General features: G+C 38.7%; 5 protein-coding genes, 1 long non-coding RNA gene and 1 other non-coding gene across 9 annotated transcripts in view; 3 read left to right on the plus strand and 4 right to left on the minus strand.

Moving 5' to 3' along the window:
- Window positions 1–1975: 1975 nt before the first annotated feature.
- On the minus strand, window positions 1976–11247 carry LOC103062325 (uncharacterized). Its single transcript, XM_007437075.4, has 4 exons — window positions 11157–11247; window positions 7870–8361; window positions 6592–6687; window positions 1976–3506 (listed from the first exon to the last, which is right to left on the minus strand). Exons 1-4 carry the CDS (start codon window positions 11245–11247, stop codon window positions 3484–3486), a joined length of 702 nt encoding a protein of 233 aa, XP_007437137.1. The 3' UTR covers window positions 1976–3483.
- LOC112541726 (uncharacterized) lies at window positions 11185–19185 on the plus strand. 2 transcript variants are annotated; one of them, XR_003085688.2, is made up of 3 exons: window positions 11185–11311; window positions 16088–16496; window positions 17164–19184. It is a non-coding gene; the product is annotated as an uncharacterized LOC112541726 (long non-coding RNA). The 2 variants fall into 2 exon arrangements; XR_015797588.1 differs by lacking the exon at window positions 11185–11311 and adding an exon at window positions 11371–11933 and having other exon boundaries at window positions 17164–19185.
- A 5190-nt stretch (window positions 19186–24375) lies between these two features.
- Window positions 24376–28594, plus strand: RPL30 (ribosomal protein L30). The gene is made up of 5 exons (XM_007437074.4): window positions 24376–24516; window positions 24630–24680; window positions 25975–26120; window positions 27060–27190; window positions 28498–28594. The coding sequence occupies exons 2-5, from the start codon at window positions 24660–24662 to the stop codon at window positions 28545–28547; spliced, it is 348 nt and encodes a 115-aa protein (XP_007437136.1). The 5' UTR covers window positions 24376–24516; window positions 24630–24659; the 3' UTR covers window positions 28548–28594.
- On the plus strand, window positions 28226–28359 carry LOC112541727 (small nucleolar RNA SNORA72). The gene has a single exon (XR_003085689.1). It is a non-coding gene; the product is annotated as a small nucleolar RNA SNORA72 (small nucleolar RNA).
- Window positions 28595–30058: 1464 nt separating the features above from the next.
- MATN2 (matrilin 2) lies at window positions 30059–87775 on the minus strand. 2 transcript variants are annotated; one of them, XM_088149097.1, is made up of 20 exons: window positions 87354–87767; window positions 83425–83579; window positions 77304–77873; window positions 74950–75072; window positions 71090–71212; window positions 65060–65182; window positions 63742–63864; window positions 62092–62214; window positions 57610–57732; window positions 55719–55841; window positions 54547–54669; window positions 54252–54374; window positions 53957–54079; window positions 52339–52461; window positions 49463–49876; window positions 43865–44017; window positions 38649–38711; window positions 38079–38186; window positions 37449–37535; window positions 30059–30355 (listed from the first exon to the last, which is right to left on the minus strand). In XM_088149097.1, exons 2-20 carry the CDS (start codon window positions 83537–83539, stop codon window positions 30303–30305), a joined length of 2916 nt encoding a protein of 971 aa, XP_088005223.1. In that variant the 5' UTR covers window positions 83540–83579; window positions 87354–87767; the 3' UTR covers window positions 30059–30302. The 2 variants fall into 2 exon arrangements, 1 of the variants encoding a protein (XP_088005223.1); XR_015797589.1 differs by lacking the exon at window positions 30059–30355 and having other exon boundaries at window positions 37506–37535; window positions 43858–44017; window positions 87354–87775.
- A 4938-nt stretch (window positions 87776–92713) lies between these two features.
- Window positions 92714–137697, minus strand: LAPTM4B (lysosomal protein transmembrane 4 beta). The gene is made up of 7 exons (XM_088149098.1): window positions 137449–137697; window positions 119956–120067; window positions 116937–117010; window positions 112848–112970; window positions 106582–106680; window positions 100717–100812; window positions 92714–96838 (listed from the first exon to the last, which is right to left on the minus strand). Exons 1-7 carry the CDS (start codon window positions 137548–137550, stop codon window positions 96761–96763), a joined length of 684 nt encoding a protein of 227 aa, XP_088005224.1. The 5' UTR covers window positions 137551–137697; the 3' UTR covers window positions 92714–96760.
- A 6019-nt stretch (window positions 137698–143716) lies between these two features.
- Window positions 143717–144179, minus strand: part of MTDH (metadherin) — a 21724-nt gene continuing 21261 nt past the window's right edge. The window contains exon 13 of the mRNA XM_007435093.4: window positions 143717–144179. This exon is cut by the window's right edge and continues 1111 nt beyond it. The gene's annotated coding sequence lies outside the window, so the exon portion shown is untranslated.

Here is a 144179-nt window from a genome sequence, read left to right on the forward strand (position 1 = left end):
GCTGATAATAAATTGCTATAACTATTTCTGTGACGGATAGTTCTTGATGGATGTTTTCACAAATAACCTTTTGAGTGCACCAAATTCAGAAAAATAGGTATTTCAATTAGAGCAGTAGTGTTATGCTAGGCACCTCTAATTTGTTTTTCAAAATGCTCAATGATTTCTTGCAATATTAGGATAAAATTTTTAGACAATGACACTCCCTAGGGAAACAAGTCTGCCAACTTTCATGTGACTAGAATCTGGGATTGATATTATGCAACTTTTCCCATGATTGTATTGCATCTATCTCATAGCCGTTGATATGCAAGCAAGAGTATGTTGGCTTGCAAGATGGGATCCAAATTTAGAGATTCTAGCTTGCATAGAATAGCATGAGCATACTTGAGAGAGAACTGGGCTTTGGCTGTACTTGGGACATACTGGCCAAAATGTCAGAAAACAGTAGTATTAACTAGTACTGTCCTTTAATTTCATGCCTCTAATTTCTGTGGTTTACTTTTATGTGCTTTGCTTAACATAGCTTATCCTGACAGGGAATAGTATGATAGGTATGTATGTAAAGGATGGTTTTTTCAGGGAGGGGTTGTCTTTGAGTCAGTCCTGACTACTGGCAACTGCCTGGACAATTGATGCAGGGTTTTTTGCAACATTTTCAGAAGTGGTTTGCCATTGCCCTCTTTCTAGGACTGAGAGAGAGTGGTTGGCTCACAGTTACTTAACTTGCTTTGACCCTAAGGCAGAACTAGAATTTGCAGTCTCTCTATTTCTGGCTTGGTGTCTTTAATCACTATATCAAACTGGCTGTCATGTAAAGAAATACAGATAGTCCTCACTTAACAACCACAATTGGGACTGACAACTCCATTGCTGAGCAATGCGGTCGTTAAGTGAAACATCACATGACCGTGCCAGACTTATGTCAGTTCTGCTATGGGTCTTAAGCAAATCACCCATGGTTGTTTAGCACGATATCACATGACCACTTGTCAATTATTGCTGGCTTCTCAACTGACTGTTTGTTGGAAGCCAGCTGTGAAACTCGCAAATGGTGATCACATGACTGTGGGATGCTGTGACTCTTGTAAATGTGTGCTAGTTGCCAAGCACCCAAATGGTGATCAGGTGACTGCGGGGATGCTGCGATGGTCATAAGCTCAAGGACCAGTTCTAAAGCTACTTTTTCAGTGCTGTTGTAAGTTTGAATGGTTGCTAAACAGGGTGGTAGTTAACCCAGGACTACCTGTAGATCTGGCATAAAGGGATGCAGAGAGGATTTGTACGTAGACAAGCCTGGGGAATTCTTGTTCCTGAATACTATAAATCCTGTCCAAAGCATACAGGTAAGATGAACAGCATAAGAATCAAATGATATCACTGCAGAAGGCTACTACTGGCCATCCACCCAGAGGAACTGCAACACCTAAAGGATGCTTATAAATTGTTCTGCATCATTCAGGAGGGAAGTATTGAGTGATGTCCCTCAGGATTCTGTCTTTGGCCTGGTGCTGTTCAACATCTTCTTTTAAAGACCTGCAAGATGGAATGGAAGGGATGCTGATCAAATTTGCAAATGCTATAAAGTTAAGGGGACTGACTTTATGGATAAAGTCACTATTCAAAAGGCTTGAATACTGGGCCAAATCCAACAGAATGATTAACCACAACAAGTGACCTGCATCTGGGTAGGAAAGATCAGATGAATAGGTACAGGGTTGGACAGAACTGATTGGGTGGGAATGCATGTGAAATGCATCTAGGAATACCATGGCCCACTAGCTGCACACAAGGAAATAGTGATATGGCAGCTAAAAAAATAGTCTTGGTTGCATTAACAAAAGCATTGTACCCAGATCTTTTTTCTTTTTCCACACAGCATGATAATGACCAACTGGCTGAGACTATAACTGAATATTAGGAAGCATTTCCTAATAGAGCTGTTAAGCAGAACAGTGATGGACTCTAACTGGAAGTTTTCAAATGGGGGCTGGATGGCCACCTATTTGGGATGCTGGCTGGGGGAATTCTGGGAGTTGAAGTCCACACATCTTAAGGCTGCTGAGGTTGAGAAACACTAGTCTATCAGCTCCAAAACCTTTCTATTTTCCCAAGCTGCACCAACTATGTAGTAATATATTTTCTACCATACCCATAGAAGGGTTACAGCCCCCATATTTGGTCAATATTACCACATTCCACAAATATATTATTTATTTCAAAGTTTAAGGTTACATTTGAGACTTCTGAGGAGGCATAAGACCAGCCACATTACACATATAGCAGCAAAGAATAAATTTGTTTTTGATAATGAGTGAAGCACAGCTCTGTTCAAGTTTATTGGTTGCATAGTTTAGAGAAGAATATTGTAATCAATCATTCATTTGATTTTCAGCCTGACATTTCTCTCAACTGTTCAGCTGTGAGATCTGTACTGCATTAAGTCTCATTCTTTAAAACAAAGGCTTATAATATTCATTTTTTGTTTTACTATAACAGAAAAGATCTATAAAATAGAATGTGCATATATTTGAAGAGGAAAATACTTAAAATGTGTTCCATCAATGCATAATCATTGCAAACTGAAACCAGTCATTCATTTTGTTGTAATTTTTACTTTCTTAATTTATAATTAAAATCCTAGCCATATTTAAATTTCTTTTAAAGAAATTATTTTTTAAAAAATGTGTTACCATTATCATTGTGATGTAATCAAATATATCTTGTGCTTGTCAGTTATTATTAGATGCAAGGTAATTGTTTTTTTCATATGCTTTATCTCCTCCAATTTTTAAGTGTCATTAATCCACACTAGTTCTCATCCAAGTGCTTTGCAGATCACAGTCACTATTTCCATTACTTTCAGGAAAAGGTAATTTTGTATTTCCTTCCCTATACCATATAAAGAAATAAGGTCAAACTTTAATGCTATAAATCAGCCTAACCCCATCTGGTCCCCTTCAAGATGGGGATTACAATTCTTATATGTTTACAAGAAACTTCACCCAAGAGATGTGCTAATGTAATTAAATAATCCATGGCTGCAAAAACTCCACTGGAATTTAGTTATTCTCACTCTATTTTAGACCATGTACAGTACATTCTTAGATCTAAGATTACCTGTACTCACTTTTACAATTTATATGATTTGTGCTATATTATCCTTCATATTTTCTAACTGAAGTAAGTAAAGGTGATCTGTAACTCATAGTTCTATTGAAATGATAGCAGAAGGCACTTTCTGGCAGATGTGATGGTTTAACATTGCAGTTCCTCAATGGTGCCTTGGCAACTTGACTTCCCCATTAAAATTCCTTCAAATGTTTTTCCCTTAGTACTCAGTAGTTGTGATAAGTCCATACAAGCTTTTATAAAAACTAGATTTTTGTCAAACAGGAATATAAACATTAACTGAGCAACTAAGAATGAGGTCCAGCCAGAAGCCATAAAATCTAGCCGTGAAGTCCAGCCAGAAGCCATGGGTCATTCTTCTTCATTAGCTGCTTCTGTAATATAATGGTAGAATTTAAAAAGTGATAAAGATCTTAGACGAATATAATCTTTGAAGTAAAGGCATATGTAGGTACCATGAAAATTTGCTAGTGCTTTTTATGTCAGAAAAATGCCTACAATGGAATAAGCTTTAAAAAAAGATAAATTTCAGATTGGAAATGGAGATCCTTTGTTAACCAGAGAAAACTGAATAGATAACCTAGAGATCCAGTTAGATCAAGGATGGATAATTTGCAGCACTCCAAACTTTTCTGAAAGAGAGCCAGTTTGATGTAATGGTTAAGGCAACACGCTAGAAATCAGGATACTGTGAGTTCTAGTCTTGCCTTAGACACAAAACTGGCTGGGTGACCTTGCGCCAGTCATTCTCTCTAAGCCCTAGGAAGCAGGCAATGGCAAACCATTTTGGAAATCTTGCCAAGAAAATGGCAGGGATTTGTCCAGGCAGTTGCCAAGAATCAACACTGATTTGGAGTCACCCAAAATTAAAAAAACTTTTCTGAACTACAGCTTCCAGCACCTCTACTCAGCATGATCAAAGACCAGTTCCTACCTTGGAGGACTATATGTTCTCACCAGGTAAAGGAACTCACTCCCTGCACATCACCAAGACAGAAGATAATTTGAAGGGCTTAACAATCAGCACAAGTGGAAACAACCCAGTTTGTAGTTCATAAAAAAGAAATTTGAAATAAAAACTAATGTATAAAGAAAAAAAAACACATACTGCATTACTCTGAGCTCAGTCAATAAAACTTGTCCTATAAAAACTGTGAAATCTTTCAGGTTCTCTCTTGTAAGAGCAGAAATGTGAATACTCAAAAAAGAATATTTTTCCTAAAAAACAAAACAGAAAGATTATGAAGAGATGCTGCTTGCCTTAGATTTTAGCACATATTTCAATTTGTAACAAAAATTAGAAGTATTTTTAAATGCTTTATAATGCTAAACTAATTAACAGAGAACCAACTGGTGTAATATATTAAGGTCATTTAATATCTGTAAAGAATGTTAAAAATTAAACTGCCAAGTTTGAAATAAAAAATGGCTTTTTCCATTCTTCAAAGCTTCCACACATTTTACATCTCTAATTAAGAGTAAACTTTTTTACATCTTATAGAGAAAATGAATGATTAGAAATCTTTTTAAAGAAAAAGTAAAAAGAGTGAGGGGAACATTAACTTTTTTTTTCTTGATGGTAATTTTGAAAGATTGAAAAGACAACTCCCTAAAGAGCGACAGAAAGGCAAATACAGTCTTCTGCCACTATTTATTCCAACATAATGGTTAGGGTTATACAACACACTAAGTAACAAACCACAGCTTATAAACAATGAATAAGAACATACCAAGACAAACCATGTTATGAACTCTAGGCCAATATTTCAAAACTAAAAGCCATTTATTCTGAGATGGTCTAATGCATCACTAATGCCTAACCTTTAATAACAAATACTACTTTCCAGTATCTCAGCACTGTGGTAGCATGTAGCCAGCCCTGGAAGATCTCAAAAAGCTAAGCAGGGTAAGACCTAGTTAGTACTTTGATGGGAGACAATTAAAAAATACCTTGGCAGTGAATCAGACTGGGAAGAAAAAAAAATTTGGAAGAAGTCAGTGGTACATTACTTCCATATTATTGTCAAGGAAACTACATGGATGTATCCATGAAATCATCAGGTGTCAAGCTTCACCTGATGAGGGCTTTTTCCCCCCTAAATACTTTGCCATCAGGAGCAATGAAAAGACATTGAAGGACAGACCTTTTTGCTTTTCTTCTCATCTTTTTTAATTTGTTGCCTTTATTTGTTTTGATTTCCAGGTATTCAAGTGAGTGAGGATGGGAAATCCCAAAGCTATGGCAATAATCCAAACTTTACTTAAACAAGTTTGGCAAATAGTAACTATGGAATTAAGAGTGTTTAATTAAGCATCTCATTTTCCAAGTACTTCCAGCCTATTATTCTTAACTAGCTGGTTTACATCAAAAGATTTAAGGCCAAACTAGATACTTTCACTTTTAAAAGAGGGATCCGACTGACTGGGTGAGGGCACAGGAATTAAATGCTAGATCTTCCAACTTGCAGCTTGCTTCGATGCAGCTTGTCCCCTGCATCATTATTTCTTTATCATGGTGCAGAAAGTTATGATTAAAGAATTTTGGAGAATAATCTTTGGAGGAGAGTGGCAAGGAGAAGGATTATAGGGAAAAAATGAATGGTACAAGTATAGGAATGTGGAAACCAGGAAGTTCTAACAAGTCAAAGTTAAACATGAACCAGCAGTGCGTTGCAGCTGATAAAAAGGCAAATACTACGTTAACAGGAGCATAAAGCCTAGATCATAGGATTTAACTGTTGCATTTATACTCTGTCCTACTCAGACCCCATTTGGAATTCTCTGTCCAGTTCTGGACACCACAGTTCAAAAAAGACAGTGACATCTTGGAGTGTATTCAGAGAAGGGTTACAAAGATGGTGAGGAGTCTTGAAACCAAGCTTTTTGAGGAACAGTTAAAAGATCTGGGAATGTTTAGCCTATAGAAGAGATGACTGAGGAGAAATAATGACAGCAGTCTTCAAATAAAGAACTGTCACACAGAAGAGGTAGTGGACTTCTACTCTATATACTCTACTCAGAGGGCAGGACCAGAACCAGTGAGTTAAAACTACAAGGAAGGAGGTTCAGGCCAGATATGAGGAAGAAGTTGCTGAATGTACGAGCTGTCAGTCAGTGGAACAGGCTGTCACATAAAGTGGTGAGTTCTTTGCTGGAGGTCTTCAAATAGGGCAGATAGACATCTTTCAGGGATTCTAGTACATTGGACATTGGACTATATGAACTTTGAGGTTCTTCCATCTTTGATTCATCCTATACCCCTAGTTCTCTTTTAAATACGCATATCCATCATGTCTAGTGAAATACTTACTCAAAGAAATCCCAAGCAGATGCACATATCAATTGGCAGGCTGCTACCTGAATATCTGCTGTATTTAAATAAGCAAGAACACACAAGAATACCAATTCAGCATTTTGCGTTCTTAATATATTACATTTTTATGTTCTCCATCAACATACCTATCTCTGTGGCCATTGTAGCTTCTCCAGTTTCTTCTTTTGTTTCCGAGGCCCCATGTATTATCTCATGGCGCGTCTCAGTTTCCATCTTTTCTCCTGTCTCAGGAGAAAAGTTACTGGTTTTAGTTACTGGTACAGTAACTACAGAGATCAAGGCAAGGAACACTGAAAAGAGCACTGAGTGTCTCAACACTTTATGGATGTCATTTTGTCAGCCACAGATTTTCTTTAAATATGAAAAACAAAGTGCAAGAGAAACCTAGTTTCTGCCAGCTGAGATAGAGGCACTTGTTGTTTCTTAAGAATTCAGTCATTAAATGCTCTTTGTTTATCATTGCAACTATTCTTATCCTTTATGTTAGCTTGTTTGTGGCTGATTCTTTTGAAAAAATAATCGGTAAAACTATTTAGAAGTCAAATTACTAAAGCTATATTAAACCACTTTGATCCATTGGCATTTCAAGTCAAAACATATAGATCCATATAGATGGAATTCCCATTCCCCAATATTTATCTATTTTGTTAAAGTAATCCAATAAAAAAACCTATAGATCCTGTTTCCAGCAGGACACATTTTTCATAGATCTTGTCACCGTACTGGTACATTATAAGAACGTATCTTTGTGGGCCACAGTTATCCTAAAAAATAGTTTTTCATGTCTTATGTAAAAATGCAGGATGACCATTACTTTCTCTTTTCCATTATCTTCTCAAAACACATTTTTCTAATCATTGCTAAGGACTGAACAAGATGTACCCTATATCAATGCAATATGGTACTTTGCCAAAAAAGTGAATCCAGAAGCCTGAACTTATATGATACATATAAGCATCAGAATAATTTGATCTGATCTGAAACAAGATATCAGCATTAGCAGTGAGCAGATCCATCCCCAGATCAAAGTGGAGATGATTTTGTCCCATTTGCATTATGTAAATATACCCCTAGATAGAGCTTTCCCACCCAAAGTCACTATCTAATTACCACCTTATCTAGTAAGAGTTATTGGAAGGAGAAGCAAACAAGATTGGTACTAGGAAATAAATAACACCTGGTAGCACTGGGGTCATTCAATCTGGAACAGCCCTTATAGACATTTTTATTACTTTTCCAGGATAAACTATTTTTATGACTTTTAAATGCTAGACATAGCTCAAATCCCTAAGCAAAAGTTTCTGCTCCCAGGTATTTGCATGTAAAAAAATTGATTGAGCTCAGAGGAAACGGCATATATGACAGAACCCGGCCCCTTGAAACTGCAAGAGCATATTTGTTACCCTCCGTTAGCTGTTCCTCTTCATCCATAAGCAGTTCCTTCACAATTTCCATTACAAGACACTGGTTTTCCTCTGTTACAGACTCAGGTGTGCCACTTCCTGAGGATTCAACAGGTTCAGGCTTCTTATTCTGGACAGATTCTGAAGGTGAAGAACCAGCAGCTTCTGAGGCAGCTTGAGGGTTGCTAACCAACCCTGTTGGCTCCACAGCCTGAGGCCCACCAGCTTCAAGGAGGTCTAGAGATAAGGACTGACTTCTGTTGAATTTCTCTTCTGGTGCCATTAGCTGAGGCTCTGTGCCCTCAGGATCTACTCTGTGACAGGTAGAAAGGGCACATTTTGTTATTCCCTGAATCAAAGCATCAGGCTCCTCTTTAGGGAGATCCTCATTTGATTTTTTCCAAGAAGATCCAAGCTCCACCTCCTCCGTTGTTTCAAGTTTGGTTTGGTCAGGTACTGTGTCATTTTTATCTGTGATAGGCAAGCTGTCATCTGATTTTACAATGTTGATCAAGTGTGTGTTTTAAAGAAGAAAGAAAGAGAAACAGAAATGAATATTTGTGGCCACTGTTAATCACGAAGTTATCTTTTTATGAACTTTTTGCATTTATTTCCTTCTGAATTTGCTATTTACTCACCTCTCATCCCTTCCATATGCTTTATTATAACTTAATAAAACTGTTATTCTTTAGGGTACCATAAGTTGCTTTGCTACAAGAATAAATTATTGGGAAATAATATGGACAGAATTGAATGTATTTTAAATATAGCCACCGTGCTTACGTATAGGTGAAGGAGCTAAGGCCAGAAAATATCCAGTTGCCCTCTTCCTATGTTCAGAAAGATGCTGAAACTGTTCCAGAGAGCATTCTAACAAAATTGGGCCATCTGTGCTTTTATGTTTTAGTTGTTTTATCTTTGACTTCATTGTTATTTAGTTTTTATGCCTACTATGGATGTTTACAGTTGTTTTTCTTTCTATCATGCTAACCACCAGGAGTCATTTGACTGTAGTGGGATACAGTGGAAGAACGCTAAGTTTCCTACAGTATACACACATATACAAAATAAAAAAAAAATCCTTGAAGGGGAGGGGCAAAAAAGCAACCTAAAAGAGCATTTTAATAGATACAAACTATTATCTTTTGGGGGTAAAAGTCCAAATAGTAAAAAGAACAGAATGGAGCATCTTAAGAGAAGAGATGCTTAATTGGCTGGAATACTGAAAGCTGTTCAAAAGTACTTCATAGCCCAACTTTTTTTTGCAGGTCCCATGAGAACATTTTACATTGACAATTCAGGTTTATTTTCTGAAGTATTTGTAAATTACATCATCTTGAATAAATATAGTTGCTACTTCAGAGTCTCCCTGAGCTATACATATCTTGAAATAATAAGGTAAAGTCCCAGAAAATTCCTTCTCACCCAATGACACACCCTTTCTTACATTTTTATTGTCCTGATCACAAGTATCATCCCAAAATCAAGAGAAAACCTTATTCAGGAACACACCAAGTTGTCTTAAGACCTACAACAAGAATTTCCTGGCTAGCTGTCTCACATTCCAGTATAAACAATTACAGCTTATCTGGACTTAATTTCAGTTTCTGTATTTTTATCCAGTCTTTAAACTGAGTCCAAATTAGCTGATCCAGTTAGCATAACCCCACTTACTCAGGCAAATTATTCTGGAAATTTCAGAAAGGCGTTAAATGGCATAGAAAGATGGAACAAAATCTTATGGAACACTGCAATATAGTTTTCAAAGAGACAAAGATTAATTTCTCAGCATCAATATCTTCAGCAATAATTCTGAAGTCTATTTATGTGAAATATGAACTACATCCATTCATAGAATCTCCCACAACTTCCAACCTCTACAAGAAGCTTTGGACCACATGGTTATTGACTATATTGGTATTAAAAGCCACAGTAAAGACCTATACGTCTTGCAGCAAAGATTAGCTATTGAGAACCACCAGGCTCTAATAATGGGTACCTAACAGAAAGTAACTCTGGGGAACACATTTATACAACTGTACTCAAGGATAGCCACCATTCTGAGATCAGCATTAAAAGCTGCACAAGTTAGCAGACTTTGCTTCATATTTCAATGCTGCTTTCCTGACAGTACAGTTGTAAAAATATGGTTAGACCTAACAGTGTATGTTGCATGTAACACTGGTCTTTCATGTGCTATATTATCAAAGCATACCAGATGGCTTAAGAGGTAATTTAGAAGAGTTAGAATATAAATTTTAAAAAACTTAACTAAAATTGTCACATACTAGCAGTTATATAGTTCTTCAAAAACAGAAATGAGACAGCTGAATTAAGACTTTACAAAAGTAGAGAACATGGATCTTAAAGCACAACCCTAAATTCAGTCAGAAGTAAGGTTTACCATATTTAGTGAGAATTTGTCACATCAAAGTGAGCACAAGAGTGCAATCCAAATAATTTGTATCATCAATATTTTCTTAAATCTAAGCATAATTTGTGTGCAACTATATGAATTTATTTTGAAGAAAGCATATCTTCCATAGCTATTTTTAAAGTTGATATATAATACTTATTAGTTTCAGTGCAATTCATCTTAGAATTCGAGCAGTCCAGTTCAACCACTGTTTTTCTTGATTTAGTAAAAAAATGCTGAAAATAACCATTAGGACAAACCAACTTCCCAAGAGACCCATAAGTCATTATTATTAGTTACAAATAAGGCTAATAATCCTGTGCTCAATTTTGTAAACAGCATCATTCAACAAAGTGAGGATTTATTCCCCAGGATCTACTGCATGTTTTTAGAATGGAACTTTATGACTAGGTCAAGCCATAATGAACGATTAAGTGGTTTTCCTCTTTTGATTTCCTCCATGAGCCACAGAGAATGGACAATAGTGAGCACAGGGGCAAGACCAGAGCAAAGCTTAACCTTTGTAGTTGGAGGCTGGAAATTACCTATCATCCGATGCGGGAATGGGGTACAGAAAGGGGGAGTAAACTAGGACAGCCAACTACAGAAGAGGGCATGATCTGATCCTGGAGAGGAAGCAACGAAAGCAGCTAAGCAGCTGTTCAGATGCAGACGTGGAAAAAAGCTGCATTTCCTAAAATCGCTATTCCTCCTCCGCGATGATTTAGCCCGCCTGACAGCCAGGCTTCTCCAGCCTTGACTCTCTTACGGCCCTTTCCCCACATTCTGCTTCTTTAAGGGGTAGCTCTTGCGAGGGCGCCGCCTCCACTTTTGCGCACGTCCAAAGCCGCGGAGCGAAGGCGCCACTCACCACACTGGGGCACTCCGTTGGCATCCGGGGGTTTAGGAGTTTGCCGGCTGTAGTCCTTGACTTTGGTCTGAGCGCTGCTCGAGCACCCCATGGCGCGGCTGGGACCAGCTCCGCGCTCAACGGCGCACAGGTTCCAGAGGGCGCCAGGCACCCAGGTGAGTCTTCTCGGCTGCGGCTGCAGGCGAGACCCCGGCGACTTCCCTCTCTGCTTCCGGCTAAAAGGGAATACGCACAGGTGGTTCCTCCTCGGACGCGTAAAAAGCCCAACCAAACCACACGCCTCCCTCCGCGCCGCGCCGCGCCTGCCTTCCGAAGATCTTCCTTCTTGTACGCTCGCGCGGGAGAGTGTTTATCGCTCCAGCTCGGTTGCCATAAGAACGGCTCAGTGAGGGGTCGTTTCCAGCGAGTCTCGTTTCAGACTTTTGGCATGCCCTGTCCTGGTGCGGGGCGCAGGCGCGTCTGTTGCGGGCCAGAGACTGGGCAGCGGCAGAGCGAGCGAGTTAATGGCAGCCGCGCGCGCCGCTTCTGCTAGATGCGCCGAACGCAGCGCAGACGGTCTGGGGCGTTTCGCCAAGCGGCCCCGTCCAGCTCGCCGTCAAGGCGGGCTGAGTTACTTTGATCCCAGGGATGCCCCAACCCCAAATCCCTTCTGACGCGACAGTCATCATTTTCAGGAACTATTCGCTGCCCTTTCATCATGCCTCAAATAGCCTGAAGCAGCGACCGCGTCAGTGCGCTAAATGCAGCCATAGCCATAACCAACTAGAGTCCCGCCAGGTAGGTGGGCCTGTATTTCCTCAGCCAGGAAGGGCACGTGTAGGTCCCGAAGTGCCAGGCGTGTCTCGTGGTGTGGCTGCCACGGTGGCAAACACCGCTTCCGATTATTTGGGGCTGGCCTGCTGGTGGGCGCTGCAACCCTTAACTAGCAAACAGGGCCAAACAGGGAGCCCCTAAAATTTGTGTATGGCAAGGCCAACCCTAGCTTTTATTGTTGTTTTTCATGCATTTGGTTGATTTTTTTTGCCTGCCATAGTGCTTTAGTGATGGGACTGTGCATCTTACCTTTGTGTGTGTGAGTGTTGTGTGCACGTGGTGTGATGCCATTTAGCCCTGACCTAGGCAATATTAAGCAGGTGTACATTTATTTTGTTGTTTGTGACTTGGTGTGCAGTGCTCAGACATGGTAACCATTATGATGTATTTTTTGGAAAACTAGTTTATTTCCTGATAAAAGAAAAGCAAAATAAATATTGTAGGTTCTTCAATTACCTTAAAGAGCTGTGGCTTCAGGTGGTCCAGCTTTTGTATTAGATTAGAAAACATTCACATGCAATACAAACATTACTGAATACTGTACAAAGTACATGACTCTTTCAGATGTAGTCATACACATAAAATGTAACAGAAGTTATTTAAATGTCTAGCTATTGGATATCTGTTGGATTCTACAAGCAGACTGGTATAATTCATTATGCTTCTATTGTAGGAACTAAACAATAATTTTTGAGAATGGGAGGATATATATAATTAAATTCAGCTCAGCTGTAGCTGATCTAGAGTAAGGCCACTTAAAGGTTTTGGAGTGTAAGATACAGTCGTGTGAAAAAGAAAGTTCACCCTCTTTGAGTTCTATGGTTTTACGTATCAGGACATAGTAAAAATCATCTGGTCCTTAGCAGTTCTCAAAAATAGCTAAGTACAACCTCAGATGAACAACAACACATGACATATTACGCCATGTCATCATTTATTTTACAAAAACAAAGCCAAAATGGAGAAGCCATGTGTGAAAAACTACACCTTATGATTCAACAGCTTGTAGAACCACCTTTAGCAGCAATAACTTGAAGTAATTGTTTTCTGTATGACTTTATCAGTCTCTCACATTGTTGTGGAGGAATTTTGGCCCACTCTTCTTTACAACATTGCTTCAGTTCATTGAGGTTTGCGGGCATTTGTTTATGCACAGCTCTCTTGAGGTTCTGCCACAGCATTTCAATCGGGTTGAGGTCTGGACTTTGACTGGGCCATTGCAACACCTTGATTCTTTTTAAGCCATTCTGTTGTAGATTTGCTGGTGTGCTTGGATCATTGTCCTGTTGCATGACCCAATGTCAGCCAAGCTTTACTGTTGGACAGATGGCCTCACATTTGACTCTAGAATACTTTGGTATACAGAGGAGTTCATGGCTGACTCAATGACTGCAAGGTGTCCAGGTCCTGTGGCTGCAAAACAAGCTCAAATCATCACCCCTCCACCACCATGCTTGACAGTGGGTATGAGATGTTTGTGCTGATATGGTGTGTTTGGTTTTTGCCAAACGTGGTGCTGTGCATTATGGTCAAACATTTCTACTTTGGTCTCGTCTGTCCAAAGGACAGTGTTCCAGAAGTCTTGTGATTTGTTCAGATGCAACTTTGCAAACCTAAGCTGTGCTGCCATGTTCTTTTTAGAGAGGAGAGGCTTTCTCTTGGCAACCCTTCCAAACAAACCATACTTGTTCAGTCTTTTTCTAATTGTACTGCCATGAACTTTAACATTTAACATGCTAACTGAGGCCTGTTGAGTCTGAGATGTAACTCTTGGATTTTTTGCAATTTCTCTGAGCATTGCACGGTCTGACCTTGGGGTAAATGTGTTGGGACGTCCACTCCTGGGAAGATTGGCAACTGTCTTGAATGTTTTCCACTTGTGAATAATCTTCCTCACTGTAGAATGATGGACTTTAAATTGTTTGGAAATAGCCTTATAACCCTTCCCAGATTGATGGGCAGCAACAATGGCTTCTCTAAGATCATTGCTGTTGTCTTTACTCTTTGGCATTATGCTAACACACACCTCAATGCTCAAGACCAGCAAATTCCTCAAACTTCGGCTTTTATAGAGGTAGTCACACTTGCTGATAGAAGTAGTCAATTGATCAAGGGCATTTGATTAGCAGCACCTGGCTGCTACTTAGCCTCTTCATACCTGTGGAAGCAGTAAGGGTGTACTTAGTTTTTCACACATGGCTTCTCCATTTTGGCTTTCTTTTTGTAAAATAAATGATGACATGGTGTAATATCATGTTCATCTGAGGTTGTATTTACCTACTTTTGAGAACTGCTAAGGACCAGATGATTTTTATTATGTCCTGATACATAAAACCACAGAACTCAAAGAGGGTGTACTTTCTTTTTCACACAACTTTATATTGAAACAGCACAGTTTGGAACTCAGAAACCCCTCATGTTCCTTGCTGAATTCTATTCTGAATGCAGTTTGTTCACCAACAGCCTGAGGCTCAGTAATGTAGGGTGGGAGTGCAATCTAAAAGAGGTGCTCACCCCTTATTAACTTGGTCATTGTTGACTGAATTAGTCCAGTTTTCTGGATCTGTAGAATCCAATAAATTCTAAAGTAAGCACACAGGTTAGATTCCCTAGAACAGTGTTTCTCAAAGTGTGATCCGAGGATCCCTGGCGGTCCCCCAAGACCCCCTTGGGTCCGCGAAATCAAAATTATTTGCCAGCCTATGTTAAAAAATAATACAATATTAAAATCCCATCAAACAATTGTGAGAAGAGGTAGTTGTGGCAAATGTATCAATTTTAATTTTTAATATGGTAAATATTGATAAATGTAATTCATAGAAGCAAACGCTCTTTTGGGGTTTCCCATAATTTTTAAGAGTGGGAAGGGATCTTGAGAGAAAAAAAGTTTAAGAAATACTGCCCTAGAACCTATTAGATAACTTATGATTCAGTGTACAAGTAGGTCGTGATTAATGCGAGTTTGAATAGTGTGATATTTGACTGAGTGCAAAGTATAAATTAATACCAGGTCGAATTTAATGCAAGCCAAAATTCATTCATTCATTCATTCATTCATTCATTCATTTATTTATTTAATTTATATGCTGCCCATCTCCCCCAGAGGATGACTTTAGGTGGCTCACAATTAAAATCAAACATCAAAAACAGTAAAAAATATAAATATCCACATTAAATTAGCTAAAAAAAACACTATATAAAAGACTATATACATAAAAAGACTATAAAATTCAGTTAATGCAAGGGTAGCACGTGTGCAGTTGAGGCTAGTACATGCTAGTTGCTGTTGGGGTTCTAGATGCTAATCATTGTGTGTGCAAAATGGAGAACAGGAAGTTCCATTCAAGGAAAGCTCAGAAACAAAGAGGCTCATTTTGAAGAACTACAGGAGATAGCAGGTACACTTTGGATATGGGTTTATCTTCCAGCATGTCCTTTGTTTAGCTGATTTATTTTAAATATTTATGAGATCCATCCAGAAGATCTCATGGCAGGTTATACTCCATTAGAAAGTAATAATAAACAATAAAACCATGTAAAAAAGCTGAGGGGTAGTCTAGGTAGCAATCTTGCTACCACTTCCTCATTACCAACTATTCTTGTAGTCTCTTACTGTTGTGTTTCGTTAATAAACATATAAAAATTTAAGTTTAAAAATTTTCATTGCCTATTTCTGTCACACTGGAACCAGTTACCTTATCTTCCATAGAAATATCACTTTGAATAGTATAAATTTGAATAATGCAACCATTTTGTGGGATTCTTTATCAGCACTAATCGAGACCTACATATATTGGGAAAATATAGCCATAGCTAAATGGATAAAATTGTGTCTGCTTTTGCAACCATGAATGGGGAAGAACTTTCCATATGGACATTATGCTAGTGTAAAAAAAAAGTCCTAAACAAACATTTGCTCCAAATCTAGAGGGGGAAATGGAATTTCTACTATCTCTGGATTTCTACAAATTCTTAACATAATCATTCTGCTTATATATTTTTTCCATGTGGATATAACATATATAGAGCATCCGTATGTCACCATGTTTAAATAATGTGCTGCAGTAATGCATTTTTTCTTCTGTACTTTGTCATATGCTATTTGCATCTTATTTTAGGGACAAAAAAAATCTGGTTCGTGCTGGTTGGTCCATCTTGTACAGTACTGCTGTTTTCATGGTCCCTTTTTCAAAAACTGAATCCAGTGTTATCAAGATCAACGGCCTACTCCACAATCAAAATGAAGAATGGACGTTTACAAGGGCGAAGGCTGGCATATCAGAATATCTTAAAAGTGTTTCCCACCAAAATTTTTGCCACCTGGCAAGGAGGTCTATGAAAGAGTGGCAGTCCCCAGGGAGGCCTCAGAGCACTAGCCGTTTTACCTCCTTTCTTGCCGTTCTGCCGCTACCAGCAGCCTGCATTGCATCTGCGTGCCTTGGATATTTTTAGCACCTGGTCTGGAGACCTCTGCAAGGATGGATGGATGTTTGGCTCAGTCCTAGAACATGTGGTGGGACAGTCCCTGTAGGTTTTACAGTCCCTGCTGGGGGTTGGCCTTGGGGGTTACTCCTTTGAGGAGTTTCAGGGAAACGGCTTTCTCTCTTTTGCCAGGGAGCGGTATGGATATTACTAGGGATACTTGGGCTGTTCCTGGCTGACAGCATGGGATTGGTTACAGGTCATTTTATAATCTATCCCTGGGTGAGAGTTGACGGGAGAGACAAATGCAGCTGGGGCAAAAGCCAGACAGCATTATGTACATGACCTGCAAGTATACATGTGGACTGTGGATAAATAGGCCGGGTTTAGTAGTTCAGTTGGGGTACATATGGATTGGCTGTTAGTGTATAAATAAGATTTGCATCTGGTTTCCCATGTTATTTAACATCTATATGAAGCCACTGGGAAGGATTATTTGCAGGTTTGAAGCTAGTTGTTATTGATATGCTTGAGATGTCAGAGTTTTAACCAACCCTGGGGGTGGCTGGTGCCCTGATGATGCTCCTCAAGCCTAATACTTTCTAGCTACCATCAATTCTTGGAAGATATTTATTTAGGACCAATGGTTATATTGCATTTTTAATTAATATTTATCTTTCTTGTAAACTGCCCAGAGTCACTTTCTAATGAGATGGGCGGTGGCAAATTTGATATGTAAATAAATAATAAAATAAACACTTCTTTCCTACAGGCTCTGGGTTAGATGTCACCAAGGCCTCTGCCTCCAGAAAATAAGGGACTGGATGTGGAAGAATAAATTGAAACTCAGTGCAGATAAGACAAGTTGTTACTGATTGCAAGGGTTGGACTTCAGTATTCAAGATAAATGCCTGTCCTGGATGGGATGCATTCTTCCTTAAAGATCAGATTTGCAGTTGGTGGGTGATTTTGGATCTGTCTTTCTTTTGCCAAAGGCAATGGTTTTTTTTTTATAGTTATAAAGATTCAGAACCAATGAAGACACAAGTGGAGAGAAGTTAAATGATCTTTATTAATATGCGGGCATTAATACATTACCAAGCAAGCAGCTTCCTTCAATCTGTTGTCGGGAGCCCCAGTAACGACAACGAAGAGACCCCAATATAGCCAGCATGCAGCACCTTCCTGAATTAGGTCTGCATCGAAGCCCACAAGATCAGGACTCCGAGGCTTTTTATCCTTAACTTAGAGGATCACTACGGGCAGCTAAGGATGGCATGATAATTAATTACACCTGTTGTTTGCATGTCTTATGATATTTTATATTCCTCCAAAAGATAAGCTAAAACCTAAAGCGGGTGGACAGCACTTTATCGTTCCTGGTATACTCCCCAAATTCCAAGGTTGTACCTTCCTTAGCTAGTAACCATTCGTGCAAAACATCATTCAGCTAAATAAATTTAACTCTTTATAAACCTTTATAGCTACTATGGCTCAGGAGACCCCAAGAGCAGAAGAGACAATTGTGGCACACCAGTCCTGTCTCCTCGATGTACAAAAGTCTTCTGATAGTTTTCCTCTACAGTCTTGATGCTGGACAGCCTCATAATATCAGTGGCAAGGAGGATAATTTATCAGCTTCAGCTATTAAACTAACTACAATCTAAACTAACTGCAATCCAGTCTGGAGGAGAAAAACCTGGCTTCAGTGGCTTATGCAATGATAACTTTAACACTGGATTATTATACAGTAGTGTGCTCCTTGTGGGACATCAACAGTCCTTGAAGACTGTTCAGAAATTGCATCTGGCCCAGAATGAGACAGCATGGGTGGTGAGTGGTGTAACATTCACGCAGTTACAGTGGGCCCCTCACGAGTGAGGGGAAAGAAGACACCAAACTGATTCTCCTTTGAGGGGGATGAGAGCGCCCAGACAGGAGTCTGGAAACCTTTTTTATTGAGTACATCAGAGGGCTGGGTTAGTACATCAGAGGGCTGGGTTAAGCATATATACGTCACACTACCTAATACAAGCCCATAACCATATATGGTAATACATGAAACACAAGGGATCATGTGCTCCGATTGAGCACGTGACAAGCTGCGGGGGCTTGCCTCCTGAAATTTGAGGCTTTTCCCCAGGTTGTTGCTGGTACTTTCCATGCTAGCTTCCTTGTTAGCGTACAACTGATTTTACTAGTCTGTACTAACAGAAATGCCTAGCATGTGATGGGGTGTTATAATGCAACAGAGTGGTGCTTCCTGAACGCCCCAGTTAACTTCCTATGTTGCCAGTTGAGTCTGAAGCCTATTTCAAGTTGCTCATAAGAGGGTATACAATTTTTCATGGCTTAGAGCCAGACTACTTACAGGACCACCCAATGTACAGTCCACCCTGCACCCTTAGATCAATGGCACACATTTTGCTGGTCCTTCCCTTGGAGATATCTAACATCAGTTGTTCATTCTGCTTGATCCATTATATAGGTCATATTGTGGAACAAATTGTTTGAAATATATGTATTGTTTTAGTTTAATAATGTTTTAAGATCTGGTTTAGCTGTATTTCTATAAGCTACCATGAGCTGTCAAAGGAGTGTAGCATCAATATACTCTAAATAAAAATACACATGTATTTAAGTTGTTATCCATCTATTGGCTGGATTTTATTTATTTATTTGATTTGTATCCCACCTTAATTTTTTTTTACAACTCAAGGCAGTGTACATAATACTCCTTCCTCCTATTTCCCCCCCGACAATCCTGTGAGGTGGGTTAGGCTGAGAGAGAGTGAGTGGCCCAAAGTCACCCAGCTGGTTTTCCGTACCTAAGGGAGAACTGGAACTCTCAGTCTCCTAGTTTCGAGTCCAGCACCTTAACCACTACACCAAATTTTGTATGTATGTTTTGGGATATGCTCCTAGGTTTTGTCTACATTCCTGCAGTCTTTGTTTTCCCAGATTTTAAAAAAAATTGTTATTTGATTGATGATGGACTGACAAAAATGTCTATGTTGATTCAGCAGATTCCAACCTTCCAAAATTCTCATTGTGCTGGACTTGGAACAGTGAGGTCTACTCGGTTTCTAGACACTAGATGAATAGGACAGTAGATGCATCAGAGGTAATTGAATGAACATGTTTACACTTCCTTTATACTTGATAATTTATCATAAACCTCAGTCTGCCACTTTTAATCTCATAGGAAGAAAATTAATTAGGGTGGTTGCCGAAATGGAATTCTGATGAAGCCCTGTGGTTTGTTTAATGAGGGAAATGCATGAAAGAAATGTCCAACGTCTGCTAATTTTACGCAGTATTTAGCAGATTCAGAATATGGTATTAGGATGACAGTGTTCACAGTGGTAAAGTACTAAACTGAGCTGAAAGGTACCAGTAGTAAGGTCAGTTATACATCAAATGAACATATAATACAGCTAACTTAAATGGCCCTTTTGGTTCTACCAACAGCATGCTAGTCCATTTGCAACCTAATAGACTTCAATGGGTCTTACAGGCTTAAGAAAAATAGCTTGATAGCCTCATCCTCTCAGTGCAGATGCAGCTGTCTTAATAGAATGAAGATATTTTGTTGCCTGAAATGAAAAAAATAAGATTCTGCCTCTTCCATAAATAAAGGTTGACTGGACTGGCTGTCAAATTTTACTGTCAGGTTGTTTTTTTTTAGATTTTTTTTTATCCCACCTTTATTATTTTTATAAATAACTCAAGGTAGCGAACATACCTAATACTCCTTCCTCCTCCTTCTATTTTCCCCAAACAACAACCCTGTGAGGTGAGTTGGGCTGAGAGAGTGACTGGCCCAAAGTTAGCTTTCACGCCTAAGGCAGGACTAGAACTCACAGTCTCCTGGTTTCTAGCCTGGTACTGTAACCACTACACCAAACTGGCTCTAGTGGTTTTTTTTTTCAAGATAATATGGGTTTTTTTAAGTGGTTTTTTTCTTTTTTTTCTTTTTCAATAATATTTTTATTAGTTTTACGTAATTAAACGCTAATACAGAATTCAAAAAGGTATACAAACAAAAAAGAAGAGGGCAAGAGAAAGAAAAAAAAGAGAAAAAAACAGAAAAAGTGACTTCTCCCTCCCTCCAAACAAGTATAAGCATTTACAGTAACTTAGCACCTTCTGTAATATTACAGGGGAAAAAAACCCCCTCTTCTTCCCATTTCTCATCACTAAAACAATAACCAAATTATGGAAAGATTCATCCATCAGTCTTACTCAGCAAAAGCATTAAGAGCACCAGTAGTAATAACCTATATGTTTTAAGCTTAAACAAATCTATTTTGCATTTTGACTTACAACTTTCTCTAATAAGTAAAACATTTATCCCCACAGGTATAACGAGTATCAGTAATAGTAACATATATATTTGAAACTAAATTCAATAGGTCCCTTTTACATTCTTATCCATAACTTTCTCTTACAAGTAGGAGGTAAAAGATTGATCCCCAAATGAAAAAAACTTTACATTGTCTTGCAATCCTAGTTAAAAAAAAAAAAAAAAAGATTCCAATTACAACAACCCCAAATCAAAATTTATACAATTTAACCCTAGTCAAATGTCCACTTTGAAATCCTTTTTCTTCTTTTAAGAGGCTTAATCTTCAGTCGCTTCTTCAAATAAAGTCCCACATAGTGATTTCTTATCATTTTCTCCCTGTCTTTTTTCAGTAGCAACTTCAGAGATTTAGTGCTTCCCTTCTGTGGATCCAAAATAAGATAACTCTCCAAGTCACTCTTCTGATTTATAATCAGGATAGCCCAATAATTGTTAAAACATCAGCCAGCATAGTTTGTATATCCATTACAAATTCTTTCTCATGTCACTCTTGTAGTCAAACATTTTAAGTCCATTTTCAAATCCACAACATCTTTTTCCATATCTTCCATATCTCTCTTATAGTCTGGCAATTCTTTAAAGTCCATTTTAAAATCCCTATTCAAATCATCCGCAGCTTCTGTTTTATTCAGTAGAATCTTTTCTTCTTCTATATCCTCTATTAGATCCAATGTTAAAAATAAGTCCTGAACACATTGTTCCCAAACAGATTTAAATTACTCTATAGTAAAACAATGTTCATCCATTACATTAAGAAATATCTTTTCCTTTAATTGCTCTCTGGTTCCCTCTAGTTAACCTTCAAAGCCCAGTCTTATTTTTTGTTTATTTTCAGAGCCAAAACTTTCCCACAATAAGTTTTCTTACAGTTAATTCCAAAATCATCTGCTTTATTTTTATAAAATTTAAAACAGCCCATTAAAAAATTATTCTTTCAAATCTATCTGGCCCCTTAACTGTCCACAGCCAACATTCTTAACTCCCTTTCGCTGTTTTCCAAAAGTTAAAATATTTCTTTTTACTCTTTAAACTTATTTAAATCTTCTTTCTCCCAGGATAGAAGGAAATTCTTTCGGTGTACAGCAGCTTGCCTTTCAGAAGGTTTTTAATTTCCAAGTAAATCGCTAATAAGTAAATTCTGATTTAATTAAAAGAGGAAGTGAAAGCAAATCTAATGTCTCTTTAGAGGCTCCGAACCGTGGCCTGGGCTCAATGTTTCCTGTGACTCCCAGAGCACTCATTCCACTGGAGATTGCTAAATTGCAATTTCTTCACAAGGAACCTCTGTAAGGAGTACTTTTGGGTGACCCAGTCATCTTCTTTGTCTGGAGGTGGTTCTGAAGAGCCAGGCTTTTCGCCAACTCCTCTTAACTGCTGCAGTCGTCGGCTCTGTGAAAATGGAGCCATCTTTGATCTGCTGTTACTCTCCTGGAAGTCCTCAGGTGTTTTTTTTTTCAAGAGAATATGCACCACAGTACTGGATGTATTAGCCTGTTCTAGAAGGACCAGGACAGGCTGTGTCATATACAATTGGAGGAGCCATTCAGACCGAGTCCAACCTGCCATCTCTGTGCAGGAATCTAAGTGAAGTATCCTTTACTTGCTCCTGGTTACCATGTTGCCATTTTCACTGAGCAGTTCTCTTCATTTTGAATAGATGCATTATATTAGCTTTAGTTCTTTTAATCCCAGTGTGGTCCTTGAATCTTTATATTAATTCTGTTCCTCTTAAACGAATTGTATTATTCAGTTACTACTTCCAGTCATGGGAGTTATCAGTCAAGTCTCTGACATACCAATAAATATTTGTCTACCTATATTAAGAATTGAACACGAGTTAGATGGATGCACTTAATCAGCACTTGGCTGATCTCAAAAAGCTAACTTACGTTTACAAATACTCTGCATATAAATATTTATGGTCCACTGCTTATTTCCTAAAACAAAATGTATAGCAAAAAAATCTTATAGGAAAGAAATTCACTCTTAATCCAGGTTGGATTGGAAAATAGCAGAATGTGGTTAGCATTTATGCTCAAAGGGGCTTCTTTATTTTCCTTTATAGTGGGACATGACAGATTTTACAGTCCAAAATGTCAGGAAGATATCAATTATTCATCCCTGTTTTACAATCAAAATAAACCCTAGGGCCAAAGCTTGATGAGTCTGTTTGACTCATATACGCTTTCACTATTTCATAGAGAATTATATTATTTTTCAACTGCAATGGATCTTGCAAAAATTCAGCTATTACAATAATCTCTTCAATCTGGCCCATCAACTTTCCCCATTATGTTTCCATTCTTCTACTTCCATCAACCTTGCAAACATTCTTTTTTTTAACCCTACCCCATTACCCTCTCAAATAAGTCAGTTTGTGACTACAGTGATAAAACCATGCAGTTTTTTGGGCAACAGCATGACACTGATTTGCCACTGCCTTTTTCTAGGATATCTTTTGATTGTTCAGCCTAGCCTGGAGACATGATGTTTCCTGATTGTCTCCGTAACCAAGCTGGTCCTGTTGTGCTCCCAAGGCCAAAGGCGACTAGGTGGTGCCACCTGCTGAGACAAAAGCCCATGTACTTCTACTCATGCATAAGATCCAAGTAAGACTGTATAGCGTTGCAATTTTTGTTTGAAAATATTCAGGATTCCAAATATTATTGGAAGTACAGTACTTCAGGCAAAGCAAAAGGCATTTATTAAGGGGGCAGTCAAGTCTTTATATAGTACACAAATGATATATACATTTGATATATGTGATGTGTCAGAAAGCAACAAATCAAACCATAAAAGACAATGATGTGCAACAAAGGCTTTGTTTTGTTAGGCATGAGAAAAGATAGATACCCTTAAAATATGTGGCATCTCCTTTTCCACCCAGGTATGTTTCTTTAACACTTGCAACTTTAATGAAGGACTTCAGAATACAGCCCTGTTGTTTGACTGATGGTCCCTGAAAGGGCTAGTTTTTGTACATCAAAGGAAATGGCTTTGGCTCAAAGGAAGAACATGGGTTCCTAAATTTTAAAAGGAGGCATGGATGCTTCACTAAAATGCTAATATCACCTTTGTTCGAAATGCCAATAAAGCCTAAAATTTTACGGAGGAGTTTTGTACAGCCAAGCTGACATTCTCCGATTATGCATTTCTTACTTTCCCCAATCACCTTGACTGCGAGATCCTAAAAGGCTGACTGAGCTACGCACAGCACAGAGGAAAGAAAGTAGGTGAAGTTCGCTCCTTTTCTGTGAAAGGCCACCAAGCTGCACCCAAGTGGGAGCGCTATTTTAGTGTTCAGTCTCTAAAAGACACCATGACTTTTTTCCTCCCTGGTTGACGGTCTACACCAGTGTTTCTCAACCTTGGCAAGTTTAAGATGTGTGGACTTCAACTGGCCAGGGAATTCTGGGAATTGAAGTCCACACATCTTAAAGTTGTCAAGGTTGAGAAACACTGGTGTAGACAGTCAACCGGAGGGGGAAAGGTCGCACCGTAGGCCGGAATAGAGCCTGTGCGATCCACAAACCTATGAAAAGGTTTCCTGCGTCTATCACGCCCTCCGGTCGCGCGGTGATTGCGCGCGCATCCTCAATGCCAGCCGGAAAGCCGCGGGAGTTTTCGGACGGGGAGGGGCTAGGTGACTGCTCTCGCGAGAGTCGCTGTCTGAGGCGCCGATCCGCGTGGTTGGGCGCGTTGCCGCGGAGGAGTTCCTTCTTTTCCTCGTTGCCCGGCCATCTTGGAGGCGCTCCTGTGGTGAGTGGGCCTCTGCCTTTGGAGGAGTGGGGCGGCTTTGGGCACGGTGCGCGAGGGGCGGGTGGCTAACGGCTGCGCTCGGTCGCAGTGTTGACTCTCTTTCTTTTGCGCAGGCAACGGCAGAGCCGACGTGAGCCGGCAAGATGGTGGCCGCCAAGAAGACGGTGAGTGAGCGAGCCAACCAGTCAGCCGCACCGTGCCCTAACAATAAAGGGGGTAGCTGGGGCTTCTGTGTCCAACTCCGAGGGCAGAGGCGAGAGCTTAGTGGGGGGAATAGGAATCCCAAATATTGTGGAAGGCCTCTGTTTGTGCCTCGCTCTCGACGACAGATTTCAGGTCAAATGGGGTGGAGGGTTGCTCATGGTAACGTGAAGAGAGCCACTGATGGCACCTCGGGAATGGCGAGGGGCCTTGTTCAGCCTCCTTGAAGGCACAGCCATTTCGGGGCTTTCTGCCATAGTTAGTGTTTCCGTGCTGGCTGTTATATGAGATAACAAAGGTAGATGCTGTGAGATATAGATGCATGTAAGAGTCTGTAGATCGCTTGGTTCTCTTGGGTGATGGCGATAGGCTTTGCATGACGCCGGCTGCGTCTGAATGTGTTCTATATGCGCACGTGCGGACAGGAATTGCATGGGAGATAGAAGCATTGCTGCAGCTGTGAGAAATATATGTGGCTAGGGTTTTGCTATAGCCTCCCTTTAGCGTTAGGAACGTTAGGAAACAAAACTTCAAGAACACGGCCACACCAGCCCTCCCTTTAGCTGTTTAAATATTACTGAGGCAGGGTTGCTAACAGTCTTTGCATAATAATGTAAAGATAAAAGATACATTACAATGTCTTAATATATAGTAACCCATAAATCTTAACTAGTGTAGGTATGTCGTGGCAAGCATGCTTTATAAAAAATTGGTACATCTGAAAGTGACATGTTTTTGAATAAATGTATTCAGTCTACAGGCACATTTAAAGAATTTAGTTTTTGAAAGCATATTAGTATGAAAAGAAGCACCACTATTTGGATTTAACACTACTGGTTAAGTAAATTATGTTATGATTTGTCTTTTTAAGTTACATGCTGTGGTTTGGGTAGATGATTGAACAAGAACTGTTAATGGAATTACAAGCACAATTAGCTTTTGCTCTCAAACCACTTAGTTTTTAAGACTGGAAGATAAAATTGTGTTCTAATAACTCTTGACTGAGTTTTTGAGAGAAAACTTAAAGAACCTTAATTGTGTTTTAATTGGGATTCTTTTTAGATATTTTTGCTGTATTGTACATGTAATAAAAACTTACAAACTATTAATGCTAAATAAAATGTGACATTTTGTGATGGGGTCAGTGTATAGAGCCAGGTATCCAGGGAGGAAGTAGATAAGACATTTTAATGTATTATGCATTATAAGATGCAGAAAAAAATCTGTACATCCGTGTTTTTTTTTAAATTTTTACAGAAAAAGTCTCTAGAGTCCATAAACTCTAGGCTTCAGCTGGTTATGAAAAGTGGTAAATACGTACTTGGATACAAACAAACTCTGAAAATGATTCGGCAGGGCAAAGCCAAGTTGGTCATCCTAGCCAATAACTGTCCTGCTTTGAGGTAAGCTTGCACTTTTTGAACAGCAGCCTTATTAAAGGGTCAAATAAAATGGCTACTTCGTTACAGTATTGATAAAAGGTCCTGACCATCAAATGCAAAAGATACACTTGGCATGTAGCTCTTTTTTGGCTCCTGTATTTAGCTTTTCAAATACATTAGACAACCAGAGGCTGAATATCTATTTTGGGGGGAAATTTAATTTAGATTCCAGCAATGAGAGAAGGTTGGACTTGATCCCTTCCAACCTGTAATTTTGTGATGTTGTAGGTTACTAACTTGATTTTAAAAAAAAAAAATGCAGAAAGACGTTTGTGTCATAAGGTGATGTGAAGTTAAAAGTTCTCAATGGGTTTTCTAGAAGAACACTATGACACTTCTAGAGGTTGATCTGTTCACTGGAAATATATTGGAGTGTTAGAATTGATAAAGAGTGTGTTCTGCATGTGCATAGCAATTATGCTATGGCACATACAATTTATAAAGCCTTTATGAGACCTTGTTTCGCAAAATTGCCTGTATAATTCTCCTATACCCTTCTACTAGATAGATGGAATATTGCCAGAACCAGTCATCACGGTTTTCCACTAATAGCTGAGAGAAACAGTATACTCCTCAAATCTATAGTCTAACCTATATTGCAAGTTAAAATAGGGTTAATCTAACCTTAGTAATGCATTAGTCCCATAAAAAACTAATGCAGAATAAATTGAGATTGAATGAAATAGTCGTATTTTGTTTTTATTTTGTTTGCTGTCCAGAGTTCCTTCTGATAAATGGGTGGCTATATAAGTTTGTTAAATAAATAAATAAATAAATAAATAAAATTAATAAAAATTAGTTCTGTTAATGTCCCAACAGATTTAGTAGAAGTAAAATGTGACTTAATCTGAAACAAAGCCAAATAATTTAAGTACTGTGTATTTATTTGTGTTAATTTAGAAAATCAGAAATTGAGTACTATGCTATGTTGGCCAAAACTGGTGTGCATCACTATAGTGGCAACAACATTGAACTGGGAACAGCTTGTGGGAAGTACTACAGAGTATGTACACTTGCTATAATTGACCCAGGTATGTATGTTGTATTTAGTATCTTGGTGTCTGGATACAGCTGATTTGTTTTTTTCAATTTGATTTGCCTCTATCCTGGTCTACTCACTAGGATTCTCTAGCAGTTTTACTGAACTGAGAACTCTGCTTCAACATGCTAATAAAAAATGGTGTTTTCTAGAGCAAAAATCATATAATCTTATTCATATGTGTGATTTAAGAACTATCAAGTAACATCATGCTACGGTGGTGGACTTGTTTTGTAAAGTATCAGTGCACCTGTCAGCCAATTGATAAATATAAATATTTGTACATATTTATATATACATATAAGGTAATACATTCAGGCTAAAGTTATAAACTTGTTAAAGGTGTTGATTTTTTTTTTAGTTTTTTACTTTTAACTGGTAAAGAACAATGATATTTCATCTATCAATTTCAAACTGATTAAATTTAAATATAATTTAACTAACAGAATCAAGGACTGATATGGCTAGGTTTTGTTAAATGCTTTAAACTTGGTATTTGCTCTTCTAAAAGGTTCAAACTGCCAACATTTTCTTAGATTATTGCTATCTCACTTTTCCTTCTACATGAATGGTTTTAAAAGATAGTGTTAAATAAAGCAATCATAGTAATGACAATTCATCGAATAAATACAAAAATTAAAGCCAAGTCCATTTTTAAAAATATAAAAGCTGATCTTAATTCATTACTTAGATGGTATTGGGGAGATGACTGTTTACTACTTAATATTTAATAAACTAATGTCAACATGTTAAAATGTAATAAGCACAATAAAGCTTTATATCCTCGTTAGAATAACCTTGGTCCTGATCAGAAGAAAATCTTTTTGTCAGGAGGACATTGAAATTGATACCTGGCCTGTAGGTCCAGTACAACAAATAACTGTAGAATTAAGTATCTGGTAATTAATAAAGTTCATTCTTTGCCTGAATGTTCTTGAAGCACATTGGAAAGTAATTTGTAAGAGGCTAATGATTTAAACCATATGTATTGGACATGAGAAGTCAATTTATCTTGATGCAAAGATAAATGCGAATATTCTCGCTGTTCTGGATTTGTTAGTAATCAGGACAGGCTAGACATTCGCTATATTACCACTATGCATTGTGTCCCCAGAGCTAGTTTGTCTCCCTAGTTCTGGTTTTTAACTGCAAGTAACATTCACCTATTGTACTTTGTAGTATGATCTAACATTGGGAATAATGTCTTCAAATAAGGTTATCAAGACAATTTTTGTAATACAGCATACATGACAAAGTGATTGTGAAATTTTGATACTGAAATATGATTTTCCCCAACAGGTGACTCTGACATCATTAGAAGCATGCCAGAACAAACCAGCGAGAAGTAAAATTAACAGACTTTAAATTTTGTGTAATAAAACTGGCTATAAATCTACTGTTGGTATGAGTTTTCATAAGTCAGACGCAACAAGTTGTATGCAAAGATTGATGGAGAAAATAAATAGTAAAGGTACAAGTCAAAATGAAAGAAAATAAACTATTTGGGAATTAAAGACCCAGTGGGATTAAAGAATATAGTCACATGTTGGCTATGCTGATCAAGTACTCTATTCATCTGAAAGGGAGAGGTGACAGAAAAGAGTATATATAAACGCAAACTCTTCTGCAGTGCCCAGCTTCCCCACCAAATTTGGACCACCTCCTCCATAAATGTCTATGTACGTATGTACGCATATTAAGGTTGTGTAGAACATCTGAAAACCAGCAGTGGGTTTTAAAGGAATGGTTAATTTTGTGATTGGAAACAACCTAGAGTCACTTTAGTTGTATAAATGCAGAAAGGAAGGAACAACCATCTTCTAATTAGGGCTGTGCAGTGTTCCAAACTGAATGTGGAAAAAAGGATTCTGAGAATGCTGGGAGACCTGCAACACCTTGTAGAAGCTGCTATTGCTGCAACATAGAAAAAAAAATGCTAGGCTGGAGATAGGTACAGTAAAAGGAAAGGGTGTGTGTGCTAGGAAGAGGGAAAAAGGGAACAAAACTGGGATGAAGTGAGAGAAAAAAGAAGTCCCGTAAGTATTGTAGAAAGAATTCAGCAAGAAACTGCCCATCTGAGCAACTGCTAGATTTCAAAGAGTAATTCATCCTTTGCAGCAGCCTTTAGTCATTTGAGTCTCATGCTGATTCTTTTATCAGCGAGGGAGACTTTTTTATTTGGGGGACTCCCCCCCCATGTTAACAGTAAATTAGGGATATGGTTAAGCAAATTCAGCCTTCTATTTAGAAGCAGAAAAACCAAACAGAATAGCTTAAGTTTTACAAAGCAAAATAATAGATGGTGGAAGAGGATATAAGATTGGACATTATTTATTTTTGGCATAATTCAGAGCTGAGGCACTTGTTCATTTGTTCTGAAGTAATAATGCAAATGTTAATTCTGGAATGAATGAATTTCCCCTTGTGATGGCTATCTATTCCTTCAATTATCTAATGGTCAACATTGTTAGAATACTTGTGATATATCTGTTTGAGGATATTTTTTAAAAAGCTAAGGCATTTAGCATTTTGAAGTATGTCATTCTAGCAATAAAATTAAATTTTATACATTGTATGTGTTTCCCAAAACATCATCCCAAATATAAATACCTAGTGGTTAATATGAATGTAGAGAGTGTGCCCTAAATATGCTGGTTACTTCGCCCCAATTTCCCTATCATCAATTACTTATGGAGATAAGTGCTGGCTGTAGGAAGGGTCTAAGCACAGAGAAATAATAATTTGCTATTAATGCAGATATTAACATTGTTACATGAGAAGTGTAGGAAAACCATTGTAACACTTGACTGCATCCAGTCTGCATTAGAACCAAGACTAAACAATATTTGGCCTTCCAGGCTTTGTCTTTTTATAGCACTATTTTATTATTTTACATAGCTTCTCAATTGAAAAAAACAGTTTTATAAACAGTTTGTAATTTTTCTGTACTGTGGTCAATGCAAAAATACAACATTACATGGTACTCTAAATTACTGGAGTCATAAATTCTCCTTTTCTGTGGGAGACATACATACCTACATAGCTTTGATACATTCTCTTGTGTATAAATATCCAACAAACATATTGCTGCTAAGGACATTTTATTAGTATCTTAATCGATTTTCCAAGGCTTCCATTCTTTTTGACATTTCTTCTAGTAATTACAAGTTAAGGAAAACAACTTCAGACAGGTTCAGTATTTAATACTGAGAACATCTACACCTATAATGAACAGGCTTGGGAAATCTACAGTTACTTTTAAAACTAAACCCTTGATATCCCATCAATCAGAGCTTGCTGTACATCTAGAATTGTATTTCCAGAAGATCCAGTATTCAATAGTTCTTGGACACTTTCATTTCAGCAGTGGTAGGGTGGTGTAATTTTGTCGCTGTTATTGATAAACAGCTGGAGTTAGAAATCCTTGCTGGGCTACTGAAGATCAAGAAATGGTACAGTGGAACTTAAATTTTCTTCTGACTACAGTGGTATTCAAATAATTCTGTTGTGAACTGTAATCTAACTAACCATTATTAGTGGAGATTACATAGGAAAGTGCATTGTCACCTGCATCAGTAGTAATATCCTGTTTGTGGATTTCCCAAAGGCATCAAGTGAAACAGAATAAACTTCTAGTCTGATTTAGCAGGAGTGCCCTTATGTTTATTTATGAATATGGGTATTTGGGTGCAATTTGGATGTGTTTCTGGGTATGATAGTCCATAAGTGATTTCCCTTATACATATGGGTGTTCTTAATTGCACTATGCTGCATACAGTGGGGCAAAAAAGTATTTAGTCAGCCACCAATTGTGCAAGTTCTCCCACTTAAAAAGATGAGAGAGGCCTGTAATTTTCATCATAGGTATTACCTCAACTAAGAGACACAATGAGGAAAAAAATCCAGAAAATCACATTGTCTGATTTTTAAAGAATTTGCAAATCATGGTGGAAAATAAGTATTTGGTCACCTACAAACAAGCAAGGTGTCTGGCTCTCACAGACCTGTAACTACTTCTTTAAGAGGCTCCTCTGTCCTCCACTCGTTACTTGTAGTAATGGCACCTGTTTGACCTTGTTATCAGTATAAAAAACACCTATCCACAACCTCAAACAGTCACACTCCAAACTCCACGATGGCCAAGACCAAAGAGCTAAACTCAACTCGTCGTGTTTGGAGGAGAGAGAGAATGCTGAGTTGCATCCAAAGAACACCATACCTACTGTGAAGCATGGGGGTGGAAACATCATGCTTTGGGGCTGTTTGTCTGCAAAGGGACCAGGACAACTGATCCGTGTAAAGGAAAGAATGAATGGGGCCATGTATGGTGAGATTTTGAGTGAACACCTCCTTCCATCAGCAAGGGCATTGAAGATGAAACGTGGCTGGGTCTTTCAGCATGACAATGATCCCAAACACACCGCCTGGGCAACGAAGGAGTGGCTTCGTAAGAAGCATTTCAAGGTCCTGGAGTGGCCTAGCCAGTCTCCAGATCTCAACCCCATGGAAAGCCTTTGGAGGGAGTTGAAAGTCCATGTTGCCCAGCGACAGCCCCAAAACGTCACTGCTCTAGAGGAGATCTGCATGGAGGAATGGGCCAAAATACCAGCAACAGTGTGTGAAAACCTTGTGAAGACTTACAGAAAACATTTGACCTTTGTCATTGCCAACAAAGGATATACAACAAAGTATTGAGATAAACTTTTGATATTGACCAAATACTTATTTTCCACCATGATTTGCAAATAAATTCTTTAAAAATCAGACAATGTGATTTTCTGGATTTTTTCCCCCATTTTGTCTCTCATAGTTGAGGTATACCTATGACGAAAATTACAGGCCTCTCATCTTTTTAAGTGGGAGAACCTGCACAATTGGTGGCTGACTAAATACTTTTTTGCCCCACTGTATATATAATATTCAAGCTTGTGAAGGAATGTTAAAGAATTATCTCATCATGTCAGCCATTGTAATAGCTCTTGTGAATGCTACTTCTTTAGATGCCCATTTCTGTGTTGGCACTTAAATAGCTGTAGTTGTATTTAGAAAATAACCAGAACTAACTGGTAAGATTGAAGCTTCTCTCTTTATGAACATGAGATCTTCACTGTGAAAAAGAATCTTGCAGGCTTCTCTTGGAACAAGTATTTAGGCTAGCAATTTTTGCTAATGCCCCTTTCCTCTTTGCTGCTGCCAGCTCGCTTCCCATTCAGTTCTGAAAGAGCCACCAAGACTCAGGAATAGCTTTTTCTGGGGTGGGAGGATTGGTGAAAATAGCTGGCTCAGCATTTTCTCAAGTCAGGCAAAAAATGCAAACCATTTATATAATGGTACCACAGTTGGACCATTTAGACAACAAATTAGCCCTTAAAAGCATGGGTATACCAGCCACCTCATCTGCCTTTTGAAGAATTTTTATGATAATCAGGAAGCAACAGCTAAAATGGAATATGGAGCAACTAAATGCTTCTAAATTGGGAAAGGAGCGTGCCATGGTTGTACGCTGTTGCCTTATTTAATTTAAATTAACTGCATATATGCAGGACATGGAAAATGCTGGGCCAGGAATAAAAGTTGAAATTAAAATTGCTGGAAGACACAGCTTCAGATATGTTATCAGTTTGATGGCAGGAAGCAAGTAAATTGGCATCCTTTTGGGTCAGCTCAGGGAGTTGGGGGTGGGTGGCACTGTTTTGTGCTGGTTCGCTTCCTTCCTCCAGGGCCGGTCCCAATCGGTGTTGATAGGGGGCGAGAGGTCCAGCCCGTGGCCCCTCCTTTGTGGGGTGCCGCAGGGTTCAGTACTTTCCCTGCTCCTTTTTAACATCTACCACTGGGTGAGACCATCTGCCACCATGGGATGAGGTATCATCAATATGCAGATGATACCCAATTATACATCTCCAGCTCAGGTGATTTGATGATGCTGTGACTACCCTTTCATCATGCCTGGAGGCTGTGGGGGCCTGGATGGGGAACAACAGGCTTCAGCTGAACCCTGGTAAGATGGAGTGGCTGTGGGTTGGGGGCTCCTCTGAATCCAGGATTTACCATCTTTGGTTCTTGAGGGGTTGCACTACCCCAGACAGACCCGGTGCATAATCTGGGGGTCCTCCTGGACTCACAACTTCTGCTCAAGGGGCAGGTGGCAATTGTGGCCAGGAGGGCCTTTGCCCAAATTCATGTTGTATGCCAGTTATGCCCTTTCCTAGATCAGGAGGCCCTCCAGTCAGTCACTTATGCCCTAGTCATCTGTGATGGAAGGCATGAGCGAGGAGGATCCTGGAATGGAGCTTCAAGGTTACAGGGAGGGGGAGAGACATTCCAAACATCATCTCAGCCCCCAGCTGGAGCGTGTGAAAGTGAAGAGAAGGAGACTGGCCCCTCCCTAAGGGATTCAGGGTTATAGTTGCTGTCGTTGGGAGCTTAGAGTTAGTCTGGCAAGATACTATTAGGTGTAAGCTAATAAAGTAACTGAGCTGTTCCTGGACTGTCTCGCTGTGGTTCTTGAGCTGAACCTGACAACATCTCCCACACAGACTATCGCAATGCACTTTACATGGAGCTACCCTTGAAGAATATCTGGAAGCTATAGCTGGTTCAAAATGCAGCCATGTGGGTAATTTTGGGTGCCCCAAAGATGGAATGTTACACCTTTGCTGCAGGAGCTGCATTGGGCACCAGTTTGCTTCCGGGCCCAATTGAAGGTGTTGGTTATCACCTTTAAAGCCCTATATACCAGGATTGGGTTACCTGAGGGACTGTCTCACCCCCATTATATTGACCTGTTTCACCCGGTCAAGCAGAAAGGGTATGCTACAAACCCTGTCAATGAAAGAATGTTGACTGGTGGGGCCAGAAGGAGAGACTTCTCTGCTGTGGCCCCCGGCCTCACCCAGAGGTGAGGCAGGCCCCTACTCTCAACCTTCCAGAAAGGGGTTAAGACCTGGCTCTCCCAACTCGCATGGGGCGAGAAAGGGGGCAACCAACCCTGGGGGTGGCTAGCACCTTGAAGATGCTCCTGTATGTCAATATCCTTTTTACCAGTAACACCTGGGAAGATATTATTTATGTATGAATATGGTTTTTATTGTGTTTTAATTAATATTTATTTTTGTTTTACTGTAAACTGACCAGTCACTTCCTAGTGAGATGGGCAGTGAACAAATTTGAAATAAATAAATAAATTAGCTTACTGTAGGTGAAAAAATGCAAAACCTCATCACACAGTATTTTTTTTAAAATATTATATGAACAGGCAATGCCAATGCAATGCAAATGCAAATAGGCAGATAAGAAGCCGAAATGGTAACAGATTTAGTCTTCCCATGCTCAAATATTCAAAGGGATGGTGACCATAGGCATAAAATAGACATTTACTACTTGGGAGGAAGACTAGCAGATCTAGATCAAACATAAAACAGGGATCCCATACTGACATCAACAATATGTATTATCAAGGCTCTTCTTTTCCCAGTTGTAACATGACTTTGAAAGCCTGAGCTTTCATTCAGAAAGGATGGACAAAATGCCTTTGAATTGTGGTCTCTGGAGAAAATTGTTGAGAATATCTTGGACCACAAGAAAAATAAAAATTCAATCTTAGATGAAGTAAAATTAAATTGCTCATTGGAAGCACAAATATCAAAGCTGAAGGTTAAGTATTTTGGATACGTAATGTTAGGGCCAGGGCTGTCTTTAAGTAGGCGCTGGCCTAAGGCACCAAAGCTTAGTAGGTGTCAATACCACACCTCCTTCCAAATCATTCTAAAAATACAAATCTTCGCATTGGTGGGAGGTGGTGTCATCAATCAATGTGGCCTAAGGATACCATATACCATCCAGCCCACAGTGATTAGTGCAAAAGTCTTTGAGAAGATCCTAATGCTTGGAAGAATCAAAGGCAACTGAAACAGTGGTCAACAGAAAACACAATCATGGTGTAAGAATGAGCTTATTTAAAGAAATAACCATTGAGAATCTTAACAAAATGATGCCCATCAGGTCATATAGTAAATTAACTGAACAACCACCCCCATTATATAAACTGCCATTCTGTATTTTGAAACTGCAGCTAGAGGGGGCTCGTGCTTCATCATCACTAATACTCTTAACAAGTGTATTTGCTACAGAGTACTAGCAGGCCAAATACTTACGCTGTTGCCATTCAAGAAAATAAAGGCAGCAAAACCAATCTTGAGATTTAGCATTACTCATCGTCATAATTCCCTCTATGAGCTGAAATGCTAACGGACTGGAACAACAACAGAATGCTGAGAAAAAGAGTAGTGCATGCTTATATAAACCTGAAGTTTGCCAGAGAGCAGAATTAAAAGTACCAGATCTGGGCTGCAAAAATCCAGTGAGTTGCAAAGAAATAAGTAAAATTCTTTGCTGCCACCTAGTGGTCATCTGGACTCTAGCAACCAAGATCTGCAAGTAGTTTTCAAATACATGTAACTAAGGAAAAAGTACTATATTATGGGTTGGCACCAGGCTACTTTCAAGACCACATCTCTCCACAGGAATTGGCCTGACCAGCTTGATCATGCCAGGAGAAGCAGTTGGTGGCTCTATTTCTGGGAAGTCAGGGGGACCAAGGTGTTTTTCCATCATTAGCCAAGCCCTCTAGAACAGCCTTTTGTGAGAAAGCACATTTGGCCTCAATTCTAGTCACCTTCCAGAACCTTCTTAAAACAGAGCTTTTCTGAATAGCATTTCAAGTCTAAACCTCCATGCTTTCTTTAAAGTAGGTTTGTTTACTTTCAATTCTTGGTTTATAAATTGCTGTTGTTGCTATAAGCCTCTTTTTTTCTTTTTCTTTTTTTGTGCCTTCAAGTCAGTGTTGATGCCTGGTGTGCCTGAACAAGTCGCTGCAGTTTTCTTGGCAAGGTTTTTCACAAGTGGTTTGCCATTGCCTTTTTCCTGTGGCTGAGAGAGTGATTGGCCCGAGGTCATCCAGCTGGCTTTGTGCCTAAGGTGGGACTAGAACTCATGGTCTCCTGGTTTCTAGCCTGGTGCCTTAACCGCTAGACCAAACTGGTTCTCTGTGAGTTGCCTAGAGTGTCTATATGATTGTGACAGGTATTAATGTCTATTAATATGGATGGACAGATGGATGGATGGATGGATGGATAGATAAAACTATTTTATTACATAGAGGCTAGGCAGTCGCTAGGAGTCAACACTGATTTGAAGGCACATACAATTACATTACATATAATTAGTAGCTGGCAAGAAAACATCCACTAATTAATCTCCTTTCCATAGAATGGGACTGGGGCTTAGGGACAAAGCGTGTTTGGACAAATGACTAGACCAGCACTTTAAAATTGTGGAATTTTAAACTATCAGCTGATAATTGGGTTCCTTTTGGACACAGGATTAGTGCTATTCCAGCAAAAGCTATAGTCAACTGGAACATAACTGGCAGGTGTGGGGAGAATTGCACCATGGAGTAGTAGAGATAGCTCTCTCTCTGTTTCACCATACAGCTCCACTCCTGCTGCCATTGCTGGTCAGGTGCTATTCAGGATAATCCAGGTTTATGAATTGGGGATCAGCTTGGAGACCTGGTGAGTACAGTAGAGCCTTCAGTTTGAAAGGACTGGTTTTTCCTATTGCACAAAACAGAATAGCCTTAAAAGACAGGGTGTAGGAACCAAAGTGGAGGTTATGTACCCACACCAACCAGATGTGGTGTGATCATTAGGTACCAGGCTGATCCCATCCCCTATTGGTCACATGACTGTGTTACCAACATAATGGTCAATGAAGTGCATTAGGTTGTATCTAGGGCAAAATATGTGTCAAAGTAAGGTGGGAAACATGACTTTAACACCATAATGAAGGATGATTTAAAGCTGCCTCATGGTTGAGGACTGGATGGAAGCAATGTCACAAGGACATGAAAAGAAAAGAGATGACTGCATCACCGTTAAATAGAAGTGAGGAAAGGTTCGTAGTTTTTTTCAATGGGCCTTCCATTTTACCTCTAGAGCAAGACCACATACCTTAAATTTACTAGTGTAAGTTTGCCCAGTTATGATTAAAGTACATCTTACAGGTAACTTAACTCATAGGTTAAGTCCTGTTAATTTTAGAAGGTCTTAATTCCAAGTGGATGAGTACAGGGCTGCAGTCTAAATTCAATCAACTGTATTTCTCTGCAGAGAAATAGAAATATAGTTCATTTTCAAATATATTGACTTGAAAATCTAGACAAAAAATTAATAGTTATATAGAAAGGATATGTTGCTGAGTTAGTTTCCTAACTTCAGTAGTTGCAAAATTCTGGAAATCCATAAGATGTTCACATTTGCATGGGTCTTTCTTGTCATCTGAAGGACATTTGGAAAAAAATAGGTGGAGTATATTTAGTTAAATAGTAAATGAAGAAATGTATTTTCATTGCAACAACAAAATCACTATAAAATTTATTCTGTTTTCAACCCATTGAACTCATTGGAAAAATGGAATTCATAAAGTGAGTGACAGAAGAATTTTAGAAAAGTTCCTTTGTTTCTCTTTTTTTAATGGCTGAAGAAAAGCAAAGACACCAGAGATTAAAATGGGGACTGTTCCATGCAATGCATGTATTTTATTACTGACTTATGGTAACCACTATAATAAACATGCAATTGCCCAAGGTTGGGGTAAGAAGACTAATGATAAACCATGGTATCAAATTACTAAATGGAAAATCCAGTGGTCTGATAATTACAAAGAAAAGGACATATGTGGGAAGCTGCTTCTACTGCAACATATATCCCAAGAATCCTAGAGAATCAAAGTGGATGCGTAGCACAATTGTTTATATGACAGAAGATAAATTATTATAGTTATGCTAAGTAATAGGTGATCTAAATGGAAATAAATTTTACCTGCAGCTTTTGTCCGTAACTGTTTTTCTTTAAAAAGATATTTATGATGCACAGCAAAATTGGAACAGGAAAGAACATCTGTGATTGCTAAGGTAGATGTTTCAGGTTCTGCAGAGGATAACACAGTGAGATCAGAAATGAGATTATATTTCCATCCAGCCTCTTCTGAAGAGGTTTCTTTATGTGTATGTTGACTTTAATATTTCAAAATATTTCTTCCTTGTTGGTGGATATCAAAGAGTATAAAGATTTGCAAGGTAATCTCTACATTAAAGATTTTAACCTGCATGGAGTACAATTAGTATGCTTGGGATAAATATGGGCTTTGGTTGCATTTGTGTCCTATTGGCCAAAATGTGGCAAAACTGCTGCTGTTCTTACTGTTATTAGGGACTGCTCCATGTGGCACAGGTGTCACTAAAGCTGGTAACCTACTCTACACCTTTTGCATCTTACTAAGAAATATTATTACAATGAAAATGACCCAGTGTTAACTTTTTTCTGGAAAGGGCAGAGTGTAAAATAATCAAATCAAATTAAAACAACATGCACACATTGATGATTTCAAACCTTCAGAAAGTAAATTCATTGAATGAAGTGCACTTGTGGTTCCATCCTGGTAATCCTTCAGATCTAGAAGAAATATTGCCAAAATGAAATAAAGTAGGATTTATTGCCAAATGCAGTCAGATTATGATAGTCAACTACAAACAAGCCAGATATTGCAATAGATTTTGTAATTTAAAAATTAAATTGATAGAATAACTTTTGAACATGAGTAAAATTAGGGTCTGAGATGACAAGGTTGAACGTCAACATCTTGGGAATCAGTGAATTAAAATGGATGGGAATGGGTAAATTTAATTCAGGTGACCATTATATCTACTACTGTGGGCAAGAAATCCTTAGAAGAAATGGAGTAGCCCTCATAGTTAATAAGAGAGTGGGAAAGGCAGTAATGGGGTACAACCTCAAAAACGACAGAATGATTGCAGTGTGAATCTAAGGCAAACCATTCAACATCACAGTAATCCAAGTCTATGCCCCAACCACTGATGCCGAAGAAGCTGAAGTTGACCGGTTCTATGAAGACCTACAACACCTTCTAGAACTAGCACCAAAAAAAGATGTCCTTTTCATCATAGGGGATTGGAATGCTAAAGTAGGAAGTCAAGAAATAATCTGAATAACAGGCAAGTTTGGCCTTGGGGTACAAAATGAAGCAGGGCAAAGGCTAATAGAGTTCTGTTAAGAGAACAAGCTGGTCATAGCAAACACTCTTTTCCAACAACACAAGAGACGACTCTACACATGGACATCACCAGATGGTCAATACCGAAACCAGATTGATTATGTACTTTGCAGCCAAAGATGGAGAAGCTCTATACAGACAGCAAAAACAAGACCAGGAGCTGACTGTGGCTCAGATCATGAGCTTCTTAATGCAAAATGTAGGCTTAAATTGAAGAACGTAGGGAAAACCACTAGACCACTCAGGTATGATTTAGATCATATTCCTTGTGAATACACAGTGAAGGTGATGAATAGATTTAGGGGATTAGATTTGGTAGACAGAGTGCCTGAAGTACTAGCATGGAGGTTCATAACATTGTACAGGAGGCAGCAACTAAAACCATCCCAAAGAAAAAGAAATGCAAGAAAGCAAAATGGCTGTCTGATGAGGCTTTACAAATAGCTGTGGAAAGAAGGAATGCAAAAAGCAAGGGTGAAAGGGAAAGATATAAGCAACTGAATGCAGATTTCCAGAGAATAGCAAGGAGAGATAAGGCCTTTTTAAATGAACAATGCAAAGAAATCGAGGAAAACAATAGAATGGGGAAGACTAGAGATTTCTTCAAGAAAATTGGAGATATCAAAGGAACGTTTAGTGCAAAGATGGGCATGATAAAGGACAAAAAAGGCAGGGACCTAACAGAAGCAGAAGAGGTTAAGAAGAGGTGGCAAGAATACACAGAAGAACTATACAAGAAAGATCTTAATGTCCCTGATGTCTATGCTGGTGTGGTCACTGACCTTGAGCTGAACATCCTAGAGAGCAAAGTCAAGTGGGCCTTAGGAAGCATTACTAACAACAAAGCTAGTGGAGATGACAATATTCCAGCCGAGTTATTTAAAATACTAAAAGATGATGCTGTTAAAGTGCTGCACTCAATATGCCAACAAGTTTGGAAAACGCAACAGTGGCCATGGGATTGGAAAAGGTCAGTTTACGTTCCAATTCCAAAGAAGGGCAATGCCAAAGAATGCTCAAACTACCACACAATTGCGCTCATTTCACATGCAAGCAAGGTTCTGCTCAAAATCCTACAAGCTAGGCTTCAGCAGTATGTGAACCAAGAACTACTGGATGTACAAGCTGGGTTTTGAAGAGGCAGAGGAACTAGAGATCAAATTGCCAACATTCGCTGGATCATGGAGGAAGCACAAGAGTTCCAGAAAAATATCTACTTCTGCTTCATTGACTATGCAAAAGCCTTCAGTTGTGTGGATCACAACAAACTGTGGCAAATTCTTAAAGAGATGGGGGTACCAGACCACCTTACCTGTCTTCTGAGAAAACTGTATGCGGGCCAAGAAGCAACAGTTAGAACCGGTCATGGAACAACCAATTGGTTCAAAATAGGGAAAGGATACGACAAGGCTGTATACTGTCACCCTGCTTATTTAACTTATATGCAGAGTACATCATGAGAAATGCCAGGCTGGAAGAATCACAAGCTAGAATTAAGATTGCAGGGAGGAACATCAATGACCTCAGATATGCAGACGATACCACCCTAATGGCAGAAAGTGAAGAAGAACTAAACAGCCTCTTGATGAGGGTGAAAGAGGAGAGTGCAAAAGCTGGCTTGAAACTCAACATTAAAAAAACTAAGATCATGGCATCTGGACCCATTAATTCCTGGCAAATAGAAGGGGTAGAAATGGAAGCAGTAACAGACTTCATTTATTTGGGTTCCAAGATCACCGCAGACGGAGACTGCAGCCATGAAATTAAAAGACGCTTGCTCCTTGGGAGGAAAGCTATGGCAAACCTAGACAGCATATTAAAAAGCAGAGACATCACCTTGCCGACAAAGATCCGCATAATCAAAGCTATGGTTTTTCCAGTAGTAATGTATGGCTGTGAGAGCTGGACCGTAAGGAAGGCTGAGTGCTGAAGAATTGATGCCTTTGAACTGTGGTGCTGGAGAAGTCTCTTAAGAGTCCCTTGGACTGCTAGGAGGTCAAACCAGTCAATCTTAAAGGAAATCAACCCTGACTGCTCATTGGAAGGACTGATAATGAAGCTCAAGCTCAGATACTTTGGTCACCTAATGCAAAGAGAGGACTCCTTGGAAAAGACCCTGATGCTGGGAAAGATTGAAGGCAGAAGGAGAAGGGGACAGCCGAGGATGAGATGATTAGATAGCATCACTGAAGCAATGAGCAGGAAACTGAGCAAACTCAGGGAGGCAGTGAAGGACAGGAAGGCCTGGTGCAATATGGTTCATGGGGTCATGAAGAGTTGGACATGACTTAATGACTGAACAACAACAAAAAAATTAGGGTCATTTTGTTTGTAACTGATTATATTTAGCCAGGAGAATGCAGATGTGAGCTGGGTCATTGATCTTGATTTTACGATCTTAGAGATTGGGAAAATGTTTCCAGGAACAGAGTTTCCATGGAGAATATGTAACACAACTTTTTTTTTTTCTTAAAAAGCCCCTCATAATTCTTTGGAAGCACATAGGAAATAATCTGAAAGACCCCAGAGGCTATAACTTGAATATTACTTGAATGAGATGAGGAGCGTGGAGTTGGACTGACTCCCATCAGCTCCAGCCTCAATGACCAAAGATCAGAGATGATGAATGCTGAAATCCAATAATATTTGAGCCACAGGTATCAATCAAGTGAAAAAGTAAGCAAAAGAGAGCAAGGATGGAGCTGAATCTATTTATATAGTTGAAAAAAGAGGCTTCAAGGAGAACAAATTGGAGCTAATAAATGAACACCCTATTTTTTTCATAAATATTTTCTAAGAGATGGTACAGAAAGAGGAATCCAAGTCCTTCTTTCTGCCAGAATTATTCTGAAACATTATAATGCCTAAAAATATGTATTTAAAGTATTTTTTTTTATCAATTGCTCTGCCAGCATATGTCAGTATTCAGTATTACCCCAAGATTCCCAACCATACTTTTTTATGCTACCATCAGGCCAACTTAAAAAAATATGGGAGTACATCTAGACAGTGTATTTTCTGCTTCCCAATCCTTCCAAAGTGTTCTGAAGCCAGCTGGGTATTCTTCTGCTAATTTCATAATGCTAAGAAAAACACAGCCAATCAATGCTGCCTCCTGTTGACCAACAGGAGAGTACTAAAAATGTTATCCAGGAATTTTTTTTGCCCCTTAAGTTATGGCTGCTATTGAAACAACAAAAACAAATACCTCCCCCCCATCCCCCTCATTGCTCCAGCTCCAGATAGAAAAAATAAATTACTATCCCTGCCCTTGTGTTTTCAATACATGCAATACATGTTGGGTCGTTCTGCACAAAAATCTGAAGCAAAAGCTGCCTGGCCATCAAGATGTAATTGTTGCTGCATATGGATTCCCACTGAAAGCTGTGAGGATGGCATAACACTGTGGCTTTGCAGTTAGTTACTTTCTCCAACAATGCAATCCTGGCTGTACAGCCAACTAATAGCTTGAGCCTAGAGTTGGAAGATGGGGTGAGCCAATGGTTTGGTGTATGCTGCCTATACAAACAGTACATTCATATGGCTCCTGCCCTTATGTCATTCAGGAAATTAGTGAAGACCTTGTTATTCTCCCAGTCCTTGGGGACAGGGTGACTGGAACCTGTTTTGTTTTGCTTTGTTGTGTTTTATTTTGGTTTGCTCTGTTTTGTTTTTTATTATTTTGTATTTCTGGTCGGTTGTATTTTTATATATTGCTTTTTAAGTTGTAAGCCACTCATAGTTGTTTAGGAGTCAGGCAGATTATTAAATAAATACGTAATTTAAGTTGAAAGAGTGTTGTTTTTACAGAGATTGTGAAACTGACTAGAAGGATTCAGACTGACTTGCTAATAAGGTTGCCTCAGAAATCTAGAGGATTCAGAGGCAGCGGAAGGCAGGGTGGGGAACAAATTCCTGAAGACCAGAGAACAGGTGGTCTCTAAGCCCTACAGAGCTCCTTTACTGTGACTTGCAAAATAGAAATTTTGCTATGTGAACTGCACTACAGCCAAATCAGAAGCAAATTAGTTTGGCTGCCCAAGGATGGCACTGTGAGAATATAGCAGTGTAGCACTGCTGCCAGATCAGCACAAATGGAGCATGTGGAAAGTCCTTTTACATTAATGAATTTCCATCCTGTATTCCTTCACAGATGGCTCCAGATGTTTTTCAGCAATGTGTCATAATGCAGTGTATACGAAGGGCAGGGTTTTCCTGGAGTTTTGAGCTATACATATCATGCTTTTGTTAAACTGACAGAAGTAGTAGACATTTTAATTTATGATTTTGGCCTTAGAATAGTTATATACTCCCTAAGTGATAAATTACAGAAATATTATTCCTAATGGCCTATTGCTCATGTTTTACATATATCCCAGCAATTATGCAGTTGCTTGGAACAAATGGGCAGATTTATTTATTTATTTAAATTTATTAGGTGTCCAACTCCAATGGACTCAGGTCCCAAATTTCTATTTGCGTTAGTTTTATATTGTTTTCTCGTGTAGAATACCATGTGTTGCTTACTTAGTACCTTCACAGATTCTTTTCTGCAGTTTTGCAGTGATCTCTTCCATGGCTTTGAATTCCTCAGCATAAAAAACATGTTTTTCAACAGGATCAGATGCAATTGTTTGTAATTCTTCCTCAATTGATTTCCCTATTCCAACAGCATATATAGTGATTCCTAAAAAAGAAACAAGTTTAATTTCGTAATACAGTTCAAGATTGAGATATAGCATTAAGGCACCATTAATTAATAGAGAAGAATTGGATTCAAAGACTTATCTTCAGTATTTAAAAAGTAACAACAATAAATGCAAGGGTTCTAATTCAGATGAAGCTAGTTGTACTTAATGTTATAGAAATCAGTTGGGTATATTAATTCTGAATAACATAAGCCCCATTCTTTTCATGTATCATGATCTTTCTCTGGGTTGAAACCAAAATATAATGCCCCTCACATTTCTTATTAAGTTGGTTATATCTAATTGGTTTTGTGTACAATATGGATTTAGTCATTGCCTATTATCATTGTTACTATGATTGACAATGACAATCGGGGAGTCTCAAGTTTAAACAAATTCATTTAGACTGGCATTCTATGGACCAGTTCACTCATAAGTGTTTCAACATTTTATATTTTTATCTAGTTGTTATGGATCACTGTGTTCTCCAACTTCCTCTAAATATGTTTGGATTACAACTGCCAGAATTCCCAGTCATCATGACCAGCAAACATACTGCTTGAATTCTGAGAATGTTAGCATCTAGAAGGTTCTAAGTTGGAGAAGGTTGTTCATGAGACAAATCTGGATAACATTATAATCTAAAACCCAATTGCTTGCAATGTATCTATCCCTCCACCCTAAAATCTTCCCTAGAAACACAGGTGCCTGATCCAATAAAAACAACAAAGGCCTGTTTCCAGATTTCATGCGAGCAGACTTTCAATCATTGGACATTCCTGCTGCAGGAAGACGTAATTTGTACCAATTCTCCTTTTGCTCATTTGGAACATGTAGAAGGTAGTGCTGGCATTCTGCAGGAGAATCAGCCAAGATTGCCTTCCTGTTTTCCTTCTGGGAGAGACTTCACTGCATTTCATTTTCTTCTGAAAATAAAGGAACTCTTCTATGTATAAAAGAAATGTTCTAGAGCCAACCCAGAGTCTGATTATATCTTATTTATTTATTTTGCCACAGAGAGGCCTAAACCAGGGACCAATGATAAATCTGTTAAACAGGATTTAGCCCATGAAAAGTTAGGTCACAATAAATATCTTAGGTTTAATGATGTAATCAAATCTGATTTATCCACACAATCCAACTATGTTGGGTTATAGTATTTATAAAACAAGTATTTTTATTTCCCTTGAAAACATGCTTCTTAAAATGTTTTATTATCATTTAAGATTAAATTTATTTTTTATTTTAAACCCAATTACCATCATATTATATTTATACAAGTTTTTTTTCATCTTTAGCAGCATGCCCAATGTCGCAATCCATACTTGCCATTAAATATGTAATATAACACTATAAGGACTCTTTTATAACAGTTGCTGTGCTTAGTTTAGCTTGCTTTAGATATTCATTATGATAAGGCATTTTACAAATCATCATATATTATCCTGTTGACATATGAATCTACCCCCAGTTTTGTGGAACTCCTGGTTCCTATCAATATAGTTTAAAAGCCTGGAATCCAATGCCCTTTTATTTGGGAACAAATCCCGTAAGACCCAATCATACAGAGCTTACTTCTGAACATATATAATATATATGGACATTAAAAATCTATTTTGTGTAGTTTTGATTCAATATTTTAAAGTTATGCTGGTTTAAAACTACTTTCAGAGTTTTAGGAGGACTTACAACTATGTTATTCCAGTGTTATTGGTTTATACTGCTATTTTAACTTCATTGTAAAACAATTTGATTGTTTATGTTGTATATTATACTTTATATGAGTGTCTCACAAAGGCAATGTAGAAATTAATATATTTCATTAATATATTGGGGTTTTGTTTAGCGATCATTCAGTTTTCAGTCAACAACAATTTGTACAGTGGGGCAAAAAAGTATTTAGTCAGCCACCAATTGTGCAAGTTCTCCCACTTAAAAAGATGAGAGAGGCCTGTAATTTTCATCATAGGTATACCTCAACTATGAGAGACAAAATGGGGGAAAAAATCCAGAAAATCACATTGTCTGATTTTTAAAGAATTTATTTGCAAATCATGGTGGAAAATAAGTATTTGGTCACCTACAAACAAGCAAGATGTCTGGCTCTCACAGACCTGTAACTACTTCTTTAAGAGGCTCCTCTGTCCTCCACTCGTTACCTGTAGTAATGGCACCTGTTTGACCTTGTTATCAGTATAAAAGACCCCTGTCCACAACCTCAAACATTCACACTCCAAGCTCCACTATGGCCAAGACCAAAGAGCTGTCGAAGGACACCAGAAACAAAATTGTAGACCTGCACCAGGCTGGGAAGACTGAATCTGCAATAGGCAAGCAGCTTGGTGTGAAGACATCAACTGTGGGAGCAATAATTAGACAATGGAAGACATACAAGACCACTGATAATCTCCCTCGATCTGGGGCTCCACGCAAGATCTCACCCCGTGGGGTCAAAATGATCACAAGAACGGTGAGCAAAAATCCCAGAACCACATGTGAATGACCTGCAGAGAGCTGGGACCAAAGTAACAAAGGCTACCATCAGTAACACACTACGCCACCAGGGACTCAAATCCTGCAGTGCCAGTCCCCCTGCTTAAGCCAGTACATGTCTGGGCCCGTCTGAAGTTTGCTAGAGAGCATTTGGATGATCCAGAAGAGGATTGGGAGAATGTCATATGGTCAGATGAAACCAAAGTAGAATGTTTTGGTCTAAACTCAACTCGTTGTGTTTGGAGGAGAGAGAATGCTGAGTTGCATCCAAAGAACACCATACCTACTGTGAAGCATGGGGGTGGAAACATCATGCTTTGGGGCTGTTTGTCTGCAAAGGGACCAGGACGACTGATCCGTGTAAAGGAAAGAATGTATGGGGCCATGTATTGTGAGATTTTGAGTGAACACCTCCTTCCATCAGCAAGGGCATTGAAGATGAAACATGGCTGGGTCTTTCAGCATGACAATGATCCCAAACACACCGCCTGGGCAACGAAGGAGTGGCTTCGTAAGAAGCATTTCAAGGTCCTGGAGTGGCCTAGCCAGTCTCCAGATCTCAACCTCATGGAAAGCCTTTGGAGGGAGTTGAAAGTCCGTGTTGCCCAGCGACAGCCCCAAAACGTCACTGCTCTAGAGGAGATCTGCATGGAGGAATGGGCCAAAATACCAGCAACAGTATGTGAAAACCTTGTGAAGACTTACAGAAAATGTTTGACCTCTGTCATTGCCAACAAAGGATATATAACAAAGTATTGAGATGAACTTTTGATATTGACCAAATACTTATTTTCCACCATGATTTGCAAATAAATTCTTTAAAAATCAGACAATGTGATTTTCTGGATTTTTCCCCCATTTTGTCTCTCATAGTTGAGGTATACCTATGATGAAAATTACAGGCCTCTCTCATCTTCTTAAGTGGGAGAACTTGCACAATTGGTGGCTGACTAAATACTTTTTTGCCCCACTGTATATTCTATATAGTTTCTGCATTATATGGAACTAGCTAACAATTGGCAATACTGACAAACGAGTTTTGCTGCAGATGTGCAGGCCCTCATTCCCATCCTACCCGAGAATGTGGCTTTGGAAACTGAAAGTTTATATTGAATTCAGGGGGAGATTTCCAAACTGTCTTTAATGTCAAATAGTATGCGTTTCACTCTTAGAGATTGTCCAGCACCTTTCTTCTAGGAGAAATTAATAAAAATCTCTAGATTAAAAACAAGGTACAGTGCATTCTGAAAGTATTCAGACCCCCCTTCACTTTTTTCAATTTTGTTATGTTGCAGCCTGATACTACAATCGTTCAAATTCATTTTTTTCCTCATTAATCTACACTCAGTACCCCATGACAAAGTGAAAACAGAATTTTAGAAATGTCTTTAAATTTATTAAAAAGAAAAAACTGAAATATCACATGTACTTAAGTATTCACACCCTTTACTCAGTACTTTGTTGAAGCACCTTTGGGAGTAATTACAGCCTCGAGTCTTTTTTGGTATGATGTGACAAGCTTTGCACACCTGGATTGGGGGATTTTCTGCCATTCTTCTTTGCAAATCCTCTCAAGCTCAATCAGGTTGGAAGGGAACCGTCAGTGGACAGCCATTTTCAGGTCTCTCCAGAGGTGTTCAATAGGGTTCAAGTCAAGGCTCTGGCTGGGCCACTCAAGGACATTCACAGAGTTGTCCCTAAGCCATTCCTGTGTTGTCTTGGCTGTGTGCTTAGGATCACTGTCATGTTGGAAGGTGAACCTTCAGCCCAGTGTGAGGTCCTGAGCACTGTGGAACAGGTTTTCATTGAGGATATCTCTGTACTTTGCTCCATTCAGCTTTCCCTCAACCCTGGCCAGTCTCCCAGTCCCTGCTGCTGAAAAATACCCCCACAGCATGATGCTGCCACCACCATGCTTCACTGTTGGGATGGTATTGGGCAGGTGATGACCAGTGCCTAGTTTCCTCCAGACATAATGTTTAGAATTGAGGCCAAACAGTTCAATCTTGGTTTCATCAGACCAGAGAATCTTGTTCCTCACAGTCTGAGAGTCCTTCAGGTGCTTTTTGGCAAACTCCAAGTAGGCTTTCATGTGTTTTGCACTGAGGAGAACCTTCCGTTTAGCCACTCTGCCATAAAGCCCAGATCAGTGGAAGACTGCAGTGATGGTTGTCCTTCTGGAACTTTGTCCCATCTCCACACAGGATCTCTGGAGCTCAGTCAGAGTGACCATCGGGTTCTTGGTCGCCTCTCTTACTGAGGCTCTTCTCCCCCGATTGCTCAGTTTGGCTGGGCGACCAGCTCTTGGAAGAGTCCTGGTTGTGCCAAACTTCTTCCGTTTGAGAATTATGGAGGCCACCGTGCTCTTGGGAACCTTCAGTGCAGCAGAAATTTTTTTGTAGCCTTCCCCAGATCTGTGCTTTGCAATAATCCTGTCTCTGAGCTCTGCAGGTTCCTTTGACCTCATGGCTTTTGCTCTGATACAGTATGCATTGTTAGCTGTGAGGCCTTCTATAGAGAGGTGTGTGCCTTTCCAAATCATGTCCAATTTAATTTACCACAGATGGACTCCAATCAAGGTGCAGAAACAGCTCAGCAATGATCAAGAGAAATGGGAGGCACCTGAGCTAAATTTCAAGTGTTACTGCAAAAGGTCTGAATACTTATGCCAATGTGATATTTCAGTTTTCCCTTTTTCATACATTTGCAAACATTTCTAAAATTCTGTTTTCACTTTGTTACTATGGGGTACTGAGTGTAGATTAATGAGAAAAAAAATGAATTTGAACGATTGTAGTATCAGGCTGCAACATAACAAAATTGAAAAAGGTGTAGAGGGTCTGAATACTTTCGGAATGCATTGTATATAACATAGTAATAGCAGCACTATGTTTGCAGCTTTCTTTCTTATTTCTTTTACAATTTACACTTCTAATAAATATCCATCCTACCACTTTGCTTTGCTTTAGTTGCCCATTCAGAAACATCATCTTGGGCCCGTCCATCTGTAAACAGAACAGACACTCTGGGAACATTTGCTGACAAGTGCCTGGCTCCCTCTGCTTCTGTAAAGCTTCTCTCAGTCATTTGCTTCAGTGCAAGCCCAGTCATGGATCCTTTCCCCATGTATTTAATTTGTGTCACTGCTTTCTTCATATCTTTGGCTGTGTTGAATTGTTTCAGGGTGAATTCTGTGCGGACCTGACTGGAATATTGCAACAAACCAACACGTGCAGCTTTGGGAGATATAGTAAGAGAGTCCAAAATTCCCAAGACAAATTCCTTGACAATTTCAAAATTATTTTCTCCCAGACTTTTTGATCCATCTATCACAAATACCAGATCAATTGGGCCTTCAGTACATCCTGTTAAAGTAATGAAATAATGGAACATTGTCAGCAGGACAAATAATTTATTTCTTCAACCTAAGGATTTATTATATCTGTAAAATTCATTTTTTTATTTATTCAAGTGATTCTGCATGGCTAACAATAAAAAAAAATCCAGCAAAAACAATAGAGAACAAATAGACAATTGGCAGCTGAGATAAAACAACAACAATCAATTCAAGTACCATAGAAATATTTCAATAAAACTAATTCACAGGCTCCAATAGACATTCTGATCCCCAAGCCCAAGGACACATCCATGTCTTCAAGGGCTTGAGAAAGGTCAACATGGATCTCCGCAGGGATGATGTTCCACAGGACAGGCACAGCAACAGAAAAGGTTCTCTTCCTGGGTCCTGCCAGGTGGCACTTTTTAATGGATGGGACCCATAACATTCCTTTCCTGCTGGACCTGATCGGGTGAGTAGACATGATTGGGGAGAGGTGGTCCCACAAATAAACTGACCTCATGCCATAAACAGCTTTATAGCTAACCACCATTTTGATAACAAAAGCAATACAATAAACTATCAGAAATAAGTTAGGCTTTTATCCATATCTGAGAACGTAAAAGATTCTCTGCCGTGGCCCTGGCCCTATGGAATACTCTCCCCCGGAGGTGAGGCAGGCCCCAACCCTCTTGTCCTTCTGAAAAATTTGCTCTGCCAACTGGCATGGGGTGAAAAAAAGGGCAACCAACCCTGGGGGTGGCTAGCACCTTGAAGATGCTCTCATATGTTAACATCTTACTGACCATCAACATCTTGGAATATATTATTTGTGTATATGTTTGATTCTTATTCTATTTTTATTGTATTTTATATTGTTTTATTGGTGTTTTATTGTGAACCGCCCAGAGTCACTTTTTGTGAGATGGGCGGTATCTAAATTTGAAATATAAATAAATAAATAAGTAAATTTGGAATAAGTAATGTAAGGCTATATGCAGTTAAGTTATATAAATGTAAAAATCAAAAATATTGGTGTGGTATTTTTTTTTTTATAACCAATAAATCTGATTGTATTCTTATCCTGAATCAACTTATAGGTTATAGAGATTACTAATGCTGATATTGTAAAGACTGGACATTTTTGTATGAATGCAATTGTATGTATGTAATTCTTGGATGCTGTGAAATCTATGTCAACTTAATTTTATACAAAGTGTATCTTGCCATTTTTCAAAAAGTTTAGTGAGCAGTACTCTACAAGCAAAACGAGGCATCACTTAGGAGCACGTAGTGTTAAAACCTTAGAGAAGAAACTGAGTAAGTAAGTAAATGGAATAAAGATCTGATTATTTACTTTTATATGTTTTCCCATTCTCTTCCAATATGAATCCCTCATGACGTTTAGAGATATACAAAATGTTACTATGCATGCAAATATGTTTACAGACACGTTCAATGGAGTTACATAAAAATAGATTAAAGATCATCAACATTAACATGTTTTTGCTAAAAAATGGCAAAACAGTTAAAACAAGTTCTTGTTTTTTAATCTTTACAGTCAGGATCTAATGGAGGAAAGAAGGTCAAGCTGAATTAAGAGCCTTTCCTCACTTACACTTAACAACAGGAAAAACATACTTAAACAACTTTTTTTTAACCATATCCTCACAATGTTGCTTTATCTGAAGCATCTGAAGTCTTCTCAACTACTCTGGTTTTAAAGTAGTATTTTCCCCTTTATGCTAACACTAGTTTTGCCATGGAAACAATTCAGTATATTTCACTAACCACTCTGTCAATGGTGCAATCAGGTGACCCCACTTTAGTGAATACTTTAGGGTGCTGCAGGTACACACCCAAATCCTAACCTTCTGGTCTCTGGGCAACTTCCAGAGTCATTCTGCTTTGGGCAGTGAGAGAATCTGGCTCTTTCAAGCCAGGCTATCCTCTTATACCTGCCAGATATAGGAGCCAATTCTCAGCTTAGAGAGATGGCTTTGAAAGACAGTTCAACCCAAGCAGCACCTAACCATTGGGGAGGACTTATGCAATCAAGTAGCAGGGAGATATCTCTGATGCTTCATGATGCACCTTTCCCATCACCACACCTAACCAATGGCTATTTGGGCTTCTTTTGAACAAATGGGTAGTGCAAGCTAATTAAATACAAGAACAACAATCATGTTAACTGGTTCCAAGTTAATTGAAATTACTGTAAATTAATTCCAATTTCATTTTAAAAAATCACTTTCAGTTTCTGTCTTGGTCCTAGTATGTTTTTTCCCTGCCTCCACCTATCTTTGGGACTACAGCTCTTAGCAAATTACTCAAAGACCAAGTGCAGCTTTTTTCTCCTTAAAAGTTGCACATCTCTACACTGAGCAATGGTTTAGTATTATATCTGAACATGGTCATCATTTCTTTGAGTGAGACATTTTCCAATAATAAAATAAACAAATAATAGCGATGGTGATAAATATTACTTACTTTTACATGTTCTCCCATCATTCCATAATACAAATCCCTCATGGCATTTGCAGGCATATGAATCATTATTATTAACACAGATGTGTTCACACCCATGGTTGATGGACTTGCAAACATCTTGATCTGGGTATAGTTAAAGAGATTTCTGATCAAAACTTGCTAAAGATATGATACATTAAAAGAATTATTTTCTGGTAAAGCTTACTTCTTAGCTGTACATACACACTGGATTTCAAGAAAGCCAATTTCAACAAGCTTAGAGAAGTACAAGACCCAGTACTGAGGACAGAAATTGTCCGATCAAAGAAAGCAATAGGGGGCTTGGAAATTCCTTAACAATAAGATATCGAAAGTATAACCATACATGTCAGTGGAAAAACATTGTGTGGAAAACATAGGAAACCACTGTGATGCAGAGGGTCAAGAAACTTTTGACCTAGGTAAGACTCAAAAGAGACAAGCAAAGGAAATGGAAGATGGGCGTAATCACCAAGGAAGCATATCAGCAAGTAGCTTATATCTACAGAAAAGTTAAAAAGTACAAAAGGAATTTAGGCATGCAAATGAATCTAAAATGAACAAAGGGGCCTTTTCTGGCTACATCAGTAGTAAAAAGAAGAAAAAGGAAGCAATGGAGCCACTACTAGAAGATGGTAAAAAACAACAGGTGATAAGGTAACAGCAGAGCTCCTCAACTCTTTGCTTTGTTTTTCTCCCCAAAGGGGAACTGTGTTCAAATAAAGCTAAGCAGAACAATTGACACAAGGAGAGAGTAAGCAAGTCAAAACCAATAATGAGATAATTAGGGAGCACCCAACTACCATTAATGAGTTTAAATCTCCTGGACCAGGCTAATTATATCTGAAGGTCCTAAAGGAGTTTGATTATGTTATCTTGGAGCCCTTTTCTGTGATCTTTGAGTAATCATGGAAGTATCTAGTGTCAGTCATCACAGAGGTATGTAGCATCACAGAGAAAGGCAAATATTGTAGCTATCTTCACAAATGTGGAAAAGTGGACCTGGTAACTACAGACACATCATCTTATTGCTGATACTGAACAAAACCTTTGATACTGAACAAATTATTAAGCAGTCATTTTGTCAGCATTTAGAAAAGATAAAGAAAAGCAATTTTTCCTCCCCATTCTGTATTGATCAGAATACACCTAAAATATTGTATTGTAATATTATGCACCTATAATATTGTATCCAGTTCTGGGCACTGCAAAGATATTAACAAACTGGAATGTATCCAGAGGTGAGCAACCAAGATGATGAAGGGCCTGGAAGGAAAAAATCATCAGGAAAGGTTGGAAGCCCTGGAATATGTTTAGCTTGGTGAAGAGAAGACTGCAAGGAGGAATGATAAGAGTCCTCAAGTGCCTGAAGGTTTGACATGTATAAGTTGGGAAAAACTGTTCATAGTTAGTCTAGAAGATGGAACAGGAAAAGGTGAATTTAAATCATAAGGAAGTAGATTTTGATTGGACTTCAATCTTTTTGGCAAGAGCTGTGCAACAGTGAAACTGACTTCCTCAGGGGCATGAAACCTGGAGTGGGGCTGATTATCCATTCCTATTTTAGCATGATGAACCCTCTTCAGGGATGTTTGCTTACTTCTGCAGGTTCTTCTATCCTTCTTTAGTATGAATCCTTCATGGCACTTGCAGACATAAGATTCACCATCACTTTCACAAAGATGCTCACATCCATGGTCCACCAACTTACAAAGATCTCTACCTGAAAACAATTGCCAATGCAATGAATTATATTGACCAAAAATACTTCAATCTTTTTGGCAAGAGCTGTGCAACAGTGAAACTGACTTCTCCAGGGGCATGAAACCTGGAGTGGGGCTGATTATCCATTCCTATTTTAGCATGATGAACCCTCTTCAGGGATGTTTGCTTACTTCTGCAGGTTCTTCTATCCTTCTTTAGTATGAATCCTTCATGGCACTTGCAGACATAAGATTCACCATCACTTTCACAAAGATGCTCACATCCATGGTCCACCAACTTACAAAGATCTCTACCTGAAAACAATTGCCAATGCAATGAATTATATTGACCAAAAATACTTCAATCTTTTTGGCAAGAGCTGTGCAACAGTGAAACTGACTTCTCCAGGGGCATGAAACCTGGAGTGGGGCTGATTATCCATTCCTATTTTAGCATGATGAACCCTCTTCAGGGATGTTTGCTTACTTCTGCAGGTTCTTCTATCCTTCTTTAGTATGAATCCTTCATGGCACTTGCAGACATAAGATTCACCATCACTTTCACAAAGATGCTCACATCCATGGTCCACCAACTTACAAAGATCTCTACCTGAAAACAATTGCCAATGCAATGAATTATATTGACCAAAAAAACACACCCCAAAATACTTTAAAATTAACATATATTGCTCTACTTTTCAACAGCTCCTACCTCATAATCCCTATTTCTATTCATTGCCTTATTTCACAAAAAACAAAGCAAAACAAAACAAAACCTTAGCCAAGTCGACATATACTTCTTGCCAATAAGGAACTATTTAATTTATAGGAGCTATAGTTATTTAAAACAATAATGGCAGTTTTGTTATAAATGACAGCACTGAAATTCACAGCCAAGCCACTTCCATGCCAGACAGGCCCAGACATTCTATCAACATTTAGAAGTACAGATACATGCGCTTGGTCACATTCAAAGTCAAATTACCCAAGCTCTTCCCTCTTTGCTGAATTTGGGAGATTTGAGTCCTTTTGAAACAAAAGGAGAAACCATTCACCCAAGGCAGCAAATTAGTGGGATTTCACATCTCTTCAAGGCCTCAGAATCAATTGATTTAAATTTCCAAGAAAAAGAAAAATCCACATAAAGTAAGAGAAACACCTATTTTAAGAATCCTATTTATTTTTATGAAAAAACATAAACATTTCAGCTAGGATCTGGTGTTAGACCTTTTTGCTATGTGATATTAGTTAACCTTTATTGTCTCTCGTAGTATCTATGTTCAAGGTCAGGAATTCTGTGTATTTCAGGTAATCTTTTATGTATACCCCCAAGTTCTGCATGAGGGTATTTAATTTCTTTCAAATCTCCTATGATCTATAATCATTCCTTACTGTCTTTTCTTTTATGGAGTCCATGGGATAGTAAACAAGCAGTCTTTAGAGGACCAGTACCATTTTGAGGTCTAACTGGAACATTGCATGTGCTTTGGTATTCTGCAGTGGTATTCTGGGAGAGCAGGTTTGAAACTTTCAGCCTTTCAGCTTGCAAGTTCAGCCATCTACAAGTTTATTAATTTGTTTTGTATTTGTATTTGTTTTGTACAATACACATTTAAGGACTAAAAGATACAGAAACAATTCAACTAAAATCAAGCTTACGTTTGCAGGTTTTCCCATCACCATGAAGCACATATCCTTCAGTGCATTGGCAGATGTAAGATGTTCCAGTATTCACACATAAATGTTCACAGCCATGGTCATTCAGCAAACAATAGTCCACTCCTGAGGACAAGTTTAAGCATTATTAATTTATTTATATAAGTACATGCTCTATAATGTGCTTGTTAAAAATTTGCCTTGTTCACACAGAACATGGTTAATTGTCCCCATATGTTATGTGAACACTAATCCAGACAACTGATCCAGTTAACTGACTCTGATATTTGTTTGTTGGAGCCACAAAGTGCCCTGCGTTTGTTTGGGGCTAAAATACATATGTGAACTATTAAACTCTTTTTAGAGGTTTAATTATCTTTGTTTGGGGCTAAAATACATGATCTGTGAACTTCTAAACTCTTTTTGGAGGTTTAATTATCTTTTCCTGGTTCAAAGGCAGAGACAAATTCCTAGAGAAGCCAAAAGAAAACAAGTCTCCTCTAGCAACCCTGTTTCCTTTTTAAATTTAATTTTAATTTTACAGTGCCAAAACCAGGGGTGGGTGGAAAAGGGGCAAGCAGTGGGCTAGCTCCCCCATATCTCTATACACAGTGGCAGTAATCCACTGCCACCATAGATTCTTTTTCTTTTAAATTACTCCAGTGATTGGAGGCAAGATATGGGAGTGCCTGTCCTAATGTTAGGTGAACATGGCCAGTGATGGACTGGGTCCCTGCCCCCATGTGGCTTATAAACTGAAAAGAGATATAAAGAAAATAGCAAAAAGAAAAAAAAAACTGAAGGCAAGATAATTAAGGACTGAAAAATATTTTAAATCTTTAAAATCTTTTGATTTATACTTTACTATACAAAATATACTATATTATATATCACTGCCAAATTGAGGGCAGACAGAGGTCACTTATAGACACTTCTCTACTATCAGCATATCTGGTATTCTTCTCCATTTATAGTACAATTAGCTTTAAGAAATCTTTAACCGCAAAATGAATCGTTTCAATAATCAATTGTTTGATGAATCCATGAAACTGTGGTGTCTTTAAAAAACCTAAAACATTTCTCAATGAGTAGTATGCAGATGGAGTCTTTGGTGCTCTCTGAGCTTGGTTGTTTGCTTTTTGTTTGCTTGCAGACTTTTCATTACCCAACCAGGTAACATCATCAGTGCTAGTGAGTGTGGGGTTTGCTCCCTGTTTTTATATAGTAGCTTGCCCTGCCATTGTTGGTGGGTGGGTGGTTTTCTCCTTGGTAGTTCCTTGATTAGGGTATTGTTTTCTGCTTGTTTGTCTGGCATTAATCCTTGCTTATCTGGCTGTTGGCTGCTGGGGAGGATGCGTTTTGGTCTTTTTGTTTCCTTCTTAGGTTTTTTTATTGTCCCTTTTGAATGGTGTGTAAATGTGGATTATCTCTATGTGTCTATTGATGGCTGATTTGTCTGAATGCCAAGCTTCCAGGAATTCCCTAGCATTTTTAGATTTAGCTCTGCATTTAGTATGCATTTAGTATGCATATCACTTGAGGTACACATAATTTCCACAAGTGGCTGCACTTCCTGACATCTGTAATTCTTGCAGTAATTTAAAAAAGAATGGTAATAGTTCTTTTCTTTGTTTTCAAATATACCCTTCCTCTTTTTTACTTCCATTTCCCTTACTGTTTTAAAGTAAACCTCCTCTTTTACTCTTCTTTCTATGAAACCTGAATTTACTGCTGTGTTTTCAGCACATTCTTTCATTGACTATTTAATCCCATCACTGCCAATTTACTCTAAATTCTACTTGAAAAAAGCTTTCCCAGAAATTATGCAAAACAGTCTAAGCCCCATTTTGTTTTTCTGTTTAATTCTATAGAACATCTCAGGCAAGAGACTTACGTGAACAAGTTTTCAGATCCTCATTAATGATGAATCCTTCGGAGCACTGGCAAATGTAGGATTCTCTGGTATTCAGACAGAGCTGTTCACACCCATGATTGAACTCAGCACAGTGGTCTATTCCTGAATTGTTGCGTGTTAAACAGTAAAAGAGAGAATACTGGAATTTTCAAACAATAAAAAATCCGTATACTAAAACTTCAGAAACAGAATCTTTCACCCATTAGAGATTATACCTCTTTGTCCTTTACATTTGCCTCCATTAAAAAAAAAAAAAATCTGAAATCTATCCTCATATAACAACCAAAATAACATGCAGAGTTCTTCCACGCAGCCTCTTTTGCTGCTGCAGTAGCAGCTCTGTACTGGTGTGTCCACATGAGGCCAGTAAGTTACATGATTTGAACCAGTGAATTTCTGGCTCCATTCCACATTTTGAAATCTGACTGAAGCTAAACCTTTTATTTGCAATGTTGCAGCTAGGCAGTCTATCCTGACCCACAAAGCCATCCAGTGAGCTATTTCTCAGTTTATGCTAGAGCCTACCGAGGTTAGGAAAAGGATAATTGTGTGGTTTGAAAAGGGTGGCAAACATACTAAGTGGGTATCAGAAGGACAAAATTGCTGCCCAAGGAAACAGACAAAAACTGCAGAAACAGCAACAGTGGTTGGGAAGTTCGACCCCTCCCTTGTGATTCCATGAATACAGTAGTTGCTTTGCTATGATAATGGCAATTTGATTACTCTGGACTGAGCTGAACATGTCCATGCAGAGGCTGCTATCCTTATCACCTCTGTCAAACACCTGACTGCAATAGTGCTCACTTCGCCCTGAAGAGCATAAAGGTTCAGCATCTTTCAGTCTGTAAGGATGTCTTTCCCTGTCACTACTTCTACAGTCTACAATGATAATTACAGCTACTGGGGAACACACCTAGCTACTACACGTGGCTGTCCTTGAAAACCGTCTAGAAACTGCAATTGGTCCAAAATGCAGCAGTGTGGATAGTTATAGATGTACAGACCGTCCCCGGGTTAAGAACGTCCTATGTATGGACAACTTATATTTATGAACAGGCTGCCTATTACTAAAAAGGCGGACAGCATCCCTCCTCAAACTGCTGAAGCTGTGGATTTTTAATATACAGCCTGTTTTCAGCGGTTCATGAAAACATTGCTCAGCTTCAGCGATTCGTCGGCTCAAAGAAGAACACCATCTGCCATTTTTAGTAATAGGCAGCCTGTTCGTAAGTATGAGTTACATACAAATTTGAGTTAAAGACAGAGTTAGGAACAGATCTCATTCTTAACCTGGGGGACTGTCTGTACTACAATAATCACATGTAACATCATTACTTCATGAGCTGCACATGCTCTCAACTGGCTTCTGGGTACAATTCAAGATGCTGATTATTACCTACAAAGCACAACAAGGTACAGGACCAGGTTATTTGCACAATGGCTTGTCTCCAGTTTTTTCTGCCTATCCCACATGGTTTCACAAGGTGGGTGCACTCCATTGATGGGACATAGGAACACACCTTTTCTGTTGTGGCACCTCTTCTTTGAAATGATCACTCTCCCCTTTCTCCCTCCCCCCCAAGATTCAGATGGCTCTGACCATGTTGGCCTTCAGGAAAGCTTTAAAAACTTGGCTTTGGATCAAGACAATAGATGAGCTATGTTCTAGGAGGTGGTGTATGGTTGGTGAGCTCCAGCTGTATGTTGCTGATATGCTGGTTTATGACAGGGGTTCTCAAAGTATGGCCCATGGGCCGGATACAGCCCACCAGGGTCATTTATCCAACCCACCCGCCTGATTGGCCGCCGCTGCTGTCTGTCAGAAGTGGAAGTGTCAGGGCTGTGTCGGGAGCTGCAGGCAATGCACGAGGAGGGAGATCGCAGAGCCGGACTATTCTACATGACAGGTATGCCAGGTCCGGCGGCTCTCCTCCTCTCCTCATACTCTGCGGGAGGGATCCTCTGTGCATACTAATACGTTTATGTTGGTTAAAATTGTTCTTTATTTTAATTATTGTATTGTTTTTTTCCTGTTTTTTTTTTGTACTACAAATAAATAAAATATTTGCAGTGTGCATAGGAATTTGTTCATGTTTTTTTCAAACTATAGTCCGGCCCCCCAACATTCTGAGGGACCGTGAACTGGCCCCCTGTTTAAAAAGTTTGAGGATCCCGGTTTATGGATTTCATTTTTTGTTGATTTTGTATGGTTTTTATTTTTAATATTGTGGGGAGGGTGGGTATTTGATGTATGCCTCCTGAAGTCATGACTATACAAGTTGGGCAGCTATATACATTTACTCAATAAGTAAATTATCCAACAAGAGTCAATTAGATTGCAGCAGGGTAGAAATGGAATGAACAAAAATGTGGAATGGGTCTTGAAACATTTGAAAAGTTAGTACTATATTATTTTTTTAAGGGCTCAATTGATGTTTGGTTACAGTAGTTACTGTAAGCATAGGGGTGCCTGATCCTGAGCAAGACCATCACACACAGAGGGAGATAACTTAAACATCACCTCCCAGCCATTTGTCTCCATGGGCAGTTCAAAAAGGTGGGGAAAAATGCCACAACTTTCCTCATTCTTCTTGTTGAAATAGGCATAGCGCTTAAAGTGTTGGACTAGGACTGGGGAGAACCAAATGCAAGTCCCCCTTCAGCCATGGAAAGCTATTGGATAATTTAGGTAAGTCATTTTCTCTCAGGACAACCTACTCCATAGGGATATTTTTTGTTAAGAGATGGGAATGCTGTGTACAATGTGGGGACACAATGGGATTATGAATGCAAAGTTAGCTACACTCTAGAATTTGCAATAGTCAGACATATTTGCTGCAGCAGAACTAAATCGCATAAAGAGAACTGCTTGGTTTACATAGAAAGATTCTTTAGAGACAGGAAAACTATGTATCACCAGAATTAAGTGTAAAATGAGATTATAGATTGCTATGTCATGCAAAGCAAAACATCTAACTTAATAATGCAGCTTATTTGCCAGATGCTGCAGTGTGAACTTGGCTTCAGCTTCCCAAAACTGAGTTTTCTCATTAAGAAGCCGAAATTCATATTTAAATCACCCCCCAAAAAAAGGTTTACAACAGAGAGATAGTAAAGTACATTAACAGATCAAAGGAAAGAGAATTTAATTTTTCTATAATGTGTTACATATATAATAGTAATATAATACTTTTCTAATAGGTTTAAAAGCTCTGTAAAATATGGAACTGTTTTAGTATAAAAAAATCCTCCCTGTTATTTTAATATTTCTTCCATTTAATAATTTAATAATTTATAGCAAGATGTTTAGGAACTTCCAAAATTAACTAAATGTTCACATGTAATGCAGGCTGAAGACTTTGTTCACTGTCCTTAGTTCCAACTGGGTCATTCTCCCCCTTTCCATGAGTTCATTCATCATAAACTGAGGAACTCGCAAAGATGTTTATGTATATAAAAAAAAAAAAGTGAGGGAAATAGTTTATATTGAGTTTGCTACAAAATAGTTTTTATACTTACTCTCCCACAGGTAGTAGTACATGTCACAAATGAAAAAGTCTTCTCACCAGTAATTTATAGAATTGCAAACATGAATCAAGAGAGCTTTTTATGTATCAGAGATATCCCAAAAAAGTAAATGGAGAGGCCCAGAAATAACAAATGAAAAAGTTGTATGCATTCTCACTATTTTGGCTACCATCTATACAGTGGTACCTCGGGATACGAATGCCTCTACTAACAAACTTTTCGGGTTACGACCAGCTCCGGCGGCAAAAATTTACCTCGATGTGCGAACTCCGCCTTGGGGTACGGAGGCCATGGCGTGGCGCCCGGCCGTTCTCCTGCCGCGCGGTGCGGCGCCCGGCATTCTCCTGCCGCGCGGCACCCGGCCATTCTCCCGACGCGCGGCGCCCGGCCGTTCTCCCGCCCTGCCGCGCCCAGCCGTTCTCCCGCCGCGCAGCACCTGGCCGTTCTCCTGCTGCACCACACGGCGCCCGGCCGTTCTCCCGCCCCTGACGCGTGGTCCGCGGACGCCAGAACGGATTAACGGTAATTACATTGAACCTTATGGGAAAATTTGCTTTGGGGTGCGACCAAATTCGGAAGGCGGAACGGATTAACCGGATTTACATTGAACCCTATGGGGAAATTTGCGTCAGTTACGACCAACTCGGGATATGCCCAGAGTCACGGAACGGATTAAGTTCGTATCCCGAGGTACCACTGTACCTCAGAAATAAAGACCAAGTACCCAAGCAATAATTTGTTCTTCTTTCTAGGGTTTTGTAGCAAATCTGTTATTTGTGGGATAAGCAAACATATTTAAGTCATTTGGTAAGTTTGATAACATTTTAAAAGAACAACATTGTTATAGTCAAGATATCCCTAGGGGACACTTGTTTATATCAAAATTCATTCTGATACAACAATTCGCTCCTTCAGATAATCCAACATACTCACTTCTGCAAGTTTTGCGATCACGGTTCAGTATGTATCCAGTTTGGCATTTGCACATATATGATTCTTCAGTGCTAACACATTCATGTTGGCAGCCATGTTTTCCCAAACTACAGATATTTATTCCTATGGAAAGAGAAAACTAATAAACATGTCAAGTAAGAATGCTGAAAAATTGTTAAAATACTGATAATCAGCACATATAGCTATTAAAAACCTCACCTTTCATTATGTTCCCAGAAAGCAAAAGCAGAACGAAAGATTACCTGAGGCTCTTGAAGGCAGTTGTGTTTGTGCAAGGAGCATCAAGAGGACTAGAGTTTCCAAAACTTTGGGGTCTGATACCCAAATGTGTCTGTGTACTTCTAATCTGGCATTTAAACTGAGTTTTTTTTTACTGATGTTAGCAGGCCTGGCACTGTACAATAAACTTGAGTAGTTGTAGAGACTCACTGCTAGTGATAAGGCCTGTTGGGATGACGACACCCCTTCTTTGGGCTCTTAGTGGCCACAGCTGCAGATGTAATTTCAATTGTCCCAATGCCTTGGCTTAGGAAGTCCATTATTCTAATCTACATTGGATAAAACTGTATTGGATCTGGCACAAAAATAGGGTAGCGGTTACCTTGTTTTAATTTACTTATAAGACATTAGAACAGTGGAATTTCTAGGGTATTGTATTTTGGAAAAATTAAGACAGATGATCAAAATGTCTGGGTATAAAATATTAGGGGGATTACATGCTTCTGGTGTCCATGCAACACTGAAACCAACTTTTAACTTAGGACGCTTTTATATGGTAGAGCAAGGGCAGACTTTTTTTTTCTATTGAGAGCACTTTCTCAGGAGTAATCTGTCTCAAGAAGCATTTGAATGGTGAGCAGGTCTATAGCAAATAATAGGTGGGACTCAGTCTTTCTAAGCCCTTTTTATTTATTTATTTATATTTCAAATTTAAATAATGCCCATCTCATGAAGAAGTTTTCCTCACACTCTTGCTTTTATCTCTTTTGTTCTCTTTTCAGTACTTAATTCTCTCCCTCTAAAAAGCAGGTTGGCAGGAAATGAATAGTTAATTCTTCTCAGAAGTTTATGAGGTTTCAATTGCTTATGAAATTAGGCTGAGGGCCACATATAGTCCTAAGGCCCCAGTTCCCACTACCCTGTTAGAGTTTTCAATTTACTTAAACATAAGTCTGTGATTTCTGATGATCTGCTTAATTAACATGGTGTTGCATCAGTTTCCTATTTAAAAAAAATATAAAATCTGTTCTAATCATCCAAGCCTTGGCTAGTGCACTTTTTTTTTTTTTTTTAATGTTTAGGTTTGGCCTTGGATAGAACTCCAAGGGAAATGGAAATTGTTCCCTAGGAAGACTTTTTACGCACACATTGTACTTTAATTGGCACACAGTCATACAGCTTTTGACAAAATAAAAAGTATATAAACATGTACTTGAATGAATAAACAGTTATCTTTGTACACAGGAATGACTGAACTGAGGATTATAAGGAAATGTAGGAAGAATCAGTTTCATAGGCATATTCTAAAGTTATAATTGAAAAAAGAATAGTGTAATAGGAAATGAGTTGTAATAGTGATGTGGATAAATAAAAGCAGATGAACTTACTATACACTTTAGGACAACATACTTTTGCAAGTTCTCTTATCTGGATTAAGAGTAAATCCTTGCTTGCATTGGCAAAAATAGGATTCATCTGTATTGACACATTCCTGCTGACAGCCATGATTTTGCAAAGCACAATGGTCTGGTCCTGAAGATTGAGAAGAAATTCTTAAAGAACAGTAGTCGAAAATACAAATATACAGAATGGAATGAATATTAATGCTTCAGTTTTAGTGAGCACTTTTTCTCTCTGAAGATTTGTTTGAAAGCAGAGCATTTTCTTCATATAAATACTACACAATACAAAATGTACAGGCATTCCTAGAAACATAGGAAGGGTTTCTTTCCCTCCCTCTCTGCTCATCCTCCACTGGTGGCAGAAAGGTGCCTCACTAATCATTTTTAAGGAGTGTCTGACTCAAATGCTGACTCTTCAGCAGTTCATGATGTAATGATCACAACAGAAAAGTAGGGTGTAGATAGAGGGTTATGGATTTACTGCGTGTCTCCTCATTGTCCATCGCTCTGCCTGCTCTTGGTCTAAGAGACCTTGGGTCACTTCCTTCTGCCTTTTCTTCACGACATACACTCTTTGATTCTCCTCCTGATAGGATGTTGCTAGCTGGTGCTAAGTTTTATCTATCCCAATAATGTATTTTCTGCAATTAAATCTCCTTTCTGTTATATTTATAAAATTTTAATCTTTGCTCAGGTTAAATTCTCACTCTTAGGTACATGCACACACATATGCTTCAACGTCCAAACTAAAATGGCAGTTTTCCTCTTTTCCTGACACAGGTTTTGCTGTATGTACAATCTACAATATCTCAATGACAAGTCTGGAGATTAAATGGTCTTGGGTAGGGATCTCCCCAGGTCTTATTAGTTGTGTAGGTCTGCTATGAGCATGCCCTTGTCCATCTAGTTGCTGGCACTGACCTCTGCAGACACAAAAGAGTCTGCTCAATCCAGGATCTGGTTTTTCTCATTACCTAAACCAGACTCCTGGATTGAGCAGACTCTTTTGTTTTGACATTGGCCCTGGAAGATAGCCTTTTATGTATGTATGCGTGCATGCATGATTCTCCTGTCTTCTTGATGAGCATTGCCCTCCACGTCTATTTTGGACACCTGACACTTTTCTTGTGGCTAAATCAACTGAGAATTAGAAATCACAAAAGGTATTTTATAGGAACTGGCCCCTGAGATTCCTTCCATCAAAGATGTTATGAAATTAATTTCTGCATGCAAAGGGAATACTGAGTTAGGCCCTTGCGTTGTATGCAAGGTTACATATAACATTTGAAATATTAAAGAACAGAACTGAGATGTGGATAACTTACTTTTGCAAGTCTTTTTATCTGGATTTAGAATGAACCCCTTATGGCACTGACAATAGTAAGAGTCTTCAGTATTAATACACTCATGTTGACAACCTTGGTTATTCAAAGCACAGTAGTCCACAACTGAAGCACAAAGCAAGACCAAATTTAAGACAAGTGACTCTAATGCAGAACTTTAAAACTGAATGTATATAATATTGATAGTACCTAGTTCTTCACTTACTAACAGACCAGTTCCACATAAATTTTAGTAGCACAATAAAAAAGCATAGCTTATTTGTAGATGGCCCTTCTGTCCATATATTTATATTATTGTCATTATTAAGAGTTGAAATACTGTGTTCCACAACATGCTCAGGTAATCATCTTATTGCCCCACCAGTACATGCAACTCTTCAACCAAGACTACAGTCTTACTACATTCTACCAATCTATTATGGATTGTTATAAGCCAGATGCTGTAACTACAATAAAACTAAGAATATGTTTGAGGTCCATACAACAGAGTAAGACTATTACTTCCATTAAACAGATACATGCAACAAGAAAGATGAGGCCATAGGTAAGCTCACTACTGAAAGTCTGTTAACTGCATATATTGTGTGGTCTGAACTCTGACTTAAAGTAATCTTACTGAAATTAATAGAACTTCAGTTACTCTTCTTAACAATTCAGAATGTAACACTGTAGCCAAAATAGTGAAAGTTAAGTATTAAAGTTCCCCACATCATTTCACAGAACAATGTACAGTAAATACTGAACAATATTTGGAAGCTGGCTCTGATGATAAGTGATTCAGTTACAATTACTCTATTAACTTATCATTCAGCATATCATGCCTAACATGGAGCTGTCAGCAAAAATGGCATTCTTGAGTCAAGTTTTTCTACAATGTGTAGAAACACATAGCATGTTTTATGATACTATCCCACCGTGTGTATGCAGCTCAGCTCTTCAGACCATAAACCAGTTTGCATGTCCAAACTTATATACCACTTCTGCCCTCAGTTAACTCAAGAACATTGCCCTAAAAATGTTATTTTGTTAATTAAGGAAGTGGCACATGCCTTGCATTTGAAAGAACATTAAGACCAAACTAACTAGCTGTTTGCTAGCCAGGAACCAGATGTATGAGCAGTCATGTTCCATGTTTAAGTCATGTTAACCTAGGTTATAACTATGAAAGTATTTCACCTTCAATGCTTCTCACCAATTCTTTCCCTCAAAAATATCTTAACTGTGTGCCATAAGTAAGACGTAGTGGAGTTAGTGGAACAGGGAAGGATTCCTAAAAATCTTTAAAATCTCAGTTTCAGATCTGGAAAATAGCTATTTCTGGAAACTGTAGCTATATCTGGAAAAAATATTTTGGCCCTCTGTGCTACCATGTCTATGGTGATTTAGCAGTTCACACTAATTTATTTACATTATTACAATAATCCTCTTTTTCTAAGAAGCTCAAAGGGGCATATGTAGTATTTTCCCTCCATTTTATTCTTATAACTATCTAGGGAAGTAAATTATCATTTAGGCTTAGTGTTAGGGAGTAAACTTTGCAGCAATCAGGGATATGAATCTGGATCTTTCTCAACTATGCTGGTTCTTACTGTTTTTTTCTGCAAGTAGAAACAATTAGTTATAGTCCCTGAATATAACCAAAATACAAGGATTTATTTACAAGGGAAGATAATAAAAAGAGCAAATATTTATGAAAGAATATGTGAAAGGTGTACATCATTACTCAGAAAAATTACATATGGTTATATATAACTCCTGGAGTTCTATTTCATAAAATTTCTACTTAATAAAATAAACTGTTAATCTTATCAAATTCCCCAATGTAAACCTAGCTAAAAAGAACTCCTATTTTTCTAAATTGTTTGGATTTCTCCATGGATTTTGGATAAATGAAGTTGAACAGTATTATTTATTTTTATGATGCTAATACCAGTTTTCACAGAACTATTCTAAACAATGGATAAACGGATTCACAAAGTAGCTTTCCTAGAAGATTATTTGAACTTTTCAAAAGATAATGTTTTCCTTTTTATCCATCAAAATAGTACATCCCGTTTTATACAAACCTTAGAGAATCAATCCTTCCTGCCATTGCGACTTAACTCCTAAATCTTGGTGCATTTCTTACTGTACTCCTAAATTACATTACTGTACTTTTAATTTAAATTAAATGTTTGCTTGAATTAATGCATTTTCCCCTTAATCCCACAACTATAACTCTGCCATAGTCTAGACAACCTTGGAAAAGCAGACTAAAATATGTTTAATCAGGCAAGCATACTGTAATATTCTTTTGCATAATGGGAGTTGGTACTCGCGGTGACTTAAAGCAATTGATTTGAATAGAGAACATTTAAGCTTTTCATCTAATTATCTGCGTAAAAGACATTCCTGTATCCAGGCAGAAAAAATGTGGATTATTTACTGGAAATTAAGATAATAAATCAGCTTTCCCTTAAATAACATACATTTGCAATTGTCCCATGAGATGTAATATTAACACAAATCTAATATAATCATCCCCACATTTTAGGAGATGATTCATTGATTAGTTTCAATAATAAACCCCACTCAATAGGAAAGCATATATCACAGAAATTATTTTGAAATAAAAACAAGTTGTCTCTTCTCTAATTTGTAAGGCATTTTTTAATAATTCATATTGTACAAATTTATTTAAGGGAAAATGTATCACTATGTCTTGAAACCATCAACAGCAGCAATATAGGGGTATAAACATAAAAACAAATGTATAAAGTACTAAAAAGAACGTTTTGACAAAGGGTGATCAATATTTAACCACCTTAATAATATTGGTTCTGCTTCTTTTTTTAAAGTCTAGAATTATAGAGTTGGCCATTGAGGCCATCAAGCCCAGCACACGGCCCAGTGAAGAGATCCAAACTAAAGCATCCCCAATAAATGACTCTCCAGATTCTGTATGGACACATCCAGAAAATGGGAGCCCTGAGTAAGCACTATTGAATCAGCCTTACTTTCAGATTTTTTTCCAAATATTCAACAGAGCTGCCATCCTATAATGTAAGACCATTATTGCAGGTTCTGCACTCTAGGATGATGGAGAATAGGGCTTGACCTTCTGTGTTAAGAACCTTTCAGGTACTTGGAAGATACTGTTGTGACCCCACAAATTATATTTTCTCACAAACTCTTCCCAACCCCTTAGATCTATTTCTGCAAAAGCCTGCAATGATCCTAGCTAAAGCTGCTGTGGGAATGACTAGAGCCAATGTGCATTCCCTTCTTCCAGCCAATGAAGAAGTTCAGAAATTGGTCTCTTAGTGGGGGAAAACAACAGCCAATCTGGCTGAAAAAAGTGCCATAAGGAAGCTACCATTTATCTTCATAGCTGAAGGGGAGATACCCATGGAGCTATTCCCACAGATTGGAAAGTGGCCCTTCCCCTAATCCCAGAGAGCTCAAGGAGATCTAATCGTAAAAAGGAAATTTTGTGATTTGTTTCTGAATAGCTGGGGTAACAGAAAATTGTTTCAACTGCCCATCTGGGATGCTAGCATGGGATTCAGAGGCATGGCTTCACTGTGGGAATGGCACAAAAGGCCTTGCATGGAAGAGCCCTATTTTTCTCTAGTTTACCAACCTCTTTGCCTTTCTTTGTTTCAGTTTGCTTGAATCATTAAAGCATGGTGCTTAAAATTGGACATAATACTTAAGGCAAGATCCCACCAACAATTACTTTCTGAGATTTGGAAACTCTACTTCTGTTAATGCAACTGTGAGGGGATCCTTTTCAGAAACAGTACAGGCCAGCAACAAACAGACTGTTTTTTTTATCATCCCTGTGTTTCCATGGAAGCTTTTATTATATAAAAATTAACAAACTTATTTTCTACCTTACCATTTATTACTAAGCCTATGCTATCTTATACTATACCTATACTAACATCTATGCCTACACCTATGTGTATTTCTTATTCCTAAACAGTCTATTTTTCTTTGTTGCTTGAACTTACACCAAAGTCTTTAGCCACCTTCAAGTTGGCTTCTGTTGTTGTCAGCTATTGTTCTAAACTGCTGCTGAAACACCTGGTAGTTTCTCAGCCTGTGCTGGCTGACTGTAGCTTCTCAGCATCGCTGCTGGAATGGTGAAGCTGCTGGGCTTTGCTTCTCCTTTTAGTTTGTCTGCTACTGGTTTGGTGAAGTACAAGCCTGCTCCTCCTGTACCACCAGTTGCCTGTTGAGCTGATAACCACTCCACTCCCTTGGCTATTAATCCTTCCTTTCTGCTCTATCACACCACTCCCACCTCCAAGCGCACACACACTTCAGTACTCTCAGGGTTTTCTTCTTATAATTGGAAACTAGGTGTGGTGCAATGCTCTTTAGGCTGCCTTAAAGTCCCAGGAGGGAAAACAAAGGGAAGGAAGAGCTCATGCTGGCCACTGTAAGGCTTTCCTTTCACGGCAGTCTGAAAGTATTTTTGCCTTTTTAACAGCCACATCACACTGTTGACTCATACTGAGCTTGTGAAGAATGACAAGCCCAGATGACAAGTGTTCATTTTATTTGTTTTCTAAATGAGAAACTTTGGGGTTGTTTCTACTGAATTGTATTCTGTTATTTTCAGAATGCCCTTTTCTCTAACAAGATAATTTTAAATCTGTTTTCAGTATATTAGCTACCTTGCTTGCATTCTGTCATACAAAAATCTGATAAGCATTCTTTCCACATCTTTATCCAAGTAATGAAAATGTTAAAGAATATTAGACCCAGGACTAAACTCAGTGACAGCTTTTTCAATACTTTTTTCCAGTTTAATTAGGAATTGTCATTGAAGTCACCAAGAGTCAAGCTCAAGTTGTGGGGGTGGTAGTGGTGTTGGTGTTATCCTTACTGTATCTTCCAGGGATAACACAGAGATGTTTAGCAGCATTGAATATTCTAGAGATCTGAATTAGCTACGTCTGATCTAGAGTGTTTTATATAGTATATGAAAGCACTATAGAAAAGAAGCATTGTACATAAATGAAAAAAAACTAAACTCTTTCCCTCTCAACTTATCCAGCTTTATGGCTTTCACACAATTATTTGTAAAATATAAACTGTATTCAGTGCCACTATCTGAACTCATTTTTGAAACCATCTGTGTGGTATTAAAACAGTTTTCTATACAGCAATTATTACTGACTCTAGACAAGAATAGTTATTCAAAAATTATCAGAAAAATAGGGTTTTCCCTTAAAAGGAAGAATAGATAATTATAACACAGACAGAAATCCTATGCAGTGTCTTGCTTCATACCTGATCAAATTAAGGTTGCCAACTCCTGCTGAAATAATTCCTGGAGGTTTTTCCCTCCCTAATAAATGTGTGCATATATCATATTGTATGTGCATATATGCACGTGTGTATTATAGCTGCCAAAAATCACACTCCTAAGGTGAGCAGGGGTGGGGCAAAAATATATTCACTGAATAAGTACAGAAACACACAAGTATACATGAACATATCCATTTCCCTCTCTCCTTCTAGGAGCTCTCTTTCCAGAAGCAGTAGAAAAGAAAAAACAATATCGAAATGAGAAAAAAGGAAGACACAGATACACTGGGAAGGACAGGGAAGACAAAACTGGGCATAGAGGATGAGAGGGAAGAGGTAGGGTTTACATATCTCTAATTCCTATTTCAGTTTCCTATTTTGATTCCCACTGACATCTCTTCCAATTCTGCCATTCGTATAAAATATTCACTGTAAAAATTAAACAGACATGGGGAAAACATGCATCCTTGTCTCATTCTTTTTCTTATGCTGAACCATGCATTCCATTCTAAGCTACTCTGAAACTGAGGAAACATCCAAATAAACCTCTTATATAATACAGAGAACCTACAGTTGCAAAGCAAGAAGTCAACAATCTCACCAGAAACCTGTGAATGCAACAAACAATTAAAATGATACAGCATTATACTGGGGCAATAACAGAAATCAGCAGGTACTTTAATTGAAAACAAATTGAAAACAAATACATACTGAAACAATTCTTCCCATCTTCTTCAAGTTCATAGCCATCGTAACATTGGCAGACATAGGATCCAGGTGTATTCACACATATGTGCTCACATTCATGCTTTTCAATCTCACATAGATCCTGGACTGGAAAAAATTTAAAAATGGTAAAATGTTATTGCATTTCTGCAAGAAATTGGTGGTTGTTTGCATTCGGTTTTGGCATTCAGATGGACATCAGAGTTTAGGAAAGTATAATTAAATAAAAGAATGAGAAATATATGGAAATAAATTTTTCAGCTTCTGGATTAAATTAGAACTGGCAACATTATTTTATTCAAGAAATGAACCACTGGACATAAAACGTGTTTTTGTATGTTTTGTTATATAAAATCCTTTTATTGTCTGTTAGCATACCCTATTTCAAGAATTTCTCTCCATGTGCAGCAAATGTTATAATCAGATAACCAGTTGGTTTAAAGCCAAACTCTTTGCATAAGTTTTTGCTCCATAGCAAGAAGTTGGAGATGTCATTATTTATATCTAGAATTATATTGTATAGTTTATTATGAACACTGATCCCAAAATCCATTCACATGACAGTGCTCTGGATTTCATTTTCAAGTGCTCACTGACAAAGCAGTGTCCCTGTAGCATAATGTTTTTGTCTTCCTCCTATGTAGGAATTCCTGATTAGTTAAGTTAATGTAGGGCTGGTTCTTCAAATGTAGAAAGCCTGAAAACAATTTCATTGCAAGATTGCATACCACCATTGCACTTTAGTCAACGGAGGCACAGTACTATAAACAAATACAAACATGCACGTGCGCACACACACGCACACAATGTAGTAAAGACTAAGCAGAGGCATTGGAGAAAATCATGTGTAACAAAACAAGCTTGCCTAAACATGAAGGTTGCCATTGCCTTGAAGTGAAATACCACAAGGGAGGAAGCTGGGAGGAAAAGAGTTCCAAAATGTAGATGTTGCCACAAAGTGGGATTGGGATTATTTTTTAAATGGAATGGCAAAACCAAGATTATTTAAAATCCTGAATACTCATGATAAAGCAAAGCAAAAATGTAAAATGCTCATCTTAAAGCAAAGATGAATAAAAATTAAATAAAATTCTTAGATTTTACAGATCAACTACAGTATATTTGTCAGTCAGCTGTAAAATTCTAATTAACTGCAAAGCCATCTTTAGTAATTAATCTTCAGTCTAGGAAAGCTTTGGCACACTACTGATGGAAGAAACTGCAACACTGTACTGTCAATATTTAGCATATTTTTCTTTATATAATTTCATTTATTTACTACTTTATCTTATACAAGTCTACTACACAGGAAGACCTGAGTTTGTTTGGATTTCATCCTAGGCAACTGGATTGCAGTCTCAGATTTCAGTATGAGTATAGTTTAAATTGGATCCAAGAACTGTGAGAGGAAAGAAAACAGCTGTACTGTAGTGCTGTTTTAGAAATGCATGTATAGTTTACATAGTGATATAATCACCTTTTTGTGAGTACTCATTCTTTTGAGCATGAAAAACACACTTGAATATGAAGATCATACTTTAATTACTCTTTTCTTGCATGCAGTTTTAGCAATCACTGTAAGATAGCCCCTTTGTTTCATGCTAGTCTGGTGATGGGGTTTCATGTGATTACGAGGTAACAGGATGAACCCTATTCCAATATCATGTAGATATTAAGTCCCATTATCCATATGCTGAATATGAATACCTATAACAGAGAGGTCTGTGCACATAGGTTTCACTGAAATGGGACCCTGAGTGTTCTAGGTTCCAACTCTCATGGAAGCTTATGTACCTATTTCAAGGGGAGCTGAAGTATTGAAAATTGCAATCCTCAAACCATTTACACAAGAATCCTGCAATAGACTTCACGTACAAGTCAATAACGTGGACATTAATGCAATTTGCATGCATGCATGCATGCGTGTGTGTATGTGTATATCTATCTATCTATCTATCTATCTATCTATCTATCTATCTATCTATCTATCTGTTAGCTACATAGATATAATGTTTAATAATCATTACCAGATACTTTTGTCACTGACTTCAGTGTTATGTGGATTTAACATAATGCTTTAAATATATTATTATTGGATGATATGAGGACTGAAAGCTTAGCATAGAAAAGAACTAAAAACCAGCGCCAGCATTTAGTTAAATACATCTGGTTTATGTTGACAATTCATTATCTGAAAATATAAACAAAACTAATCCAACTCTAGAAACTGGAAGCTATGAGAAAAAAATCTTGCTCTTATATGCTTTTGAGCATTTAAAAGGAAAAGCAAATCCAAAAACCCACTATTTTTGAACTGCATGTTTTGGACTATGCAGGTTATCTTGTATTTTGTGTTAGCTACTCTGGAAGGATGGTATATTATATTTTAATGAATAACAAACATAAACAAGGCAACACAATCACTGGATCTGCATAAATGTAAACCTAATAAGCTGTTTCATCATCAGAGTTTTTGGTTGTTTATATGCTGCCCAAGCTATGATTTGTTTTAACTATGGTTTATGACTAGGCTCCTTGTATAATGTGTTGTCAACCATGATTAAAAAATCCTAATGACTGGATCTGTCCAACATGCTAAGTAAAAACAAATAGTATGTTGACCTACAGTCTGGGTTCATACAACATTGTAAGTTAAACTGTAATGTGCTTTACCACGTGCAACGCAAGTTACACAATACTGTAGATACAGTCTACTTTTTAGATAGGCACTGCTAACTACCATATTGTCTAGAAAGAGCCAATCAGACAATATATTCAGTGTTGTTTTGTTTCTTATTACTAGCAGCAATGATAGATATTATATGAAACATTATTTCAAAATACGTTTGGAATTTAGAGTCTAAAATCAAAGTTTTTCTTTAAATTCTGATTACTTTGAGGAAAATAACAAACGCTGAAAGAAGCAAGAAAATTGGGGAAAAAGAGGAAAGGAACTATGAAAAAACTTAATTCAAGACTTTCATAGCATAAGACTTGCACAATGCTCTAGAATTCACACTGGACAAAAAACACTGATTTTAGAGTCGACTCTCTAATGCATACTGCAGCAACCTGCAAGGCAGCTAGCTAGCCTTACTGTCAAGCAGTCAGTGATGTGGAGCAAGGAAAAAGGCATGAGATATGTTTTATTAGAAATTACGGAAAGGAAAGCTTGATGGTTATTTCAATTGTATGCCTGTATTTTCTGCAATGTGTAATTCTGTCCTGTGAAAATGTGTTAATTTGACTTTCAGCTGTTAGTGCACACAACAAATCTATACATCTATTACAATTTCTAAGGCAAGTTATGAGAAACAAGATCCTCACCCACAAAAATACCTCTGTATCAGTAGGCAACCTGTGACTCTTCCACTGTTGCTGAATGTGATTCCCAGCAGCCCCAACCAACACAGACAATGGTGAAGAATATAGCTGTTCAGCAATATTTGGAAGGCCACTGATTGCCCAGCTTTGCATATTCATCTGTGTTAAATACTTTATCACAGTAGACATAATGTTTTCATATTGATCAATATTACTCCATAAATAATTAACATCACAAAACTGACAAGGAGAGAAATGAGGCTTTCTATTCTCACCCATTAATTTTGCTCAAAATCACAGATGGAATTGTAAGCATAGTCACTGGAAAGAGGGGGGAAATGTGCATGAATATTGGGTTTATGAACTGGTTTACAGTGTGTGTGTATAATATGTGACTAGATATATTTGCACACCTCTAATCTGCAGTTGATGCAGCCCTTGGACCAAAAAGTTGTACATCCCCACCATAAAGTGTATTTATAAAATGGTGAGCTATGAAAGAGATAAGATATGAAACTCACTGCTACAGCTTCTCCGATCTGAGTTCAGAATATATCCCTGTTTACATTTACATACATAAGAGCCAGGAGTGTTGATGCAGAAATGGTCACAACCATGCTCGGTTATACTACACATATGCTGGACTGGGGAAAAAAAAGCAATACATAAGTTAGCACAAGAATGTGACTAAAAACCCAGTTAATGATATTAAAACTGATATATAAAAACACAAGAATACCCCTCCCCCCCCAAGTATCAACAGAAAATATGTATATTAAAGTGATGGAACATTCATCAATACTGATTTTACACTTTGTTAATGGATGATGTAAGATTTATAAATCTATAAACTTTAGGCATATAAATACCAATCACATGAGTGGCAATGATAACTAAGAACTGAGCTACATTTTTAGGAAGACTGAGGGATTTATTTATTATAAATGTATTTCCAGATTCCATTCACCAAATATATTTTTAAAAAATTAAGCATCCATTTATAGTTTTCATTCCATTCATGTTGACATTTTTTTCTTGCACTATTTTCTTTACAATCCTTTTTCTATTTTTTTTCACCAAATGACCTGATCTTTTTCTGATGCTTTTTGCAATCTTATCCTAAGCAAGTGGGCAGTTTCTACACTGTCATGTACTCACCCCCATCTGTGTTTTAAAAGGCCTTAATCCTGTTATATTTGCAGTCACAAATTTGGGGGTGGGCGTGTAGAAAGCTTGCTGAGGCTGCATTAGGATGCTAGACCTGGATTAATGTACTGTTTATGTCACCTTGGTAAATACCATCAGTAAGGGCAATGGCTTTGTTTCCACCTTTTCTCAAGCAGTACCATTTTCTTAAATTTAACATACTTTGCTTTTTTAGTTCAAATAATAACTCTTTTTTTCAACAGTTGCTATGTTGTACTGTGCTTAGTTAAAAGCCCAGGAAAGAGGAAACAACTACTACTACTTTTCCTTCCATCCTGTTATTTTCAAACACAAAATCATACTGTGTTAAAGTTCAATAGAGCTTTTTAACATATGCACATGAACATGATATGTTGACTGAATTGAGTGAATAAATGTTTAACCAAATAAGTGAAAAGCTTAGTGGCTGCACTTGCATGACATGTTATGTTTGATTAGGTTCAACTTTAGTTGATTTTTAAGACATAGTGTGTTGTACAAACTCTGCTAGTTTAGTATATTTAGGATTCAATGTATTGTGTGAATCTAGAAAATGACTTAATGAAGTAATCAAGTTAAGACTATTGTGTCAACACAACTGTGACTAGTTCTGCATTGCTGATGAAGATAACAAGACCGTTAGGATAAATTCTGCCATCTATAAAATTTTTGGCATTGTGACTGCATGACATTTCCTATTCTGAAATTCTACTTTCAGGAGATTTCTGGCAGTTTCACATGGAATCATCAAAATCTAGACCAGACTTCTCCCAGGGTGAGTATTGTTTATGCTGGGTGAAAATAATAGGAGTAGTAGTCAAAACATCTGTAGAGATCAAGATTGAGAAAGCTAGTATTATAACTTCAATTAGTGATAATAATTCCATTATTTTTATATACAATTATTCTTATACAAATCAGCTTTCCTTAGTGTGCCCCTTGCAGATATCTTGTGTCTTCAACTATCAGAATTCCCAGCCAGCATGGTTAATGGAATTCTGGGAATTATAGTCCCAACACATCTGGAGGGCACCAGTTGGGACAGGTTATTCTCCCATCAAGCAAGAATATCACCTATTTTGAAGTTGCTGCATTGGTTACCAAAATACTTTTGGGCCCAATTCAAAGTGCTAGTTATTATAATACTCAGCCTGGGAGAAGGCTGGTCTAGATTTTGATGGTTCCATGTGAAACTGCCAGAAATCTCCTGAAAGTGGAATTTCAGAATAGGAAACACCATGCAGTCACAACGCCTAAAATTGTATAGATGGCAGAATTTATCCTAACAGTCTTGTTATCTTCATCACAAGTAAACTGCCTCCAAAATAAAAGTATTTTATGGCATGGCACTAGGAATGTACCAGGCAACACATTGCCAAAACTGAATCTGCCTATCTGGGCATTTAGATGTCTACTTCAGATCTTCTCTCCTTGAAGTTCATGGATTGTGGGCCAGCTGATAGGCCTTCACAGTGGTGGCCCCTATTTTATGGATCATCCTCCCCACCAGAGGTACAGATGGCCTACTCTACAAGTATTTAAAAAACAGGCCAAAGAAGCACTATTCCAGTGGAGGTTTGGAAGTTAGATTAGGTGCTTTGACTCTTAGATTATATACACATGGATACAGAGCATTTTTTTAAAGCAGTATTTCTAATGAAGCCTTTTAAATATATATTTAGTACCTTACCACAAATTTTAGTTTGGAACACAGAAGTCAGTGATTCAATTTGGCTGAAGTTTGCAACCAGAAAAACATGGTCTTCATAAGGTTCACTCCCAATTGACTTTAGCGTGTTCATATCTACTCTTCCCACTCCAATAGCAAATATTAGGATTCCTGAATTTCGGGCTTTTGCTGCAATTTCTGCAACTGGATCCTGTGGTCTCCCATCTGTCACTATCATGATAACTCTAGGTACATTCTGACTGAGTGGCCGAGCCCCTTCAGATTCTGAAAATGCAATGTTCATTGCATACTGAATAGCTAATCCTGTCATGGTTCCAGTGGCAAGATACATCATTCTTTTCACTGCTCTCTCTATATCCTGTTTCTTCTTAAAAGTCTTCAGTGAAAATTCATTTTTGACTGTGCTGGCATACTGGATTAGTCCCACTCTAGTGTTATCAGGACTAATGTCCAAAAAGTGCAGGATGGTTAAGATGAATTCTTTCACTTTTTCAAAGTCATAAGGGCGAACGCTACGAGAGCTATCAATGATGAACACAAGGTCAAGACGTTTATTACTGCAAACATTTTCTGGAATGAAAACAAAACAAGATAAAATTTATATAATCAGCTTTATAAAGTAAACCACCTCCAAAATAAAAGTGTCTAAAAAGTGTAGGAAGTTTTATTTCCAGGTAGAAAATACTAAAATATAACTTTTAATCCACACAGGATTTCTCCACCAGAATTTTAATATGGGCTATACAACTGGAGTTGAACATTGTATGCTAGTATGTAAAAAAATAGATAGCATCTAACCAGTGGTAAGTATCTAATGTTATAGCCTCCTATATATAGGTGTTTATTTTTTTAAGTTATTGTTGAAGCAACATAAGCACCATCATTTGTTTATTCTGCTGTATTTTTCAGAAATACTAGCACACATTTCACCAATTCATTGAAAAAAAAGCCTATAAAGAATTCTCCCAGCCAAGTCACCATAAGGAGCCAGTTACCTTCTATTTCTTATATAGTTTCCATGGCCTACAGAAAGCTTTCTCTTGAACAATGCATTGTCAAAGAAAGGTAAAGTATTTCCTTCCTTAAACTGAAATAACACTTTATAAGCTCTCTCTCTATCATTTGCTCTGACTGCACATCTGGCTGTATCCAAGCTTCTCCTAGCCTGTGTTTGCCTAAGAAAATACACTCAAGTTTGATTCACATAAAATGCTAGGGCAAAAGGTTGTTGGCTATGGTTCAGTTTATGGTTAGTTTATGATGCAACGTGTTACGCAAACCAGGCAACTGAATTAATTCAGTACCTCATGGGTTAGTATGGTACATAAAATATAACCTTTAGTTTTCCTATTTTATTTGCCATGCTACATCTGAGATACCTTTAGCTATGCTCTGTAAGAATACAGTGGTCTATAACATAAACATAATCAGCTTCTTTGGTGGTCCTAATCAAATGACTTTAGCACTGAAAAGAGGAACAACTGAGTCATACTTCCTTGAATATTAGTTAGCTTGATGCATTGTGCTAAGCTGCAGCTTATTCTTACTATGTTTTATTGAATAATCCACAATATCCATATTAACATATAACGTAAAGCTATAAACCATGGTTTACAAACTATAGCGATGGATCTCACAACACACAAAGCTAAAACCAACCAAATCACATGACTACGGCTTGCATAATATGCTTAACTTTTGTCGTTCAGTCATTCAGTTTCTTCATTTCGCCAGACTGTCTTTCAATAACGGCATCTTTGAATTCTTGTGAGTTCATGCTTGAGTCATTAATGATAGTATGCAGCCTGTTGTCATCTGTCAACCTCCTTTTCAATTGCCTTCGATACTTCCAAGCATTAAAGTCTCCTTTAATGACTCTTGTTTTAACATTATGTAACTAACATACTTAAACTTTAGCTTCATTATTAGTGCTTCCAGTGAGCAGTCTGAGTTTACTTAATCTAGCATTGAATCATTCTTTGATCCAAAATATTATCAACAATTTTCTCTAGCATTACAATTCAAAGGGATCAATTTCTGTTTGTTCACCCTTTCTGATGATTGTTGCATAACCATGTTACAACTGAAAAACCATGGCCTTGATAATACATATCTTTGTTTCTACATTTTAATATTTGATCTAGATCTGTCATAGTTTTTCTTTCAATAATTTTATTTTCTTTCTTTATTATAGTCACCATCACTGTGAATTACTGAGCCTAGCAAGATAAAGTCTTTTACTATTTTAGCTTCTTCTCTTCCTGTATCTGTTGGGTTGATATTGCTGTTGACATAATCTTAATTGTTTTTAAATTTGGAGTACCAAATCAGCTTTTCACTCTCTTTTTTCAATTTCAACAGGAGATTCATTAAATCTTACTTGCTTTCAGCTATAAAAGTATCATTATCAGCAAATATAGGGTTGAAGTTTTTCCCTATCAAGTTATTAAAATTTATATTTCCCCTAGTCCAGCATTTCTCATGATATTTTCTCTATGTAAGTTAACAAATGAATAGATAGTATACAATCTTGATGCACTCCTTTCTTAATTCTGAACCATTTAATTGCTCCATGTTTTATTCTAGCTGTTGCTTCTTGGTTATCATATAAGTTTTTCAGTCGGCATCTGAGGTAGCCTAGTATATGCTTGTTGTTAGGGATTATCCTCAATTTGTTGTATTCTGCATTGACAAAAGTAGTACTGCACTGTATAATCAATACAATTGTATTACAGTGTATTATATAGATGTCTTTTTGGATTCCCTTGTCTTTTTTTTTATTATCCATTAGATCCTAGCAATTGGGATCTTCAGTACTCCTGCTTTTTCTGAATTCAGATTGTAAATTGAACAATTTTGGTTGTATGTATTGCTGAAGTCTGGATTGTAAAATCTTGGCCATTATTTTACTAGCATGTGAGATAATGTTTTGATAGTCTGAACATTCCTTAATACTCCTTTTTTTGAGTATTAAAAATAAATTGGTCTTTGGCCACTGCTTATATCTGCTAACAAACTGCTTACAAGTAGTACTTCAACTGTACCATCTTGTAAGATTTGGAACACTTCTATGGAGTTTCATTAACTCCTACACCTTCACTGTTAGCAGTATTTTCTAGGGCCCATTTAACATTATTTTCCAGAATGTCTGGCTCTAGTTCAGTGAGCAAATCTTACTGATTGGGGATATTTTGGGGAAAGTTCTTCCAGATATTTATGCAATCATAGCTTCTTTCTCCAGTAGAACACTGCCTTCTTTGTCTTCTTTGTGACTATCTATGTATAAAAGATTTCCTTGATTGCTTTTTAGATACAATTCCTTGCCTCTTCTTGCTTTCCTCTGGAACTCATTATTTAATTGGGCACATTTTCTTCTGTGTCTGTTGCATTCTGCTTTTCTTCAGCTATTTTCAATTTATCAGTAGAGCACCATTTCATCTTCTTTTTGTACATTTGGATATTTTTGTTCACTTCATCTTGTTGTCATGAATTTCAGTTCAGAGTTTTCCAGGTACTATATTTATCAAATCTAATCAATTAAATCTATTATTTACCTTATTGTATAATCATATGAACTATACTGTTAGTTGTGGTCATTTTGCTTGTTTTCTTTAGTTTTAGTTATAATTTTATAAGAAGGAACTGCAACAGCTTTACTATTTGCTGACTGAATAGTTTCTCCACCTTTGTTTAGTCATTTTTGGTTTGGTTTGGTGTTGCCCATCTAATGACGTCCATGCAAAGTCACTCTTTGGTTGGTTGGTCTTATATTGGCTATAAACACTGAATTTTCTTGGCAGAACTGCATTAATTTGACTCCTGCTTCATTTCATATATAAGGCCAACGTTTCCAAATATTCCACATGTTATTTTATTTCCAACTTTTGCATTCCAGTCTCCTATAATTAGTATGACATCTTTTTGGGTGTTGTGTTGCAAGTTGCCACAGAACAATTCAGCTTCTGCTTTCTCTGCATTTGTGATTGGAGCATACATCATAAGATTTGCCTTGCACTCAAATTGAGATCATTTATCATTTTGGAGCTTATACCTCAGCATCGACAACCTTTTGTTAATAATGATAGCCACTCCATTTCTTCTATGATTTTCTTGTCTGCAATAGATCTGATCTGACATGAAGTGACCTCTTTCAGTTCAGTTCAGTTCACTGATACCCAGAATGTCAATACTCATTCTTGATATTTCTGCTCTGACAGCATTACATTTGCTTTGCTTTGATTCATTATACAAATGATATGAACTATCACAAATGACATAACATTAATGTAAAATTAATATATCTGCTTTATCCAGACTATGTTAGATGCAACAGATCTATGATTTCAGAGGGATGTCTGATGGAAATTTGATCCATTGCATTAAATAATCTGAAATCTTAATCTCATTTATTAAATGGGGGTACATTAAATCTAGATTTCAAAAGGAAAAATTGGGTGAGGCAGGAAAAAAATAGTTTTCATTTTGTGATTTGGAGGCAAAGCCTCTACTGGGAATCAAGCGTTTGTTATACATCAGCAATGGAAAGAGAAACTATGTATTATGTCATCTAGTTAAGCTTCCAACAGAGATCTGTTGTTCTAGTTTACTCCAAGATACTATTGCATATTTCAAACATAATGCAAACAGACAATCTCATTGAGGGTAGTATTTTCCAATATGCATGCTTCATTAGAAGCCCAAATGTAGAAAATACATACAGATGGGTGAAACATTAGCCCAGCATGACATTTCAAATTATAAAAGCTACTTCCGGAAAGAAATTTTGGTTGAAAAGGCAGTGGAGGGAATGAAGAGAATTAACTATTTTTCTGCCTACTGTTTTCCTGCTCTAAATTTTATTGTAAAACTAAGAGAAGAAAGGTTGTTTTGAAATATAGAAAAGAAAAATAATAGAAAGGAAAACTGTTAAGCACACACTTCCCTTACCATTTTTGTAATCTCAATGCCTTCTTCAGAAGTGGGTTTTCTTTTAGATAAATGTTATAGGAATTTATATGTAATATATGCTTGTGCCCTAATTTATTTCATCTAAATCCTAATTCTAATTTTATTACTTGCTATATCTTACTGATTTATTTCAAAACAAGTGACCAGTCCAACAAAAAATCTAATTTCCCCTTCATTTGCTATTCCTTCTTCCACTAAAATCAGTTATTCTACAAAAGAACCCCCAAAGTCCCTATATAGGTAATCCTCAAGTTACAACTGTTCATTCAGTGACTGTTTGAAGTTATGGCAGTGCTGAACAAAGGGACTTATGACTGGTTCTCCTCAAAGTTCTGGCTGTTGCAGTGCCCCTGCAGTCACGCGAACAAAATTCAGGTGCTTGGCAACTAGCTCGCATTTATGACCAGTTGCAGCATCCTGCAGTCATGTGATCACCATTCCCTACCAGCTTCCCCCAAGCAAAGTCAATGGGAAGCCGGCAAGGAAGGTTGCAAGTTGCTGGGGTAAGTCTCCCCCACCCCCAGCCTTTCTTCGCTTGCATGCACCACACCCTCCTTCCTCCCCTTGCTCGTGCACACCCTGTGCCCTCTTTCCCCAGCCTCCCTGCGCTTGCACACACTTATGCACCCCACCTTCTTTCCACAGCCTCCCTGCGATCACACACATGCACCCTGCACCCTCTTTCCATGACCTCTCTGCAACTGCACACACCCTGCACCATTTTTCCTCAGGCATCCTGCACCCACACACATGCATGCACAAACCTCACATTCTCTTTCCCTGGCCTCCCTGTGACGTACCCTGTGCCCTCAGTCCCCAGTGGCCTTTCTGTGCTGCATGGAGCACCCTTTCCCCCAACTTGCACACAGCCTGCGCCGGGTTTCCCAGGGCCTTCCCCACCCTCCTGTGGCACCCCCACGTTCCTTATCTGGGACTCCCTCCACTTCCCACCTGATAACCAGGAGTGCCTGGATTGCCTTTGCTAAGCAATGCAGTCACGTGACATCGCACTTTACAACTGCATAGCTTAGCAATGGCAATCCCAGTCCCAACTGCAGTTGTAACTCGAGGACTACCTGTACTTCTCATCTGCAAACATTAGAAAGATTCAGCTGTACACATTTCTTTGTTTTACAGACTCACGGCAACTTACCAAGAAAAGGAGCATCATTTCTTTGACTCAAAGGTGTTCTTGGAAGATGACGCTCTCTGGCTGAAACAGGAAAAAGTCCAACCAGCAAAAGGAAATATAAAATAGTTCTTTTCATTTTCAAGAATAGGAAAGAATGGAGCAATCAGGGTAGACCTCTGTAACAAGAGAAAGAAATTATGGACTTTCTCACCAAACCACGTGATGCCAGAAAAACAAAATAAACCTTTCTTCCCATATTGTTTTTTAAACATATATCCCGACCTAATAACATTAACAGAAACTTTAGAATGCATTAGAAAAATACTTTTTACAGATATTTGGGTACCTTGATCCTTTCATATCCCATTCTTTTAAAGATTCTCACAACAACCATGGATTGGCTCAAAAGCAGTAACTGGAATATAGTATCAAAGACTATCAGATCAGATGATGTACCTAGTTATCCAAGCCTTTGCTTAACATTCTGCAGTACACTGGTATTCATATGTCATACTGCAGCTGAGCTATCCCAAAGTTTTTTTTAAATTACTGAATTTTATAAAAACACTAGACAACCTGTGACCTGTTGGATCATCATGTCAGAGATTCCTTACCACATTCCTCACTGCTTTCAGCAATGGCAGAGCTTCTAATGCACTGCCTTCACTGGAAAAGTTCTTAAAAATCCAGAGATGTATCTGCCTTGAAAACAGCCCATGTCATTCATATTGAACTGCATAGCATAGTCAAACATAAGGAATGGACTGCAGGAAATGTTTTATGACATTTTATATTATGTCATAAAATGTTTTATAATAATTTTTATGTTATAAAATGTTTTATAATATTTGCCAAATTTCAATTCCACAGGAGTCATGGGTCCTCGATTTTGGATGCATTCTGGAAGTTAGCCCATTTGAGGAACCTTGGCTCAAAAATTGTTGCCCTACAATGCACTGTTTCATCCAATTGATGGTTACCAAGTATCAAACAGGCATAAGAGTTTTAGTAGTATATAGATTATAGTTGATAACATCTGATAGTAAACGTATGCATAAACCATCACACTATTAAAGGAAATACTATATGCATACAAGGAAAAACAGAAACAAAACTGAAAAATGGGGAAAAAATTAAACAGAAAGAAGAATGACAAAAAAAAATGTATTGGTCAGAAAGGTTGAGAATGAAGTCTAACTTATCTGGAAGAAATCAGGTTGAAAAATGGTTCACTGACTGCTGCATTTATTTTCTTACATTTGTTTTACATTTATTTACATTTATTTTAAAGTTAAGTATTATCTTTCCCCCTGCTACTTTTCTATTTTAAGATCTATTTTTACGTTTGGTCCTTTTAAAAAAAGTAGCATTCAATATGTCTTTTGGCTTACATCTGTCCTATCATAATCATTGAGAAGAAAAGTAAAAGTAAAGTTCTCTCAAGCTAAATTTGACTCCTAATGAATGCATGGTCATGTCCATGAAATTTTCTTGGTTACAGTACAGAACTGTCACGTTTCTCATCTTCTGAGATTTTGTCTTCAAATTCTAGCCAACAGCGCTGGAATTCCCGGATGACCCTCCATCTAAATACTAACCAGGAAAGACCGAGATAGCTTCTGAGATCACCCACAATCAGCTAGGTGGGGTAATACTTAAAGCTATACAATGCAATAAAAATACATTTTGAATGACTAAAATTCAATAAGCTTTCAAAAACCTTATACATGATAAACACTAGGAAAAGTATGTGTAAGCATTTATTATTGCTCTGCACAATTTCACTGTGCTACTGGGAAAGCTGAAGAACTCTCTACATGGTTATTTATTTACGCAGTATTTCTGTACCCCATCTTTTCCCATTATGAACTTAAGGAAGGGTACATGGCAGTCTCCCGTCTAGACAGAGTAGACTCTGATTTAATTTAGTTTCAGGAAAGTTGCTATATTATATGCTTTAGTATCCAAGTATAAAAATAAGGGAAAAGACAAGAGCTAGGAAAAGTTGTGTTACTGTCTTCTTGTGATGTCATGCTGCTAAGTGCTAGCTAATTCACAATTCTTTGCTAGTAACATTTAGATAATCTAAAGGCTTCCTTCATGAACTATAACAAAACGAATAAAAAAGAGAACCAAGTAGCAAGTATATTTCTATAAGGAAAGATATTTGGATTCCCTAGAGATCTGCTGATTGATATATTTTTTCCTACTAAAATATAATAGTCAAGAAACCCTTTCATTCATCACAAGCAGAATCTGAAGTATAGATGCCAAAAGTCAATGCACACTGAGAATACAAAAAGTCAGATTCCTCTTACTATAAATATCCACTGGGATATCTGCTGCTAATACTTCCAGAACACAAAATAAATTTCTTCCAGAAAATACTTCCAGAACACAAACTCATTTTCACAAAATGCAAAAGTACATAGTACAAAGCAGTTGACTTCCTAGCTTGGTCAGCTTTACTTAATTTGTATTGTACTGTATGTGGAAAAGCCAGATTTACCAAATGTCTGTAATGACTTTCGTCTCCTGCCCAGTAAGATATATTCCATTGTTCGATAGATAAAAGATACTTTATTCAAACCAATTCTTTAAGCTGAATTCCTGACAGAAATCAATGTTTTCACAATACAGTGTATATTAAATTGGGTTGCTGACAGTTACCGAATACCATCCACTTGGTATAAGCTCGACTGAAATTCCTGAACCTTAATTTATTAGTGGACATGCACAGAATCTAGTACTACAGAATTGGGAAAATGACTATATATTCCATGTGGTGGAATATCTATTTCCAAACCTTTTAAGTTCATGAGAAGAGACTGCTGTGTAACACTCACCAAAAGCTACCATTACTGACATTCAAAAACATTTTAAAGCACGTGTGGAAACATGGTCAGGCAAAATGTGCTAGATATAAGCATGAATACGTCTGTTGTGTTCATGGACAAAGTTCTGGAAAACTGCATGACTTATTACTTTGCATGCAATGTTTTCACATGGATGTGCCCATTCGACCCCATTAAGAGATCCAGCCTCAAGCACTAAGTATTATTCTGGAGGCAGCACTTAATACACATTCAGAAAATATGTTCAAAACCACTTTTAGGGACTCTTCATATGTAGGGAGGCTGATTGCCAGCACTGAAAAGAGGCACTCAGCACCAGCACTAATTTGGTTTCAATACTAGATAATTCAGCAACAAATGCTGCTGTTTGCATACAAGAGGCAAAAACTTTGTTAGAGAATCATGTCCTTATCCCTGCTATGAAGATTCTTAAGTGAAATAAATGATGAAAAGCTGTGGGAATGAGTGTTCTAAGTGGAAATATTTGAGCGGTGCCAAATATCCCTTGAGGTCAGTCTGGCAAGACTTATCCCCTGGAGCGTGAGGGAAGACAATTCAAGGTTGTGGTTTTAAAAGACACGGACATGACAGCAAAGGAAGGTTTGGGTGCTTCCCCCAAAATACCACACAGTCCCATTTGTCCCCTCTCCACTTTTGATCTCCTATATTAAGGTTTCATACAACGAGTTCCACTAGTAATATTCCTTGCCACTCCTTTCCTGTTGAACTTTTTTCTTCCTGGCATTTCCTCCCTTCTCCAAGCAGGTTTGATTTAAGGTATTACAGAGGGGACGGGACCGGCCGCCGACCCCATACAACCTTTCCCCCTTCAGCTTAAGAGTCATTTCGGCGTCTAGCTTGGCGCCTCTCCTACGCCGGGGTCACCAGCCTGGTTTCCTTCTGCCACAGGCAAGCCCCCCCAACCCCCCAGAAGTGCCCCTTCAGGCCAGAGGGAATCAGGTCTGCAGGAAAGCGAAGTCCGAGCGCCAAGCAACGCGTCCCCTCCGCCCACCCAGGCGAGAAGGCGCCCGAGGCGAGGTGGACGGGAGTTGGCGCCAAAACACCCCTCCCCCCCCCCGCGCGCGCCTCTCTTACCTGCAGCGCAGGTGGGTTCGGTTCCCGAGGGGAGGCGGCGGCAGCGGCGGCGTCGAGGCGAAGCGCGGCCCGGTTGACGGTGCTGCAGAGCCGGCGGCGCAGTTGTCTCCCCGTCCCATCCGAAGAGAGGCGCCGAGCCCTCGTCCGTCTGCGCGAAGGGGAGGAGAGACGGCTGGAGGTCAAGCCCCGCCGCGCCGGGAGGCTCTGCAGAAGGGAAGCGCCGCCACCTCGGGGAGCCGGAAAACGGGAGGAGAAGCAACTCCAGAGCCGCGGCCTGGAAGAAGGAAACGTTCCCCTCCCTGCCTCTCTTTTATCTGCCGGCTGAGATTCACCATTAAAGAATTTTAGCCCAATCGAGCCCTGCCTGTTATTGAGGCGGCCCACTTTCTGCTGGCTGTCGTCGAAGGGACGTTTTCTGCCCTACTCCTGGGTTGCGATGCTAAGCCTTCTGTTATTTATTTACTTCGTCTTCTTCAAAAAAATCATATCCCGACTTTTCTCCAAAAGGAACACAAGATTACTGGCAGCCATGAAATACCAAGCAATATGAGAACCACGACTCTTTTTGGGGGGACTGAGGTAAAGAAAATCAGAGATTAAAAGGGATCCTCAGCTGTTCTGGGAATACCTCAGAGGAAGAAACATTTTCTCAAAGGAAAGACAGTGCAGGGGTCCCTTGGATCTTGTGTGGAAAGGGGAGGCTGCTACCACAAAGACCCTGCTCCTTGATCCTTCTCCTCTTCCTCGTATCTGAGGGATCTGGAAGAGGCCTCTGATTACGGACAGAGGATCAAGGAAGAGCATACTGAAGAAAGTGGTCCTTGGGATGCCCACCTCCCATGCCTATTAGGTCTACAATATTTGCCTATTTTCTACTGTTAGCCAGTACTTTGGCTATCTCAAATAAAATACCATTTATTCATTTCAAATGGTCTATGATTTTGAGAAAAGCAGCTAATCCTTTATTTTCAATTTTATTTATTCAGGTGCTCATAGGGTGTGGCAGTTCAGTCTCAGCCTCTTGGTGTTTTATAGCAGCGCCCTAAGTCATTTCCCTTCTGAAAATATGTATAAGCACCGTAATAGCCTTCTTTCAACTCAGTAGCTATAGCCTGAGTTGTATCTGGTGTTACTTTACAACTAACATTAGGCTTAAATCCATGCAGGATTCTTCTCTTTTCTGCTTTTTCTTCCCCTGCTTCCCAGTCTGTTGCCTAGCAAAACAAATTCATCAGTCTTTCTACCCTCATAACTGCCAGAGGTAAGAAGGATGTCACAGTCTACTCCACTTGGTCTCTGTGATCAATAACAGTATAACAGAGATGTCTCTCCTCACATCCCCACTTACATTAGGAAAATATTTTACTCTGCTTTAGGCTGGGACACTGCTACTTATAGAGATGAAAATACTGCAAGAGACACACTGGCCTAGTGGTGCCTCTCAGACTAGATAAGAGGTCACCGCTTATTTTCTTGAAGGAGCACTTTTCAAGTGAGAACCTGTTGTAAGAGCAATGGAGAAATCTACAGATTTCTTTTCTCCTTTATTTTGCTTCCTTCATCCCCAATAGTGATTTAGTTCTCACATGCTAGGTATTGAGGGTAAAGTTATGGTTTTTGCTAATATTTTTTGGCTAGGAAGGATGCTTCATCACTGAATGGGGCAGAAGACTCCTGTCCATAGAAACTAGCTTTGAGGGTCATCTAGAATATAAGAAATACATTAACAATATAATTCCAATCTTTTTCCCTTGTCAGTTACAAAACATTTACAAGATTGCTTCTTGTCTCCCAAGAGACATTTAGGCATTTCATTAGGCAAATGAGGAATATATCAATTTTTGTTTTTTCTGCTCCAGTCATTCAGATGGAAAATTGTTTATTATATATATATATTTAGTTGTTAAAACTCTCAAACATTACAAGTCTTCAGTGCTTCCAGGTTAACAAAATAATCTTTGGTGTCATGGTAGAATTAAATTCTGTGGATAGATTTTGGTACTAATGTGCACAATAGGTTTATTACCAGTGTCTACATTCCTATTTGTAATCTTGAGTTACCAATATATGATCAATATGTTCCAATTTTGAAATGGATCGGTACTTTCCCATGCATTCAGTCATTAATGTTACATTAATGTACAACTTACATTTGTGCATGCAGTTTCTTGCCAGAAATGTATGTTATACATCTGAACCTAATATAATTACTGTTTAGAAAATAACATACACACATACACACACCCACCTGTGTCATGACCTGGATATTGAATATTAGAGCAAAGTAATGATTGTGGTTAATACATTGTAAGTATACTGCATTACCTATGCAGTATATGTAACTGTATTATATAATCTACATAATATAGTTTATTAACAATTTATAACCTATTATTTGATAAGTTGGATCACATTGAGATTACTTTCTACAACAGCACTTCTATTTGCACTAGCATCTTCAGAATACTAACTTGTCTAAATTAGAAAGCTTTAAAACATGTGCCTTGGAAATGTTGCTTTCTAATAATAACGGGTTATAAGTTTGAGGTTCATAAAACTATTGTGTGAAACATTTCTAATTAAATGATTAATCCATTAAAGTTTGGTGTGCTTGTTTAAATAAATAAATTTAAAATTAAAAAGTGGTGGTTGGTAAGTAAGATCATCTACTTGTGATCCTGCATCATCTTATCTTGTTTTTCATTGTTCATGAAAAGGAGTTCTGCTAAAGTCTAACAATTTCCAACCAGTAAATGTTGATAATATAAATGATACTGTCTTTCCTGTCTTTTCTTCCGTTGTGTATAGCGAGATCTGTGGCTGCAATAAACAAGCTGTTTGTAATGAAGCCGACTGGTTCCTAATTACTATATCCTACAATAATTGCAAATACAATTTATCAGTAAGAAAGAAAAAAATAGTAGCAAGTAGATTCTTTAAATTAAAAAAAATGGAATTTATAAAATGTTAAGAGTGAGGCACATTAATATGGCATTCTTAATCATGTCAGTGGCAGAGATAGCATGTTGTATGAACCCACTAACCCAGTCAGTACTGGGGCAAGTGAGGGATAATTTTGAAATAGAATGTTGTTCAGTTACTTCCACCTCATGACCTGATGGGCATCATTTTACTACGATTGTCTCTGGATAACTGCATCTTTGACTTCTAAACTTAGCTCATGTCAGTCACAGTATCTAGCTCACCTTGTCTTCTGTTAGCCAATTTTTTCTAAACATCAGGGTCTTCTCCATTTTAATTTTCATCCATACCCTCACTTCCAAGCATGTACTCAACTTCACAAGATCGGACTGCCTTCATATCTATTATATCATAAACAACATATCTATTTTTATTACTTTTCTTTCATTTAATACCCTTTACTATTTACTCTTCCTTTACATTCCAAGTTGCATATGCCATGGCTGTCATCAGATGATAGATATTGACCTTCACTGCCCATGATGGCTTTGGTCAGTTCAGACTTTCATATTACACTGTTTAGTAAGACAGATGAAGTATAGATCAGATTTCCAGCTGTAGTCATTCCTGAGCCACATGCAGAATTTCCTGTTAAGACAGTCTGGCTTAGTTTTGGCCATGAGCTCCACCAAAGCCTAGTTTTGCCCTGAACATGATCAAGGTCTCTGCAAATTCATACAGTATGTCTAATCAAGACACTACCTTGCAATTATTATTGTCTGTACCCTATCAACTATGCAGTGTACCAGCAGATGCTCAGTGATGGGCATATTTTGTTTCCTGTATGTGTAAACAAATTCCCTTTTTAAGAAGCAGGTACAAGTCCTGGATGAATCAACCAGTGTTAAAGCCTGTGCCCCAGAACATAGGCTAAATTTATATTTTTGTTTGAAGGAAACATAAGGTACCAGTACTATCAATCAGCTATGAAATAATGTTTTCTTTGCCTAATATATTAAACATATATAGGAAATAAATGGAATTAGTCCATACATACTGCCCACAGCTATTTAAAGGAAAGGTAGAATTATACAATGAAGTAATTCAGAATAAGAGTTCCCAACTTCTAATAGTCTGTGCCAAATATACAAATACACATCCAAGGAAAACAGTTGTTGAAATGAGAAGGCTGGGTGGGAAATAACAGTGCCAAGAATAATCTACAATAATGGAGATAGAAACTTATTTAATACAAGAGGTAAAAAAATAAGAGTGTTAAATTTGGTACAATACTAGGCTATAGAACATCAAAAGAATCAAGAGTCATAAGAGAGCTAGGTAGTATGTCTTCTCAGGAGTACTAAATTCTAGTGCATGGGAACAGTGATAGGTGCACACTATGTTCCTGTTACATCTGTGCAGGCCAACTTACATGCCTTACTTTTAAAAAGGGGATTTATCATACATTGCTCTGTGTGTAATATATGCTAAACATCAGGATTGCCAATATCTCTATTCGGTCCACATCAACGACTGTGTGCTGCAAGCTATACAAGATCATCAAAAAAAGTGGTAGTAACATTCAAAATGCAATGCATAGGATGCATCGTTGTGTTTAAAACATGATCACGAGGTAATACATTCCATTATTAAGTACAGAACAGAGTTTAGGAAGGTCTTTCTTTTTCACAATCTATTGCACTATAATTGCAGGTTTCAATTACTGCCATGTTTTTTAAAATCCTTAACTGTCTGTGAATGTGCAGCTCTCTGCATTTTTTTAAAAAAAAACCAGTAATTGTGCTCAACGTCCATATGTGAGCATTAGCTGCAACTAATGTTCTGCCCACAAATTCTTTCCTCTCCCTAGAAGAGCACAACAGTTAGCTTTCTAGCCATCCTTCTTTTAGAAACGAGAAGTGCTGGGGGGAAGACCCCCAGCTCATTTGTCTCCTAGCTCTGTCTTCAGAAACAGCTTAAGCTATGAACAGGGGTGTCCATGGGATGGAGAGATTAAAAAATCCTCAAGATAGTGTACTAGAGGCTGCCATCTTGACTTTTTTGACCCTCCCTCCTGTGAACACCTTGACTGTCATTCCTCAAATCAACATTGATTGCAGTGGGAATTGAAAAGGGGGAGAAATAATGAAAGAAATAAAAGTATGGTGAAGGGGCATTAAACTACATAAATAGAAGAACTCCATCATAAGAGTTGATTTTACATTTGTATTCCACCTTCCCTCTAGGAGCCAAGGCAATGTATGTGAGGATCCTACATCATTTTACGTTAACAACAGCAACTCTGAGATAGATTGGCCCCAAATCATCATCTCTCAGATGACTCACTCAATGATTTATAGTTGAATAGAACTTCAACTCAGATCTTTCTGATCTGATACTTGTATTAATAAGGACATTTATTGAAACGTGCAAACATATGAGGAAATAATCCTTTTATTAGAGATAATTTTACCACAAGTTTTGAATGAGAAATATGTATACTTTCATACAGATGTTTTAAAATTTCACAAAATAAAAATAGTAAACCAAAATGAACACCTAGCATAACATCCAGCCCAGGCAAACCAAAACTAAAGGAAATAGGAATTTAAATTGGCTGTAAGGCCTAATCCAGTGTAATAGTGATCTGCGTAACAAAAGAAAAACCTATTACAGTGGAACCTCAGTTCACGAACTTAATTGGTTCCGTGACTCTGGTTGCGACCCAAATTGGTCGCGACCCGAAGCAAATTTTCCCATAAGGTTCAATGTAATTACCGTTAATCTGTTCTGGTGTGGAGGACAGGGAGGCGGCTATTGCTTGGAGGGAGAGTCCCCCTCCCTACGACCACATGTCAGGAGCGGGAAAATGGCCGCGGATCGTGTCACGGGAGGGAAAATGGCTGCGGATCCTGTTTGTGACCCGATCCGGCGTTCGCGAATGAAGGCAAAATTTTGCGACCGGAGCTGTTCGTGACCCGAATTGGTCGTGAACAGAAGCGTTCGTGATCCGAGGCACCACTGTATGTGGAGAATTCCTGGTCAGTGCATTGATTTAGCAAGTAGGATACACTTCATTGCCTAATCAGCAAGTTAGCACATAATTACAAATTGCCTGCACTGGAAGTGTGGGCATCTATCAGTTCTTTCTTTTAAATCACCCAAGGAGGAACAAATTTGCTGTTTCCAGTGCTCTCATTCCATTACCCACCAGTTCTGTTTCCCAGTTCCACAAACATTTCAAAAACTGTTGGGGAAAAATGGAAGATTATGTGAGTGTGACTAGAACTGAACCTTTGATGTACTGCATTTAAGGCATGTGTTCTACCAACGATTTTCAACAGCTGGGATAAATATATAATCTGTTTTATGCATAGGCCAAATGGAGAAGTGTCCTGGAACAATTGTCCCCAGCTTCTTCATAATCTTTTTTTTGAGTTTACATATCACAGCCAGCCACAATCTGGCTTTCTTAATGTTGGCATGTGTACAAAGCCAACTGTGGTTCATTTAAGCAAACTATGGCTTAGTGTAATGCATGAACCTCTCAGAAAGGGAGAGGGATTCCATTTTTAAGGAATGAAAAGTAAACAATAATTCTATTGATTTATAGCTTTCTGATTATATTCCAACTTCTCAGGCAAACCTACACCAGTATGTTTAAGAAACACAGGTTTGAAATCAGTAGGATTGAAGATAGTCATATTTATGTTTAACTGATTTAATGGTTCCCTTGTAAGAATGATGTTATTAACTTATTCTTTCAGTCAATGTGTATGCTGCCTCAGTCATGAAGGCAACTCTAGGCAGCTTATTTATGAGTATTCGAAATAACATAATGAGACATGGAAATAATGGCCTACCGTATAAGGTTGTTACGAAGTTATATGATAATGGCTGTAAGACATATTGAAAGCATTAGTATTACTACTTGCCACAGTCCCAGGCATTAGCACTGTCACTGGACTTATCCAAATGCAAACAAATAGGAGTGTTAAATTCTTACACTAAAGCAGACAGCAGAACCCACACAGAATGATGTGGTCAAGGTAACCATTAAGAGTGCTCTTTCCAGCATTAGTACAGGGACCCTAAAATGGCATATTTAATTTCCCAAAACATCACAAACATTTTGACTGCTCAGTTAGCTTTCACTTAGACAAAGTGACTGAAATAATGGATAGTCTGATCCAAAGTCACAGAGGATATGAGCATTACCCTTGATTTCAGTGGGGGAGGGAAGGATTTTGAAAAGTTGTTTAAAACATCTATTTAAATCAATGATATTTAAACACTGTCTGTTCCCATTATTCGTAACTGCTGAGCAGGATTCCTTAAGTAGGCAAAAGGATATTGCTAGAACTTTGACAGCAGGAAAATGAATAGCTTGACCTCAGGATAAAGAAACCTGAAGCACTATACAGATAGTCCTCGCTTAACAATGGTTCATTTAATGGCAGTTCAAAGTTACGATGGCCTCAGAAAAAGTGCTTTACAACCTGTACTCGCACTTACGACTGTCACAAACCGTTGCATTATCCCCCACGGTCAAGTGATTGTGATTTGTGATATTTTTTAACATCAGTTGTTAAGCAAATCATCATGGTTGTTAAGTGAATTCTGGCAAAAAAGTCCATTGGATAAGCTGGATTTGTTTAACGACCATGTGATTTGCTTAACAACTGTGGTGATTTGCTTAATGACCATCATAAAAATGGTCGTAAAATCAGGTCTGGTTATGTGGTGACTCACTTAATGACTGTCCCACTCAACCACCAATTTTCCAGTCCCTATTGTGGTCGTTAAGTGAGGACAACCTGTATTAGAGATTGGCTCAATTTGCCCTTGAGGGAGTAGATTAAATGTCTTGATCTGTAGTTCCCAGCCTGGCACCCTCCCACTGTTTTAAATTGCAACTCTTTTCATATCCTCCAGTCAGCACAGTGGCTGGCTATTCCAGCTGGGGATAATGGGAACTGTGGTTCAGTTTTTATGGAAACATCAGACTGAAGAAAGCCGCTGTCAGCTAAGACCATACTGGAACACATCAAATTTAGTCCATCCTATAAGACAGTTCACCTTTAAACAACTTTCCTTTTTACTTTACACAAAAATCACCTTCTCATGTGATTGTGTTGAGTTCTTGGGTATGAGATCCTCAAGATTTCACACAATTTGCTCAGGCAGTTTAGAGATGAAGCAATTTTGGCTATTCATGTTTAATTATTTGGGGAGAAGACTGCAGGATGCTGTTGGATGCTTGAAGAGCTGACTGGTAACCAAGCCCTGCTGTAAAGAAACTTTTAAGATGTTGAGCCAAGGTTTCTACCTCTTCCTCTATAACACGGAGATGATTTGCAGTAATTTTTTATCAGTGCTGTGCTGTAAAGTGGCTCTGGAAAAATGTGGGAATTGACACAGGATCAGGAGCTACAAGGGAATGAGGAGAGTGACATTCTTCTATCCCTGATTAGAAATAATAGTAGACAATTGAAAAAATGAAAGTTATGTTGTAAACCTAGAGTAAGAGCTTAAAGCAACTTTATATGTATATCTGTTGTAAAAGAAAGTTGGAAGTCACTTTTCTTTTGCGTTTCTTTTTCTTTCTGCACTTTTGATCTTGTTTTCTTTTTCATTCTTTTCTACTTTCTACTTTTTCTCTTTTCTACTTTCTATCTTAATTAGTTCTTGTTTTTATCTCATTATTTTAAAAAAACCTAATAAAGTTATTTCAGAAAAAAAAAGAGACACTTTTTTGTTCCCCAAAAGGGAGTCTGAGCCTGTCCATTCTATGAACAGAAAGAGCCATTCAGTTTACACATGGATGAACAATATTTAAGAATGCGACATGGCTGCCTGAAGAACCATGGGATCCCTCTTAATGACCTATGATTTCTGGAATAGCAGGGCCATAATGTTGTTCTATTTTTTTTAAGTTGGGGGGGTTAGAGTAGGAAAAGGAACATATGTCCCTATTTGTGGGGGAGGGAGATAAATAATGTTTTTCTCTGCCCTTGATCCACCCTACAGCCTGAAATTCCTCTGAAATTTGGTCATTTTGCCTCCAAACGTCAACAGTGTGATATAAGCTGCTGGTGGGGAGGGTGATGTGACTACAGTTTGCCTGCCTCTGGATTAATGGAAGGGTAAATCTAAATGCAGCTGAGAGATGTAAGTTGAGACATGATTCTTCCTACTGATTTGGAAATTCTGCAATTTAAACTAGCAAAACTTCCACACACAGGTAGGGTGGGACTAAAAATACAGGTTACATGAAGAAAAAACCTACAGTGCGATTATAGTAAACTTTGTTAAACCAAGCCAGTTCAGTGATGTTTTAGGCAAAAGAAAAAAACACAAAACACATTTTTAAAATAATCTATAAATAAATCTGGGATCTTGCACGTCCATCTTGAAAGTGAAAGGATCTATTGCTTGGATGTTCTGAAAAGTAATATGATTGGTTCTTTCGGTGCACTTCACACTTAGGCAGACACATAAGGAGGAGGAGGAGGATCTTTGCCCGGGCCATTTCCAGGGTCATCATATGATGGCAACAGCACCTGAGGAGAAAGAAAGATGATTCTGAAAAATGTATGGTTAAAAGCAGGGGTTCTCAGAAGCCCCACTTGAGTGGGCTGATAATCACCAAAAAATGGAAGAGCCCACATACAGAACAATTACTACTGGGGAAAAAAGTCAACTTTTATAAGGAGAGTGTTTCTTTTAACAGGAAAATTAATTGATGAATAACGTTTTTTAAAACCAAAACATTTTAATCTGTAACTTTCCAGTATACCCTCAGACCATTTTCCTACAACTCCTCCCTCTTCAGAGCATTTTCAACTATTGTTCACAGACATTACTGGGTAGAAATAACACTTTCACAGTTCATAGATGCTGTATAGTCAGTCCTTTTGTGTTGTATATATATTCCTGCTTTGTAAATTTAACACATGCCAGTGATCCACAGGGTTGCAAGTTAAATCAGTAGACCCCTCAATCTTAAACAATGTTGTGGGACTTTTCATATTTTCACAAAGGTGCAGATCTTTGCAAACCATCTTCAGCCTTGAATTACAACCAGGAAGATCTCATTTCTTTTTTAATTACTTCTGAAAAAGAGCTCGCACTTTCAGGAATTTTGAAAGAAATGGGGCAGAGGAAGATGTCTTCTACATTGTCATATGCAGTTGTGGATTTAGCTAGTAGATCTATAACTTTGGAGCCAAGGAACCTAAAGCTGATTTGCAGCATCACACATTAAAACAAGACTCAGTGGAGCAATTTCAGAACGGAAATGGTTCAAGAACAAGCCAATTCAAACTGGAATACAGCAAATAGTCCCTACAGGTGGTTTCCATATGTTTTGATCAGTGAAATTGGCTCAAATAAAACTCTGCACATTGGTTGTGGACTTTTTTGTTTTGTTTTGTTAAATCACTGTTGTGTTACAGAAGACATTCTTTTCACACCAGCACATCTGGGATGAGCACTTAGCAGCAGCAGGAAGCCGTTATTTCTCAGTCAAATGTCACAGTGCAAACATGGAAAGGCAAATCATTGAACTGACTGCCAAATGAACTTCAGCCTTTTCCAGCTCTGATGATAATGATATCTGAGATAGCAAGTGTGCAAGCTAAAGACCATCAGCAGATGAACTCAGTGTTGGAATTTCTGCATTAGGTTCCCCAACTTTTAGGTGATGGTGTAGCTGGCCCTTCAGTTTGAAATGTTGACTGAGGCAGCTGGTGATTTGGAGCACCAGTCCACCTTCCACTGAGGAGTAGCAACGTGCTAGAATGAGACTTGTGAAGCTCTTGAGAAATGCTGCTGAGGGACTTCCAGGGAAGCAATGGCAGACTGAAGACGGCTCCACATTTAGTGGAGCCAATGACCACAGCAGAATGAGGAGACAGTGAATGGATCGCCGCCTCAGAATTCCTCTCCGGATAAAGGGGAGGAACTGGGATTGCCCACAAGCACTCCATACAAAGGCTTCCCATGAAGAGGCCATAAAATAGTGGCCTCCGGTGGGTTTAAGAGCTCTGGAAGCTGAGGGAAAGTCAGCTTTGCCCAAGCCATGGTTCAAACAGACACTGGGTTTGCCCATTTCCTTTCTTAATTACTTCTGGAAATTGCTTGTTAACTGCTTTTTTGATATTCAGAACTTGATGACATGGCGTAATATGTCATGTGTTGTTGTTCATCTGAGGTTGTATTTACCTACTTCTGAGAACTGCTAAGGACCAGATGACTTTTATGATGTCCTGATACCTAAAACCACAGAACTCAAAGAGGGTGTGCTTTCTTTTTCACACGACTGTCCATTCAGTGTTGGTGGGAGACAAGAGATCTGCCAAGACCTCTGCACTGCCGAGTGCCTTAGAGATCTTTCTTCTCTCCACGCCTTTTGAACAGCTACCCAAAACCACATTTTCAGCAGCTGCACCCTGCTGGCAGAGATTTGGTCAGCTTTCTCCCTCTTGGGCTTTAGCAAAATTGTGAAGACCTACCTGTTCTTAGACATGAAAAGGGTATGTTGCAACTGAAGCTGGTTTTTGTGTTTTGTTTTGCTCCTTTTGTTGTTATATATATTTGAGGGTTTGGGATAATCATTTTATATGTTGATACTGTGAGCCACCACAGCTCTGGGAACGGGCACCATACAAGCAAAGTGAATGAATAAATGAGCAAGCAACCATTATTGAATATTTCACAGGACTTAGAACATAGTTTTTCAAGAGTCTATCTGAAATACATAAACTATGGACAGCTGGAGCTATTTCTTAATAAAATATCATCGGTCAAATAGTACGGCCCAGTTTGTCTTCCTGCTTAACTGTGCAGGAAGCAACCCTCTCTGGAGCAGTTACAGATGGAAGTGGACTGCCCAGAGATAATTTATAGCTTTGAATTCTCTGTGTTGCCAAAGCATTCCCCAGAAGACATGCAGTGTGTGAGAGAATATATAGCTGCCTACATATAGAGACAATACTAACTTTTAGAAAACAGAAGAACTCTCTCTAGACAAAGAACATGCATTTATCAGGGGAAGTGACATATAAAATATACAGTGTACTGTGGCAGGATCATCTGGGAGTCATTACAAAGACATCTCCAAGAAATGGGTTTACTGGGTCTATTTCAGAGCACATTTTAAGGGAAAATGTCTATGTTCCTGGATCTTCCATATCAGGGTGTGGACAGTTCTGGGAATTGAAGCAAAAGGATTTAATTGCACTGTTACTTCTGAATCCAGAACATTCTGAAATTTACAATGCTATCACTGATCATACTCTTTTTGTTTAAGACTTCCCAGGCTTAAGAACAGACTCTTTTGGGGGAAGAAGGGGAACAGACTGTAGATATTCCTGCTCTTCATAGGAACCAGCACCTACTGATAGAGATCCAGTTCAGAGTTGATAGGCCAACTGGAAGCCAGTATTGGGTGTTGTCATCCCAACATTTTTGGAGAATGCAAGATTCAGGATGCCTGCTATAAGATTTTTTTAAAGTCCCATTTACCCTAATATCTACTTCAGCATCAAGGTTGGAACAAGTTACGATCTGAAATTTTAGTTTGATGTTTTGTTAAGTGTTGGCTTGTTCCAATTCTGATATTCAAAACTTCAGGTTTAGATAAAAGGCATGTAACAGATCATTAACTAGGAAATGCTAAATAACGGCATGCAGAAAAGAGAATAAGGGAAGCAGCAGCAGAAGGATGGGCAACATAAGAACAAGGCTTGGGCACATCTTGGCAGGTAAGGATCTCTCTCTCTCTCTGAACAATGCAACTGTAAATATAAGACCATTGAAAGTATCCTGTCAGATCTGGGTTTAAACACCAACCTAAGCCATAGTATACTTCATTTGTTTTTGATTTAATGTACTATGAGCCATTATGGTTTATAACCAAAGATTCATGGCCAAGTGCAGTGTCTGAACCACATTAATTTGGGATTATTCAACAAACCATGGTTAAAATCAAATCATGGCTTAACAGTACATGAACTTACTATAAAGATCTTTTAGTCAGTATCTTGTTACTAGTAATGGCCAACCAGGTGTCTTTGTGAAGCCTAAGCATGACACAGGAAGACAAAAGCATTCCCTGGCGATGTTCCCAAACATACATTATCCAGAACTACGGACAGTTTCTCCAGAGATGAAGATTTAACTTAGTAACTGATCTTTCCTTGGTGAACAGATCCAATCCAGAGCCCGGTGAAAGTGATGTCTGATGTGGGCAACTTGTTTTCTCAGCATAAGAGGACCCATCATTCCCCTATAAGTACCCAGGAAAGCAGCAGCTATGCTGGTCAAAGGTTGCATCACTGAAGGTTCCCATCCCATTGGATTTTGTACCATCCAAAACAGGTCTTCCCATCCAAACTCAGGAAACTCTCAAAGCCCCAGTCAACCCCAACAAGCTTACCGCTGTGTCATTAGTAGTAATATAGACCAGGACATCGGAGTTGTTTCTGTTATTAATGTAGCGATAACAGTTCCATACACAACTGATCAAATAGGCCTGGAAGGAAAATGGGTGGAGAAGAGGAAGAAGACATATGTTAAACTATGCACTAAATTTCTTCACCACTGTGCAGCCTTCTCAAACTCTGGCACCTTCAGCTATGACTGTGCTGGCCTAGGACTTCTGGGAGGGTACTCTAATTGGAGAAGCTGCCATAATGCGTTATATGCTGCTTAAGAGATTTCTTTTTTCCATTCTGTCTTGTTTCCAAAAGCCAACTGTGCAGAACGTTGGTTAGTATAGATGAATCACAAAGCTCCTCTCCTTTCACGGGAGCAGTTTTGCACTTATTTAAAATAGTTAAATTTAACAAAAAAGATCTTTAAAATAACACATTAAAAATAGGGTTAGGCCAAGACTGGAATGTTGGGAGTGAAAATAGCAAAACAACTATTTAAATCATTATAGACAAGTGCCTTTGCTCACAGTAAAAAGGCTGTAGTAAGTTCCCTTTGAAAATTAATCTGGATATTCTCCTTCCTATTTTACATGCATATCAAGGCTTCAAATATTTCCTTGTGAGGATTAATCTCATTGTAAATTTGCTTGCAAGGATTAATGAGATCTAGTGATATAAACCAGAGCCAATGGAATATACACACTCTTTTAAAAGTCACAAAAATGTGCACAGTCATAGCACTCCAAATCTACACTTTTTCCGTCTTTTTCTTTGAAAGCCAGACTCACAAGGGTTTCTTTTTTAAAATAAGAACTTCATTAAGTTATAAAAGCATAAAGATAAAAGCAAACAAGAACTAATAATCGAAGAGATAAATAGAGAACAAGAAAGTTAGAAATAAAGAATACAAAAGTGATGAAAAGTAAAGAAAGGAAAGGAAAAATTACAAAAAGAATGACTTCTGACCTCTTATACAGCAGATATAGATAAATCATACAGTGACCTCTTACTCTAAAGCTACATCGTAACACATGTATTTTGTATAACTTATTTTAACTAATCATCAAATCCATAAATCATAATTTCATTTTTTTCTGTCTCTTGCAAAAAGTCCAAAAGGGGCTTCCAATTGGCTCACAAGGGTTTCTAATTAAAAAACAAACACCGACAGCTCACCCACAACTGACACCTGGTACAGCCATCACCCACCACATGTATCTGAGAATATGATCTACTAAATTCAGTAAGCTAGCAAAACCAGATGCCTTGGAGATTTACACACCAACACACCACCCACATAAATGCAGAACTATATTGAAATGGCAATTCTTTTTGTCTACCTCTTCCCTGCTGATCTGTCCTTAAAAGCCTTTCATTCTGCTGAAAGACCTTTAAGTTGCCATGAACTGCTTTTATAGTGCATAAAAGGGTATGCTTTGGTCCCGTCTGCTAGGGACTTACGCTTGGTGGGTCCTAGGAGGTGGGCCTTCTCTGCCATGGCGCCCACCTTATGGAACATTCTGCTCCCCCCCCACACACACACACATGCAAAGGGAGGAGAGTTCCATCCTTGTTATTGTTCTGTAAGTCCCTCAAGACCTGGCTATGTCAGCAAGCCTGGGGTCCCAGGGGACTGGCGACATTTTAAGATGCCTCCATCACTGTTAATATCTACTCTCTCCTGTGCCTGGTGGTTTGTACTTTCAATAATTGATTGTTTTATATTTTTAATAATGCTTGTTTTTAAATGTTTATTGGTTTATTTAATTGCCGTACACTGCCCAGAGTACCCTATGCAAAAAGTAGGGCATTTTGTTTCTTTTGGTGTGTATCGGGGAATGGGACACATATGAACCTGAGAGTTGCTACAACTCATTGATTTTGCCGAACTTCGGCTACCAGTTTCAAAACATAAAAACATGGCAGCAAAAAGATGCAGAAACTCCTTTAACTGTTTGCTGCCATCTAGCGGTTCTTCTTTTTTTTGCAGCTGAGACCTTTTGGGGTGGGGGGTGCCTTTAAGTCGGTCATCTCTCCTGGTGACTGCCTGGACAAGTCCCTGCAGTTCTCTTGGCAAGGTTTTTCAGAAGTGGTTTGCCATTGCCTCCTTTCCTGGGTTGAGAGAGAGGGACTGGCCCAAGGTCACCCAGCTGGTTTCGTGCCTAAGGCAGCACTAGAACTCACAGCCTCCCAGTTTCTAGCCTAGTACTTTTAACTAGTACAACGAACCAGCTCTCCAGTTGAGATCAGGCAATCTTAATCTGAAAAATCCTATTCCACAAAATTATTTGAGTAGGAAATATCAGCAATTATCAAACCCTTGGAACTTTTAAAAACACAACCAAGTGTGTTTTCCTTGCTCTTCCATTCCATTCCAAACAAACGAACATTCTATTAACAAAGTCCAGGAGCCCATTTAAAAAGTCAGAGGATTTATTTCAGTTTTCTCCCTTTTCTAAAACAGCAATTGTTTTTTATCTTACTAACCTTTTCCCTTTACCAATGTTAACATTACGGTAATCTCTTAAACATGATTAAGTATAATATTAATTAGCATATACTGGCTCAGTGGAATCATTTATTTTTGGATTAAGCAAATGCAATCTGCTGAATGTTTTAAAAAACGCTGCAGAAGAAAGTAAGGATGGCCAAACATAAAAGATCTCCATGTACAGGAAACCACAAAGCAGTGCTGTGTGTCTTGCCAAAGATTAATAAGATCCAGTGGTTAGTTTTACAAAGCTTTAAAGGGCCACTAACACAGCACAAGGCTTCAATAGATGACTTAAACAATAACAAAATTAAAAATCATCTTTAATAAAAGAAAGTAAATAATACTTCAAAGAAGATTATTTTCCTTATCTCCATGACCCCCAAAGTATAGAACAATCCATCTCATTTTCCAAGAAGAGAAGGTATCAATCAAAACTTTCCCTAATTCAAAATTACTTTTCAAGATACAGATGGCCAAGTAATCAGCGGATGGCAGACAACTGAATGAGACTGGAGCAAATGAAAATTTGAACAAACAACTAAAGTAGGAGGCAAGTGACTTTAAGAATAACCCTGATGAGAACAAGAGTTGAGGTTTATAGGTCCCTAAATACAAAATGAGCCAAAAGTGCAAGGTGGTTGCAAAGAAGCCTAAACCTTCCGCATCAGGAGAAACATCATATCCAAGATTCGTAAGTAGTATTCAGTCTGAATAACTTGCACCCAAGAGGTGAAGAGAAATCACAATGGGGTTATAAATTAATTGCACTAATAATTTCATCATGAAAAACAAGGAGAGAAAACAATAGCAAAGTGGAGAAGAGCGATAAAAAATCTTCAAGTATCTATACATCATTGTATAAATAAGAAGTTAATTACAGTTATATATTACTGTGAGCAGATTTTAGGATGGTGAAGAGCAAAATGTATAGGCACAAAATAGCTAATAAGTTCCCTGACAACCACCTCTAGCCCTCTTACTACCCTTGTTTCCAAACAAAGCATTGTGCTGCTTTCACTCACTAATTTTATTTTCTAACACTGCTTATCAGACTTTTGTAAGACTCTGCCATAGGCTGGCATTTCACTGTGCAGCATGTTAACTCCCAATTTCATCTTTTTAATTAGAAGAAACTTTTTAAAAAATAAAATAAATCAGATGATGCAGGGAGACTAAGGGGCATCAAGGAAGAATCTGTGGGCATATTGGCACATGTTGGCACCACAGTCCCTGCCCTTGGTCCACACCCAACAAAAAGGAGTGGTTTTCTGCTTGCACAAGTAAGAGATGTTTCCCTTACAACTGGGGGCAACCCAAATCAATCTGGGAGGGCCACCCTCTAGATTTGAGGATTGCCCTGAGGAGAATATGGGGGAAGGAGGTAAATACATGTTACCACCAATTTATCTTCTATTAGTCTGTGACACACAGCAATTGTGGATACAATCAATATCACAAATTCTGGCAAGGGTTTCCAAACACTGCTTATTTTTGACATTGTGCATTGCAAATCCTGCCCAACGGTCCATAAGTAGGAAAGCAGCTACCGTATTTTTCTGAAAATAAGACGCCCCCATGTACAAGACGACCCCCACTTTTCCAACCCAAAATTAAGAAATCAATATTTTAAAGATAGCGCAGAACACATTTTTATTTAGTAATTAGTTAACATTGACCTGATACACTCGGTGGGAGGAGGTCCAAACCGTCTCTCTGCAGCTCTATTTCCAGGCTCTTTTGCATAACTGATTACATTCAAGCACGAGTGACTGCAGATAGCATGTCTCTGCAAACAGCCTTCCTCTAATTGGTTTGTTCAGCATCAGCTGACGTCAGTTACATCAGGCTTGTGATTGGAGGAAGTCTGTTTGGGAGACAAGCTATTTCACTCGTGATTGGAGGCTAGCAATAGGAGGAAGCCTCTCTGCAGAAACAAAGTATGGGCAGTTTTGCAACCGCGCGATTCTCGGCTGACTTCCTTGAATAAGACGCCCTTCAATTTTTAGGGTAAGGATTTTAGAAAAAAAGTATTGTCTTTTAGTCGGAAAAATACGGTAAATACTGACATCTCTATTCTGTTGATGATGGCCTGTATTTGTCTTTGTCTCATGACATTTAGGGCCTGGTTTAGACTACCGGATCTTGGCAATTCTTTCCAAAAGTGCCAATCCCCAAAGAAGCTAAACGCACCCTTAGACTATCTCACAATGAATGTCTTGAAGGATTTATATTAAGACTACCAGTGAGTTAAATCAAAATTTAATATAAAGAAGAGATAGATACTGTATTTTTTTTTTGAAAACAAGCTTGTTATATTTAAGTAATAGCATAATTCATTTAGATGGATCATTTAGATATGATTTGTGATATACATCTAAGTATTATTTAGATGTATATGGAATATAACCCCTTTTGAACAATGGGAGACATATGCCAAAGTCAAAATAGAAGGTAAGGAAGATTTAACTTGGAGACCAAAATTATGGGAGCACTGTTCAGCTCAGCACTGATCTATCAGAGGTGGCCACTTCTACCTGCCGCGTGCTTCTAGGCTCAGTGATTTCCTCTGTTACTTAAGATAGCGATAATTAAAAATAGGAATGAGCACAGAGATATTATACTTCTCATTTCAGTATGGGGAACAGGCATCACCTGCTATATGAATGGGGAATGAGACAACTTACTTGATGATGGCTTTTATCACACAGATCCCCTAAATCTACAAATAGGTATCAGCTTTATGCAAAGCACAAAGAATTCAAATTGGAACACTGACATACATACACCAGGCTTGTATTTCTCTCAGTCAGAGACAAAATAAGGACACAAGCAGTCTATTGAGCATATAGCTTACAACCATCTTTTCACAGTTTTTAAAAGACAGCTTTTGTAATGCCCACTGAAAGGCTTTCCCTGTCCCGAAACAATCAGTTCATCATCTTGGCCTACTTTCACCCTGAAAAGCAAAGCCACTGAATACAGCTCACCAGTCTGACACTTTTGAAATAAAAGCATGTTTTGCTGCTTTGCACATAACAACTCTAACAGCTCATTAGACTTCACCATCCTGGTACTGGTGGATTCAAACAGATATAGTTCCAATACAATTCATGGGCACCAGTTTAGGGGAAGGCTGGCTCGTTCTGTAAAATTCATAGGACACCCACATATGTGATTGTGACCCTGTTATCAAGCTAGGACATTGTTTTCCTTGCAATCCTTTGGATTTAGCCCCATTCTTGCTACAGTATTCCAGTTTCTCTGTGTTGGTCTGCAAATAACTTTTGCTGCAATTCCTGCCTTTTCCTATCTTTCCCAGTTCATATTGTTAAGTAGAAGGTGGGTAAAAATATGTTAATCGATGCATGCTTACCTTGAAAGCCAATGTGATACTTAAACAAAGAAGAAGAATGACAATTAGGCAGGTTGAATTCATTGACATAATCTCTTCCTTGTAGGGGAAGTTTGCAGGCTGAAAATTAAAAGGAAATTGTTAGCAATCTCATCAAACTTCCTGCTTTCTTTTTTAATATTTTACAGAGCAAAGTTTGTTTAATGTGGTTGTATCCTGTGAATATCAGGATATTTTTAAATTTCATGGCCATCCTGTCAGGCAGAGCAAGTTATTTGGTATGTGTGTGCCTTCGAGTCAGTGTTGACTCCTGGTGACTGCCTGGACTAGCCCCTGCAGTTTTCTTGGCAAGGTTTTTTGGAAGAGGTTTGCCATTGCCACCTGCCTAGGGCTGAGACAGAGTGACTGGCCCAAAGCCACCCAACAGGCTTCGTGCCTAAGGCAAGACTAAAACTCATGGTCTCCTAGTTTCTAACCCAATGCCTTAACCGCTACACCAAATTGGCTTTCAAGTTATTTGGTGCCACTCATTAATTCCACAGAGCCTGAAGTGGATTTTTGACCAAGTTCAACCAAATGTCCCTAAGTGAGACATTCCAGGCGAAACTGATCTCCAGTCTCCAACTCGATAATCTGGTAAGACAAGTAGAAAAGATTAGGAGACAAGCAGAGATAGCAGCCTATACCAAGGAGGAAAATAAGTTTCCAGAGCCATAAGATTTATTTGGAAACATCATTCAACCTTCTTAAATAAAAATATTGACACAAACTGGGAATAGTAATCTCCACAGCCCTAGAAGGACCATATTTACATAGTTGCATGGGATGGATGTGAGAGGAAGAAAAGATAGTGCCTGGGGAAAGAATACTTGCATAGGTCTCTAGGGAATTCGGTGCATCTTATATACCTAACCTTCCATTTCCAGTAAAAATAAAAAACCAAACTCCAGCAGAGTCTCTGGATGCTACAAAATTCTGTTCCATATGTTGAATTAAGTATGAATCATAGATTGGATTCACACATTGTACAAATTACACTAAATTGTAATTTGTTTGGTTTTGACTTAATCTGTTGCATAAATCCAGGCAGTTGTGATTCGTTCACTAAGTTGTGGCTAGAGTTCAGCAGTTAGGATATTGGGCAGGAATTTAAATCTCCACCCAGCTAAGACAGTGTTGAAATTGTCACTATCTCAATACCTAATCTGTCCCAAAGATTCTTTTGAGAATAAACTAAAGGAGCAGAAAGAACCATGTATCCTACTTTGAATTTCTTCTACAATGTATGCAATATAAATGTAATACACATATAATCATCTTCTTCATCTTAATCACACAATTGGAAGGGGCTATTTAGAGCACTAAGTCCAACCACTTCCCCATGCAGAAATCCAAGTTAAAGCATTTCTGACACATGCTTGAACATACCTATCATCTCTTTGTGTCATTGGTCCTACTATCGAAGTGCTCTTATTGTACCTAATATTCATTCCAAGTCTGCCTTCTTTTAACTTAAAACCCTTTTTCTGCACCCTGCCTCTGAGATAAGATCATTCATTATGATAAGGGTGATGACAGTGCTCTTGTCTATGACATCCTAGCAGCTATTAAAAAAAGTTATGTCTATGTCTCTTCTGAAGGGTCAACATTCTCAAGTTATTAATCTCTCTTCATGGGACTTAAGTTTTTAGTCCCTTGTTTATTCATGTCATTTTTCTGGAACCTGATCCACCTCATGTAAATCTTCATGTGATGGTCAGAACTGGACACAATGGTCATGGTGAAGTCTCATCCATAAAGAAGAAACTGCAACTCTTACTTGCGTGTATCTGTTTTTGTAACTTTACAAAGCAGTCAGAAGTGGTCTTCTATATTTGCATTTTAAATTACAGAATTCTGGAGGGAGAAAAGAAGTTCTTTTTCATTCCCAAAGACTGCAGCAATTATTTGATGTTTCTGCCAGATTCATTCAGACACAAATGTTTTTGTATGCCTTTCTCCTTTGCCAAGTGCTAGCAAGACATTTTCCTCATCTGGAGTTTCACTGAAGTGCACCAACTGTTTAGTCCCACCAGATGAAGTATAACAGACTGAAGATAAATATTATACAATAATGCTTTCACTTCTTTACTTAAAAAGAAACTGCGGTTATGTGCTGAACCAATATTTTTAATCACTCTTCACTTTGTTGGGAATACATATCTATTTTTGTAGGATGGCAGTTTTCTCTCTCTTTTCATACAAAACTTTGCCCAATTTCAACAATCTCTTAATTCATGCACATCCCTTATGGATGCTATTACATTAGATAGATTGAATTAAGGACCTTTGATCCAGAAAACTAAGCTCTAACTCAATTCTAACTCAAAACTAAACCTGGCAAGTCATATGTCAAGATTCATATTATCTCTCATGCTACCTCTGAAAGGTGCACTGGCCACTTCTGAACTGGGTATGGTCAGATGGTCCAAAGACATGTTCTGAACATGATGCAGCATTCCTGCTCAAGCTAAATTGATCTGGAGTTAAGTCAGTGTTCAGTGGAGACTAGTTGGGAATGCTAAGTGCACCAACTCAAAAGGAAGAGGGTCCTGTCTCTTCTGGAGGAGTCAAACTTACTGGAAAGTTTTAATTACTTGATGATATGTTTAGACCATATTGAAGAAATCCATGCTGAAGCTTAAAATTGAAAGTTTGTTCAACAGGTTTAAACATTTATTAAGAGCAAGACAGAAAAAAAACTTAAGAATAGCTACTACAGAATGACTCTCATTTTTTATGAGCATGTACTAATAGACAGCTTCTAACAGTAGTTAAGGCAGCAGCTAAATTGGGGAACAGCAAAAAAAAGTTACACAAGAAATATGAACATCCCAACACTCGACCCATTTCCCAGTCCAGGACAATATAATAATAATTCATTTATTACTGAATGCATACCCTGCCTTTCTGTTTATTCCAACACTCAAGGCAGCTTAAAACAATTAAAAATACAATGGATAAAACAAAATTAATCAAAATTAAAACCAGACTTAAAATTAACAACTAAAAGCTTACTGATCAAAGAAACTGGGTAGGTTCATAGCAGGAGAAGCAGCCCTGCAAACAATAAAGTCCTAAACCACTTAAGGCTTCAGAGGTTAGCACCAGCATCTTAACTTATGCTTGGTAGACAATTGGTAGTCTGTGCAGATCTTTTAGTACAGGCATCATATAATCCTTGTACCTTATGCTAGTCAGCAGCCCGGGTGTTGCATTTTGCACCAACTGTAATTTTCTAAGACTTTTCAAAGGTAACTCTACAAAAATTGCATTGTAGTAGTCAAGATAGATTGTATCCAAGATATGGACAATGGTCACTAACTCCGACTAGCTCAGAATGGGTCACAATCAGGGCATTAGGTATAACTCTTCAAGCAGCCTTCTTGCCACAGACACCACCTGCAAATCTACAGATGTGGGAGTGTCGAGAAATACTCCCAAACTGAAGCCTGTTCTTTCTGGGGAAGTGCAACCTCGTCTAGATCAAGTTTCACCTCAGTCCCAAAATCTAGCATTTTCTTTATCAACAGCATTTCCACCTTATCTAGATATTATTTCAAGTTGTTCTCCCTCATCCAGCCCATTACTGAGATGAGGCAGTAATTGGATACTAATTGCTTCCTTAGAGTTAAAAAGTTGGATCTTTCTTGGATTGTTTCTGCTAGAGTCTGAGGTGGGTAGGGTGAGCACTGGATGCAGAAATAGCCTGAGGTGGTAGCTGGGGTGGTGTTAGGTGTGGGTAAGGGGTGACTAGATATATTCCAGGGCCAGGGTGGGTGAGGAGGAGGGTGGAATGGAGCTGGCAGAGGGGAGGAGGGAGGCAGTTCCATCGGAGTTGTGATGAGCAGAGGAAGATATGGCGGGAAGCTAGGGCAGGTCACTCATGGGGACAATAGGACCAGTAGTTGAGACCTGTCCTGGTCCTGTCTGCTAGGGAGCTACACTTGGCAGGACCCAGGAGGCGAGCAGCTCTGGTAACTCAAGTCCAAGAATCAGAGAACAGGGAGAAGGCCTGTGAACTAGACTTAACTAAAATACGACAAACCCCACACTCACTAGCACTGATGATATTACCTAGTTGGGTAATGAAACATCTGCAAGCAAACAACCAAAGCTCAGAGAGCACCAAGGGCTCCACAGTTCAACCCTGAGCTACAGATATTCTCTTCTATTGAAATACAGCAACCAGATTTTGAAAAGAGCAAACTGCACAGAGGCTCATGGAACTATTTCTGTTGAGATAATTTTCTGCTAGTGCTTTTGGCTGACATATCATTGCATAAAATTTCCCACATATAGCAAGTTGTAAATTTTGAGCTTTTCTGTACTTCATAATTAGATAATCACTACATGCAAACTGTGCCTCCCTTTTCTGATTTTGACTGTCTACTGCTATGTAAGGAACAGTTTATAGGAAAAGGATTTGATTTATAACTCAAAGGAAAAGATAAATGCATTGCAAAAAGTCCTATTTAATTAGCAATACAGAGATTGTTGTCTTAGAACAGAGACTAGCGATCTTTTGAGGCCTCAGATACCATTGCACAATCTTGTACAATCTTGAATTATTATCTAGGACATGTATGTATGTACACATGTTCTATCTACCTATCTGTCTGTCTATCCTCAAAAAATGTAGAAATCTCATTCTGAGTCCTATTCAAGAGCATTAAAAGTCTCTCATCATTTTGGCAGGTACAAGTAATTCTAATAAAGCTGATGAGAAAAGATATTGTTAAAAAGTGTACTTTGACAGTACAGCGAGTTAACAGAAAGGAGAAGACGTCGCTAAATGCTGAGACAACGGAGCTATGGGTAGAGGATTTGGTGGAGGTGTTTCAGAGCAACTCTAGCAATTGCCATCTAATATTACATGAACAGACTATTGTCTCCTCCCACTCATAGCCCTTCAGTCACCACCAAAATCTTCCCCAGAGGGTCTCTAACAGAGGCATGAATGTGGTAGAAGACATTTTCTTCAGCACACGGACATCCTAGAGTTGGCCTCCAGAACTTACAAAGTGTTTCTCAAACTCGGCAGCTTTAAGACGTGTGGACTTCAACTCCCAGAATTGCCCAGCCAGCATGGGGAGTCCACACATCTTAAAGTTGCCGAGTTTGAAAAAGACTGCAGTGAATGAAAGTAGTGAAAGCAAAGGAAAGAGAGAAACTTAACATATGTGGGGCTTTGACTTGGAAGAACCAAACTCCTGTTAATAAAAGGGCTTTGAGCATTGATTTTAATTACTTAGTGTTAAGGAAGTGAACAAATTTTTAACATATGAAGTCTTTCTAGGCTTCTGACAGAAGGGAAGGACCGGAATCCAAGATCAGCAAATCACTAAACATTTCCAGGCTGCTACGGAGTTAGAGCTATTCCCCTTTTTTAAAGAACAAAAACAAAAGAAAACAACTTGCCCTAAGGAAAAAATCTTGGAGCAAAGAGCTCTTTAAAGGTGAAAGCATTCCGGTATTAAACTATTTCCAATAAATTCCATGTTCCTCTGAGTGGAATATTTAATACATTTTCCGGTCCAACATCCCATTTCTGAGAATTCTCCCTCCCCCACAACCCTACATTAATACTGTTTAAATTTCTTGCTTTTTTCCCCTCTACAGGATATAATTTAGGACATTTCCCACTCTGGGGAAAAGATGGGGCTTAAATATAGGAGGGGAAGAAGGGGGCACAGAATTATTTCTTCATAGAGGATTAAACAGCACTTTGACACTGCATACTTTCTCTTGGTATAATGTTCCTCCTATTATTTTCTGGAGCAGTGGAAGCTGATTTAGCATCCTTGACATTCTGATTCAAATACATTCACATATGCTAAACAAATTGGCAATACTATAACAGCAAAACTAGGGATTAGAGACACAGCTGTCAGTGTTTTTGATTCTCTTGTCACTTCTAATTCTGATCTGCATTTGCTGTCATCCTCAAAGCCCCTCCCCCCAAAAAACCCAAAAGTGCCAGTTCCAACCAGAAAAAGATTGGTTGCTGTCAAATTATAGGAAGGAGGCAAACCCTACCTTTGCTCTCTATAAGAAATTTTAGGGCACTATAGGTCCTATAGACATCTGACAGAGAACAGGAATGTACGGGGCTACTAATATTCTTATAATTTTAATGTTTGGCCTGGATGTGTGGGCAGGTAAACCTTATTCTCATAGTCTGAGAGTGAAGTGTACAACAATTATTTACATAAACAATCTGAATATTGAATAAGAAAGTCTTTTACCAGTTGCTGCAGATAATCCCGAACCGTGTTTGGATAAACAAGTATGCTGATAGCAACTAAAGTGTTGAGTGCAAAATCAAAGATTTGGTAACAGAAGAAAGGGATGATCCAGGCTGCATGTTGCTGAACATAAAAAATAAAAAGAAGGGAATAGTTAGTTATAGAATCTTAATGCAATTTTTAATCATTTTTCTGAACATGTCAAAGGGGTCCATAACATAAAAAGAACTACATTATAAAATAATGGAGATTTTCTAAGCAAATCAATGGGCAGAAATCAAAAGAAGGCTTTTAATTCAAGGACCAGCAAGTTTCATCCAAACCAACATATATATTTAATTAGGTTTAGGTTAGTCTTATAAAATATAATTTAATCTTGATCTACCTCATATATTCTTTCACTTCAGAACAAATACATTAAACGAACACCTCTTTATTAATATTCTTTACAGAATATAATTATGATTGTAAATATTACTATTCATAATGGCACAGTTAAGAAAACTATTGTAGTAATATAGGTGAACCTTATGAATAACTTATATATATATATTCACTACTTAACATAGAAATGGTTACCCTTAAAATCAAGTTTTCCTGAAAAGTTTTTCAGAAAAGGAATTCTTTCCCAACCAGGTGCTCTTTATATTGGATTATAATTCCCAGAATTCCCAGCTATCATGGCCACATAGAGTTATAATCCAATATAACTGGAGCCTGCTAGGTTGGGGAATCTACCTTCCCCTATAATTAATCTGAGCTAACTTCTTTAGACATTTTCTTATTTTAGCACTTAAGATGAATAACTTGGTGCTTCCAGATGTTTCCAACCACAGTTCCCAGAATTCCTGCCCTTTGGCCAAACTCTCAGAGAATATTAATCGAAAATATTTTATCTAGTTCTGATATAGCACTTGTATGCCCTATCACAGAAGAGGGGGAATCAGTAATATCCACATGCTGTTGGTTACTTAAACAAATAAGAATGTGCGTGCATGTATATACTATAATAGTAGATGAATGTGTGTACAGGTAGTCCTTGGGTTACAAGGGCAATTGGGACCAGGATTGCCATCGCAATTGCTGTTGCTTAGTGATGACAATCCTGGGAGACTCAGTTGCCTTCCTAATCCCAAGATGCGTGGGTCCTTTAGCAGGAAGAGGTGGGAGTCCCAAGTAAGGAATGCAGGGGTGCTGCAGGGTGTGGGGGAGGCCTGGTGCAGGCCGTGCATGAGTTGTGAGAGGCCAGGGGAGGGGGTGTTGTGGTGTTCTGTGAGTGCAGGAGGTGGGGGAGTGAATGGTGCGTGCTGTGCGAGTGCAGGGAGGCTGGGGGAATGTATGGCACGGTGCTGCATGAACACAGGGAGGCCAGGGAATGGGTGGTGAGGCGCCACATGAGCACAGGGAGGCCAAGGGAACTTACCAGAGTGATCTGTGACTGTCCCTGCTGGCTTCCCCATTGACTTTGCTTGTGGCATAAATGGTGATCATGTGATTGCGGGGCGCTGTAACTGTCGTAAGTGCAAGCTGGTTGCCAAGTGTCCACATCGTGATCATGTGACTGTGGGGAAGGTGTAACGGCTGGAACTTTGAGAACCAGTCATAAGTACCACTTGTTCAGCACCGTTACAACTTTGAATGGTCGCTGGACGAATGGTTGGTAAGCGAGGACTACCTGTAATAGCCTTCTCTACACTAATTATGTCTCCAGAATTCTACCTGGTGGATCTGTTCAGAGTTACCCAGATCCTTTTCTGGAAAGATGAGTGGGACAAAGCACCTGCAGTCACCCCAGACTGATTTGTGGCTTGCTTGGCAGTTAAAGTCACTGGTATCTGCTCTTGGGTTGGATGCCACTTGGGCAGAGTCCACTGGGATGATTGTGGTGGGGTCTTGTGGTATCATCTGGGATTCTTCTGAGCTTGTAGAGCTTAAGGAAGTGGTGTAATGGGCTGTAAGAATAACAATGAGGATCAGGAGGAAGAGCCACAACCAAGACAATGGTTGGACAAAAGAAATTTGAGTTTGAGGCAGAAATCTAATTTGGGAAAACGTCTCAGGCTTGACCCTCCCTAGTTCTCTTGTAGATAAAGGGAGGGACAGGGAGGTGCATTCAGACTTGCAAGATTGTTACTGTAACCTTATAATAAAAGTAGCATCATCATTCATAACTTTGGTTCCCTAGTCTGGCCTATCTTGAAGGGCTGACAAGTGGGTAGGGTTTTCTGTGATATGAATTCTGCCATCTGTGGTCTAGATCTATATCTGTCCTGGCTGAGTGGCTGATATTGGGAAATAATGCCACCTGCCTTGAAGGAAGGATATAGCTGTTTTTGACAACTTTTGCCCGGTTTCCAATCTCCCCTTTCTGAGGAAGGTTGTTAAGAAGGAGGTAGGAATCCAGCTACACAGAACCCTAGAAAAAGTGGATTATCTGGATTCCTGCCAGACTGGATCTAGGCCCAGTCATAGGGTAGAAACAGCATTGGTTGCTCTGGTAAATTACCTTCATTGAGACTTAGATGATGGGAGTGTATCTATATTATTCCTGACGGATTTCTCAGCAGTATAGGATACCATCAACCATGGAATCTTGCTGAACTGTTTTCAAAGTTTGGAAGTTGTGGACACTGTCCTTGACTTACGACCACAATTAGGACTGGAACTTCTGTTGTTAAGTGATGTGGTAAGTCAAGCTAGATTTTATGACTTTTTTTGCCACAGTCATTATGTGTATCATGCAATCATTAAGCAAATCTGGCTTCCCCCATTGATTTTGTTTGTCGGAAGCCTCTGTTGCAAATGGTGATCACATGACCCTGGGATGCTGCAACGGTCATAAATACATGCCAGTTGCCAAGCACCCAAATTTTGATCACATGACTGCAAGGATGGATGCTGCAACAGTTGTAAGTGTGAGGAAAAGTCATAAGTCACTTTTTCAACACTGTTGTAACTTCAAACGGTCGTTAAGTGAATGGTCATAAGTCGAGGACTACCTGTAGTTATGCTCCTACCCAAGTGGGCAGTTCCAGCCACTAATCATGGGGCAGCAATGCTTAAGTCCTTAGTTGTTTCAGTGTGGGGCCACAGAGTTTGTGTTATCCCCTATGTTATTCAACCTCTATATGAAGCTGCTGAGAGAGATCATCCATTGGCACAGAATAGGGTGTTGTCTGTATACCAACCAATTGTATACTGACACCCCAAGCTAAGTTAGACATGACATGTAAATCCTGAACTGGTCTCTGGAGATACCAGGGTTTGGATAGGGTAAGACAAACTGAGATTAATTCCTACCAAGCCTGAATTGCTTTTTGTCAATAAACATCATGGCAATCCAATAACATCAGCCTAGCAGTTAGTTTAGATAGGTAACTAACTAACCAGAGGCAGCGGGCAGAGGATCTTTGGCCCAATTAAGCCGGTGCATCAGTTGCAACTCTACTTGGATCACAATGCCTTGGGAATGGTTTTCATAACTTGATTGCCATGAAGTTGGACTACTGCAGTGCACTCTATATGGGATAGCCTTTGGAGATGATTCAGAAACTGCAGTTGGTCCAGAATGCAGCAGTCAGACTGCTGGTGGATCAATCCTGCCATTGAGGAATAATTCTGATGTTGATTGCCTACAAAGTCATACATGGTGTAGCAAAGGTTACATAGCACCTTTTGAAAATTCCCCCTCTATTGGGAAGTACATGGGACTTGAATCAGATGTTGGGCCTTCTCAGATGCAGGGCCATGCTCTGGAAGATGCTTCTCCTAGAGGCCTATGTAGTGCCCTTCCTCCTTATATTCTGCAAAGTACATCCTTATTCTATCTGCTTTTGGCCCTAACTGACTGATTGTGGATATAGCACCTTTATGAATGTCTAGCTTTCTTTGTGTTTTTTTCTGTTTTGTGGTATGCTGCCCAAAGTATCAGGAGTGGGGCAGTCTGCAAATATTGCAAATAAACAGATGTGTTTTTCTAGCACCGCCTCCATGGCAACATTATATGCCATGAGCCACTAGATGCTTTTGGACCAGTTTCTTAAAGTAAGATAGTTAAGACAGAATACAATGCCATACATTATGCCTCACCTTATATGCACCATAGGTGGCCATTGCACAAATGAGAATCATGAGAAGAGAGACTGCAGTTGCAATGCACATATCTGAAATAAATAATGAATCAGTCACAGCTCTGTGAAAAGCTGGCATCTTTGTTTTGCTAAATAAAGTGTGTTCACTATTATTGGTCCCCAAGGAAAATATTCAGAACTTCAAGTGAAACTGTTCTCTTAATAGCATTCCATGTTTTTAACAATACACAGTGGTATCAGAGGCCACAGGAATCAAGATTACTTTTTTCTCTCTCTTAAACAAGCCTCTCCTTGTTTATGAAAGCACAAACTGGCCTGAGACAAAACTGGATTTTCCTTGGTATTATTAGTAGGTGTTTCTGGCCTAGTTTCTTCTCCTTTGGTCCAGAAAGCATTTTTCTGATGCAGGAGCATCCTCTGCTGGAGGACTTGGCTTGCAGTGATGTGTCCAGCTGATTTCAGACTAATGTTTGCAGAAGGTACTAATTTTGGACCACACAGCTCTTTGGCCTGAGAAAACCACGCCTGAGATAAACCCTACCCGCTTAACTCTATATTCTTGGCCTCACCCAGCTAATATCCCTGCCCACATTAATGCTTCAATACTATCAGACCACCTTCTGCACTGTGTAATATACTGAAGCTCCAGACAAATGAGTTACCCTGCTGCTCACCCTCCACCTCCTCCTCCTCCTCCTCCATCTTTTGCTCATTTAAATATGCTTGTTTCAAATACTGGACAGGATGGACCATTGATTCAATTCCTGAGCCTGCAGGAGTTTTACTTTATGTTCTTAAATTACAAAAACATAGACTGAGTTCACATATTATATTAAGCTATAGTTTGCTTAACATGATGTACTGACTAAATCACAATTGCTTGGATTCATTCAGCAAGCCAAGCCAAAACCAAACAAGCCATGTTATGGTTTAATGTAATATGTGAATGCAATCAAACGAGGCATACATTGCAGGTTAGAATGCTATAAACATATCCAGGTTGTGACATAGTGTCTCTATTCTTAAGATACTTAATAAAAAGCTATTGAACTTCTGAGTAAAATATCTGCAGGACTGTGCTGACAATTTAATTCTGAACTGATTCATCGTGATCACTTCTTTCTCTTTTCCTATCCAATCTTACATTCATTCATTCATTCATTCATTCATTCATTCATTCATTCATTCATTCATTCAATTTGTATGCTGCTCATCTCCCCCCAACGGGTGACTCTGGGTGGCTCATGAGTTCTGGCTAGCTGTAAGTTATTCCTAGTTGTTTTAAAACCAACTTATACTATAAATCCAGCAAACCTGCATTCCCTAGGAAATCCCTAGGTGACTATGTTGAGTACCTAGCTAATCAAATGAATGATGACCCCAAATGGTGACAGCCACTGTAACCCTAAGTGTTGCTGCACGCTACGGACCCAAGTACACACCTCTGGCCTCATTAATTGCTTTAATATCTTGGGTCCCTCAAAGGTCCCGCTGCTAAATAAGTGTTTTGTGAATGGCCTGGACCACCATGGCAGTGTTTGGGTTAATAGAAATCCTTTCTTGTGTGAAAAGCCCTAAGTCAGGGAGAAAAAGACAGAAGCAGCAGTTGGAAAAATGCATCATGGGAACAACAGAAGCCTGGGTTCTCTGTGATAAGGACTGCAGGTAAAATGTTTAGCTGAAAGTACAGACAATGCCAGAGTTTATCACTGCCTGAGTTCACACATTGCAATGGTTTGTTTGGCCTGGGCCTAGCATGGTGTGTGAAGACAGCCACTGTGGCTTATTTAACAACCAACATTTAAAATGAACCATTTTATCCCATGGTGGTCAACTCATGGTCTGCATGCAGTTGTCTAACACACTTTCTGTGCCCCCTGAAGATAGTGAAGCCAATTTCTTTTGCCTCTTATTAGAGAACTTGAAAGGGATATTAACGATGAAAAATATGATGTAATCAAAGGCTTCAGGCACAATTTTCACCCTTGCTCTTACTAAATAGGTCAATATTCCATATTATTCATGGGTTTGAACAAAATGAATGGGTTCCTTAAAATTTTGCTGAAATTTTATCCTTTATGTTAATACCCCACAAACCAAATGGCTGAAAATTATGAACCTGCCAAATTGGAAGCCATTTTTCTTTTCTTTAAAGTCTGTCTCCCAGCCCCCTCCCCCTCCCATGGCATTAGGTTTAGTTGGGTCTGGGGGATTGAATGCTTCCTATTACCATCCTTTTCCTGTTTGTTTAGCTGTATGCAAATCCGCTAAGACTTCTTCCGTGATGCCTGTAACTCCCTTTCTTAGCTCTCCGCTCCATGAGGAGGAGGTCGGGGGCATCAGGAGTGGGGTTAGGCTACTACAAAGATAAAAGGGGCCGCTCTCCCCCTCTGAGCCCTGACATACCCAGGAAAATGCTAAAATAAAACACCTGTAGACACAACTCCTGGTCATTGAAAATGGAAACCAACATTTCTGATCCTCCATCACTACCTTGGAAGAGAAGCAGGAGCGTGAACACAGAGCCTGAGGCATGGGTGTGCAATGCTAAACTGTAATTAAACAATAGCTTCAGACCAGGCCATTCTATTACCACTCCAGGTGTCTATTTAATACAATCCTTTGATGTAATTCTGTATGTGAAACCCACACCTATCTTAATTGTCAAGGTTGGGGCTGCAAAACTCCAGAACACCACTAGATGTCAGCCAAGTGTTTGATTTTCCTCTATTTCTTTGCTGCCATCTACTGGACTTCTGGTTTTTTTGAAGCCCAGACCTTATCCAAGGTAAATCTCAGATGACAAGGCAGCCTGTTTTAATAAATTACCTTCAGTTAAAGTCCTCTTTGTAAATCTCATCTTTAATATTGTCACAAGAATTTTCAGAGAAGGTTCAGCCCCCAAACATACACATAAGCAATTTTATGCCAGCCCTGAAAGTGCTGTCCTGGCACAATATCAGGTCAGTTTAACAGGAGCCAGATTGTAAATTACTAATGAAATGATATATACTTACTGGCATCATCCATAAATTCAAAGTCATTGCTTAACTCAGAACCTGCTAAATGGTACTGGCCAGGCTCTGTCAAGGTGCTCAATATAATCAGCAGAACCACTGCATTGAGGATCTGGGTAAGAAAAGGAAAAAAAAAGGGGGGGGGGAATCAGAAGATCCAAGCACAAATCCTGAAGTTGTGTTCTATAATGGAAATCACTAGAAGAGAACATTTTTCTTATTTTTATTTCCTAAGATTATTCTTAAAATCAGGTGATATTTCTGATATGCCTAGTGACCACATATTTCCATTCTGCCAGATATAAAAAGTTAGGTGGCACTTTGGGATAGAAAATCCAGAAAGCATAAGTTTGAACATCATGGCCCTTACTGAGAGATTTTATTTGAAAATATGGGCCTATGCACAATATTTTCCAATATGCACAAACATTCTAGAATGTTAGATGCATGATAATTCCATTTGGCAAGACAAATGCAATCTGATTGGATTAAATGTCACAGAGGGGTGGCATCGACAGTTTTTGAGCTACATCATTTTACCCACAATGTTTATCTCTTTGGTTGCTGTACCGTATTCTTTGGCCTTTATTGGACTGGCCCACAGATAGCTCAGCTCAAGAAAACTGTCTAGGCAACAGACTGCTAAAGCAAGATTTTACATTGTTTATACCTTAGTGTAACTTTTACTGATAACCAAACTTTAGCATATGTTCATGTGAAACATGCCAACCTTATACACATTGTACACATTGAGATAAATTTCAATTGCTGGAGGATGCTTTGATTTTTAGGTTGATGGATAAGAAAAATATTCTATATTGAAAAACAAATAGCAGCAGAGAGAAAGGTTTAGGAGCCCGCACATTAGCAGGAAAAATAGATCAGAATTTAGAGAATTTCCATGCAGTAAGTCTCTCTTGGCCAGTTACTTTGTATTTTGCAACTGAACACAACAATTCAACAGCATTCTTCACTCTCTTTCTCCTACTGGTTTTTAAACTGTATCTTGCTGTCCAATATCCCCATATTTATTGGAATGTATTTAAAATTTATTTATTTAAACTACTGTTAAATAAATTGCCCATCTTGCTACTGTGACTCTGGGTGGTGAATTGGAAATTAAAACCAGAAAACAACAAAACAACATAATGAATGAAAAAGAAATATCAACCACAAGCAATCAATAAACAATCAAATGTGATCTTCCTGATCAAAGCCCAAAATACAGAACATAAGAAATCTTGTACCAATTCTGAATCAGAAGGTATAGCTCTAGCTGTAGAACTGTGCAGTTTTGCACATGGGAGAGGTTATAATGAGAAATTCCCTGATTAGACCAGTGAAGCCAAATTTCTCTTGATTATTGGGAAAACAGAAGTATAAGAACAAAAGGAAGGCAACAATAAAAAAATATAGACTTCTAAATGAAATCAATTCAGTCTAGCAAAATTAGTTATTTACTACCTCTTTGAATATGTTGAGTTTCAGTTCAGGGCCAGGGCCCACTCCAGAGGATAGCTGGAGACAGCAATTCTCCCTTCCTCCTCCTTCTCTTTCTCTTCAGTTTTATAGAACATCCAGAACAATTGGAAGTCACCCTCTTTTGGGCTGGGAGTGGGGACTGAATCTTGTTTTGCCCAATCAAGGAAAATGTTCCACCACTGATATTCTGGGTCTAGCCAGTGAATCTAGCCCAGTGTTTCTCAACCTCAGCAACTTTAAGACATGTGGACTTCAACTCCCAGAATTCCCCAGCCAAAATGCCACGGTTGAGAAACACTGATCTATAGTGATAGATCCTGATTTACCTTGGCCCTGGGAAATAACTATAAATCTATCCCCCAAAGGATTCCAGAAATTGGAAGCAGGTTAGAATATCATAGGAGGAAAGAAAAAGCAAAAGAGGTCCAGAGGCAAACAAGCACACAGGCAGTATGGCTGGGGAATTCTGGGAGTTGAAGTCCACATGTCTTAAAATTGCTGAGGTTGAGAAACACTGATCTAGCCTCACCTTCCCAATGATTCTCGGGGAATGATAAAGCTACCGTCCGTTTTCACTGGTTCTGCCATTGTAATAAACATAATTACAGGGGAGATGCTTTTTTTGAGAAACAAAAGCTGAACATCTCATCGGGACTCCCCGAGTGGGGATGATTTCTCTGGTACTTCAGGGGCTCACAACAGCTTCCCAACTGCTTATGACTGGCCAGATGAGAAAGAGGAGATGGAAGTAGCCTTTGGACTAATTCAGAAGGGCATTTTGGGGCCTGCAATAAATTGGCCAGCTTTTCCTAGCCTAGAAGCCATGATTTCCTGCTTCACGTGATATGTAAGTCCAGCAAAATATCTATAGCAGTGTTCCTCAACCTTGGCAACTTAAAGATGTGTGGACTTCAACTCCCAGAATTCCCCAGCCAGCCTGGCTAGGGAATTCTGGGAGTTGAAGTCCACACATCTTCAAGCTGCCAAGGTTGAGGAACACTGATCTATAGTGATAGATCCTGATTTACCTTGGCCCTGTGAAATAACTATAAATCTATCCCCTAAAGGATTCCAGACATTGGAAGCAGGCTGGAATATCATAGGAGGAGAAAAAAAGCAAGAGAACTCCAGAAGCAAACAAGTACGCAGGCAGTATTAGCACATAAGGGATTAAAGGAGGGCGACTGAGCTTCAGCGTGCTGAGTAAGCTGTTTGCCCACTGTGCAAAATAAAGTTCTGGTTATATAAAGCTTGAGTTAATCACTTCGCATGTAGCTCAGCAATTCCATTCATCTGGTGCAAAATGCTTATGTTCGACATCATCATCATCATCATCATCATCATCATCATCATCATCATCATCATCATCATCATCATCTTATAAGTCTCCTGAGCCACGAGAGATGCAAAGCAATAGCCATTTCAGAGAAGACTGGCTTGATTCCCATATTACACTTAAGCTACCGTTTGTTTTTACACAGTCAGAAGAAGCCACACTTCACGAAGCCCCAAAGCAGAGTTTACAAGCCAAACTCTCTGTGTTTACACATCGCAAAACCAAACTAAATCCCCTATAGTGAAGAGCAAGGTGTAAATCAGTGTGCTTGGTCTGAAGATGTTAAAGGGGAGGGGGGTGGCAAGGCAGACTGAGCATGCTCAGATGCTTGGGAATGTTGAGCGCCAGGACAATTTAAGGCCACCTTAAGAAGCAACCCATTCTAGATTTCCAAGGTGCAAGGGGAAGAAAGAGAGTGTTGGTTAGGAAAAGTCATTCTAGGCATCCTCAAAGGTCTTTTTCTTACCATATTCTTGGACTCAGGGAAGTCTTAACCCTCAGTGATCTTTAGTTCTTAATTCCAAGGTATGGAGATGCACTTTGTGTGCATCTACTGAGCAGCTCTTTATCTGCTATTTCGGCAGAGGAATTTCCCATTCATTAACTTGACCTTGGGCATGCTGCGGGCTGCTGACATGAGCGTTCCAAAGCTGGGTCAGCATTTTCTAAGGCTACGGTGCCATGCATCGTACTGCCAAGGGCACCCTATTTTTTCTGAGAAATGATAGTGCCTGTCTAGTTGGTTGCCTTTGGATGGAGAGGTCACTGGAGACTGGGGACCTTTTATAATAAATGAGTTTTACTTTAAAATATTCAAGCTGAGCATAGGCAGAAGAAGATTATGCTTACAGGGCAGCATAGTAGAAAATCCACCACTCATCATCAAATCCTCAGAAAAGGGATTTCTGTTCTCAAGCCTGTTATCTCTGTTTCTCTGAGCAAAACCTATCTTGCATACATTATCTTTAGCCTGAGGGGCAGGAGAGGAAGAGAAACAGAACCCTTTACCAAAATAGTTCTCACCTCCATGGATATTTCCTCCTCACTGTTTTTCAATTTCCCTAACAAAAGATATGCCTAGCAAATTTATCACTGATTTTTAAGTAAGCAGCCTTTCCCATTTTACAAATATGTATTTGAGAGAAGTGAGTAGGATGATGTATCCAAACTGAGTAGGATGATGTAGATCCAAACCAGCTGTAGATAGGAACCAGCTTAAAGCAGTTCTTATCAGTGGAACGTAGCCAGCTGAAGTCATGAGCTCCAAGACAGAAATGCGCATGGGTAATGAACTAATGAATAGTAGCTAACACACCCTGGATAATTAATAAGCTAATTATAATGAACATGCGATGTATGGTTATGCATGTAATAGGAGAAACCAGGAAACTTCAAAGAGGCAGTCGTGAAGAATGTAACCTTGGAGTACTTCAGCCAATGGGGAAACAAGGAAGGAATGACGGACAAGCTAGTTAGAAACAAAAAGTAAGGCAAAGAGCCTGGTTCCTTGGAGACCAAATGTGATTGTGCAGATTCTCCCTGCTTATTGCAACAAACGAACTAAACCATTCCCTTGTGTTCAGAGGGTTTGTCTCTTGGAGTTTTTCCGCCCTTGCATGAAGGAAAGTGTTGAGGGGAGCATATCATATATTTAACTTGCCCTCCCCACCCACACCTTCCCCCAATATCTCATATAGACCTTCTGCTTATTTAAATTTCAGGGCTTAGAACTTACATTTCTGCTACTGCAAGCTTTTGGTATGGACTTGCAGATATATTTTAAGGTTTTCTGAGCTATTGTGGCATACAGTATTCTCAACTTCTCATTCCTCCCACCAAGATGTGTCATTCATTTAACACTTCTATTTTATTCCTTGTAGGATATGAACACAGCCAAGTCATGAAAACACAGAGGTTGCTTTGGCTTTGATCTCCACTTTGTATTCCCATCATTTTGTGAAGCACTTTTGTGAAGTGTGTGTATGTAATCTTCTGTTATAGCCTTATAATACTCAGCCAACCTTGTCTAATCTTAGAAGCTGCTTGGCCCCAGGCCTGTACCTGGATGGCAAGCCACCAAAGATTCCACAACTGTTGGCTGATTGGGAGGATGAAAAAACATCACAGGAGAAGTCAGTGGCACCCACTTCCACAACAAAACTAAGAAAAACGGTTTCGGTTCTTACTCTACCCTATCGACGCATATGCTCAAACCAATATGGTAAAAACTGAAGACCCTGCTCTCTTGAGAAGTCTACAGTGCTTGGAAAGGTAGACAGGAGGATAAGAAGAAGGTGACCAGCAGCAAGGTGGGTGAACTCAATTATACCAGAAATTGATGGAAAACCTGAAGAGATGGTTTAGGGACAGATCATCCTGGATAAGGGCTATCTATATAGTCACTTGATGTTGGAGAAGACTCCTGAGAATACTGTGGACAGCCAAGAAAACAAACAAATGGATTATCAAACAAATCAACCCAGAGTTCTCACTTGAGGCACAAATGACCAGGCTCAAATTATCCTACTTCAGACATATTATGTGAAGACCTAGCTCTCTAGAGAAGGCTCTAATGCTGGGAAAGGTAGAAGGAAGAGGATGTCCAGCAGCAAGGTGGATGGAATGCTTGTTAGTGGATGAGCTCCTGAGCATATGAAGAGGGCTAAAAGGATACAGAGAAATTAAATAGCAGGCCCCATTCAAAAAGAAAAAATTTCATAATATAGCTGTCTGGAATGCAAAGGGTTCACTCAACCCAGCTATCAATGAATGCTAATAAGTTTTTTTGAAGTCCCCCATTGGGGGGAGATGGGCGGTGAGAAATTTAATAAATAAATAAAAATAAATAAATAAATGGTAGCTTTATTAAGAAATACATAGGACAGGAAAGCTGACTTCTATTTAAACCTTGGGGAGATTCTATTTAAACTTAAACCTTGGAGAGAAAGACAGGAGAGAAACAGGAAGTTCCCTAGTCCCTTAACTCAGATGCTCATTTTACTGACAATAGTTCAAATGAAGAATGAAGCAGCTGAAGATCCTTCTCCTTCTCTCTCTCCTTCAGGGTCAGATAGGGTCATTGGTACAAAAAGGTGGTATTAAACCTTGTTGTGGTCCTCAGTCAATGGAAGAAATTAAAATATGCAGTATACCTCAGAAGAGTATATTGTATTCTTCCAATCAAAGACTTTAGTTCAAACAATTTATAGTGGTAGAATAATAAAGACTACAGATGTTAGGAGGCAAATGAAGTATAAGAAACAGGAAAGATACAGTTTATAGTATGTATTTATAATGTATTTATAATTTTAAAAAATACTTTCTCCAGTAAAGCTTGACTCCTGGTGATTACCTGCACATGACCGTGCTGTTTCCTTAAATGAGGTCAAGGTCAATTGAGGCATAGATTTATCTACAAGCAATTGTTGTTTTCGTATATAAGACACTCCTTTTCCAGGATTGTTTCCATGCATTGATGTAATAGATTGTGAGCCTATGTAATTAATTGTTGCATTTACCGCAGAAGATCTTTACCAAATGCATATTGGAAGCAGATTGTAACTACCCATCCAATAAAAACGATCTCTTTGCCTTTTCTCCAAATCGTTTCTATTATGGTCCAGAACAGGCATGTAGCAAACCTCATTATCTCAGCAATCATTACACTGATTGTTCCATACAGAGGATGATCCATTGGTGGGAAGACAGTGAGGTATGCCTACTCAGCTAATTCCTGGGCTCCAGAGGGTCCTGTAACAAAACCACAGCTTTGGAGACTTTAGAATCTCAATTATCTCTTTCCTCCCTCTGGCTTGCTCTCTTTAATTTTAGCTGACAGTTTTACTACCAAATGGAAAAGATCCGTTGTGTAAAAGTTGAATTATTATGGATATCCACAACTTTGGGGTTTGAGTGGGACAAGTTAGAGCTAATGCAGAAAATTGCACATATAGAAGGGCAAGATGTATAAACTTGGCCGCCGAGAGGCGTTCACTTAAGTAGCCAGTAGGCTAGTTTCAGTGCAGCTAGAGACAAGTCAGACTGAAATATGCAAACGCTATGGCACTAACAAGTTTTAATATATTACCAACATCAGTACTGGATGGGAAATATATGAAACGTCCATATGAAGACTGTTTGTGTGGGATAGGCCTTATTGGAACCACAGCCCATTTTCTTTTATGCTGTATACTCTATAGGACCATTCATACATATTATATACTTCCGTTAATTATACTTTTTAAATTATAAATTTACATTTTAGGATTTTCTTAAATTATACTTTTCTAGGGTACCTAGACTCGTTCTATCTTCTGTACCTATTGTCAGGTCAGAATGTCTCTAAATGTTTCTAAATTCTGCTATGTTGCCTGCAGAATTTTATTAATTTTCTGATTTGTATATTTTTAGTTCTTGGCCACAGGCCACAATAGAGAAGTGCTGTTACTTTGGAGAATAGGAAGGTTGGCAACAAGAAGCATCAGCAGTGGGATTTTCCCTCTATGTTCCACATTCTGCTATGTCCCAAACACCATGTACTGCACAACATCTGGATTTCAGTGGGTTTTTTTCAACTTATTCATAAATGATCTGAGTGAGCAGTGTGTGAGGTGGCCAGGTTTGCTGAACGAACTCATTTGAAGTAGGTATATCTAATAGTGGGCAAAAAAACTGAATGTGAGTCATTTCAAGATTGAAACACCTATTTTGGGCTTGAAACAACTGTTCTGAACTTCCTGGAAGTGTTCTGATGCGGTTTCAATCATTTCAGAAATATTCTGAGCCTGAAAATGACATGTTATATTTAGAATACCTCTGGAATGTCCAGGGCAGATTCTGAACACTTTTGGTAAGGTCAGAATAACCTGTATTGAGCTTGAAAGGTTTTATACACCTCTAGTTAATACACAGAGGAATAGCAAAGAGCTTCAAAAAGACCTCTCCAAGCAAGGACACTGAATTGGCAACTGCAGGTCAAACTGGGTAAATGTAAAGCAGAAAACTTGGGTCAAAAGCCCTAAGTTCACATATTCATTAATTCCAGTCTGAGTGCAATGAAAATATTGATCCAGTCAGTCATGCTATAAATAAGTGGAAAATTCTTTGGAAACAAAAGTAAAACTGCTTTTATCGAAATTGATGGTGTGACCATACCTTGGTTACAGCACTTCAAGAAAGATATTGCAGAGCTGGAAGAATGCTCCAATATAAAGCAGGAAAATTCTTCTGTAGGACTAATCTTTCAGAGTATTTTGACACAACATTCACCCCTGTTCTGAAAATGCTGAAGCCTGTTTCCAGCTTTTTTCTTCAAAAGGGGCCTGAGCTGCTATGATGAAAAAGCTGTTTTTAAAGTTAAAGCAGGAAAATTCTTCTGCAGGACTAATCTTTCAGAGTATTTTGACACAATATTCACCCCTGTTCTGAAAATGCTGAAGCCTGTTTCCAGCTTTTTTCTTCAAAAGGGGCCTGAGCTGCTATGATGAAAAAGCTGTTTTTAAAGTTAATGGAAAATTAACTTGTGGCAATTGCTTGCACACCAAGGAAGAATAAATGTTAGGCCTCTCTTGATTAACAAGACGAAATACTGCAAGAATTCATTTCTGATACAGGTAGTCCTTGCTTAGCAACTGCCTCATTTAGCAACTGTTTGCAGTTACAACAATGATGAAAAAGTAACTTTACAACCAATTCTCACATTTATGACCTTTGCAGGTCTGTAAAGCAAAGAAAAGCTGAAGTAAGATAGTAAATACAGTTGTGGTTTCACTTAGCAATTGCTTTGCTTAATGACCAAATTGCTGGTCCCAATTGTGGTCGCTCAACAAGGACTATCTGTATATGGTAACAAATCTATGAAGCCATTCTGAAAGAATTCCAGCAACTTTTGTTTATCAGAGGTGAGCTACATTTATACTACAATGTTCAAGTTCCTGTGCCTCTCTCTCGCACTTACTGTATAGAAAGGACTAGAAGCAATTCTCCTTTGGGCAAGAGAGAGTTTCCATCCATTCCTTGTTTTTATAATGGCCTGATCTAGTACCAGGTTGTTTACTTTTGATCACAGTATCCAAGAACAAGGATAAGGCTATCTGATTTCTCTGAGAAAGCAGATAGTGTTTGTTGTTACTTAATGCAGGTCTACAAATAGCAGATAGTATTACCAGCCAGTAAGCATTAATAGATTAATCCTTTTAGGTGGAGAACTGCAGGATTATTTTGGATTGCATGACTGAGTTGGGTGGAAGAACTATGTTTCTCCATATGGGTTAACTATAGCACTCATGGAGAACCTACAGAGGAAGCAGGCATGTCTTTGGTCATTTAAATGAAAACATTAGGTATCTGTAAGGGGCGGCAAACAATTACATGCTTATCATGACATCATCATGCAAATAACATGACTTATATACTCTATGTGGGTCAGACGTCATTGTGACACCCGTGTCCTCATTTTGATGTCGCTGTGACTTGCTATGGACACTTATACTGAAGAAATCTCTACCTGATCATTTTTGGATGGGATATATCTGCAAATCCCAAGAATGCTACTTTTAGTTTTACAAAAGAAAGTCAGAATAGAAATATAATAAATAAAGTAGGATTGTTCAGGCACAAGTTAATTGACTAGACTCAAAGATCTCAAGAACTTCTCAGAGGACTATGAGCTATTCTGCTTAGAAAGACCAGGTACTAGAGATAACTAGCTTCAGCCTTCCCCAACCTATTATCATCTGGGTGTGCTAGAACTACAATTCCCAGAATTCTTACGCAGCATAATTCTGGCTGGGAACTCTTGAGACTCATAGCCCCAACATACCTAGCAGCAAATAATTGGAGAAGAATGCAGCACTCCTACTCAAGCCATTCCAAGCTGTTCCAGCCCATTTCTCAGATTCTGGGAGTCTCTGCAACATCCCTCATTAACAGTGATTTTAAACAGTATAATATATCCTTTATAACAATAGAGAACTGAGGTAGAAATAAAGTCATTTATTCAATACCAGGCAGCCTAATTATTTCAAGAGATTATGTTAAATCAATTTACTACTCAGCATTTTTATAAACTCTTTTCATTTACAATCTCTCTTCCTACTGAAAGTACAGTTCTTTGGGAAGATAGCTGTATAAAACCATAATAAGCAAACAAACAAATAAAGCAAGCTATTTGGAGGTGCCACTGTCAACTTCCCAGGTATAAATATTGTCAGTATAATATCACCATGCCATAATATCCTTGATAGATCACATGGTTGCATGCAAAAGTTCCCAGGTTCCACAGCCTGCATTTCCAGTTTGGGCTGGTAGGAAATTTGTCAATCCTTGGACAATCCTGATCTGACGCAGGCATAATGCAGCTTCCTGTATTCTAATGCCAACTTGTCCTTGTTCGTCAAGGATGATCATCATGTAGCTCTCGGGCTAATTTTAAATTCCTTATGAAAGAGAACAGTTCAGGGCTCTTGGAGGAGTTATCTGTCCCTTCCATTCAACTGGGTTTCAGAAGAAGGTACCAGAAAGAGGAAAAATGTGTGTTAGAGGATATGTGGTAAGAGAGAGAGAGAGCAAGAGAAAATTGAATGCCCCATCCAGTTTTGGCATTGATCTCATATAGTGATTCTTTCATCTCACTCACCAGATTTCTCCTGAGAGAACGTGGCATTCAACAGAAAAACATAGCTCTACCCTATTGCAAGTAAAGGCTTAGTACACCCACTTTTGCTCTTCCCATGTTTGCTATTGCTTCGTTCAGGATTTTTTAAAACTTTCCAGTCCTGTCTACTGCACTGGTTTTCTGAGGGGGTTTCTTATCCCTGTACTAACAGGCTTTATCCTTAGCTTTTGAGATCAACTAAGGTCAGCCCAAATATTTGCCTATTATTGATTTTATGGTGCATGTTTTTATTTTATTTTTTTTTGTAAGCTGCCCACAGTCACATTGTTTGAGTTGGGAAGCTAGATAGATTTAATAAATCAATCAATAAATCCTGCCATTTCGCTACAAGCTTGCAAATAAGTCACTTGAGTTCAGAAAATAAATAATGCATTTTAATATAGTGAGTTTGTGGATGATCCATAGCAAAGAATAGGATTTCCTGGCAGAGTGTCAGGTTTAATCCCTTGCATTCTGTTGTTGTTTTTTTCTTCTAAATAAGATGAGGCAGCAAGTAAAAAGCATTTTCTTATCCTTTTTAAATAAGTGCATCTGTAAGTTGAATTAACATCAACGTATATTGCATTTCAAAATGGCTCACATCCATTTTCCATCCTGAATAAATATTCACAGGAGATGATGTCCAGACAGAAAGTATTCTTAATAGCACTCAAGACAACTCCATAATATCAGAATAGCCATCATCTAGCCATTTCATATCTGAAGAGCTCATTCATAAACGTTTGTAAAAGCTTTTTTAAAGAGAGGCCTGGAGGCCAATTATTCTTGGGCCAGAGATTTGATCTGGATGCAAGGTTAAAATTGCATGCAATTCTAGAAAAAGCTTCTGGAAAACATTACAGGAGAAAATTAAGGTTCTACTACAAGATCAGATGTGCCCTGAAGGTGAAACAGGGTGTGGAAGGGAATTTTATTCTAGCCCTGTACATATTCCAGATCTGACTCCCTGTGCCTTTAATAATTTTAATGTAATCCAGTATGTTAATTTAGCTTTCAATAAAAAGCTAAATCACTTTCTCACTTATTCTATGATGCAAAGCCTCCTTTGTAAGAATGAAATGATTCTACACGATTCCTAAAATATGAAAATCTATATAAATATAGATTTATATAGATTATATATAAATATAGATTATAAATTTATAAATATAGATTATATTTAAATATAGATATTTAGATACCTAAATATATAAATCTATATATTTAACCAGAATGTTGTGCTGCAACCTTATCAAATTTTAACCCCTTCAGATGTGTTGGAGTTCAACAAATTAGGAGACTGCTTGATTAGGCAAAGTTGCAGTATAGCCAAAATTTGCCTTTTTAACATTTTGTCTCCCCAAAAGGACAATTAATATCTCAAGAAGTAATCTGCATTAACCCGTGATATCATTCCTGGCTTGAAAATGTTTTGGTCTTCTGTACCAAATGAAAAACATCATTGTTGGCTCTTGAATCAGAAAAGCGTCATAGTTGATTGATTTGTGGAAAATACGTTTCCTCTAAATACCAGCAAGATGTTAACAAAATGTGATCCCCTACCCACTGACTTCTAATCTGTTGGACTTCCAGTCCATCTACAGCACAAGGATCCCCTGAAGGAGGCAGGACCTGATGACTTTGGCTGATTAAAAACAAAAAACAAAAATAAAAAAACGCCAGAGTCCTTCAGGCTGGAAGGATAGGTGGGGAAGTCAAAACAAGCTCTAGAAGAAGACAGTGGCAGACCATTTCTGTGCTGTTGTCCAGAGACATGAGCACGGACATGTAGCCTGCCTCAAAGAAGTTTTTACTTCTACAGTATAGGAATCTCTAATTCATCTCAGCCTTTCATTATAATAAAAATATACTTCTGGAGGAGGGCGGAGCTGGCGTCGCGGCGATACGGCGGGCGATCCTGGGCTCCCAGGATGGCAGCCGATATCTCCTCCCCCGGACGGTCCCGATGGACCTAAGCCGTCCCGTAGAGATGGCGATCGCAAAGGGCGCGTCCCGCGGATCTCAGGGACGCCGCAAGTCCCAGATTGATCCCGGGAGAAGCTCTTGAAGCCGGCGGAGGAGAGCCAGCCAAAATGGCTGCGAAAGCCGGGGCAGCTCCAAAGGAAGAAGGAAGAGAAGGGTGTCAACTGGGTGAGATGGACTTTTACTATTCAACTATTCTTAGAGAACACCTTAAGTAACTTAAAGAGATTTTTAAAAGTGAAGAAAAGTGGATTAAGCGGCGAGATCGAGCCTTATAAAAAAAGGGGGGAAAATTTTTTTTTCTTTTCAACTTTCCCTTTTTAGTGGAATTGGCAAGATGTTTTTCTCTTAAAAAAAAAATTTTTTTTTAACTGGATTGGCTTTTTCTTTTTAATACTCAATAACTCTTTATCTTAAGCCTTTTTTTTTTTGACTAAGATTTCTTTATTGTTGTAAGAAATTTATACTTTTTGATTTTGAAATGGGGAAAGTGGAGTTAAGAGAAAGTAAATGAAAGAAAGTTACACTGCCATTTAGAGGCTCAACATAGTGCTCTTTTTCTTCTATTGTGACGCATGCTCAAGGACCCTGGGCTTTCTAAAAAGATAGTGGGATGTGCATGTTTATACAGGTGCCATCCGTAACTATAAACAAGAAAGTGGAGTTGAAAGCGATTTTGAAAATATCAAGATGGAAAGTTTGAGCTAGTCACAAGAGCCCTGATTAGTGGCAGTAGCTCTTCTTTCTGCTAGAAGCTCTGCTTTGCTCTCTATTCCCCCCTCAGTTGGATTTTTTTAAAGAGACTTAGTCTTTCCCTTCCTCTCCTTTTTTTTTATTTTTTTTATTTTTTTTTTCTTATTTTTGGCAAGAACAAAGATAAAGAATCCTTTGACTCAATGAAGGTTCATCAATATAATAAACTATACGAGAAACACAATGCAGAAAAAGATCTTTAAACTATTGAGGATGACTATAAAAAACTGGAAGAAGAGCTGCAGACATTTCCGCAAAAAAAAAAAAGAAAAAAAGATATTGAAGCTAAAATGGATTTAATTAAACATAAAACGGGATCAATGGAAAAGGAAGAAATAGTACAAGAAATCAGAAACATTAAACAGAATTATTGTGAGGCTTATAAACTGAGAATTAAAAGGGTTAATCAACTGATAAATGAAGAGGGACAGACTTGTTCTTGGCACTGAGGGTGAGAAAAAGATTATACAAGATTATAATGGAAAATCGTACTAAGAGAATGCACAAAAAGAAGAGGTAAAACAATATTGAAAGAAACTACTTCAGATGTTTAAAGAAAAAACGAGGGGAATACAACAATGATGGAACTGACAGAAGCTTCAAAAGCAGAATGTTTGAAAGGACATTTGTTATTGCTTTCTCTTATCCAATAATATAGAAAAGGAATAAACAGCTAGATATTTTGGGATATTGAATGAAAAGGGTGAACTCAAAATTATGCAAGCGCTGGAATAAAGTATAAATCTGAGATATATAGTTAAAAATTGTATTTGATTCTAAATGTTTTAAGAGATTAGACATTTATACATGGTTGAATATAAACATATAGATTTTAAACTAGAGATATTTTTGTTGAAACATGTAGTGAAGAATCTGGTTAGAACTGTAACCCGGTTAGAACTGTAACTGATATTGTAACTGATACTGGTTAGAACTGTAACTTTTAAGAATTGGAAAAATTAAAAATTACTTATGCAGGAGGAAGTTATTGAAAATTATGAAATGTGCAGAGATGAGTTAAATTGAGATTTGAAATTAGAGTAAGAAGATAAGTAACTTGTTTTTATTAATGATTGGATGAGAAAATATAGTAATGTAATGGATTAGGAAACTTTATAATAGAAATTTGATATTAATTATTATATATATACACATATAATCGATAGATGAAAATGTATTACTAATCCTATTGAAAGTTAAAATTTCTTGTAATAAATGATTCTATAGATTAGCTATGAATGATTAATAATTGTTAATTGATAAGTATACAAGTATATTTTGAATAGATGATATGAGAATTTAAGATTATGAAAGGGGCACCAACGAGTTGGTAACTGGTTGACACACGCTATAAAATGGAAGATGCTTTTTTTTAATGCTTTTTTATGGTTTTGTTTGTTCATGTATGTTTTGTGTTTGTTGTAAAAATAAAAAAATATTAAAAAATATATATATATACTTCTTAGTACATGTTTGCTCCATTGTTGCTAAAGGTACAAAATATATATTTCAGTCACAAAAAGACCAAAACCGGCTGCATTAAAATCTGTGGGCAGCCCAACCTTATATACCGACAGCCAGATGCACAATAGGGTGTATAGAAGATTAAGCTCAATCTACTGAGATCTGTATTCAAATGCTGACTTAGCCGGGTACTCATTGGATGATCCTGGGCCACACAATTCTTATAACGATAAGGGATAATAGACAACAAAAATAAGTTTAACAGATAATACAGAAAGAGCCGAATAAATTCAGTGAACTCAGTCCCAGTTAAAGAGGACAGGGAACAGCTGCTCTAAGGAAATATATACGTAAGTCTCCTACTGAAGAGCCCTGGAACATGGAGCTGCTTTTGACTGGATCATGTGTACCAAGGGGATAAGTACATCCACAATCAAACTGCCCTCTGCCATGACCTCCTGCTGCAAGGTACAGAGCCTTCTCCATCCACCTGCAACCAGGGATCTTCTAAAAAGCAGCACTTAAATTTTGATAAGTTGTTCTTCCAGAGGTTCATCACTCCACTCTCTGCTAATCTTTAAATGAATGTCAGATATATGGCTCTTTCCAGGTGTCTGAAGCTCAGATCTGAATGCCTTTTGCAACTTTTTCAACATATATTGCTAATTTTACACATACATGCTTTGGAGGGCAGGCATAGTAGTTTTAGCATGATTTACAGTTAATCATTTATTTGTTTATTGGCTTTATATCCTGCCTTTTCCCCAGAATGCAGACACAGCTATCATATTTAACACATGTGCATATATATATTAAGAATACACGTATCCAGAACAGAAACAATTAAAGGGGAGATGGGAAATCCAACTTCATCCACTACTTTCAAATCATCGCCTGCCAAGTCAGGTATCTTATGGATGTTATTCTGCCTCTGTTTTTCTGACATGCTCTCTAAATGCTTCACCTAGCATATTTTATGGCCTCTCTATAAAGAGAGGAAGGAAACCGCCTGTGGGGTTACAGACAGCAGCAGCCAAAGGGAATTACTGTATCTCAAAAAGAATTATGTTGCTAATAACTCTTTAGAGGGTTAGCTCTCCAGAAATAACCCCTCTTTTGAAAAGCAGCCTTAGCTGCTGAAGTCAGCATCCCACAGAAGTCTCACTGGAAAGAAGCAAGCGTCTGCTGAAAAGGGCAAGATGCCATCTCGCAAGGCAAGGAGCCAAGATATCGAAACAAGCTGGAGCGAGAGGGAGAAGGCGGACAGAACAGCAAAGGAGAGCTGGAATTTGCCAAGCATCTTGGGGAAGGACAGAAGGACGGGGGAACCTATGCCAAGTTCTGCTGCTACGTAGAAGCCTAGAATTCACTTATGCACAAGTAAGGCCTGCCAAGTAGAAGAAGCCATGTTTGTCCATCTTCTCCTGCTCTGCAAGAGCTTCTCTGAGGTCTTGTGGCTGCACCATAGATTTGAACAAACACAGCGAGATTTTCAGGCAGAGTGGATTCCTTTCCTTAGATACCCCATGCAGAATCCAGAATCGGTCTGTTTCAAAGCAAAGAGATTGCAAACGAGCACACTCACTCCCTGTCCTCCTCCATGCTCTTCTTCTGGTGAATTGGGCTCAGCTGGTCCCGGTCTGGGACTTCCCTCCCTCTGCTTGCTATCTATCTTTCTATCCATCATCTATCTAGTAGCTTATTGATAGTTAACTGAATCAGGCTTTACTCAATCCAACATACAAAATAAAAGGCAGGCTATACACCTAACAAATAAATAAATAAATACAGTTTCTGGGTCTGCACAACAAACTGAAGCTTAATTATTAGGCTAAAATATGATTGGCTAGCTTGGGGCTGAGTGTCCTGGAATCCCAGCCCTGAGGGTGTGTACTTGTGGGTAAGGTACAGGGTTACCAGATCTGGGCTGCAAAAAGAGCTTTTGGCTGCCAAGGAGCCATTGTTGGATTTTTGCAGCCCAGATGATCTGGAAGCCCAAGGCAGATGAGCCAGCGGCAGCAGCGGCTCTTTCTGCCCCCTCATTACCTCCCCCTCTTTTGTAGCCACTCGGGGGTGGGAGGGAAGTCCAGGGGAGGCAGTCAGTCTTTCTTCCTGGACAGTGCACCAAGGAGGATCGGGTCCAAGTGAGAAGAGGGAGGATGGGATGGGATCAACTGGGTCCAGTTTGTGACTGCCCTGCTGCCCAGAGGAAGAGCAGAGGCAGCCGGCGAGTGTGCCCACTTGTGCTCTTTGAGTGTGCCCACTTGTGCTCTCGGTATGCATAGCACCGCAGAGAGACTCAGCTGGGGGCGGGGGGGGGGGGAGAGGTCCCAGCCTCTGAGGATGGGACCAGCTCAGCTCAGCTCACCAGAGGAAGAGCAGAGGGGAAGCCGGGGAGAGAACAACCCCCTTGCACTCGTTTTGCTTTGCAAAAGCCCGATTCTGCGTTGGGGATCTGAGGAAAGGCACGCAGTCTTCCCGAGCATCTTACTGCATTTAATCCAGCCTGCCGCGCAGCCACAGGACTTCAGCGCCGTTCGCCCCCACGCTGTACCGAGGGACAGCGACCTAGAGGACGCGTCCTTCTTCCCCTGGCCCCACTCCCCAGCCCTGGGAGAGCGAGGGCGTTTGCGGTGCGCCGCTTCTTCCCACGCGGCCTCTGTGTTGGGGAGGCTGGCGCCAAGCAGGGGGCTGGTGGGGGGGCAAGAGGAAGGGGGCATCCGAGGGCAGGTGGTTCCCCCGGCCATGAAGAAGCGAGAACGGGCTCTGCGGCCCCCTCGGTCGCCGCCGCCATTCTATTCTAGCCCCCGTCGTTCCTTACCAGATACCAGATTCCCAGGATTATGGTGCCGGTACGGACATGGCAGCACAAGCAGCAGCTGTTGGAATAGAACCGAGTCCAAGGTGAGCCCAGCATCTTCATCGCGTCCTTCCGAACTCCCTCCCGGGCCCTTTCGCAGCGACTCCAAGCCTCTTCCTGGGAACGCTGGAGGAGGAGCAGCCGCTCGGATCCTGGCCACGGTTCAGGAGCAGATTCTCCCGGCGCAACACCTACGGGAGGAAGAGGCGGCGTCCCAGCCAGCAGCGCCTTCTATCAGCTGGAGAGGCGGGAGGGGGGGAACCCTCTGTTCCATTACGTCATCGGGCTTCCAGCCTGCCGAAGAGGAGGGGCGGAGCCTTCGAACCCCGAGACTGCTCAGCAAAGGGCCGGCAAGCGCGCCCGGCGGAAGGACGGATGGGCCGCGGGGTCAGATGGCGCCGGCGAAAGCGCGACCTGACCCTCGCGAGCGCTCCAGAAAGGCTGCGAGCGCGTCTCGGGACCGACCCCGCGGCCCGGCAAGTGGGAATTGCTTCGAAATGAATTGCGGGGTTTCTAAGTAGGTTATGCTTTCCCACGTCAGCCTCTCCCATCCTCCTCCTAACAATCTGAAAGGTATTTTACCTTGGGGTTAATGGACCTCCTGCATCATCTCTACTTTGCTGATGCTTACTTGTAGGATTCAGCTCCTTTTTTCAACCCCACAGCTAAAGAAGGCAAGTTTATGGTGTTGGGTTGACCCAACACAAAGTAACTACAAATTAGCCAATCACATTTTGGCCCAGCGTTTTGTGTGAACTCATCAATCGCTCCACTTAAAAGTTCAGCTATTATTCATTACTATAGACCAGTGTTTCTCAACCTTGGGAGCTTTAAGATGTGTGGACTTCAACTCCCAGAATTCCCCAGCCAGCTGGCCAGGGAATTCTGGGAATTGAAGTCCACACATCTTAAAGCTCCCAAGGTTGAGAAAGACTGCTATACACGGAAGTCTGCCCTTGTTGAAATGTGCTAGATTTCTTCCTTTTAGTTGTGAATGTAGCCTCCTTGCCAAAGGGCACACTCAGACATTTAGTGCACGATTACACAGGTGAGACATGACTTGAGTACAGAGACAAGATTAGCCCCTTCCCTGCCGGCTTTGGAGGTAGAAAAAATTGCCCCCTGGCCCTTGGGTGCCCCCTTCCTCTTGCTCTATCTTCAAAGGGGCCCCATCCTCCCCAACACACTCAACAAAGACAGGAAGGAGTGTCTGAGAATTTTGATCTGTGAGCAGAGGCTGGGAAAAGCGTGGATTGTATCTCACAGTCTCAAAGTCTGGAATTTTCAGGAATCTGGTGGAGGTCCAGGTGAATGAAGCACAGGGGCTTTTGCTTCAGAAAATTGCCATTTTTGTAAAAATGGGTAAAATATCTAGGCAGGAATTTGTGCTAAGATTTTCATCTCTATTTGCTGTCTCATCTTGCACTAAATCTGTCTTTGTACACATTATAGAATTGGGTATTTAAACTTCAACTTTTATTTTATTGCCTTGAAGGAAAACAATCCATCCACTTAACTAGGTAATCATATTTTGTGTGGCACCCAGTTTATCATTGGAGCAATTGCCCCCATTCCCTTTTCATTCCAAGTTCCTGAAGATGTTCCATTGTATGAATACATCAAAATACTGACAACATACATTCAGATAAAATACTTAGCTTTTCCTAATCTAGTTCTGTCCAGATGTGTTAGATTACATCTCCCATCATCCCCTATGGAAAACTGTAGTCTATACTCTGATAGCCACCCAGTTGGGAAAAAAACTGTATGAAACCATTAAACCATACTAGATCATACCATAGCTGCTCCAATCTGAATCTTTAATACCCAAGTGCATATTAACATATCTTGTCTCTATTTAGAAAAAAGTAATATTTTCCATGAGAAATCAGCAACTTCACACATGTAACTATTTCTGTCAGGGGCCCATGAGATGATTTGGCATTATTCCCATCTGTGGTTTTGTTTCTATATGACCCAAGCTCTCTTCTTTAAGAGCCTTGAATAGCAAGCATCAAATAATCTTAGTGATCCTTCTGAGCAGTATCTCAGACAGCCATGCAAAGGAAACTAATTAATTGATAATAAATCAGATAAACCATTATTCAGATAAAAAGTAAGGATATAGTAATATATCCTTATAGTATTTATAATAGTATAAAATATAAACCATTGTTTCAGTTGTGATGAAGCCTCACCGACATGCACTCTCTAAATATAATAACTTCTTTTATTTTCCTTGGGAGACTGCTCAATGAAATGCATTAAAATGTGCTGATGACATCATTCTACAATATTTGGCACAGGGAACTGATTTAAGTAAGTAGCTAATCTTTTCTGGTAAATCTCTGCCCCTAAACAGATTCTTCTTATTATCCTGCTCTAATCATATTATCTGTGTCAAGGATCCTTTGTCTGAGCTCCATTTTGGCATGATTTTAAGTCACTGTGCTTATAGCATCTAAAGAAAAGCCATTTTTTTCTTTAATGTGTCTTCCAAAATTTATTTATTACAGTTGTTTGTATACTGCCAATCTCATGGCTCTGGATGGTTTATGGCATAAATAAATATATAAAACAGCCAACAGTGAACTTAACCCAAAACAACAGCCCAAATTACTATTATCCTTCAAAGTCTAAATGAAATAATTACGACAGCCTTGTGGAAGACCAACAAAGAGGTGTACTACTGGGAACGAGATAATCCCAGGATTCAGGGCTATGATGGAGAAGCCTGACTGCAGGATCAGAAGAATCATTTTGAAGAAGACAGACCCTAAAACAACTTGACATTATGCCACATAGAGCTTTATAAGTAATAACCAGCATTTTGAACTGGGCTCAGAAACTTATAACCAGTGCAAGTACTGAAGAATAAATGTTACTGTGCGATAGGATAATTTGCCTGCCAGCAGCCTGATCTCTGCATTCTGTACAAATTGTGGCTTCTGAGTCATCTTCATAGGTAGCCCCAGGTAGTGTGTGTTGCAGTACTGTAAATGTGAGATAATGAAGCATGAGTCACTGTTGCCAGGACTTTACTGTCCAGGAGGGCCTATAATTGGTGTAAAGCTGAAGCTAGGGAAAAGCTCTCTTAGCTATGATCTCCACCTGCTGTTCTAGCAGGAGCAGAGAGTCCAAGAAGACCTCCAAATTGTGCTCTTTCAGGTGAGTGCAGTCCCATCCAAAAGTGTCACTGGAACTGAATTAGAGAAGTTTCTGAAAAACAATCTTGTCTTGTTAGAATTTGAGGTTGTTATGTCCTATCCAGTCTCTCATCATTTCCCTTGACCAGAGGAAGACTTCCACAGCATTTCTGGCCTGGCCTGGGGTAGCATTGTTGAACTGAGTATCATTGATATTCTGATGACACCTGAATGCAAACCAAAAGATAATATCTCCTAGTGTGTTTTATTTAGAAGCTAAACAATATAGATGTGATGGTATGCGGGAATAACCTTGGGAGACAGGATGAAGAGATGCTGCCTAGGGAATGGTCAGATAAGAGACAGCATAGCCCACAGCTGGATACTGGGAAGGGCAAGAGCCTCAGAGCGATTCACCCTAGTTTCTTAGGCTGTAAAAGTGACGGCAGGAGAATTGTAATTTCAGACTTGCAAGATTCTGTTAATGTAGCTTTTCAATAAAATAGAATTAGTTTATCTGGCCATGTTTCCTGTCTGGTCTACCTGGTAAGGGTGACAATAGGGGAGATATGTGAGCCCTGTGATATTCTACATTGGAGCAACCAAAGGTTTGACTGCTTCACCCCAATGAGTACTGACTGGAGCTGCCCACTCATAAAATGATGTCCCATGCTGTAATGGTATGTGGGAATGACCTTGGGAGATGGGGGGAGGGGGGAGTGATGCTGCCTAGGGAACAATCAGATAAGAGGGAGTGTAGCCTGCAGCTGCATAATGGGAAGAGAAAGAAACCCAGAAAGGAGCCTCCCTAATATATTAGGCAGTAAAAGACAACGGGAGATTTGTACTTTCAGACTTGCAAGGTTCTGTTAATATAGCCTTACAATAAAGTAGAATTAGCTCATCTGGTCATGTTTCCTGTCTGGTCTACCTGGGAAAGCTGACACATGCTCCCAGTCTTTGAGGGTAATCCAACTGAAGGTCATCTAGGAGAATCACTAATGCTGTCTCAAATCCATGTCCTGGTCTGAACCGACTGGAATAAATCTAGATAATCTGCTTTATCTAGGTTTCTCTTTAGCTGACACTCTACCAACCTCTCCAGAATCTTTCTGCAAAAGGGGAGATCAAAGACTTGGAAGAAGTTGCCCAATACAACTAGATCAAGAAATGGCTTCTTCAAGAGATGAAGTACCACCACCTCTTTCAAGTTGTTGGCACCTCACCCTCCATCAAAGAGCAATTGTGTACAGGGGCATTATGAAAAAATAAACTTCCATGTAAACTCTATTGCCACTGATATTAGGATGTCTAGTCTGATTTAAACCTGAAAGAGTTGAAGACTGACTCAAAGCTTAGATCTTATGCAAAGAATTGAAAATGCATGTAACTTTAAAAAACTGTTAAAGAGAAAAACTAAAGATATTTTTGTATAGTTTTGAAATCTTAACACGCACATTCTTTAGTAAATATTTAAATATTGTAATTTTTAATATAAAAAAGTACGTTTTCATCTAACTTCACCCAATTCTTTAACTAACATGTAGAACCCCTATTATACTTATCGTAAGTAAAGTATATCCTGAAAGAAAGGAAAACTAAATGTGCAATGACTATCCTATCACATATTATATTTTGTGTAAAGTTGTGTACAATATAGAACTAAAAAACCCACATTACTCTTTGGAAAACATTCCATGTACTCACTATATTTAGCTGGCTTGTTCTGTTTGTGCCATAAAAAGATACCTGGATACATCTGGCTATAAAGGCTACTGTTAACGCAAATGTGGATGCACACTTTGTTTGCCTTCTACACTGACACAACTTTATTCTGGGATATTGTTGTCATTGTGCAATTTGGTAGCTAAGCTACATTTGTGAAATAATTTTATGGCCTTGCCCATTTTTACTGCTTAAAATCTTCACATTTTGTGAATATTTAATATCCCCCCACCCCTAGGTGACAAAGATGTCATTTTGACCTTAACAGGATTAGTTACACATTCTAAAGTTTGAGGAAAAGCCTGTCATCTACATGTAGAAATCCTAATGAGGTCAGAATAAATGAAAACGTCTATACAGCTGAACACTTTATATTAAAAGGCTGGATCAGACAACAATTTAGGATGGTGGTAGATGTAATCAGAAACAGGACATCTTTAGGTTCAGATGGACTGCACCTGTAAGTTTTAGTTTCATTAGTTATTAGGCACACCCTGTTCTGCACAGGAATGGGATACGTGGAAAAGCAATGAGATAAGCACTGAAAATTATTTCAGTGTGCATCCACATTTGCACTGTTAACAGTAGCCTTTATTCCACAATAACTGAGAACAGCTGAATTTTGAAAACTCCCACTTTTCAGTGAGCAACTATCAAGTACTTCCCAACCATTTCTAAAACAATATAAAGTATTCAAAATTGGTTGAATATGAACTCCTGAATAGGAGACACATATTTGTAAAAACACCATAGAACTATCCCAAAACAGTGGGCTTAGCCAAATGGCTAATTTTACCATTGTTATGAATATCATTTTGTAAAGGATAATTGTAGATTTACGGAAAGCTTAAACAAATCATTTCAGTGTGAAAAGCTGTTCTTAAAATGGGATAACATGCAGCCTTTTACAAAAGGATATCTGATCAAGTAAAGAGTGTCTAACTTATGTTTAAAATACTGGGAAATTGATGATGTGACATAAGATACATATGAAGAATTTTTTAAAAATTACAGAAAAAGGAATTTTAAAAAATTACAACAAGAACAGATGCAACTGCATATTCAACATCCTTTTAAAATTCATTGTTGAACACTCTATTGGGGTACCAAGTATTTTCAGGGATACCATTTTATCCTGATAAAATATTATCCATGAGCTCCCTTCCCATAAATAACACAATGCTATCAATTTGCTAGATTTATTTTAACAAAATTGATTTAGAAATGTCACTGAATTAAACAAACATCTGAACATGTAAACATCTGCCATGTTCCTGAAACAGGAGTTAATACCTGTGCACATTAGAATTCATTAGGAACACTATCAATTAATAAGGCTTGTCTTCAAAACAACTAAATCCAGTTTGTTGCTTTAATTGTTCTTGCATTGCAAGTTAATTTTACGAAACTTTTCAAATGTACACAATTAGACATTATGGGAGAGTCAATAGTACCATTGGTTACAGCTGTTACAAGTTTTCTGCCACATGAAAAAAAAAAACTAAGCCAATCACATCAAATAATCATGGCTTTTCTTTAATAGATGTTCACCAAGTTATGTTAATTATGGTCCTTTAAACACACACAAACATTTCATAAAGGCTATATACAGTTGTACATGGCTGAGCATGCACTATTCATAGATACCTGCCTGTTTAACGTGATGTCATTATAGTGCTTGAAAATGACGCAGTTCAACTCCCATTTTAATCAATAATTACAAGTGGAAAGATGGTTTGTTTTACAATTGCTGTAGTTGCATGATTTTTTAAAAAAATACAAAACAAAAAACAAAATGCTAACCCCATTTAAGAACTCTAG

This window comes from Python bivittatus, unplaced genomic scaffold (genome assembly GCF_059951505.1).
Source record: "Python bivittatus isolate LINGU-HERP-01145 unplaced genomic scaffold, Pbiv_v1 ctg000590_np1212, whole genome shotgun sequence".
In the NCBI taxonomy this organism is placed as follows: Eukaryota; Metazoa; Chordata; class Lepidosauria; order Squamata; family Pythonidae; genus Python; species Python bivittatus.

Coding starts and splice junctions, on each gene's coding strand:
- LOC103062325 (XM_007437075.4), bottom strand. CDS start 11,247: ATGGGGTGCTCGAGCAGCGCTCAGACCAAAGTCAAGGACTACAGCCGG. Junction 6,688..7,869: donor AGAGGAACAGCTAACGGAGG/GTAACAAATATG, acceptor CTCCTGAGACAG/GAGAAAAGATGGAAACTGAG. Junction 3,507..6,591: donor TACAATGGCCACAGAGATAG/GTATGTTGATGG, acceptor ATTATATTACAG/AAGCAGCTAATGAAGAAGAA.
- RPL30 (XM_007437074.4), top strand. CDS start 24,660: ATGGTGGCCGCCAAGAAGACG. Junction 26,121..27,059: donor AATAACTGTCCTGCTTTGAG/GTAAGCTTGCAC, acceptor GTGTTAATTTAG/AAAATCAGAAATTGAGTACT. Junction 27,191..28,497: donor ACTTGCTATAATTGACCCAG/GTATGTATGTTG, acceptor TTTCCCCAACAG/GTGACTCTGACATCATTAGA.
- MATN2 (XM_088149097.1), bottom strand. CDS start 83,539: ATGAAAAGAACTATTTTATATTTCCTTTTGCTGGTTGGACTTTTTCCT. Junction 63,865..65,059: donor AGATAAAAAGACTTGCAAAA/GTAAGTTATCCA, acceptor CTCAATCTTCAG/GACCAGACCATTGTGCTTTG. Junction 54,375..54,546: donor GGATAGAAGAACCTGCAGAA/GTAAGCAAACAT, acceptor AATTGTTTTCAG/GTAGAGATCTTTGTAAGTTG.
- LAPTM4B (XM_088149098.1), bottom strand. CDS start 137,550: ATGAAGATGCTGGGCTCACCTTGGACTCGGTTCTATTCCAACAGCTGC. Junction 112,971..116,936: donor CCACCTATGGTGCATATAAG/GTGAGGCATAAT, acceptor TTTTATGTTCAG/CAACATGCAGCCTGGATCAT. Junction 100,813..106,581: donor GTATCACATTGGCTTTCAAG/GTAAGCATGCAT, acceptor TTTTCCTTCCAG/GCCTATTTGATCAGTTGTGT.